This window comes from Drosophila subpulchrella, chromosome 4 (genome assembly GCF_014743375.2).
Source record: "Drosophila subpulchrella strain 33 F10 #4 breed RU33 chromosome 4, RU_Dsub_v1.1 Primary Assembly, whole genome shotgun sequence".
Classification (NCBI taxonomy): Eukaryota; Metazoa; Arthropoda; class Insecta; order Diptera; family Drosophilidae; genus Drosophila; species Drosophila subpulchrella.
This window is the reverse complement of record NC_050608.1, coordinates 1,197,034-1,322,636: the sequence shown is the minus strand read 5'-3', so window position 1 is coordinate 1,322,636 and position 125,603 is coordinate 1,197,034. Positions and strand designations below refer to the sequence as shown.

At 37.4% G+C, this 125,603-nt stretch overlaps 5 protein-coding genes and 1 long non-coding RNA gene across 19 annotated transcripts; 2 read left to right on the top strand and 4 right to left on the bottom strand.

Moving 5' to 3' along the window:
* Nucleotides 1-54,227: 54,227 nt before the first annotated feature.
* On the bottom strand, nt 54,228-65,530 carry LOC119545632 (protein BCL9 homolog). The gene is made up of 6 exons (XM_037855435.1): nt 65,365-65,530; nt 64,967-65,302; nt 63,238-63,459; nt 57,006-59,033; nt 56,320-56,516; nt 54,228-56,266 (listed from the first exon to the last, which is right to left on the bottom strand). The coding sequence occupies exons 1-6, from the start codon at nt 65,528-65,530 to the stop codon at nt 54,707-54,709; spliced, it is 4,509 nt and encodes a 1,502-aa protein (XP_037711363.1). The 3' UTR covers nt 54,228-54,706.
* A 2,996-nt stretch (nt 65,531-68,526) lies between these two features.
* On the bottom strand, nt 68,527-72,151 carry LOC119553809. Of its 5 annotated transcripts, none has more exons than XR_005219828.1 (5): nt 71,878-72,151; nt 70,019-70,652; nt 69,900-69,959; nt 69,646-69,849; nt 68,527-69,589 (listed from the first exon to the last, which is right to left on the bottom strand). It is a non-coding gene; the product is annotated as an uncharacterized LOC119553809 (long non-coding RNA). The 5 variants fall into 5 exon arrangements; XR_005219814.1 differs by having other exon boundaries at nt 68,527-69,849; nt 70,019-70,152; nt 70,493-70,652; XR_005219796.1 differs by having other exon boundaries at nt 68,527-69,849.
* On the top strand, nt 72,147-83,662 carry LOC119551961 (calcium/calmodulin-dependent protein kinase type 1). 3 transcript variants are annotated; one of them, XM_037862062.1, is made up of 10 exons: nt 72,147-72,285; nt 72,834-73,049; nt 73,115-73,249; nt 78,354-78,398; nt 78,660-78,734; nt 78,809-78,947; nt 81,436-81,700; nt 82,758-82,884; nt 82,988-83,075; nt 83,130-83,662. In XM_037862062.1, the coding sequence occupies exons 2-10, from the start codon at nt 72,934-72,936 to the stop codon at nt 83,358-83,360; spliced, it is 1,221 nt and encodes a 406-aa protein (XP_037717990.1). In that variant the 5' UTR covers nt 72,147-72,285; nt 72,834-72,933; the 3' UTR covers nt 83,361-83,662. The 3 variants fall into 3 exon arrangements, with proteins under 3 accessions (XP_037717990.1, XP_037719529.1, XP_037718650.1); XM_037862722.1 differs by lacking the exon at nt 72,147-72,285 and adding an exon at nt 72,548-72,687; XM_037863601.1 differs by lacking the exon at nt 78,354-78,398.
* A 2,147-nt stretch (nt 83,663-85,809) lies between these two features.
* Nucleotides 85,810-98,804, bottom strand: LOC119563147 (transcription initiation factor TFIID subunit 3). 2 transcript variants are annotated; one of them, XM_037876529.1, is made up of 9 exons: nt 98,465-98,630; nt 97,760-98,278; nt 96,320-97,701; nt 95,968-96,256; nt 89,504-89,614; nt 88,598-89,448; nt 87,357-87,741; nt 86,819-87,296; nt 85,810-86,761 (listed from the first exon to the last, which is right to left on the bottom strand). In XM_037876529.1, the coding sequence occupies exons 1-9, from the start codon at nt 98,628-98,630 to the stop codon at nt 86,641-86,643; spliced, it is 4,302 nt and encodes a 1,433-aa protein (XP_037732457.1). In that variant the 3' UTR covers nt 85,810-86,640. The 2 variants fall into 2 exon arrangements, with proteins under 2 accessions (XP_037732457.1, XP_037732374.1); XM_037876446.1 differs by having other exon boundaries at nt 95,968-97,701; nt 98,465-98,804.
* A 2,517-nt stretch (nt 98,805-101,321) lies between these two features.
* On the top strand, nt 101,322-107,884 carry LOC119561989. 3 transcript variants are annotated; one of them, XM_037875398.1, is made up of 4 exons: nt 101,322-101,408; nt 105,405-105,615; nt 105,671-105,844; nt 107,163-107,884. In XM_037875398.1, the coding sequence occupies exons 2-4, from the start codon at nt 105,481-105,483 to the stop codon at nt 107,394-107,396; spliced, it is 543 nt and encodes a 180-aa protein (XP_037731326.1). In that variant the 5' UTR covers nt 101,322-101,408; nt 105,405-105,480; the 3' UTR covers nt 107,397-107,884. The 3 variants fall into 3 exon arrangements, with proteins under 3 accessions (XP_037731326.1, XP_037731318.1, XP_037731348.1); XM_037875390.1 differs by having other exon boundaries at nt 101,338-101,577; XM_037875420.1 differs by lacking the exon at nt 101,322-101,408 and adding an exon at nt 101,767-101,902.
* Nucleotides 107,501-124,486, bottom strand: LOC119561559 (tau-tubulin kinase homolog Asator). Of its 5 annotated transcripts, none has more exons than XM_037875203.1 (15): nt 124,257-124,486; nt 123,796-123,909; nt 120,547-121,045; nt 118,793-119,158; nt 118,337-118,726; nt 118,071-118,274; nt 117,947-118,015; nt 117,564-117,875; nt 116,696-117,505; nt 116,334-116,473; nt 112,664-112,808; nt 112,064-112,457; nt 111,161-111,781; nt 109,957-110,056; nt 107,501-109,897 (listed from the first exon to the last, which is right to left on the bottom strand). In XM_037875203.1, exons 2-15 carry the CDS (start codon nt 123,816-123,818, stop codon nt 109,660-109,662), a joined length of 4,311 nt encoding a protein of 1,436 aa, XP_037731131.1. In that variant the 5' UTR covers nt 123,819-123,909; nt 124,257-124,486; the 3' UTR covers nt 107,501-109,659. The 5 variants fall into 5 exon arrangements, with proteins under 5 accessions (XP_037731131.1, XP_037731290.1, XP_037731190.1 ...); XM_037875362.1 differs by having other exon boundaries at nt 111,467-111,781; XM_037875262.1 differs by having other exon boundaries at nt 112,145-112,457.
* Nucleotides 124,487-125,603: the final 1,117 nt, after the last annotated feature.

Below are 125,603 nucleotides of genomic sequence, written 5' to 3'. Positions count from 1 at the left end.
CCTAGCGGATAGTAGCGGTACTACTGACCATGCCAAGGCCTGTTTAACTAGTCATAACTTTAAAACTAATATTGCGATTGGTGGCGACGGGAAAGCTGGGGGAGTATATGACTTTAATTGCTCGATACTGTCACGAGTATCTGCAAGGGTATATAAACATGAGCCTGCCGAATTAAGCTTCCTTTTTTGTCGACTGATGCGAGTAGTACGAACACCCTTATGTGTAAAAGTGTAAACACCTCCAACAAAAATTTCTATATAAAATAAGTTTAAGTATACAAATATATATTACAATAGAGAAAACGTTATAGTCGAGGGCCTCGACCTATCGACCACCTATCCTTATTCCTTATTAACACGCCACATAATGTGAAATGTGAAATTTCGTAAGCAGCACTCTATTGAGTTTGCTTATTATTTATTATTTTTTGCTGTAACTTTTCAATGAATAATTGGCATGTAGATGGGTATTGATAATAAGAACAAAATCTCATTTAAATTTTTGCAAAGTATTAAAAAACGTCAGCGTTAGAGTGGGCAAAATAGAGCAGGAAGCCCAAGAATTCGCATGCCAAGTCCCAACATTCTAGCTCTTATAGTTTCCGAGATCTCAGCGTTCATTCGGACAGGCGGACATGGCTAAATCGGCAAGTGATGCTGATCAAGAATAAATATACTTTATGGGGTCGACTCCAACGAGTCGAGTATACCCTTTTACTCTACGAGTAACGGGTATAAAAATACTAAACAGTGGGGTTCGAGTCTATGGTGCTGTCAACCAAAACCCCTTAGAATTCGCGAGTAGATTTTGTGGGTTGATTGGAATTCTGAAATATTAACAGAATGATAATCCCAAGAGTAAAAGTTCATATGTCAAAAATGGCAAAGTTATAATTTTAGATCCTTCCTATGGTAACTATAGGATACAGTTTTCCAGCTCGATCCGACTTGTATACAACTTGCAATAGAAATACGACTTTTGTGAAGGTTTCATACCGATAGCTTTTAAATTGAGAGACTAGTTTGCGTAGAAACGGACAGACGGACATGCCTAGATCGCCTTTTCTAGTGATTACGATCAAGAATATATATACCTTATGGGGTCCATCATAACTACATTATACCCTCTGAATTGGTATAAAAGGCGTTTCCGATCCTATAAAGCATATATATTCTTGTCCGTCCGTATGAACACTGAAATCTTGGAAACTATAAAAGACAAAAGTTGGGACTTGCCATCCAAAAATTTCAGCAGGGTGCCACGCCCACTCTAAAGCTTGAAGGATCGCAATGGTAATGTCAACATAATATAAAAGCCATTATACTTCGTTTTCGGTAAAACTACGTCAGTAAATTGAAATGGAACATTGGCCTAGTATATCTGAGACTATTTTTTAACATTTTAAAAATCACAGAGCTCGGTATAAACTTTGGCTTGCCGAAGTTACCTTACTTTCTTGTTTGAACAATAACTTAAGAACATTGTAGAAAATGCTGTATTTGTTTACTCCAATGTTGAATGGATGTGGATGTGGGACAAGCAAATAATTTAATAAATGACTATACATTGCTGCTACTCTTTCAACGCTCTGTGCTTGCATATATCCAGGAAGGGGTGAATCAACAGGCAGTTAGCTCAATAAAGACCCTTTCAGTGAAATGTTTCTGGTGGGAGGAGCATTTTTTATTCATTGCTCTTTTTTCACGTGGCTTACATTTTTTATTTCCATTCGCTTTTTCCCGGCATTGCTAAACATTTTTTCTTCAGTTTCCGATTTTTTCCACGCGGGCTTCAGACCACCAACTCAGCTAAAGCGGAGTACAAATCTGACCCTCAATTATCGCGTAACGAACACCAAGTGAGGATGTTTTAGCTCTCCATTATTGACAAAAAATGGAAAACAATTAAAATGAACGGCTACTTAGTTGAGGCCATAAGTTAGACCAGTTTTCTCACATTTATAATTTGCCTCACCATTTAAGACAAAAAGGATAAGCAATGCCGACCAATAGTATTAATGATATCTATTAAAATTCTTTCTTCTTTTAAAATGGTTTTAATATTGATGATTACGAACACTACTCTGCATAAATCCATGAACGCATATAACAAATGAACCTAGATTAGACAATACAGCACGTTCGTATTAAACAAATTATATGACAAGGCCAACTTATTAGGTAAGTTACCTTCAAATGCCACAAACGTTTGGATGGCATGGGTACAACTATTAGCATTGGTTAGATATATCTTTTTGATCGTCTATAGACTCTTGCGTAGTAAAGCTACTCTGTACTAAAATGTTAGAGGCTGTGGGAGAATTAAAACAACGATTATAAGCGCGGCGATAATTCCTACGAAGTAACATGTTTTGAGTTAAGGCGAAAGTTAGAGTTGCAGTCAAGAACAGGAATTGAGTTAATTAAAATTTGAAAAAGAGCGCGCCAACTTGTTTTAATGCTTCCGGCAGGGCCAAGATTAGCCAGAGGAAGTCGAGGGAGGAAGGAGTTCATATTTAGCAATAGGTATTATTCTCTGCAAGCTGTCACGACGCTTGTGGGCATACTAAGCTGTTGAATTCTTTGAAAACTCAAATTGAATAACAGGCAGTTATATGGACGGGCTCGCACACATGGCCGAAACCGCGGCCAATTATTCGATGTGATGAAAAAACGCTTAACAAGGCCTAATCGCCAATACGGTTTAAGGGGGAAGTTCGTCAGAAAAAATGCTGGCCAGCATCATCGCAATGTGCGGCAGTTAACCTCGCGCCAAGGCCTGCCCATGGGGTCCAGCGACGAGTTTTTTTGCTCGAACATTTTCACACTTGCGATTTTGAATGGCAACTGAAGCAACAGGATTCACATCATTTTTTTCGCCGTCCTTTCTGGTTTCGCCCGGACCGGCCTTACCTTCCGACCCGACACCTGTCCCATCCCAGCCTCCGCACTGCTGGCTGGCCGCATGTTAATTAACATGAATTGTGGTACTCCTGAGCCACTGGACAGACTGCGGTCGTGGGCTGGTGCGGCACAATATTTGTCCAACAACATTATGTGTTTTTTTAATACCCCGTGAACGGTGTACTCAGTCGGTCCCAGGTCAGTGATTGACCAATGAGTGTAGAAAAAGTCTGGAAAAACAGCAACAAACATTTAAAAGTCGGAAAATCGCGGCAATTACTTCTCTCGATCCCTTGCGAGTTGCGTGCCGAAATGTGTCCACTAATTTCCATTTTCATCGGTCTTTCTGTGCAGTGCTTTTTCTGCTGGGTTTTTTCTTGTCAAAGCTTTTAAAAGGCAATCGGATTAAAAAGTAGATTAATTGCTTTGCGGCTTAACTGTCTTTTTGTCCTTGCAGAAGGTGTTATGATTTCATCCAGAAGTTTGCAACGCAGCGTAGGAGACTTCTCCGACCATGTAAAGTATAGATATTCCCAAGACGATTCGATCTAACCATGTCCGTCCACCGTGCGTCTGCCTGTCTGCCCGATTCTACTCAACTAGTCACTCAGATTTAAAGGTCATCTTTACTTAAGGGTAAAATTTGCTTTTGATTTTAGCAAAAACAGATTCATTTTTCTTAGACTACTTACTTCTTTCTCGAACAAAAATCAATTAGAATGCAAGTTTTTTCGAAATTCGGAAATGTTAAAAGAATGATATCCCCAAGAATAAAAGTTCATATGTAGGAAAACGCTGAAGCTATAATTTGATTACAGTTCTTATAAAATATTTTGTTGGTCATTCCCATGGGAGCTGTAGGATGTAGTTGTCCGATCCGGCTCGTTCCGACTTATATACCATCTGCAACAGAATAAGACTTTTGGGAAGGTTTCAACCCGATCGCCTTTTAACTGAGGGACTAGTTTGCGAAGAAACGGACAGACGGATGGACAAACGGGCATGGCTAGATAGACTCTTCTAGTGATGCTAATTAAAACAAGGAAAAACGCTATAGTCGAGTACCTCGACTATCAGATACCCGTTACTCAGCTAAAGGGACCAAAGAAAAATGGAGATATGCAAGCAGCAAATGCGCCACCTACCGGCGGTAGACAGATTTAAGCGTTGTGGGCGTTAGAGTAGGCGTGGCAAAGTTTTTTTTAAATCAATCGATAGGTATTGACGAGACCAATACATTTAAGTTAAAATTTTTTATCTAGCACGAAAATTGTGGGCGCCACAGGCTTGGGCGGTTTGTGGGCGTTAGAGTGGGCGTGGCAAACTTTTTTTTAAATCAATCGATAGGTATTGACGAGACCAATACATTTCAGTTTAAATTTTTTATCTACCATGAAAATTGTGGGCGCCACAGACTTGGGCGGTTTGTGGGCGTTGGAGTGGGCGTGGCATATTCGCGTAATAAACTTGCGCTGCGCTCAAGCCTACGGAATCTAAATCTGAAATCTCGTTTCTCTATCTTTGATATTTTCCGAGATATCCGCGTTCATATTTACGATTTTTTGAAGTTTGTGGGCGTTAAAGTGGGCGTGGCAAACTTTTTTTTAGGTCAGTCGGTAGGTATTGATGAGAACAATACATTTCAGTTAAAATTTTTGTTCTAGCATCAAAACTGTAGGAGCCACAGTTTTGGGCGGTTTGTGGGCGTTAGAGTGGGCGTGGCACTCTTTTGAAACAAACTTGCGCTGCGCAGGAATCTCAGGAATCTGCATGCTTAATCCCAGTATTGTAGCTCTTATAGTTTCCAAGATCTCAGCGTTCATACGGACAGACGGACAGACGGACAGACGGACAGACGGACAGACGGACATGGCTAGATCGACTCGGCTAGTGATCCTGATCAAGAATATATATACTTTATGGGGTCGGAAACGCTTCCTTCTGCCTGTTACATACTTTCCGACGAATCTAGTATACCCTTTTACTCTACGAGTAACAGGTATAAAAAGGACAGAAAAAATCGGGAGCTCTGAACATTCAACGCTCCGAGGTGGAACAACCTTTAAAGGGTATATGATCTTCGGCTTGCCGAAGTTTGCTTCCTCTCTTCTTATTATTTGTAATTTGTATATTCATTTCAGTTATTATTTCAGTTCCAATTTCAAACTAAAAGTAAAGGAGAGCAAAATAAGTTGACAAATAAGAATCCAACCAGTTACATCACCGGCAGGGGCATAATCCATAAGCAACCAGAATAACTCCGGTTCCCAAATAGTTTCTTTTGTCCTTCTTATTCTCTCTTATTGATTTTGTAGAAAATGTTGTTGTTTTATACCCGTTACTCGTAGAGTAAAAAAATTACTCAAATAGGACCATTCACTAAAAAGTTATGAGCAAACAATAATAAATATTAATAATTAGCAAACTAAATAGAGTACGAGAGGGACGTAGATATGTTCATAAAGAAAATCAGCTGCTTACGGAATTTCACTAGCTCCACTTTAGTTTCACGTTGTGCGTTGTACTAGAGAAATATCGTAAACAGCCGATAGGAATGAGCGATAGGTGGCGCTTTTTTGTTAGCTGAGTAACGGGTATCTTATAGTCGAGGCCGTCGACTATAGCGTTTTCCCTTCTTATACCCGTTACTCGTAGAGTAAAAGGGTATACTAGGTTCGACGGAAAGAATGTAACAGGTAGAAAGAAGCGTTTCCGACCCTATAAAGTGTATACGTTATTGATTTAGCCGTCGACCTAGCCATGTCTGTCTGTCCGTCCGGGTATCTAATAGTCGATGGCATCGATTATATACAGGGTATAAGGGTTGAAAGTAGGAAGAATACGTAATCATGAAGAAAAGCTTAGCATACTTTTACGCTGCATATATATTAACATAGAATGAATAATAATTTTATCTGAAAGTATACTTCAGTCTTTTGGTCAGGCTTGACTTCAACTTTACTTTAGTGGCTTGTCCATATATAACGTAACCACATAGGATGTGGAGGCTCAGAGTGGTGCCAAATAGTTACTCCTATAAAAAAGGTTATTTTGTTGTTTAAGGCCCTTTTCGGAGTGTCGCAATCCCAGGACAGATGGAATTGGTATTTGTATTACAATAAAATTTGGTTGGCCTGGGACGTATCTTCTTTTTTTAATAGGGGTTGCTATTAAGTCGAGTAAAATGCAGAAGAAAAGGGCAAGGCAAGGAATTACTTGACCAGTTGACCACCACCGTAGTGAACATGCAAGACAACTCCAAGTGATAAGTAACTCGTGTTCCTAGAGAAAAGCCAACTGGTTTTGTACTTTTCAACTGCTGGGAAAGCAAACCAGTTTTCGGACTTTGCTTTGCCAGCTGGACTCGCCAAATTGCAGAGTAAAATGTCATAGCTAACGCTAACATAACCGAAATAAAATTGCAGCCGGCTCCGAAAGGTCGCACATATTTCCCAAAGCTGTTGCCCCTTTTTCTGTTTTTTTCAACCCTTTCTCTTTGTATTTAAAGCGTAGGTTTTATAGATTTTCTGGATTTTTTTGAACTTATTAGCATAATTTTTGTGTGGCACGAAACTGGACACTAGCTGACCCGTTCCTGTGTTACGTCGACATCTGCCCGTACCGAACTCACACTATTTAACAAATCAGGTATGTGATTCGATGGGCCTGAATTAAGTTTTTTAATAGCCAAATGGCATCATCCTTTAACATTTTACATTACCAATTTACCAAAATATTATTTACAAATTTAAAATTTTTAAAAATAGCCATTGCTCTTGTATTGTTGACAAATGAAAGTAGAAAGAAAGTAAGGCCAATTAGCTTATTGTTGCTTCACATAATAATGGAAAGCTTATTTTAAGATAATATCGAGCTAATGTTCAGCATAAATACGAGAGATATTGCTTGGTTCTAAAAGTAAACTGGAGCGGCTCTGATTTATTTAAAGTTTTTGAATAACGAATTTCAAATTTTTTTTAAAATGTTTACTGTAACAGGGATTAAATTTACTTTGTAATTTATCATTTTTACAAGAACAACTTTTTTGAAACTATGGAGCACGATATTTTTATACCCGTTACTCGTAGAGTAAAAGGGTATACTAGATTCGTCGGAAAGTATGTAACAGGCAGAAGGAAGCGTTTCCGACACCATAAAGTATATATATTCTTGATCAGGATCACTAGCCGAAACTGAAACTAGAACTGAAATGTATTGTTCTCATCAATACCTATCGATTGACTCAAAACAAAGTTGGCCACGCCCACTCTAACCCCCACAAACCGCCCAAGCCTGTGGCGCCCACAATTTTCATGCTAGATAAAAAATTTTAACTGAAATGTATTGGTCTCGTCAATACCTATCGATTGATCTAACGCCCACTCTAACGCCCACAACGCTTAAATCTGTCTACCGCCGGTAGGTGGCGTATTTCAATCTCGCTTTGCTGCTTGCTTATCTCCATTTCCCTTTGGTCCCTTTAGCTGAGTAACGGGTATCTGATAGTCGAGGCACTCGACTATAGCGTTCTTCCTTGTTAAATCTACAAAACGTCGCGACTTAGTGCAGGCCTAACTAGCCGGGTCGAACGACTTATGTTGGTCTGTTCGTGTAAACGCTTCACACACAAAATTTGGTTAGAAAAATAACTATAAAAAATTAAAACTACAAAAAAAAACTAAAAACTGTTCTATACTTCTCTTTGATTTGTTAACTAATTAATAGTTAAGCCATTATCAACATAGTTAAGTTAACGTGATGTGTGTGTTTTGTTATTGCAATAGTAAATTGTTGATTGACTATCAAAACTAGTACTCAAAATTTTCTTTTTTTTTCTCATACTGAGCACTTTTTTGATTTTTAATGTCTGCCAACTCTAATTATTCCCAACTGTTAATTCTGAAAGTACACGGTATATAAGGCGCATAAATTAAACAGTGTTAATGCCCGTGAGCGGCAAGTCGTAAGTAAACTTAAAATATTAATATTACTTATATATATCTCGTTTATTTCGTTTCAATTTCCAATACTTATTTCTCTTACTAGCATAAAATAAAAATTCATTTTAATTTTATAATATATATATATATTATTTAAGAATTATTCGTCCTTAAATCATGCCTGCAACTTTCTTACTTTATTATTAAATCGTTCTTGTTTTTAGTCCAAATATGACTTGATTTAAGAATTATTCATACTTGATTGAAGACCGAAAGGTTCTTAAGTCTAGTATTTTCGGTCTTGAAAATTCGTGCTCGAAAGTAGTATTTTGTTCTCGCGTTCTGTATTTTACATGCTTGGCGAAGTTTTGACACCGAAAATACTAGGTTCAAGCACGAAATGCTTGATTTTTTTCTGAGTGTGGGTCTAGCGTCTTGTTAACTTACTGCTACTCCCAAGACAAACTTTGAAAAGTTGCAAATTTACTTAGAAAATATATTTTCTAAAGCCTTCAACATACTGCCACAGTAGCTGAACGTCATCATTAAAAAGTGCAATTTTAAAGTGATTATTTTGCTTATAAATTACCATGCTAAAGGGGCGTATCTATAGCGTATAGGCGTATAGGTTAAGGAGTAAATATCGATACTATAGCGATGGTATCGCTTATATCTAAACATTATGGGTGATACATATATATATATATACAAATATATATATATATATATACAAATTATAGCTTAGTTGTTTTTGATAATATTTTCTTCTAGTCTAGGGTATAGCAATTTTTTAAGATATTAAAATTTCGCACATTTTGTATGTAAAATTCGAACGACCTATACAATACATATATGTCATTAAAACTTTCGGTATATTTTTATACCCGTTACTCGTAGAGTAATAAGGCATACTAGATAGAAAGTAGAAGGAAGCGTTTCCGCCACTATAAAGTATATATATTCTTGATCAGGATTGATAACCGGGCCGATCTAGCCATGTCCGTATGTTCGTCTGTCCGTATGTCCGTCTGTCCGTATGAACTATGAAACTATAAAAGCTACAATACTGGGATTAGGCATGCAGATTCTTGAGATTCCTGCGCGGTTTTTGCCGTCCGTGTGCCACGCCTACAAGCCGCCCAAAACCGTGGCACCTACAGTTTTAATGCTAGAATACAAATTTTAACTGAGATGTATTGTTGTCATAAATGCCCGTTGTCATAAACGCCCGCTTTAAGGCCCACAAACTTCAAAAATTCGTACATATGAACGCTAGTACCTGGGATACTATCAAAAATAGAGAGATGGGATTTCAGATTTAGATTCCGTATCCTTAAACGCAGCGCAAGCTTGTCACGCGAATATGCCACGCCTACTCTAACGCCCAAAAGCCGCCCAAGCCTGTGGCGCCCGCAACTTTTATGCTAGAAAAAATTTTTTATCTCAAATGTATTAGTCTCGTCAATACGTATCGATTGACCTAAAAAAAAGTATGCCACACTCACTATAACACCGACAAACCGCCCAACAATGTGGCGCTCTCAATTTTTATGCTGAAAAAAAAAAAAGTTTGCCACGCCCACATAACTATATGCTGCTTGCATATCTCCATCTCCCTTTGGTCCCTTCAGCTGAGTAACGGGTATCTGATAGTCGAGGTACTCGACTGCATCGTTCTTCCTTGTTTTATATTGCATGATCCTTTTTTTGTAATGGTTCTGAATTTCCCTGAGGAAGCTGTGTATATACATATACATATAAAATATAAAAACATAAACACATATATAAATCATACACATAAAAAAAATAAAAACATATAACTTCAGACATTTTATACCCATACAGAAACAAACAACAAAACTGTGTAAATCAATTTAATTGTTAAGACTGCCCCACTCAATATTTTAAGCCGCCCGAAGAAAGTGTAATTTCATTTAATGATTTTTGTTCAACTTTTATTTTTTTTAGATATTTATATACACTTGCATTTAACAATTGTTCAAGTCCCTCGACTAAAATGTTCGCCTTTATTATACCCGTTACTCGTAGAATAAAAGGGTATACTAGATTCGTCAGAAAGTATGTACTAGGCAGAAGGAGCGTTTCCGACCCCATAAAGTATATATATTCTTGATCAGGATCACTAGCCGAGTCGATCTAGCCATGTCCGTCTGTCCGTATGAACGCTGAGCTATTAAAGCTACAATACTGGGATTAGGCATGCAGATTCTGAGATTCCTGCGCATCTCAGATCTCAGATTTAGATTCCGTAACCTTGTACGCAGCGCAACTTTATTACGCGAATATGCCACGCCTACTCTAACGCCCACAAACCGCCCAAGCCTGTGGCGCCCACAATTTTCATGCTAGATACAAAATTTTAACTGAAATGTATTGGTCTCGTCAATACCTGTCGATTGATCCAAAAAAAAAATTTGCCACGCCCATAACGCTTAAATCTGTCCACCGCCGGTAGGTGGCGCATTTCAATCTCGCTTTGCTGCTTGCATATCTCCGTTTCCCTTTGGTCCCTTTAGCTGAAAAACGGGTATCTGATAGTCGAGGTACTCGACTTAGCGTCGTAGAGTAAAATGGTATACAAGATTTGTCGGAAAGTATATATATACACTTGATTAGGATCAGTAGCCGAGTCAATCTATCCCTGACCGTCTGTCCGTCCGTATAAACGCTGAGATCTCGGAAACTATAAATGCTAGAAAACTGAGATTTTGCATGTATATTTTTGAGCTTCTTGGGCAGCTGCTCAGCAGGGCGCCACGACCACTCTAACGCCCATAAACCTAAGACTTGTCTAGCGCCCACATTTTGGAAGATTTAGAAAAAAGCTTAGACAACATTTTCAAATCGGACTATTAATTAAAAAGTTATGAGCTTGGGAACAGACAGAGCTCTGCTAGTATTTATAGTCGATGGCATTGACTATGGCGCTTTCTCTTGTTTTGTACGCCTTGATCAGAGTAAAAGTGCTTACCGGTTTGGTTACTGTATCCCATAGACGCCATAGAAATAAGTGAATCATAAGAACCAATTTCGCGGTTTTTGAAGAAATTTGGGTGGCTTAAAATTCCATGAAAAGTAAATAAAAGGTACAAGGAAGCGTTTCCGACCCTGTAAAATATATTTTTTCTTTATCAGCACCACTACATAATTCGATCTAGCCATGTCCGTCTGTCTGTCCGTTTGAGCGCTGTGATCTTGCAAACCATTTAAGCTAGGGACATTTGGCATGCAGATTCTAAAGTGATGCTTATTTTTATGATGATGCAAGTTTTATTCAGCGCTGGAGTCGCACACCGCTTGTTTTTAACACCCACAAATCGAAAGTTTCTGTAGAGACATATTAAGTTCACCGTACTCCACTGTCTTTCCGTGCGCTTCTCCACTTCGTGTACCGATCATCAATGAATTTAGGAATTAACCATGCGGTCTGAAAGGTAAAAAACAGAATTGTATTTAGTTTCATTCAATTTAAAAGGCTACAACATATAGGGATGGTTGTATACAAATATTTAACATGTTCTCAGTTGTACTTCATAAACCCACCCTCCTTTGTTTCTTTCGCACACAGAAGGTAGCCATTTTTATTTTGTAAAGGAACCAACCAAAGACAATCACCACCATTCTGATGATCGAAAAGCAAAAGCTAATCGTTTGGTGAAATGTAATCTTAAATATAAAATAAAGTGCTTTAGGTTCCAACAATTGTTTAATTAAAATAAATTAGTCTAGAATAGGTCGAAAAATTAAGTTATATCTGTTTTTGGTTCCGAATTCCCCTTGAAATAGTTACAAATGAAGCTTAATCATCAATCAATATATTTATATTTTCATATTTGACGCATTTCAGCTTAAAGAAATGCTAAAAAAGATTATTTAGTTCAGGGAGGAGAAAGCATACCCGCCAAAGTAACTTAATCTAATAAGAACCAGTCAAACTAATTTCTAGGGAAAAACTGCTTGGTCTCTGCAACAATCGAAACCCACTACCTTTGGGTTTGCAGTCGAGTAGTCCACAGCTAGGACACGCTAAGCAAACATTTAAATGAATTCTGCGCTAGCAACATCGTTCTGAGATTCTGTTTTTTAAATTTGCACATATTTACTCAAGAATCAGTGTTCAATTTATATTTTCATTTACAAGTACCATTTGCTCCGCACGTTATGGTGATTTTGCTCTAAGCAATCAAAAAATGTTATTAGCACCTACCTTTATGTTTGTCATAATATCAAGTCAATATTGGACGACTTTAACATTAAACAGCCATATGAACGATCGGTCAAAATACAAGAGAATCTGGAAAAATCTGATTAGTTATTAATAGCAATATCCAATGTGGATGACTATCTTTTAGCTGCCTCGAAAATATAAGACTGTAGCTTAAGTCGAAACAATCTCCAGTCAGAATAGAAACTGGGCAAGTGAGATTAATGAAATTTTTTCGTATTACTTGATAGTTATCATTGCGCTAAGCATATAGTCCTATGGATTCAGCCTTACAGAAAAGACTTTTTATATTCCTATTTCTCCTTGCTTCTTTTTATTATTAAGCTGTTGTTAGTAAGGGGTTATTGGAGTTGCAAATGTATCACCGAATAATTAAATGCACTAGATGATTCTTCATCCCACAGGTGACGCAAGTCGTGTTGTACCCACTTCTTTTCGGGTTGAAAACCCGCTCATTCATTCCGGACTTCAACCCTCTTATTAAAAGAAATAAGGAGTTAAGAAAGAAGGGAAGTCCCTGTATCTTTATGTACAAGCACTGTAACTTCCTTTCTGCTTTCGGATGAAATGAAAAGAAGCACATGGGTACATACACACTTAGAGACGCGACGTCTCACGCTGCTTATTACCAAATAGGAAATTTGACTAAACGGAAATTTGTTTTGCTGAATTCGTTTTTATATAGTCATACGTATAAATCGTAAATGTACCTTTCGTTTTGTATATAGTCATACGAAGAAATCGTAAATGTACCTTTCGGTCAAGAACATGACGATAATGGTGCTGATCGGACGTCTATATCGTCTAGCTGTGGTGAGAGCCATCTTGATATGTTATCAGAAAGTCGAACTTTCATAGCTCAAACTTTCTCTAATTGAAAAAAACTGGATACTATAACTAGCAGTTTGATGTCATTCATATAAAAATCAAGATAAAACGCTAAGGTCGAGTGCCTCGACTATCGTGTACCCGTTACCCGTTTGACATACATGTATGTACCTCTGTCTAACTAGCACTTACTGACTAAATCTGGCGCTCTCTTTCAGACTAGAACAGGAATCGAGTGGAGCTACCAAAAATAACGAAAGACAAGAGAGAACGTGTGTTGTCGATGGCCCCGACTATCCGTGTAGATGGATATTGATAATCAAAAAAATGTGGGCGCTAGACAGGTTTTAGTTTAAGTGGCGTTTGTGGGCTGAGAGTGGGCGTGGCGCCCTGCTGAAATAAACTTGCGCTGTGCAAGAATCTCCAGGTCTAATCCCAACTTTCTAGCCATTATAGTTTCCGAGATCTCAACGTTCATACGGACGGACAGACGGACATGGCTAGCGAAACGCTTCCTTTAACCTGTTACATACTGTACGACGAATCTAAAATACCCTTTTACTCTACAAGTACGGGTATAATTAACCATTTGTGGTAAAACAAATTGATATCAGATTTTATTATGGTATACGATTGATATTAATTCGTTTGAACTTCCACAAATCTTGGCCCCCATGTTTTGACTTTATTAAGTCGATTTTTTCGGGAACATATAGAGCCAATGCTAATAAAGTATACGATTATTTATCGTCGTCACAAAATTTGATACTTTAAATCGAAGAAGGCGTGATCGGAGCGACTTCTTACCCAGTTAAGAGAAGCTTTTATTCGGGACTGTTGTTATTTATAAATAATAGCGCAAATGCAGTGTACCCATGAATTCAGAATTCTTGGAAAAGCCGTACTGCTTTGTCAGTACATTTTCTACTGGGTGCCCATATATATCTGCACAGCAACCACATTTTCGCGTACAGAACGAGGTGTATGAGATAATGGTTTGGTGCTTACACACAGGCATCTGCGCACATATACATACCCGTCGCACACACACGCCGCCTCCATTTTTGTTACCGCCAAATGCCATAGCTACATTTTTTGCTGAATATTTCCGAGCAACTTTCTTCAGTTCCTCCCCCAGCGCAGGATTTTTTCGTCCTTTCCTTTGTTTTCTCTTTTTCTCTATTCCTTCTTACGAGTATGTACCCGGAGATGGAGACTTATGCTGCAGAGACCGAGTTCGCTGGCTGGCGATGTTTTTTAATGAAACACAACCCACTCAAGTGGCGGCTCAAGTTTTAAAATGCCAGGAGGAAGACGGGCGATACAACTGCGGTGTGGATGGGTTGGGTGGTGCGCTGGCAGGGGTTGGGCGGGGTGGTTAGGGCGAGAGAAAGGAACCGGGTCTGGAGAGTGGGGAGTGGGGAGTGCGCAACCGGGCTGCTGACTGGGGTTCGGGGTGCAAAGACGTTTGCTAGCCGTAGCCGCTGCAAAGCCATACCCAAGGCCCCACACCCGTACCCCCTACCAAGAACCCCGAGCCCAGGCCCCGTCGGTTTATATTTGTGCTGAGCGAAAGGGAGCAACTTATTGCGAGACTGAAAACAGGAATAAAGGCGCAAGTACACACGAAGCATGCTACAAAAAAGGCATAGGAAGTTTTGAAAAATGAGCACCAGCCTTGGGGATAAGATAAAGGATAATTTTCTATATAGCTGCGTGGGCTTATGTGTACATACATAGCTACCCACATACTTACATCATTTTGTACTTTCAACTCTGCTTAGCGGAGCAAGATGTTTGTGGAATCGTATGTACATATGAGTGTATGCTCTTTAATTAAATACACAAATAAATTCTGAGAGCCCTGCAAGGCGACAATAAAATATTATTGTCCAACAGTAATGAACTACAATTTTTTATAACATTCTGAATTCAAGCACGACTTCACGTGATTTCGAATAGTGAAAGTTGTGTCACTACTTTAAGCGAGAAGAAATCATTACTGAAGCCAAAAATAACAAAAATTATGCTTGCTTTGGACTTACAACATTTTTTCTATCAGTGTATAATGGATTTTAAAGAAGTTCGCAAATGTAATAAAAAGCATAAGACATAAAATAATAGAAAATTAAACCGAGATATCTTTAGTAGACCCGCAATGGTCAATCCTGTTCTGAAGAATCGACGGAATGGTATCCTTAAACAAAGATGGCACCCTTTTTGTCTTTAAAACAAAAAAGTACACTTGTGCTCCTTTCAATTCTAATAATAAAATGGAACCGCAAAATTTTCAGCCTATATATTTGATGTAAGCTCCTGTGTTACACGAAAATAGAAATCATGGTCGTCATTATTATGATTCGGATTCGAATTTTTGGGTGATCTTCGACCATATGTATTTAAACCCGATATTCGTAGAGTAAAAGATTATACTAGATTTGTCGAAAAGCATATAAGAGGTAGAGGAAAACGTGGCGCTTTTGTGTGGTGTGCTATATCGTACTCCCTTAAGCTGAGTAACTGGTATCAGATAGTCGAAGCCGTCGACTATAACGTTCCCTCTTCTAAAAATCGGAAAGCTCTGTATATACATTTCTCCTATAGGAACGACTTGCAAGGGTATATAATCTGTGGCTTTTCATGATTAAACTCTTGTTTGTGAAGAGTTAGCATTAAAAAACAAGGAAGAACGCTATAGTACCTCGACTATCAGATACCACAGGCTTGGGCGGTTTGTGGACGTTAGAGTGGGCGTGGCATATTCGCGTAGTAAACTTGCGCTTAAGTTTGTGGGCGTTAAAGTGGGCGTGGACAACTTTTTTTTGGGTCAGTCGGTAGGTATTGATTAGAACAATACATTTCAGATAAAATTTTTATTCTAGCATTAAAACTGTAGGAGACACAGTTTTTGCGCTGAGCAGGAATCTCAGGAATCTGCATGCCTATTGTAGCTCTTATAGTTTCCGAGATCTCAGCGTTCATACGGACAGACGGTCAGACGGAAATGGCTAGATCGACTCGGCTAGTGATCCTGATCAAGATTATATACACTTTATAGGGTCGGAAACGCTTCCTTCAGCCTTTTACATACTTTTACTCTACGAGTAACGGGTATAATAACTCAGTGCCCTTTTATTTATTATGTGAAATATAGTAAGGAATGGAAGGAACTTTTCCTTTCTCTAAATCACTAATATTTTTGCACTCAGCACTCTGCGATTTCTGTGACACCCCCAAAAGTGACTGTTTGATCCATTTAGCCCTAAAATCCGTCTAGCACCCACATTTTGGATATTTTTGAAAAATTTAAATGAAAATTTATTTTGATTTTCAATGTCCAACTACATTGTTTTATTTGGGCTATTCATTAAAAAGTTAGAGGCAAATAAAGTGTGCAATCTTGGAAACAAACGCTTTGCTACTCGTATATCTCTATCTCTAGCTGAGTAACGGGTATATGAGTAACGAGTCGATGGCATGGACTATAGAACTCCCTTTTGTTTTTATTTCAATAATTAGGTAAGAATTGGATAAAACACTGCGGACGGCAGTCCACGTAGGCGACTACTTTATAAAGCCGCAGAACCGAAAATCTGCTGCGATGGATAGTAACGTGTGATGCACTGATCGAGAGGTATCGCAAAAACTAAGAACATTGCATACCAAGACGCTAGAAATCTTAATTGGTTTGGGAGAAAAAGCAGTGAAAGTGTAAAAGTGAAAATTTAGAAAATTGTAGCTGCTGGTGATAAAAGCTCAAAAATAAATACGCTTTCTAAAATCTTTTCAATCTAAAAATAAACCCGTCACTCAGCTAACAAAAGGCGCCACCTTTCGTTCATTCCTATCCTCTTTTTACAAGATTTCACTAACACGCCACATAACCTGAAAATTAGGTGGGGCTAGTAACATTTCGTAAGCTGTCGATTTTCTGTATGAATATATCTCCATCCCTCCCGCACTCTATTGAGATTGCTAACTATATATTTTTGTTAGGGTATAACTTTTTAATGAATGGTCCGACTTAAAAAGATTTTGGTATGTACAAAATATTAAAAAAATGTGGTCGCTAGACGAGTTTTAGCGTTACTGGCGATTTTTTTCAATTGATTTCTGAAACAACTTGTGCCTCTATCTAACTATAACCATTTTCTTTAACTATTTAATGAACTGTCCGATTTGACCATATTTTGGCCTGTAGATGGGTATTGATAACAAGAACAATATGTAAATTCATTTACATTTCTACAATTTATTATTGAAATGTGGACGCTAGGCGGGACTTAGCGTTATGGGCGATTGTGGGCTTTAGAGTGGGTGTGGCACTCTGCAAAAATACTGTCAATGGTCATAGAAATTGTGGGCTCGAGAAGAAACTTTCTTGTTCCAGGCACAAAGAACTTTAATTTTCGCTCTGACTATGAATTTGATCTGAACCTCACTCTAATCCGTTTATTTCTCAAGGTGCACAAGAGGACCTTGAGAAATAAACGCATTAAATTCGGCTTTAAAATAGATAACTAAAAATTAAATAATTAAAAATGTTAGAAGTGCATCGTTCCAATTCGCTTCGAATCGCTTCAATTCGCTGCAGGCCCTAAACATAAATTAGTTGTTGCATACTTTCTAGGGCGACGAGATCCCAATAGCACCCCAAAAATAGGCAGCGCTCTGCGGAGTTCACTTAACGCAGCGTTTGTCTAAATTTTTGACGCATACTTTACGGCGACTGTACCATTCCAAATTTCCCTCGCCACCAAGTTTTGTCTAAGAAAGCAAATGAAAACCCAACGAAAAATAACATGAAAGCAAGCCGTAATTGAGAAAAGGGGTTAGGAGGCACAGGCACGGCTGCGAAAAAAACGTGGGCCGCAAGAAAAACGCACGAGAAGGAAAGTCGGAAAAGCGGCTGGGCGGAGGCGGAGCTACGTTTCAGATACCAAGCCAATCCCCGACTGCCTTCCGCCTCTGCGCGAGTTTTAATTTTACAGAGCCAAAAGTTGGAACTTATTTTTATTTTAAGCAGAACACCTCCTTAATCCCCCTCCCCCACTCCTTCTGCCACCCCTCTGCCACCCATTTGCCCCACAACAACGGAAAATCAGTCGAGCTTTTCCATTATAAAGACGCAATCGTGGGCACTAGAAACATAAGATATTTTGCGTTTTTCCTACAAACAAATACTGTACTTGTGCCTCATCGAATTATTTTAAATTAGCGCCTCAGAATTCACTTAAGCGCTAGGACGTGTGAAACTTATACGCTCCGAATGCCTAAATAAAATATTATATTTTGTATGATTTTTTTCTGAATCCAATGGATCCGATTATTTCTTATTCGCTACTTTATTTCAATTCGCTTAGTTTGCTTGGATTCGCTGGGTAATTAAAGCTTGGCGAAAAGCTTCTTCTTCACCAGAAAAAGCTCAGATGAAAGCTTAAAACATTTTTTCGTCCATTTTTTCCCGTGAGCTTCGCTACGTGTCACGTAGTGCCCGTAAGTTACGTTAGAACATATTAGGATTGAAAACATATTGATTCAATTTCATAACTTTAAGCTGACTTTTTATTATATTTTTATGAGACGGCAGTTAGAAACTAAATCGAGCTTAAACTTTTTTTTAGCGATAACCTGATACTCAAGCAACCAACTACAAAATAAATATACTTTTTACATTTTATCAACTTTACATTTTTACATTTTACACTTTTATCTACTGGCTGTGACGTCACTGACGATGTTCTTCCTAGATTCTGAGATATCAGGCTAGTTAGACTCGGCTAGTGATGCTGATCAAAAATACATATCTGTATGAGGTCTGACTGAAATCGGTATACCCTCTGTATGGGTATAATAATGGAAAAACATTTTTAAACCCGTTACTCTTAGAGTAAAGGGGTATTCTAGAATCGTCGGAAATGATGTAACAGTTACATTTTACATATATTTTTGATCAGGATCACTAGCCGAGTCTGTCCGTATGAACGCTGAGATCTCGGAAACTGTAAGGCTAGTATGTTGGGACTAAGCATGCAGATTCTTGCGCTTCCTGCGCAGCGCAAGTTTGCTTCAGCAGGGTGTCACGCCCACTCTAACGCCCACAATTGCCCATAAAGGCAAACCCCGTCTAGCTCCTAAACTTTTAAATATTTTATACAAACAACTTCTTTTTATCAATATCAAAATCAGACCATTCATTAAACAGTTATTATTATTATTGTTGAACGTTGATGCACTAAGAGCAGTAAAACAAGTATACCAACGAGACCAAGCAATGCTTGTTACCCGCGGAGCCCTATTCCCTTTTGGACGTATGAACGAAATCGCAGACATAGATAAAGACAATATATCAATAGATAGGATAAAATGCGAATAGTGAAGATACAAATAACAAAACTAATTACCTGCTAAGTAGGATAATATTATTAATTTTAAGATAGGCAGAGAGTCTGTACCAGAAACTAGGTGATATACTCTATTGTAATCATTAAAAAGTTCCGGAAAAGATTCATACAAGACGTAATTGGACCTATTAAGATTTAAAACTACACTCATAAAAAAATCAAGTATTTCGACATCAAAACTTCGCCAAGAATGGAAAATACAGGACCCGAAAATAAAATGAAGCTTTTAAGCACGAATTTTCTAAACCCAAAATACTAGGCTTAAGAACCATGCGGTCTTCAATCAAGGATAAATAATTATTAAATCTAGTCATATTTTTACTAACAACAAGAACGATTTAATAATAAAGTAAGAAAGTGGCAGGCCGAAAATTTGTTAAATACATATACATTTATTGTAAATTTAAATTGGGTTTTAGTTATATGCTAGTAAGAGACATAAGTATTGGAAACAGGAATAAACGAGATATATCTAAATAATATTAATAATTTAAGTTTGCTTACGACTTGCCGCTCATCGGCACTAACACTGTGTAAATGATGCGCCTTATATACCGAGCACTTTCAGAATAAACAGTTGGGAATTATTAGACATTTAAATCCAAAATGTGCTCTTTTCAGCACGAACGTTCTTAAATGGTAAAAGTAAGGCTGCTTGTACTTGATTTTAGAACGGTGATTTTCCCTGAGTGTAGTGGAAAATAGTTTCTAGTGAATCTATTTTGCACCTTGAAGTGTAGGCGATAGAGTAAATCGGGACTCTCCACTTTACCATGAATAAGATTCAGAATGATCGTGGTACCTAGCATAGTTCTACGGCTGGCTAATGACGCATTACTGAAATCAATGTAAGCCCAGTCAGGCTTAAGCATTTTTGAAATCATTTGTAACAAATGAAGTAGACCTGCGTTCTACGAATTCTAAATGAACGAGCCTGATCGGACAACTATATCCCATAGCTTCCATTGGAATGAAAAAAATAAATTATTTCAATATGTAACAAAAAAGGAAGTTAGCTTCGGCAAGCCGAAGCTTGTATACCCTTGCAGCTATAATTATTAATTTTAAAAACACAAAAAACGATATTCCCAATAGTATAAGATAATATGTCAAAAAACACCGAAGCTATAATTTGTTTCATATAATTTTCCTACCAATTTTTCGATCGTTCCTTTGGCAGCTATATAATATAGTCGTCCGATTTCGATAAAATAAAATTCAAAATTCAGAACTTATTAAAAAATGTTATTTCCAAGCGTTGGAGGTTATATGTTGAAAAACACCGAAGCTATAATTTGTTTCATATTATTTTTCCACCAATTTTCCGATCGTTCCTATGGCAGCTATATGATATAGTCGTCCGATTTCGATAAAATTTAATTCAAAACTAATTAAAAAATGTTATTTCCAAGCTTAGGAGGTTATATGCTAAAAAACACCAAAGATATAATTTTTTTAAATTTTTGTTTCCTATTATTCCTATGGGAGCTATAAGATATAGTTGTCCGATCCGGCTGGATCCGACTTATATACTACCTTCAAAAGATATAAGACTTGTGGAAAGTTTCAGCCCGAAAGCTTTAAAACTGAGAGACTAGTTTGCGTAGAAACGGACGGACAGACGGACATAACTAGATCGACTCGTCCAGTCATGCTGATCAAGAATATATATACTTTATGGGGTCGGAAACGTCTCCTTCACTGCGTTGCAAACTTCTGACTGAAATCAATATACCCTCTGCAAGGGTATAAAAAATAAAATAATTTCGCTGTTTTTGGACATATTAACTTTTACTGTTAGGAATATATATAATAATAATAATTTGGAGAACAAAAATTTAAACAAATCGGACGACATATAGGAACGATCGGATAATTAATGTCAAAATAATACATCGACCGTTATATTTTGTTTTCGGTAAACATATACGGTAGTAAATTAAAATGGAACATTATCTTAATATTACTGTAATTAGTTTTTAGTTCTTTAAAAATCTGAAAGCTCTGTACATACAATGCTCCCACGCGAACGTGTTTTCATATATATTATCTGCTACTCCTGGGAAAATCCTTTTTATACCCGTTACTCGTAGAGTAAAAGGGTATACTAGATTCGTCGGAAAGTATGTAACAGGCAGAAGGAAGCGTTTCCGACCCCATAAAGTATATATATTCTTGATCAGGATCACTAGCCGAGTCGATCTAGCCATGTCCGTCTGTCCGTCTGTCCGTCTGTCCGTCTGTCCGTCTGTCCGTATGAACGCTGAGATCTTGGAAACTATAAGAGCTACAATACTGGGATTAGGCATGTAGATTCCTGAGATTCCTGCGCAGCGCAAGTTTGTTTCAAAAGAGTGCCACGCCCACTCTAACGCCCACAAACCGCCCAAAACTGTGGCTCCTACAGTTTTGATGCTAGAACAAAAATTTTAACTGGAATGTATTGTTCTCATCAATACCTACCGACTGACCTAAAAAAAAGTTTGCCACGCCAACTTTAACGCCCACAAACCGCCCACAAACTTCAAAAAATCGTAAATATGAACGCGGATATCTCGGAAAATATCAAAGATAGAGAAACGAGATTTCAGATTTAGATTCCGTAGGCTTGAGCGCAGCGCAAGCTTATTACGCGAATATGCCACGCCCACTCCAACGCCCACAAACCGCCCAAGTCAGTGGCGCCCACAATTTTTATGGTAGATAAAAAATTTAAACTGAAATGTATTAATCTCGTCAATACCTATCGATTGATTTAAAAAAAAGTTTGCCACGCCCACTCTAACGCCCACAAACCGCCCAAGCCTGTGGCGCCCACAATTTTCGTGCTAGATAAAAAATTTTAACTTAAATGTATTGGTCTCGTCAATACCCATCGATTGATTTAAAAAAAACTTTGCCACGCCCACTCTAATGCCCACAACGCTTAAATCTGTCTACCGCCGGTAGGTGGCGCATTTGCTGCTTGCATATCTCCATTTTCCTTTGGTCCCTTTAGCTGAGTAACGGGTATCTGATAGTCGAGGTACTCGACTATAGCGTTCTTCCTTGTTTTTTTTTAGTTTAAGAACTTCGAATTATTTAAAGAAACGGACGACGATATTATACATATATAGTAGCTGCCATAGTAACTATCGGATAATAAATGGGATAATAATTATAGCTTGGTTATTTTTGATCATGTTTTGTTCTACCCCGTTATATAGGAAGCGTTTTCGACCCCATAAAGTTCAGTACACATAACGCTAGAGTGTGTCAAAAAAATTTGAAGATTTTGTAAAAGTGTTAATGGAATTTTGTTTTGATTATCAATTTTCAGCTACATACCAAACATTGCTTAAACTGGACCACCTATTAAAAAGTTTTCAAGCAAATACACCTCCTTTAGAGGTAAAAACAAGGAAGAACGCTATAGTCGAGTACCTCGACTATCAGATACCCGTTACTCAGCTAAAGGGACCAAAGGGAAATGGAGATATGCAAGCAGCAAAGCGAGATTTAAATGCGCCACCTACCGGCGGAAGACAGATTTAAGCATTGTGGGCGTTAGGGTAGGCGTGGCAAATTTTTTTTTGAATTAATATATAGGCATTGACGAGACCAATACATTTCAGTTAAAATTTTTAATCTAGCATAAAAATTGTGGGCGCCACAGGCTTGGGCGGTTTGTGGGCGTTAGAGTGGGCGTGGCATATTCGCATAACAAACTTGCGCTGCGTACAAGGCTACGGAATCTAAATCTGAAATCCCAATACTCTATCTTTGATAGTTTCCGAGATATCCGCGTTCATATTTACGATTTTTTGAAGTTTGTAGGCGGTTTGTGGGCGTTAAAGTGGGCGTGGCAAACTTTTTTTTGGGTCAATCGATAGGTATTGATGAGAACAATTCATTTCAGTTTACATTTTTACTCTAGCATCAAAACTGTAGAAACCACAGTTTTGGGCGGTTTGTGGGCGTTAGAGTGGGCGTGGCACTCTACTGAAACAAACTTGCGCTGCGTAAGAAGCTCAGGAATCTGCTCGCCAAATCTCAATAGCCTAGCTCTCATAGTTTCCAAGATCTCAGCGTTCATCCGGACAGACGGACAGACGGACAGACGGACAGACGGACAGACGGACAGACGGACAGACGGACAGACGGACATGGCTAGATCGACTCGGCTAGTGATCCTGATCAAGAATATATATACTTTATGGGGTCGGAAACGCTTCCTTCTGCCTGTTACATACTTTCCGACGAATCTAGTATACCCTTTTACTCTACGAGTAACGGGTATAACAAGAGAAAACGCTATAGTCGACGGCCTCGACTATCAGATACCCGTTACTCAACTAACAAAAAGCGCCACCTATCGTTCATTCACATCGGCTGTTCACGAGATTTCACTATCGCCACATAATGTGAAACCCTTTTAAATAAATGGTCTGATTAGAATCAACTTTAATAAAAAATGTCAGCTCTAGACGTTATGGACGTTTGGGCGTGGCACCCTGCTGACAAAAACTTGCGCTGTGCAGGAAGCCCAAGAATCTGCATACCAAATCCCAACATTCTAGCTCTTATAGTTTCCGAGATCTCAGCGTTCATACGGACAGACGAACAGACGGACGGATGGACAAACGGGTATAACTAGTCACGATCGCACCTTCAACATACAAAAGTTCTAGTATCAACTTTTGTGGCGAAAATGTATTATACGATCTAACACAATATGCCTTTGTAGGCAAGAAACTGTACGATACCCGACCCCAACACGTACTTTCAGAAGGAACACAACTAGGCTAATAAACTGGATACATATGAAATAAACGAGATATATCTAAACTACATAAATATTATATATTTACATACGACTTGCCGCTCACGGGCATTAACACTGTGTAGTTTATGCGCCAGATATTTAAATCCAAAATGTGCCCAGTGTAAGCCCTTTTCAGTACGAACGGTCAAAAATGGTAAGCATGAAATCGTTTTTAAATGAAGACTGTACTTGATTTTAGCACGATGCTTTTCCCTGAGTGTACAATTGATTTTTTTTAAGGATGGCTCCATCCTCTACTGTTTTTATACCAGTTACTCGTAGTGTTAAAGGGTAGATATTAGATGCATCGGAAAGTATGTATCAGGTAGAAGGAAGCGTTCATAAAGTATATATATTCTAGATCAGGATCACTAACCGAGGTAAGTGTTATTCATGAAAATTTTTTTTTCGTTTGATACCTCGATTATTCAAATATTTCTCATAAGCCCACCGCTACTTAGAGTTAAAGTTGAAAGTACGCTCTGTATACTTTTAGCTGTAAGCCAGTATATGTACATAAGACGGAGACATTATTTTACTTCCGACCGCCTCCTGTTTTTTCCGCGAGAGCAAAGTCTTAAGAAACTTTAACCAATACCGAACCAGGGGTTGGGTTTAAGTTTTCTTCCCAAAAGTGGTATCGCCTCCATCCTAGTGCTCCCACTATGCGATTCCCAGACTATTCTCCTTCTTTTTCTTCTGAGCAAGAATGGCCGGAAGTTTCGAGCTGCGCTGCTTAGCATAATGAGGGTGTTTTTGTATGTATAAGCACTGGCACACACTCAGAATTTTATGTGGAGACCTATGTAAGTACATGGCTTGAGGAACCTTAGATGTACATGGCCGGATTTAGTATACATTTTACTTATTTGTATATACAAGCACACATGTGCGTTGAGTGCTCCCAAACGTGTGCCAAACTTTCTTCGACCCTAAATTTAGCGGCTAAATTGCGTCGACGACAAAGGTCCTTTTCAGCAATGTATTTGCGGCTCTGCGTAATCAGTTGTCTATGTATGCGTCAAAATTCTTAAAATCTTTCCGCCATTACAGTTTTAATTTTACGATTTCGGGCTAATGCTTAGAAGGAAAACTCACCCCTATCCCAGAGACCGCCCCACCCTCCCATGCCGTTCCTTCCTTCAACGGCGTGCGCGACAAGCAGCGAGACCACGCCCCTTCAACAGCCAGCGAGAATTTTCGTTGGCGCTGAGAAAAATTGCTCTCAACCTTAGCAGTACATAGTGTGGATACGCCTTTTCTTAAAAACAGAAAGGTATGGATATATTTAAAGGTAGTTTTTATGTTTATGAATCTTGGGTACGGAATAGGGTTTCCTTCTAGAAGTTTTGGGGTAAAAGAAGTTTACTCTGCTACTAAGTTTTATTATATATTTAGTATTCATCCCCGGGAAAACATCGCAAGGGTCTTAGCCGCTATCACTCTGTTAAACCTTTAGTTTAGAACCCAATCGATACCTTTAAATCAGTGTTGCCCACACAATTACAATGAAATGCGAGTAGTTGTGTGCGTATTCCAAAGACGCATGCCGAAGCCGTTTACAGTGTTGCTGTAAGCAGAGCGTCGGCAGAGAACCTCTCAGGACTTTTTATAATTTTAAGTATCACAAAACTCTAATAATAATTGTTAACTTCCCTTAAAAATGTTATTATTGTTTTATCTACTTCTTGTATAAAGAATGGTTCCACAATCGAAGTCATACAAATTAATTTAAACAAGTCGTGGGAAATTTTTTATTGATGAACGTAAAAAACTGGGCCACCTCCAACTAATTTAATTGTATTATAAATGAAAGACACAGGACACAATTCTATTTGGATAACTTAAACTTTTTAAATGCACCCAAATAAATTTGTTACACCCTTGAGGGTATAATGATTTCAGTCAGAAGTTTGCATTGAGGTAAGGAGATCTTTCCGACCCCATAAAGCAGATATATACTTGATGAGCATCACTAGACGAGTCTATCTAGCCATGTCCGTCCGTTTGTCATTTCTACGCGAACTTATCTCTAAGTTTTAAAGCTAACGGAATGAAACCTTCCCAAATCCTTCCTAAGCTTCTTGCGCAGCGCAAATTTCAGCAGGATGCCACGCCCACAAGCCGCCCACAAGCCGCCCAAAACTGTGGCTTCTACAGTTTTGATGCTAGAATAAAAATTTTAACTGAAATGTATTGTTCTAATCAATACCTATCGATTGACACGCCCACTCTAACGCCCATAACGCTTAAATCTGTCTGCCGCCATCATAACCATATATTGAGATAGCGGGTAGGTGGTTCACTACAATCTCGCTTCGCTGCTTGCATATCTCCATCTCCATTTTGTCCCTTTAGCTGAGTAACAGGTATCTGATAGTCGAGGTACTCGACTATAGAGTTCTTCCTTGTTTTTTCTACCCCGGTATATACATTTTTTTTAAATTTCAGAATTGATAGTTTACTTAATAAAAATGGAACTACTATATCATATAGCTGCCGTAAAATATATACAGAACCAAATTGAAATGGTACATAATCCTAATATTTCGGAATACAAGATTTCGAGAAATTGGAAAGCTCTGTATATAAAATGCTCCTATGGGAACAGCCGGCAAGGATATAAAAACATCGGCCTTAATTAAAACAAGGCCATTTCTCTTGAAGAACGCTATAGTCGAGTGCCTCGACTATCAGATACCTGTTACTCAGTTAAAGGCAGCAAGAGGCAGATGGAGATATACATACCGCGGTTTCAATAAAGGGTCACGTGGGCGGCAGACAGATTTGAGAAATATAGGCGTTTGTGGGCGTTTGAGTGGGCGTGGCATATTCGCGTGAGAAACGTGCGCTGCGTACGAAGCTAAGGAATCTAAATCTGAATACCAAACTCTCTAGCTATTTTTGGTTTCGAGATCACAGCAAAATAAGTAATGGCGATCGTACCTTAAATAACAAAAGCGGTACCAACTTTGTGACGAAAATGTAATTTACGATCCACTAAATAAATACACTTCTAAATTTATCTGATTCTGTTCGCTGCAATACAATATACCTGTGGCAAGAAGCTGTACGATTTTGATAAAGAAAGCTGAATGAGAAATGAAGACAATTTAAAATATAATATTTTTTGGATTTTCTATCTCCAGCAGCTTAATGCAATAATTTGGAGCTCAGGACTCAGGATCCCATAACGGGATATACTGTCACAAGCAAACGAAACAAAATTTTTATTTTGAAAAGCGCCCCAAAATCTTGCTGTTGAAATAACTTTGAACGGAGCATCGGACTTTAATAAATGAGTCAACAATACTGCCACATTGTTTCGTATTGGCCCTAACACCTTTAAAGTTTCAAATTTTTAAAGTTTCAAAGCATTTTGCGATATCTTTCGTAACAGATTTTCATTTCTTTGTGTATATATAGTAAAAGCCTTCGCCCACTCTCCTTGTGCGCTTCGTCACTACGCCTACTGCCATCCAGTGATGGGACACCCTACACGCCTGAAGTCCCCACTTAATTAAAAAAATTAACAACTTTATAGGGAAATAATAACACGTGTTTTTAACGTTACTTAATTTAAATTTTATGACGATATTGAAAATAAAAGCATTTATGCTGCAAAATAGTAGTCAACTTAGGGTAAAATTGACTTCAGATAGGCTTACATATAACTCTTTCTTTAAAGTTTGTTCACCAAAGTCCGTACATGAAGCAAAAATACAATTTTGAGCAACGTTGGAGAAAGCTAACAGCCGCAACTTACAAGCCCTCCCAGCCTGCAAGTCATTTGTTTAAGTCAATACTTAATGAACGCCCTGTTAATAAAGTAAAGTCTTTTTTTAACCATATTTCTGTCCCACTTATTGGCCGCTGTTTTGCTATATTCTGTGGAAACTAATCCCAGGGGAAACGGCTGTGATGCGAATACACCCACTATTTCTTACATCCGGGCTGCATTAAACTGACTGACTGGAATCCACTCGGCAGGGTCTCATTCTAAAGTGTTCTTCCCAATCTGCTGAAACGGCTCTCCGACTGCAATAAGAGACGACATGTGCTCTTTGGAACTGACCACTGACCAAATGCGCCAGAAAGCCATGCGCATGCTTCAACAAAAGGGTCTCGTTGGCTTGACCAAAGTTCGGCCGCTCGACCCCATCCGTCAGTTTATTGCCATTTCACGGGACACCCAATAACTCTTTCAATGCCGAAAGAATCTCTTGCGGCTGTACAGCCTTGTCCTTGAACCTTGGAAAAATATTGCATGTACATGTAGCCAATATTCAACCGTACTTGCACCTGTGTTTCGTGTTGCAAAAATGATTGAGACACCACGCATGTTTTGGTCCCGGAAGTGCAGGGCCAGCGCTCTGTATATCCTACTAAGATATATCACATATTTTAGCCTAGGTGATGTTTGAAGGTAACGGGGACTGGCTGATCTCAAGAGGCCTTTCATATAACTTCCCCATTCGCAGACAACATTTTTCTTGGTTGAATAAAGCCAATTTCGGTACCTTTTACTTTTCTGCGGCATTTTGTACAGTTTTAACGGCGGAAATAACCACAAGATGTGTTAATTATTATACCCTTACTCAAAGAGTAAATGGGTATACGAGGTTCGCCGGAAAGTATGTAACAGGTAAAAGAAAGCATATCCTTTTATATATGTTCTTGATCAGGATCACCAGCCGAGTCGATCTAGCCATGTCCTTCCGAATGAACGCTGAGATTTTGGAAACTATAAGAGCTAGAAATTTGGGATTGGCATGTAGATTCTGGAGCTTCTTGCAAGGCGCAAGTTTATTTTAGCAGGGTGCCCTGCCAAATCTAACGCCAAAGAACAACACAAAAACTATTAAATAAAATTGTTTATACCTTATTAACACGATTTCTGAATATTCTTGGAATAGTTTTAGCTGCGTCTATTAGCGATTTTGGGTGCTAGAGGCAAACAAGTTTTAAATACAATGCTCCAGAAATGAGATGGTGGCCATCCTTGGTAAATCAAGAGTTATCCATGGAAATCCGTTATGTTATTAATTCTTAAAATTATACATTTTTTTGAATTCGCAAATGTTTTATGCGACTTTTGATTTAAAAGATTCAAAAAACAAAAAGGAACAACAGTCGCACACAGTAAAATTACTAGTGCCGAATGACCAGTGCACCAAGACTCCCTAGTCAAACTCTAAAAATTATGAGTTTACTTAAACCCCGAATATAGGGATATTCTGTAAGGACTTTAGCAAACTTCAGCTGAAAGCAGCAGCGCTTTACGTAGATTTTATTTAAAAAGTACAGTGACGTAGGGGCCACTGTTCGTCGGTTGGAACCTTTTGATCGACCAACTTTGGTACTAATACCATTTTTAACACGTTCTTTAGCATTCGGTTAATTTGGTTCTCACTAGAGAATGCTTTTGCTATTCATGTCCGCAGTGTTGTCCGAACCACTTCCGTGAGAACTGAAGTCCGATTCGGAAAGGGTGGAAATGGTCAGGCGTCTTCACTACTGACAGCGGTCAGTATTTTTTGGGTTTTGTTGTCTTTTTGTACCCAAGAAAAGGAAAACTATGAGAACATTTTCTGGACTAACTGGTTTAGGCTAAGTAATCTTTTCAGAAATGGAAATGTATCCTAAAACTTGCTTTTTTGCCCTTTATATCAGAAATGCGCATTAATCAAGTCATCCGTATTCAAATAGAAGACAAGATGTATTCTTGAGGAGCTAGGGGGCTTTGCAAACCTGAAAGTAAGAAAAGCACCCTTAAAAGACACTGTCTGACAACAACAGGCGTTTGATGGTAAAACGCGAAATTTTCGCTAAAGCCGCATATAAAAATGTATGGGTGGGGAAGGAAAAGGTTTCCTTTTCTCAGTCTGAGCAAAATACATATGAAAACGCATCCAAGCCAATGGGAAACAAGCCTGGTCCTACACATCGTCTTAGCGTTTGCTTGCTATTGGCGAACACTATTTTCCGCGTTATTCTTGGCGTAACTCCCCGTTCAAGAAATGTTGTATATTTAGTTTACTTTCACCACTGTGTATTTAATACGAACGAAAATTCCCTGGTAACACAAAAGTCAGTTGATAAACTTATTTGACGGTCGAAAAATATGATCAAATTTCTTACGTCCACATAAAAGTCTCATAAAAACCTTTTTTTTCGTTGCTTAAGAATACCGAATTTTTTTATGATATGAGTTTTACAGCATTTAAAAAAAGGGGGGGTTGTGTTTTAGTATTTTCCGATTATTTCTATGTGAGCTATAGTTGTCCGATCCGGCTAGTTCGACTTATATCCCACCAATAGAAACAAGAAAAGAAGCTAGCTTCTGCAAGACGAAGTTAATATACCCTTGCAGGTCGTTCCATGGGAACATTGTATATAAAGCTTTCCAATTTTTAGAAAACTAAAAAATAGTTACAGAAATATTAAGATAATGTCCCATTGCAATTTACTACCGTATATATTTACTGAAAACGAAGTATTACGGTCTTTGTATTATTTTGACATAAATTTTCCGATCCTTCCTATGGCAGCTACAATATGATATGGAATTCCGATTTTTATTAAATTTATTAATTTCGTATAAGAAATGTTAATAAAGTGTTAAGTATTGGGGAAGAAGAGAGTATGAGGAAAAATATCGAAGCTATAATTATTTTCCTATTATTTTCCCAATAATTATCCGATCGTTCCTATGGCAAATACATGATATAGTCGTCCGATATTTTAAAAATTTTATTCGAAATTCTGAATGAATATTCTAAAAATAGTGACGAAGAAAATTTTTATGTGATGGGGATAAATTCCACCAACTTTTGATCTAGTTGTTCTCACTTAAAATACGCGTCGAAAGTCACCTTAACTGTCAAAATCGGATGCTCGGTTCAAAAGTAATACGCTAAACAAGTTTTTGGGGGACTTCTCAAAATGAAAATTTTATTTTGTCTGCCAGTTTGTCCCAAATCGTTATTTTAGGGTCCTGAAAACTCTAGACGATGTTAAACAGATCAATATGAGAAACATTAGTTCTACATTTCGTACACCCGTATCTTGTGTTATATGTCATTAGAAAGGAATTTCGAAATACTTTGTACGCCTTTCAAACATGATTTGTATTTGTACCACCGTTTAAAAATTATGGGCTGACGTTTTTATACCCTTGCAGAGGGTATATTGATTTCAGTCAGAAGTTTGCAGCGCAGTGAAGGAGACGTTTCCGACCCCATAAAGTATATATTTTCTTGATCAGCATGACTAGACGAGTCGATTTAGCCATGTCCGTCTGTCTGTCTATCCGTCTGTCCGTCCGTTTCTACGCAAACTAGTCTCTAAGTTTTAAAGCTATCGGGCTGAAACTTTCCCAAAAGTCTTATATCTTTTGCAGGTAGTATATAAGTCGGAACCAGCCGGATCGGACAACTATATCTTATAGCTCCCATAGGAATATTCGGAAAAAAAAAAATTTAAAAATTTCTATCTTTGGTGTTTTTTAGCATATAACCTCCTAAGCTTGGAAATAACATTTTTTAATTAGTTTTGAATTTCGAATTAAATTATATCGAAATCGGACGACTATATCATATAGCTTCCATAGGAACGATCGGAAAATTGGTAGGAAAATAATATGAAACAAATTATAGCTTCGGTGTTTTTTAACATATAACCTCCTAGGCTTGGAAATAACATTTTTTAATTAGTTCTGAATTTTGAATTTAATTTTATCAAAATCGGACGACTATATCATATAGCTTCCATAGGAACGATCGGAAAATTGGTGGAAAAATAATATGAAACAAATTATAGCTTCGGTGTTTTTCTACATATTATCTTATACTATTGTCTTATACTATTGTTTTTAAATTTAATAATTATAGCTGCAAGGGTATTCGGCAAGCCGAAGCTAACTTCCTTTCTTGTTATACCCTTGCAGAGGGTATATTGATTTCAGTCAGAAGTTTGCAACGCAGTGAAGGAGACGTTTCCGACCCCATAAAGTATATATATTCTTGATCAGCATCACTAGACGACTCGATCTAGCCATGTCCGTCTGTCCGTCTGTCCGTCCGTTTCTACGCAAACTAGTCTCTTAGTTTTAAAGCTATCGGGCTGAAACTTTCCCAAAAGTCTTATATCTTTTGCAGGTAGTATATAAGTCGGAACCAGCCGGATCGGACAACTATGTCTTATAGCTCCCATAGGAATAATCGGACAAAAAAATTAAAAAAAATTATATCTTTGGTGTTTTTTAGCCTATAACCTACTAAGCTTGGAAATAACATTTTTTAATAAGTTTTGAATTTTGAATTAAATTTAATCGAAATCGAACGACTATATCATATAGCTGCCATAGGAACGATCGGAAAATTTGTGGAAAAATAATATGAAACAAATTATAGCTTCGGTGTTTTTCAACATATAACCTCCAACGCTTGGAAATAACATTTTTTAGTTAGTTCTGAATTTTGAAATTAATTTTATCAAAATCGGACGACTGTAACACATAGCTGCCATAGGAACGATCGGAAAATTGGTAGGAAAATAATATAAAACCAATTATTGCTTCGGTGTTTTTTGACATATTATCTTGTACTATTGGGAATATCATTTTTTGTGTTTTTAAATTTAATAATTTAAGCTGCAAGGGTATATAAGCTTCGGCTTGCCGAAGCTAACTTCCTTTCTTGTTTTTATTCAGACTTCTTATGGTTTTTTTTTTGATTTCCCAAAAACGGCTCTAACGATTTTGGGTTAATCCTAAAAGTATAAAGCCCTTGAGATTCCTCAAGTCTTGACTTTTGACACGTTGTTGTAAAAAGTCACGTGTTAAAGTTATCAAACAACAAAAATTGCCAAACTTACTAGTTCAGAACATCTAACACTGAGTGAGAATTCACTCTTTATACCCGTTACTCGTAGAGTTAAAGAGTATACTACATTCGTCGGAAAGTATGTAATAGGCAGAAGGAACCGTTTCCGACCGCATAAAGTATATATGTATATTCTTGATCAGGATCACTAGCCGAGTCGATTTAGCCATGTCCATCTCGGAAACTATAAGAGCTAGGCATGTTTCAGCAGAGTGCCACGCCCACTCTAACGCCCACAAACCGCCCAAAACTGTGGCTACATTACATTTCAGGTACAATTTTTATTTAGCATCAAAACTGTAGGAGCCACAGTTTTGGGCGTTAGAGTGGGCGTGGCACTCTGCTGAAACAAACTTGCGCTGCGTAAGTAGCTCAAGAATCTGCACGCCGAATCTCAATAGCCTAGCTCTAATAGTTTCCGAGATCTCAGCGTTCATCCGGACGGACGGACAGACGGACATGGCTAGATCGACTCGAATAGTGATCCTGATCAAGAATATATGTACTTTATAGGGTCGGAAACGCTTCCTTCTGCCTGTTACATACTTTCCGACGAATCTAGTATACCCCTTTACTCTACGAGTAACGGGTATAAAAAGGACACTAAGTCAAATAATCCTAAAAAAAATCCTGGAAAAAGTACCGCAGATAATGTTTGCCAAGAACCAGCAAACATGTCCAAACACGATTTTTTATAAAAATTTGTTTTAATTTTTAGGGCACTTGCTCTTGTTTTTAAGGCGCTATACCTTTAAAACGAGATAAGCACCATACATTCAAGAAAAGTTTTTTCAATTTAAGGCAATTTACCATTAAAATAATCTCAAGAAATACCGCCGCTGATGCTTAAAAGAGTTTTTCATTATATTATTGCCATAGAAAGAACCGCAAAATTAACGATAGGAAAGAGAGAACGCTACAGTCGATGCCATGACTACCAAATATCCGTCACTCAGCTAAGGGGATTATAGCTATTCCCAAATAGTAGGTGCCAAAAAAATAGACACAAAATTTCCCTTTGCTTCTTTTAATTATGGCCCTTACAAAACCCCAGTGGCTGTGTTTCATTTTTAATGGACTATTATATCTTGTCCACCAATAAAGAAATATACAGGTAAAAAATCGATTTATTTGTCTAATGTGCACTCCCAATAAAGGAAAGATTAATAGTACGGTTTTAGTTTTACCAGTTTTTCATTCGAAACTGGTTTATAGTTTTGTTTGTCACTCTATATAAAAGAAAGGAATGTATAAAGGCATGTATAGGCTAAAAAATACATACACAGACTAATAATTCTAAAAATCAGTTTCATTCATTTTCCTCTCATATGTTTCTACGCAAGTACAGTCGAGTCGCAAAAGCTATTAAATGTACTCCTCGTCCGCCGTTTTACGTAATTTCTCGCGTCTTAAGAATATTTACAAACATTCTTGCCTTACCCTTGGAAGCACATATATAAATGTGTGTATATAACCACAAGTCGCGAGATTTTCCTAATTATTGTAGCCTAGTACATATTTAATTGGGCCCGTGCATACATATGTATGTTATTTCACCCCTATGTATACACACTCGCAGAAGCGGAACAACACCTAACCAAAAGGAAAATCATTAGACTTGCTCAGCGACGTAGGCGGCAGCGCTATTTGATTGGTCGGCAGAGTTCGCGTTGCCTCCACACTTGAGTCGTCATTTTGCTCAGACTTTCAGAGGCGCAAGACGCGAGAAGCAAAAGAAATTTATGAGCTGGGACCGCGTCTGTGAAGAAACGGTGGATCAACTCAGACATTCCAGCGGTCCTGTACATACTACACACTGTATGCACACATCCCTACATCTACATGTGTATGTACTCGCTGGGTTCCATTGCCTGATTTATCCGCAACTTCCATCTAGAAGAGAAGGTGCTTTTTTTGGGCTTAGATAACTGTATTTTTCGTTCCATCAGCGGATGTACGATACTTAAAGCCAAAGAAACCATCCTTCGGGCTGTATATATAATCAAACAAAAACACCTCCTAACGAGGTAAGGGATCGTGACGATCGCACCTCAACATACAAAAGTCTTTGTGCCGAAAAAAGCTTTCACATTTGACCAAATAAACCGACACAACCCCCTCAACGTTAAGAGGTGTTTTTGTTTGATATCAGATTTTCTTGCTTTAAACATCAATTACCCACAGGGAGTTCTATTCACTTTTGCTGTAAGATAGACAAACTATTTCATTTTGGAATGGGATCAAATTTTTTTTTGGAGTTACTTTTGAACCTTTTCTATTTATTTCCAGCGGCCCTAACAGCTAGAATTTTCTAACTTTTCATTTTTACAGTCACCGCTTTTTCTGCCAAAACCAATTAAAATTTCGGAAGTTGGTATGGTATTAGATTTTGGTATACCTTTCGATTGGTGTATCACTCGTTACGATCGGACCATCAAAGTATAAGTATTTTTTTTACGTGTATATATAGTAATCGCCTTCGCACACTCTCTTGGCGCCCTTCGTCAATGTATATTTTTCGTCATAAAAGTTGATATCAGACAGTTTCCTTTTACCTGTTACATGCTTTCCTTCAAATCTAGTATACGCTTTTACTCCATGAGTAACGGGTTCCACGGGAATGAAGTTATACTTGGTCGACTTCTGGTCAAGTTATTAAGGTATACTTATTATAGACACCTTTTAGTTTTTATACCCTTGCAGAGGGTATATTGATTTCAGTTAGAAGTTTGCCACGCAATGAAGGAGACGTTTCCGACCACATAAAGTATATATATTCTTGATCAGCATCACTAGACGAGTCGATCTAGCCATGTCCGTCTGTCCGTCCGTTTCTACGCAAACTAGTCTCTCAGTTTTGAAGCTATTGGACTGAAACTTTCCCAAAAGTCTTCTTTCTTTTGCAGGTAGTATATAAGTCGGAACCAGCCGGATCGGACAACTAAAAAACCGGAAAAAACATTTAAAACAAATTATATAGTTGGTGTTTTTTAACATATAACCTCCTAAGCTTGGAAATAACATTTTTGAATTAGTTCTGAATTCTGAATTAAATTTTATCAAAATCGGACGACTATATCATACAGCTGCCATAGGAACGATCGGAAAATTGGCTGGAAAATAATATGAAACAAATTATAGCTTCGGTGTTTTTTGACATATTATCTTATACTATTGGAAATATCATTTTTTGTATTTTTAAGAATTTCGAATTAAATTTAATAAATATATCTGCAAGGGTATACAAACTTCGGCTTGCCGAAGTTATCTTCCTTTCTTGTTTTGTCCAGTTTCAAAAATATAAAATTTCAAAAACTTTCAAAAATCAAAAGGTCGAATTTTTCGAAAAAAAAAATGTCATTGATTCGTTGTCTACTGTTAGTTCAAGTTTTTCCACCCTTAGGAAATATAAAAAAAAAAAAGAAAGAACGCTATAGTCGAGTACCTCGACTATCAGATACCCGTTACTCAGCTAAAGGGACCAAAGAGAAATGGAGATATGCAAGCAGCAAAGCGTGATTGAAATGCGCCACCTAACGGCGGTAGACAGATTTAAGCGTTATGGGCGTGGAAAATTTTGTTTTGGATCAATCGATAGGTATTGACGAGACCAATACATTTTAGTTAAATTTTTTTATCTAGCATGAAAATTGTGGGCGCCACAGGCTTGGGCGGTTTGTGGGCGTTATAGTGGGCGTATATTGTGGGCATATTCCCGTAACAAACTTGCGGTGCGTACAAGGCAACGGAATCTAAATCTGAGATCCCAATTCTCTATCTTTGATAGTTTCCGAGATATCTACGTTCATACTTACGGTTGTTTGAAGTTTGGGGGCGGTTTGTGGGCGATAAAGTGGGCGTGACAAATTTTTTTTTTGGGTCAATCGATAGGTATTGATGAGAACAATACATTTTAGTTTAAATTTGTATTCTAGGATCAAAACTGTAGGAGCCACAGGCTTGGGCGGCTTGTGGGCGTTAGAGTGGGCGTGGCATATTCGAATAACAAACTTGCGCTGCGTACAAGGTTTCCGAGATATCCGCGTTCATACTTACTATTTTTTGAAGAAGGGTATAATGAAAACCTTAGAATATACTTTTGGTTTTTCATTTAACTTCAAAAATATAAATGCTGAATAAAAAAAAAAAATTTTATGGAATCGATGTGCCACTTAGTTAGTAGTTTTTAAAATATTTATAGACATGAATGGTTTGCCAGTTTTTATACCCGTTACTCGTAGAGTAAAAGGGTATACTAGATTCGTCGGAAAGTATGTAACAGGCAGAAGGAAGCGTTTCCGACCCCATAAAGTATATATATTCTTGATGAGGATCACTAGCCGAGTCGATCTAGCCATATCCGTCTGTCCGTCCGTCTGTTCGGATGAACGCTGAGATCTCGGAAACTGTGGGAGTTAGGCTATTGAGATATGGCGTGCAGATTCCTGAGCTTCTTACGCAGCGCAAGTTTGTTTCAGCAGAGTGCCACGCCCACTCTAACGCCCACAAACCGCCCAAAACTGTGGCTCCTACAGTTTTGATGCTAAAGTAAAGTAAACTGAAATGAATTGTTCTCATCAATACCTATCGATTGACATAAAAAAAAGTTTGCCACGCCCACTTTAACGCCCACAAACCGCCTACAAACTTCAAAAAATCGTAAGTATGAACGTGTATATTTTGGAAACTATCAAAGATAGAGAATTGGAATCTCAGATTTCGATTCCGTAGCCTTATACGCAGCGCAAGTTTGTTATTCGAATATGCCACGCCCACAAACCGCCCAAGGCTGTGGCGCCCACAATTTTCAGGCTAGATAAAAAATTTAACTGAAATGTATTGGTCTCGTCAATACCTATCGATTGATCCAAAAAAAAATTGGCCACGCCCACTCTAACGCCCATAACGCTTAAGTCTGTCTACCGCCGGTAGGTGGCGCATTTCAACCTCGCTTTGCTGCTTGCATATCTCCATTTCCCTTTGGTCCCTTTAGCTGAGTAACGGGTATCTGATAGTCGAGGTACTCGACTATAACGTTCTTCCTTGTTTAATTTGAAACACATGTCGTTATTAAAAATAGCTTTCCTCCTCGAATCTTATATTAGATATAACAAGAAAGGAAGTTAGCTTCGGCAAGCCGAAGTTTTTATACTCTTGCAGTCATAAGAAATAATCAATGTTAGTAACACCATGTTTAATTTTTAAGGATTGTTGCTGGCTTCAGTGATATTTGTGTAAAATTAAATTCGTAATGCTGAAAAGTTTAAATATTCTATATCTAAAAGTAGAAAAAAAACGATAAAAACCAACAAGGCACAATTTTTTTAAAAATAATTATTTCATTAATTCTCTGACCGTTTCTTTGACAGCTATATGTTAGAGTAGTCCGATTTTTATTAAATTTAATTCGAAATTCTTAAAAATACACAAAATGTTATTCCCAATAGTATAAGATAATATGTCAAAAAACACCGAAGCTATGATCGTTCCTATGGCAGCTATATAAAAAGTCGTCCGATTTTGATCAAATTAAGATCGAAATTCAGAACTAATTAAAAAATGTTATTTCCAAGTGAAGTGAAAAATATATAATTTTTTTTATTTCTTGTAATTTTTTTTTCCGAATTTTCCTATGGGAGATTTAAGATATAGTTGTCCAATCCGGCTGGTTCCGACTTATATGCTACCTGCAAAAGAAATAAGACTTTAAGAATAGTTTCAGCCCGATAGCTTTGAAACTGAGAGACTAGTTTGCGTAGAAACGGACGGACAGACGGACAGACGGAAATACGGACACGGCAAGATCGACTCTTCTAGTGATGCTTATCAAGAATATATATGCTTTATGGGGTCGGAAACGTCTCCTTCACTACGTTGCAAACTTCTGAAGTTCTGTGCCTTTGTGCATCCTTGTGAAGTTTGTTGACAGTCTTTGTTAGTCAGCTTTAAAACTGAGAGACTAGTTTGCGTTGAAACGAACAGAAGACATGACTAGATCGATTCGTCTAGTGGTGCTGATCAGGAATATATATTACTTTATGGGGCCGGAAACGTCTCCTTCACTGCGTTGCAAAATTCTGACTGAAATCAATATACCCTTGTCAAGGCTATGAAAAGTGACTATATTTTTAAATTTTTTCCTTTTTTTAATTTTAGAGGGTGGACAAACGTAGATAAACAGTGGACAAACCATTCCATAAAACATATTTGAAAAACAAGAAAGGAAGTTAGCTTCGGCAAGCCGAAGCTTATATACCGTTGCAGCTATAATTATTAAATTTAAAAACACAAAAAGTGATATTCCCAATAGTATAAGATAATATGTCAAAAAACACCGAAGCTATAATTTGTTTCATATTATTTTCCTACCAATTTTCCGATCGTTCCTATGGCAGCTATATGATATAGTCGTCCGATTTTGATAAAATTAAATTCGAAATTCAGGACTAATTAAAAAATGTTATTTCCAAGCGTAGGAGATTATATGTTGAAAAACACCGAAGCTATAATTTGTGTCATATTATTTTCCTACCAATTTTCCGATCGTTCCTATGGCAGCTATATGACATAGTCGTCCGATTTTGATAAAATTTAATTCGAAATTCAGAACTAATTAAAAAATGTTATTTCCAAGCGTTAGAGGTTATATGTTGAAAAACACCGAAGCTATAATTTTTTTCATATTATTTTTCCACAAATTTTCCGATCGTTCCTATGGCAGCTATATGATATAGTCGTCCGATTTCGATAAAATTTAATTCAAAATTCAAAATTATTTAAAAATTGTTATTTCAAAGCTTTGGAGGTTATATGCTAAAAAACACCAAAGATATAATTTTTTTTAATATTTTTGTCCGATTATTCCTATGGGAGCTATAAGATATAGTTGTCCGATCCGGCTGGTTCCGACTTATATACTACCTGCAAAAGATATAAGACTTTTGGGAAAGTTTCAGCCCGATAGCTTTAAAACTGAGAGACTAGTTTGCGTAGAAACGGACGGACAGACGGACATGGCTAGATCGACTCGTCTAGTCATGCTGATCAAGAATATATATACTTTATGGGGTCGGAAACGTCCCCTTCACTGCGTTGCAAACTTCTGACTGAAATCAATATACCCTCTGCAAGGGTATAAAAATTAGACTTTTTGATTTTTTAAAATCAGTTGAACAAAAAAAAAGTGGAATATTTTCTAATGTTTTCAGTTTTTTCAAATTCTAAAGGGTGGACAAACGTGGACTAAGAGTGGACAAACGTTCATATGAAAAGACATTTTGAAAAATGCAACTTTTTAATTCTTAACAATTTTGCAAAGTTCATATTTTTGAAACTGGACGTGGGCATTAAAAACTAAAAGGTGGTCAAACGATTTCCGTTTTCAAATTTCAAAAATTTCATTTTACCGACCCCAGCTTCTTCAAGCTCTGCTTCTGCTGGCTACCACTGGTCGACTTGCCAAAATTAAGACCGACATTAAAAAGTTATACAAAAATAAGGGAATCGACGCTAGGTGGCGCACTGACGTGGAGTCCAATCCTGGGAACAGTTGCTTTCTTCCATGCACTCTTCATAGCTGAGTAAAGGGTATCTGATAGTCGAGGCCATCGACTATAGCGTTTTCTCTTGTTTCGATTTTTTAAAGACTAAAACTCTTTAACAATATCTGAAATAATGAAAAGTCCCTGATTTTTATGAATTAAGCCAACTCACGAACCGGGAAGGTGTGTGTCTTTGGTGAACTCCTGGTTTCCAAGCCAGCAGAGATATTTTCCACCACGCGCCATCTAGTGGTAGTAATAGATAAGTACTGCGTTGCGTCTACTTATCGCTTGGAGGCGCTTAATGTGACGTTAGCACAGAGCGGGAGAACGAATAACAAACCTAATGAGAAGAGAACAAGAGAGCAAAATAAAATCCTCACTTTTCCCCTCAATATGTTAAGTACAAATAATTCAAAAGCACTTTGCATCTCATTGTTATTATTATTTTAAATATTTATAAATTCGTCAAAACTTAAAAATATTTCAATAACTCGCGGGAAAAATTTCTCTTCTACTTCTGAAATCCTCTCTTAAGTCTGTTTCCCCTTAACAGGGAAATTTTCCCCGATTCGGGCCTTCCACGATTTTTCTGTGGCAAGTCCTTAAAGAGATACATCTAGTTATACAAATTGTACCTTATTTAACCGAAGGTTTTTATACACATACATTATTGGTCGTTGTCTTTATTCTTAAAAAATGAATTAAAATTTATATTTGAAAATAGAAAAAAAAATTAATCAACCTTTTTAAAAACGGCCTTCTTAATAAATAAGATATCTTCACAAAAAATTTCAAAATGATTCACTAAATATTTTTAAAGGCATGGCGCATGAACAATATTTTTCAGTCAGCTTAATAATTGAAAGTGATAATAATTTTTAATAATTTATGTGATAGATGTTATGGTGCGCAGATTGCAAATAGTTTATAGGTCGGGCCGAATCGGACGATTAAGAATAATCAGAAAATGACTAAAGTAAAATAGTATATGTGAATGGGAAAACAATGAAAAAGTTAGAGAAAATTGTAAAATTTAATGCGAAACATGTTATATTGCTAGCTTCATTTTAATACATTTAAATAGTATAAAATATTATGTATCTGGGCATCTTTGCGTAGTCGCCCTGGATTTTTGTACTCATTAAAGAGGTAAAATAAAAACAAAAAACAATTTTATTTTGGCAATGGGAGTAACTTTTCACTCCTTTCAAGGCCTTATTGTATAATAATGTGCATTTTGTACCACTTTATCTTTTCAAGATATCTGTACAATACTGACATATACGCTCGGGACAAAACCGTAAGTGCTTTTGCTTTTTATAAAATGTTCACCAGTAATGTTACTGTGAAGTATATTTGGGTTTACTCCGAAGTTGTTCAATTGTGTTGAATTTAGTTTTAAGCTTTTTAGCCCGGGACATGTAAATGATTTTCTTTGCGCTTAGACACAAGCTGATGATTCTTCTAGGATAAAAAACCAACAGAAGAGATGTCTAAAATATATCAACGAAATTGCATCAAACTGCTTTTTAAGTATATTGATAGGTCTTGACAATAAAATCATTAAATCTATACAAATTTCTTTGCTAAGTTGGTGTTCCACCTACTAAGAAACTATTATCAAATAAAAATCATATAACAATATGTTGTAAACATACTTAAAGCCTTTTGGCTTGGTTGACTTTCTGGAAGAAATTACCTTAAATTGCCCATATCAACTTTAATATCGTATGTTACTACATTAAAGTTTATTTTACATATTATATTTCCATATTTAATGCTAAACACAAAGTATAAACTATTAAACTTGCATATCCATTTTGGATTCGGTTACTGTATGAACATACGACTTGGGGTTTAATATGCATATTCTAAAGATGTTAACGCAGCGCAAATAGTCTTTTTCTTCAGGTGCAAGTGGATATTAAGTTTTCATTAAATGATACTCGATATATTTATTGTTTCAAATTGATTCACGTATTTTTAAAACAATTTATGGTTCGCTCATCACAAAATTTCTATGTTGAATACCAACACTTTCAAAAACCTAGACTGGACCCTGCAGCTGGTCCTTAGTATTGTTCTTTATTTCGTAAAGGCTCTTCGAATAGTACTTGAATTATTACTATATCGAGATTTTTAACATAAATGAAATGTATTCATTTTACCAGGGATACACACAATACAATTTCTGGAACCTTGTCTTTTTAACCTTAAGTATTTATTAAAATTATTGAAACAAGGAAGAACGCTATACTCGAGTACCTCGACTATCAGATACCCGTTACTCAGCTGAAGGGACCAAAGGGAAATGGAGATATGCAAGCCGAAAAGCGACACTGAAATGCGCCTCCTACCCCTGATCTCAATATATGGTTATGTGGGCGGTAGACAGATTTAAGCGTTATGGGCGTTAGAGTGGGCATGGCAAACTTTTTTTGGGTCAATCGATAGGTATTGATGATAACAATACATTTCAGTTTAAATTTTTATTCTAGCATCAATACTGTAGGAGCCACAGTTTTGGGCGGCTTGTGGGCGTGGCTCGCTGCTGAAACTGGCGCAGCGTAAGAAGCTCAGGAATCTGCATGCCAAATCTCAGTAGCCTAGCTCTTATAGTTTCCGAGACCTCAGCGTTCATCCGGACGGACAGACGGACGGACATGGCTAGATCGACTCGGCTAGTGATCCTGATCAAGAATATATATACAATATGGGGTCGGAAACGCTTCCTTCTGCCCTTTACATACTTCCCGACGAATCTACTATAACCTTTACCCTACGAGTAACAGGTATAAGAATATTAATAAGATATTGCAATTGAACTATGTATGTATCTCATTGAAATTTTGAGATTCAAATAATGTGTATATTTCTTAAAACATATACATCTTTCGAGGCTTTTTTAAGGAATTCTTTTGGAATTTCATTTCAATAAGTAAGACGTGAGGAAGAATATGCAACCAAGCCAGGTCCTTCAATCTTTCTTGACCCACCGTGTTTCTTAGGTAAGTTTTTATCCTCGGAAGACTGTTTGAGGAATATTTGGACAAAGACTTGAAGATCGGACTTATACTTCTGAAAATAATCATTGAACGCATAATCAGCTAGCTTAGTAGTTTCAGCTAAATTAAAGTCTTAAACGGCGCCACTTAGCGTCGATTCCTTTATTTGCTTATATCTTTTCAATGGATGGTCCGATTTGAACCATATATTAATAATCAAAGTACAATTGCATTTATACACTCAGGAAAAACACCGTGCTAAAATCAAGTTCAAACAGCCTTGAATTAAGAACGATTTCATGCTTACAAATATGCTTAAATATCTAATAATTCCCAACTGCTTGTTCTGAAAGTGCTCGGTATATAAAGCGCATAAATTACCATGTGTTAGTAAGTAAACTTAAATTATTAATATTTCTTAGATATATCTCGTTTATTCCAGTTTTCAATACATATGTCTCTTACTAGCATATAATTAAAACCCAAATTAAAGTTACAATATCAAATCAATTTAATTGATTTAAGAACTTATCGTCCTTAAATCATGCCTGCAACTTTCTCACTTTATTATTAAATCGTTCTTGTTGTTAGTACAAATATGACTAGATTTAAGAATTATTCATGCTTGATTGTGGGCCGAAAGGTTCTGAGACCCAGCATTTTCGGTCTTGAAAATTAAATGCTTGAAAGCTGCATTTTGTTCTCGGGTTCTTTATTTTCCATGCTTGGCGAAGTCCTGACACCGAAAGTACTTGAATCAACCACGAAATACTGGATTTATTTTCTGAGTGCAGTTTTAAAAAATCTTCAAGAATGTGCTTCCTTCTACCTATTACATACTTTTCGACGAGTCAAATATACCCGTTACTATACCGAGTATCGGTTATACAAATCTGCTAAGTGGGCCATCCTAGGTCCGAAAGTCGGATTTTCGCCAAACTTGTTGAACTTTGATCATTTGGGTAGGCATGACGCCTTCATATAACTTTCTGTGAATCAATAGCTAAGGAATCTATTATGAAACGGACATACTTTTTCCAGATTACAATAAACCCTCTTACCTAAAAAAGAGTTTTTGCATTTGTTAAAAAGTATGTACAAGAAAGCTTTTTCGGCCCTATCAATAAAATATAATATATATTATAATCTTTTCCGTTAAATTTAAAAAGTACTGCCACGATTCGGCGTTGTAACCAAATCATCGAGTTTAAGAAAAGGCAGAAAAGAACTTGGTTAGAGAAGACGAAAAGCAACCACCATTCAAGAGTTGCGTGGTGGAAATGCTGTGCCCCAGGACCGCTATACCTTCTCCCCCTCCCGCCATTTATCAGAGTCCTTTGTACCAAAAACCTCCTTCGAGACCAGCATTGGCTCTACCAAAGAAATCGGTTTCCATCGCATTACAGCCCTACGTCCGCGCTGAGCTGTGCTTCCACGCCGTCATCATCAATATTTGAATTTAAAATTTCTTATTTTGCACAACACGCGCCATATTTATTTCTTTTCTTTTGATTTTTCTCGCCTCCGCTGCCGGGGCTTTCTCTGCGTCCCATTTTCTATCGGTCCAGCAAGGCAGGCCGGCCTGCCCACCACCCACAACCCACCACCCACCACCGCGACTCATTTCCAAGGTCCATTTCCACCCCCACACCACCTTGGCCCACAATTTCGTTTTGTTTTATTACGCGAGCATTTTCTTTCATTAATAGCCGCGAGGCATTACATTTTTAAATCATCAACTGGCGCAAGGAAAGCGCAGAGTGGAAAAGGGTACTGGGGCCGGGAAGGAGGATGGCAATGGAATGGCGATTCGATGGTGGCAGGAGCAGGAGCAGGAGCAGGCGAAGTCCTCACTAATGATGTCCTGGGTACAGTCGCGCATAATTTTATACAGTGGGGCCTGGGCGAAAGACGAGTAACTCGATAACACGTAACAAGTGATTCTGTGTCACCCAAGCAATCGCCTTGAGGTAGGCAACCCTTGCGACCGTCCTACCGGCGGCGTCCTACTTGAAATCGCACGCTAGAGGGGATTTCGGACTCTTGTCAGTCCAACGCATCCAAGGCGCTGACAAGTTAGGAGCGGCAGGATCATTGTGCTGAGGTCGGGACGATACAATCATATGCAAATTACCAGATCTTAAACTGGAAATCACCAACCCCCGAGTCCTGTGCGCCAGTCACTCCCGAGAAACGGGCTCGCAGCTGCGCCTGGTCCTAGTCCTGTTCCTGTTCCTGGACGCTGCGTTACCGGACACTTGATGGCCTGACCAAGGGGACGGATCGCACCGCGGAAACTGGTTTTCTCACGCTAGGCCAAATCAATCCGGCTCACCAAAGGGTTGGGCAAGGCCGGGCCAGATGGCCATGCGAGTGGGGTTGGGTCAGTTGGTTCGAATTTGCATAAACGGCCGACCTTCGGCATTGGAATCAGGACCGCTGCAAACTGGTCAGACTGGTTCTGCTTTGTCCTCTAGCCAGCATATGCAACAATTCGAGCCCCTCCTGTCCACTGGCCCTTGGCCCGCTTTTCCGTTTTCCGCTTTCCGCAGCGCAACTCACCACACGTCCTCTCTCACATGTGAGTATGGAACGTATGGGCTCGGCGAGTCTCGGTTGATTTTGGCCTGTCTCATTTCGAGTTCTGCTTCGAGCCGCCGCAGTTGATTTTAAGAAAGCCAGCGCACACACGTCTGCGGAGGCCATACAGAACTTGTGTTCTTCGACTCACAGCATCGCAAGTCGCGGGTTTTCCGAGCTGTAGGATGTGGTAACTGGTGTACCTCTACTCGCAGATTGGAGTATTCGGGCGAAACTGCTTAACAGGGAGAGTTTTGCGAACCTCGGAATATTTTTCAATATCAATATATCCAAAAATGTTTCGGTTGCCAAAGAGCATACTTTTAAGGAGATTCGATGAATACATCTTAGATCAGAGATCTGAACGCCTGCAGGACCGGTAAATTTCAAGAAAATAGGCCTTTGTTTGGCAGCCTTTTTTAAGTTCCTATAATTATATATGGCTTACTTAATAGCCCAAAACAAATTCATTGCTTACAATAGTTATTAATTTGATAGATTTTATAGGTATTTATTTACTGTAAAAAGTTTCACTTAACTATATCCATGGGTTGGGTTCAATCTACCCATTTTTATAGTAACATAACTATTTTTATAGTAACCCTTACGTTTACGTATTACGTAAGAGTAACTATTTGATGGGTAAAATTAACAATGGTATACGGTTTTACTATTATATTGATCAATTTTACCAATTGGTTTTTGGTGTGTAGGAATCCAAAGGCTTATAGTTACAATTTCTAAAAAATCAGGCTTTATTTTGATTTCCCGCCAATTTTGGGAGTGGTAGTAAATCTCGAGCAGTTAAATACAACAATCTAGAGTCCAGGACCGTATAATCTAATTTCTATGACAAAAAAGTGTTTTGTATCAAAAGTTAATGAATCGCAAGGACTATAACGTTTTGAATTTGAAAAGAAATCAAACGAGCTGATTTTAAAGAATATCCATAAAGTGGCAAGAAAAACTTGTAACTATAATGTACACTTAGCACGTATCTGTAGCATAAGTCGTTTAGAAACTAAATACTTTAAAATCTGGCTTCTTTTAGATTTCCCGCCAAACTAGCGGGGTCTACAAGAATACAATAATCTGGAAATTGCGACCCCAAACTATATCGGGATGCCCCCTGTCACAAACAAAGAGACAATCATTTTAATTTTGAAAAGAGCCCCAAAATTTTGTTTTTGGAATAACTTTTGAACGGATTTTTACAAATGAGGTGTCAATCGAAGCGTATTTTCAGTCAAATTTCAACTAGGCTTGATCGTGGAGGATATTTACAGTGTTCCACAGTGTTAGGTTTAATTCTTTAAGTTTTTGTAGCGTTTAGACTTTGCTGACCTGTGTAATTGCACACCATCAGCATATAGGTCATGGCTCTGGGGCAAAACGTGATTACAACTAGTAGCATATCTATAAGCTGGGACTCCAAATAAGTGTTTTGTTTAAAAAATTAAAACGCTAAACAGCGTCCAACAAAAAATTCGAGAAACAACACTAATTTTTTTTTTCCTTATGGCAACACGTGATAAACTTTTTTTTATTTTGTATATTATAAACTAAAATTAAGACTTGTTTTTCACTTTTATAATAAAAATTTAAAATAAATCATATTTTTCAACATTTTTTATGAAAATGGAAAATAAGTTTTTTTCTCCAATATTAATTATAAAAATTGGAAATTAAAATTGAGTGCCAATATCTTTAAGACCAACTGGTATATTAAAAAAATCTAAAAAACAATTATGATCTACGAGTCAATACCAATGGCGGCGAATGGACCGTGTTGGAACGTTATCTTCTTAGCACTATATATTAAATTCGATTTTATGTTAATCGGTTCGTGGAAAACCACGAATTTGCGGCACTCAATTTTTATTTACCAAATTGGAAATGAAAAGTGGAGAATAAGACTAATTTTCAATTTGTATAAAAAAATCACAAATTATTATAATAAAATTTGGAGAACAAGACTTATTTTCAAGGTTTTCGGGTTGAAACTTAAATTTTTCAGAGCTTTTTGTTGTTCTTTTATTTTGGTTTATTAAGAATAATTACTTTTAAAAGATTCGATATGAAATGAATAAAAACGCATCTTAAATAAGGAGCACAATAGGGAGTAACCCACAAATGTTAAGAAACAATGTTTTTAATGCGAATCCAAAGAATGAACATTTGCCCATGAGCTTTTTTGGAAGTCACACAACAATTTACCCAAGAAAAGATTTTTGAGTCTAGTGACTTCAAGGCCGGCGGTTGTTGTTGCAGCCTAAGCTTTAGAAAATCATTTTTCACCTTGAGATATATAAAATTACATATTTCAACCAAAAAAGTTGTAAGATCGCAGAATTTTAAGGTCTTTTAAACCCTTTCTATAAACAGTGATATTTTTGCTACTTTTTTAAAGATGTATAAACCGTCCGCATTGTGGGCGTAAGTACCTTTACTTTAGTTACTAAATATGTAACCTTTAAGAAACAGAAAAAAGGTATTGAAAAAATGTCTATTGTGCCGAAACACAAAGAAGAATTGGTGCTTTTATTTGTGGCAGCTGTATGTACTTTTCTTGCTCCAATACATTTTTCAGGTAGTCATTAAAAAACAAGTCTCATGTCACCATTAACACTACGACTCCTTGAGTACTTGGACCTACTGACTCTTACGTGCTGTATTATGATTTTATAAATATTATTAACAAAAATCCTACCCGTTCTCATAACCCACTTTTGTGTTATCCCTACCCCCACATAAAGAATACACGATTTTAAGATAGGCACTTGCCAAGTGCCTCTTCCCCAAAACGAATGTATTTATTTTTTTCTCTACACCATTTTGTTTGGTCCGCAGAAATAGGAGTGTCCCATTTGCTGATTTTCTTCTTTTCATTATTTTTGTTTTTGTAATTCCAAAACTCTTCCGCAAAATGAGGGTGGATTTGTATTGTGGATGGTTCGGACGAATGCTCGGCCAACCATTTTGTTTTCGCTCACTTCCAGAGTACTCACCCCCATCAGCACATCAGCACCAACATAATCAGATGCGGCATCTTAAAAACGCAGCAATCGTTATTTTTCTGTACAAACTTTACGATTATGTAACTCATATATTTTAAATATGTACGAACATTAAAACAAAATAGTTTCTTTTCTACATATGTATGAACGTATACGACAATCATAGGTAATGTTCTTCATATTACCGCATGACCGAACCATTTGTTAAAAGAAAGTTTCAGAATTATACCTATTAACATTTGCAAGCACTTTTAAGAACATTTATTTATTTTCTTCGTTGCAGTTTAAAACAAGAAGTGCCTCGACTATCAAATACCCGATACTCAGCTGAAGGGAGCTCACGGCATAACAATTTAAGCAAGCGGCAAAGCAACTTTTTTCGGGATTGCAGAACGCCACATAGCGGTGATTACTTTGTTTGGTCTAAATGAACGGTCCGATATAAATAGTCTGTAGATAGATAAAATGACAACCAAAACAAATCCTATTTACCAGGGGCGGATCCAGAATTTTTTGTGGGCGGGTAGAAAAAAAATAGTTGAGAAGTAATCAAAAAGCTTGGAATAAAATACATATCACATATACTGTTTGACCCGAGTGGGGGGATCTATACCCTATATCCCCCTTTGATCTGCGCATGCTATCTTCACTTTTAAACTACCTTTAAATCTAAAAAACTTGATCTGAATCATTTACTAAGGATTCAAAGTAGGAGTCCCAACCCTCTAGGTCTTATAGTTTCAAAGATCACATCGACTCGGCTAGTGATCCTGGTCAAGGATATAAGTACTACCTTTTTAATCTACTCTAATTCCAGTAAAATAAGCCCAAAGGAGATGCAGATATGCAAGCAGCAAGCAACTGATTCCGAGATTGCACACTCGCTACACCTATCGGGGCGCCATACAGAATTTATATAAAAAAAAATGTTCTTTTACGATTTCGATTGTGATTAAAGCATCTAAATAAATGAAAAAAAAGCGTTACTGCTATTTTAATTGTGTCGTTACTACTAAGTTTACCGGATAACCAAACTGTGCTTTGAGAAGCATATCGTTTTGTAAATTGGTGTATTAAGGGCCTGGTTTCCTGGGCCGAATTCTCCGTTGTTAGTCTATAACTAATGTTAAGCCATTCTATACTTTTAGCCAGCTGACGCTATTAAAACGCATCCCTTAACAGACGTACCGGAATAAACTGGTAGAAACCAACAGCTAATAATTTTACTAAAATATCCTTCCGGGTCTGCCAACAAAATTTCGGGAAACCCGATTTTCTAGTCAAATATAAAAATTGTTTAAACATTCTTATCAACATGCTTGGATAGCTGCTTCTTTAGGTGGTGACCGCCCATATATGTATATAAAAATCGACAACTTTTGAACTTGGGCTGCAAAAATTAATTATTTGTGATTTTCATTTTAAATTGGAAATCGAAAACTGAAAACTTCTTTTTTTTTTTTTAAACAAATTAGTCCTATTTATATACACTTTGTAGTCCTGTGTAAATTTAGTTGTGATTATAAGAATCAAAAGTAATTCTAATTTACGGACCCTGATTTTAATGTCTGTTACTCTGTTAAGCAATTTCAAAACATCGGGCGTTTTTGAATAAAAAAGATTTATTACGATTTTATTTGCTGCTTAATTGGTTTTAAGCCTTATGAAGATTTGTTAAATGATATTTTGCACTTCCTTTTTTTATTATAAAAGATGTGATTTTTATAAACAAATAGTCTCCCTGCTTCTTAAACTGTTTTAATTTAACTTGATTTTGTTTAATATTACATAACTTTAAGTTTCCACTATTTTAATAATGCCCCACATACTTAAGGTACATTGATTGGTAAGTGCATTATCCAAATTTTATTTTGGTTTTCTTAGAGTTCCTTCGCTTTTTTTGGTGCACCGCAGGTTGTATCAATTGGTTAGGCGGTAGGATTCGTTTACTCGTGGTGAGTTGGCTTTCCGGCTGAATTTACTCTTACCTTTCTTTTTTCAGTGTTTTTTATTTACTTGAGGTTTTCCCGAAATTGCTTTTGCGTTGTTGTCACTCAAAGATTTATCTCTTTTTTTTAATAAAATTTTTGATTGTGTACAGCCAAAAAGCGATTTTTACATCGAAAAGCACGTTGTTCCGGATCTTTTGGAATCGTGACCACAACAAGGCACTTAAATCCGATATAGTTCCGCCAGTTTGGCTATAACTCCGTAGTTTTTTATTTTTTTAATTTAAAAAGTTATGTACTTTAAGACACCAAAAACAGAATTTGAATATCACTTTTCTTTCATAAAACAAGATATGACATATAAAAGTATACTTTTGTGCACTGCTGCTTCACGCCAACTTGCAACACTAAGGCTATTGCCTCTTTGGGCTATCACTGGATGGTTTAAGCGGAATATGATCAAAACTAAGATCATGTGACCCATGTACAGCAAGAAAGTAGGACAAAATACCCTTATAAACAGCAAAATCAATTGTCGTTGAGTCCCTCCTATCACCAGAAGGGAGTACGTAAAGTCCTCTTGTAGCTGTAACTGGCAGACTATGATTTAAGGATAAACGCCTTCCGGGGATGGGCGGCTAGAATCTTAAAATTGATTGAGCATTCCAGTCACCAGTATTGATAAATGATAAATCGGTTTGAAAATTCGCTCAAAAGTCGTTGAAGACTTGGGCAGAACACGAAAACGGCGGGGCAGTAAATAGAAGCAATCACGATGACTTCCAAGTCCGTACTTTTTGAAAGTGAGAGCACTTATTTTTATTCAACTTAACATGTCAACAAGTTGGCAAAGCTAAATTGGACTAAATTCTAACAGGCTACGAATCGTATGAGTAATTTTTAAGGAAATTTCAAGTCTTTTGTGCAACTCATAAATTCTAAAATAAAATATATTAGTTTTCGCATATATTTGTTGCACACCAAAATCTACCAAATTTACCTTTTATGCCATTGTGGAGTTATAGAGTTAACTGTAGCAGCTACTAAGAAAGATAAAACAGTTTGGTAGCGGGTAAATTGTATTCTTTGTAGTGCTATAGAGTTATTGAGAGATTATTAATAATGCGTGTGCTTTAATCCTCTTGCCAACTGTAATAATATTACTACAATTTGCTTATTTAATACAGACAATAAAATATGGTACAAAACTAAAGGAATGCTGTACGATTTTAAATTACGCTTTAGAAGAAAATTGGTCTTATGGTGAGCGGCATTTTGGCTTCCTTGTCTATCGGCCCTGTTCCAGTTTTCACTTTGGAAATATTAAAATATATATATATAATATATTTAAATCAGAAATTAATTGTTTAACAAGACCGAGAGTTGATGTTCCCGACTATTAGATACCCGTAACGACGGAGATGGATATGCCTAATTCCAGGGAGTTGTTTGGGACGTTTGGGAAACAAAGGATATTGAGATAGTGGGCTTTACTTTTTTGTGTTCCCAAGATCTATCTTGATTTTTGAGGAATCTTCAAATAGCTTTCGTATTCGCTCGGGCAAATATGAATGTCAAGAATGTCCTCCAATTATGTAACTGTGAAATAGATTTGAATTGACTCAAAAGTTGCTAAAAACTTTTTTAAATTTAGTGTTTAACTTTTTTGCTCGGGACACTATTTCTTATCGTTTTGGTAAGTGGATTTCTTTGCCCTTAGACACAATTTTGTGGTTGCTTTTCTTCTAAATAATTTATCATGTAAAAACGGCATTGAGTATACAAATTTGTCACATATGAACGTTCCTATTGGATAAAATAACAACAGAAGAGAGGTCTAAAAAAAAAAAACTTTTTTATGAGTATATTGATAGGATTTGATAATAACACAAGGCTAAAAATATCGAAAAACTTTTTTATGAGTATATGATAGGATTTGATAATAACACAAGAGAGAACGCTGTAGTCGTTGCCATCTACTATCAAATACCCGTTACTCAGCTAGGGGCACTTTATACGGTCGGAATGCTTCCTTCTACCCGTTACACACTTTCCGACGAATCTAGTATTTATTTTCCTCTACAAGTAACGGGTATAACAATGTCCTTGGTCAATGTCTAATTGCTGAAACATATTTTTGGATAGCTCGAATCAATAATCTTTCTTATCAAAGTAAAATTAACATAATAGAGAATGTTCAGATTTCATCTTAACAAAATACTTATTTCAACATACAAAAGTTCTGATATCAAATTTTGTGAGGAAAAATGATTGTACATTCGACTAAATAAATACACTTCCTAAAATGTTTTCATTCTGCCCGCTTTATCAAAGTCCTTGAGATTCTCGCACACAAAGGCATATTCTATTGAAGCGTGTCGAATGTCTCAATAAGAACCTTTATTCCTTTAATTTCCAAAATTTTTAATTAAGTTGTTTCCTATTATTTTCCCACCAATTTAACGATCGTCCGATTTTGATAAAAATTCAGAACTAATTTAAAAATTTTAAAAAACACCAAAGAAATATTTTTTTACAATTTTTTTTCCGATTATTTCTATGGGAGCTATAAGATATAGTAGTCCGATCCGGCTGGTTCCGACTTATATACTACCTGCAAAAGATATAAGACTTTTGGGAAAGTTTCAGCCCGATAGCTTTAAAACTGAGAAACTAGTTTGCGTAGAAACGGACGGACAGACGGACAGACGGGCATGGCTAGATCGACTCGTCTAGTGATGCTGATCAAGAATATATTACTTTATGGGGTCGGAAACGTTTCCTTCACTGCGTTGCAAACTTCTGACTGAAGTCATTAAACCCTCTGCAAGGGTATAAAAAGGCCTACACGGTCAGGAGTATCCTTGACATCCGCTAGGTGTTTATGCCAAAAACCGAGCCAACCATTTTTGGAAAAGTTCATCATGACTGGCAATTATATACGTACATGCATATGTTTCTATGCATGAGTGTAGTGGCGCGGCATCAAAACTCTTTCAAACAAAGCTACCCATTATTTTATTGAACAAATAATTAATTAAATTGGTATATGATAGTCAGGGCACTCGACTATAGCGTTCCCTCTTATTTTTTATGGGACCCAAACCGATGCATACATTAGTTTACCTTTTTTCATTATATTTTTAATGGAAGAATTTACAGTTCTCTTAACATCGATTACAATTAAGTTGAGAGTAATATATATTAATAGCGTTTTACATATGTATAGTTCCTTAATTGCATTTAACACAGAGAGCAGCGTACATAATAATTAATAACAGAAAAAGCTGCAGATAACTAAAATTTCAAGGTTGATTAATTTGTACATATTCGAGAGAGGGTTATCTATCATGTTCAAATATGTATCGAAATCTGCTTAAACGAGTGGGATGCTATATTTAACTCATATGTGACTTGTCTAAATGGTGCAAAATGAAATATTTTATTTCAAACGTTCTTATTTGCATTTACATATATTTATTTTCTCCTTTGCAAAAACATCTACGGTAATAAGCTTAGTAAAAATCTTATTTAGAGATTGATGTCTTATCTTGGAGACTAGTAAACAATACATGGCGAGGGCTGCAGAACTATTAGTGTTCATTTGTTCACAAAGAACGCTGGAGTTGGTGATAAGTTGGGCGGCATCGTTATCATGTTGCCCTGCTGCTGCTGGTGCATCTGCTGTTGTTGCTGACTTCTGGTGTTTGTTGCGTATAATTGTTGCTGAAAACTGTGATATTGCTGTGCATACTTCAGATCATTGGAGGAGGGACCGACGAAATTGATGCCAGAGACCCCATTCGTTGGACCAACATTTCCGGCAGCAGACATTAAATTATTATTGCTGGGCCCAATTAATGACTGACCCTGCCCTTGACCTTGGCCTTGCCCCTGCAGCTGGATCTGTCCTTGTGACACTGCAGGTCCAACTCCCAATCCAGTTTGATTTTGACACATTCCGGTGGGCATGTTCTTCAGGTGTTGGGGCTTAGGCTGGTTAGACTGTTGTGCTGCTGCAAACATGGGCGGTACAGCGCTGTTGCACGTAGCGTTATTAAAAAACGCAGTGGGATCTCCGACGCAGTCCATACCATCCGAACCATGTGGAAACTGAATCTGCCTGTTAACTGAAGCCTGCATCCGCGGAGCCATTGCATGTGGTCGCATGCCATGCGGACGCATGCCCCGTATCATGGACGGTTGGCCAATATTCATTGCCACGTCATGGCCGGCTAAGCCTCCTTCTTCGTCCATTATAGCCATTTGATTACAATTCTGGAAAAAGTTAATGCCGTTGCCTGCTCCAGGGTTGTTTGGAATCTTGTTCTGGTGCTGCTCGCCGGGAGAGTTCATTAGCATTGGTCCAGATCCAGATCCCACCATCATTCCGGGCATTCCCGGACCACCGTCGCCGACAGATGGAGGACAGATCGGAGAACCGTTACCTACAGAAGCCATTTGTGGGTTAGCATACCTCTGCAAGAACTCTAGACTAGGTGGCATTCGAACATTGCTAGCTCCATTGTTATTGTTGTTGTTAGCGTTTTGGGGCCTTACTGGCATGTACTGTATGGTGTTTGGAGTACTTGCCTTTACCTGTATATTAGGATTGAAGTTCGAGCCAAAGCTGACGGGCATTCGACCCATCATTCTTGCACCAGGTGGCAAAACGCCTTGAAAGTTTGGAGAGTTCACTGGCCCAGGAACTGGACCAGGCCCCAGGGGACTCTCTCTTAACACACCATTGGGAGAATTCGGGTTGAAGCCAGGCAGACTATTCGGACCGCCTGGAACGCACATTTTTGGATTCATCATTCGCTGACCCATGGAGTTCATGACGGCATTCATTGGATGGCAGTTATTTTGATTAATAGCATCCATTCCTGGTCCATCTAGTCCCGAAATCATTGCGTGCTCTATATTGATGTCTGTCGGTCCCGGACCGCCCATCATAGTCATTCCACCAGTGCCGGCCGGACTACCCATACTAGATACGCAACTCGTTAATTGTTGGGACATTTGCGCCAGAGAAGAGATTGGGTCGAAGTTCTGCGTCAGTTTGTTTTGTGGAGGGCGATTACCACTGTTGGGGTTCAGCGGAATATTATCGGAACGTCTACTAAACTGTACAGGACCTCCTTGGGCCGAAGCTTGTCGCTGAAACCGAAAAAAAATTTAGAAAGAGAAATTTATACCAGCAAACTTCTTACCTCTATCTGCATATTCGGAGTGCCTATTTTATAGGCATTTAATGCTGAATTTGTATTGTTTTGCATATGTGGGTGAGGATTAAAAATCACACCAGGACTGGATGCAGCAAATCTACCTTCTATATTTGCCTCTATAAGACCATTTCCTGGCGACCGTTGACCTTGTGGGCTTGGTCGTCGACTTTTCATGTTATCACCTGAAAGTAATAAGATTTATTATTTGGGAACATACTTTTTTTACCAATAGAGTTTTTTATACGTTATGCTCGTATCAATACAACATGCGTATTGGTTAAGAATAAATTACCAATTATTTATGTAAATTTCAAATTTTGATAAATCCGATGATCTTTCGGTTCAAGTCTTTCAATTAAATAATGGTCTGGTCGGACAAGAACAGCTAAATTAAAGTGTGCGTTTTGGGACGTTAACGTTAAGAAAAAGTAAGAGACGGATCTGTAAATGGCCATTTTGCACATTGACCGGAGTGAAAATGACGTAGCTATACATTTTTGATCTTACAGCGAAAGCGAACGTTTTCAAATATGGCACAGATTTTATTTACCTGAGAATATCTGGAGTAACTTCTCGAGTTAACCGAAAATGTCTCTTAATTTACTAAACCGAATTCCATTTACAATACAAATTAGAAAAAACACAAATGTATAAAGTTTTGATTTACTAACCGAACGGTTCCATTTCCTTGGGAGAGAGATGGGACAGCGGAGTACTCGGGTTACTATTTAAATTATGAGTGAGAACTCCTGATGATCCACTATTCCGATTCCGATTTTGATTTGACGGCGATGGGGCGTCCGACTGGAAACAGTTTTTGTTCACGGAAAGCCCTCCCGATGAACCTCCCTGTGACGTCGTCGTAACGGCCGGCGGAGCGGATCCTGATAACGATGTCGCGCCATCCATGCTAGGCGAGTTGGTTGGCAAACCCATGGCTGCGCCAGCTGTGCGCGGTGAGGGCAGCGACAGATTGTTTGGACTTGACGGGTTGGGCGATTGAGTGGCTATTGGCACTGAAGCAGATCGCTGGGTGGAATGGTATGGAGGTGGAGGTCCCTGCAGAGAACGCACTTGACTACTTGACGTATTGCTGCCTGTTCCAGAAGGGGTGTGCTGAGGTGGGGCGGCAGGTCCGGTCGCTTGTCTGGCTTTCCCCCCCTTTAGGCGCTCCTCGAAGAATTGCTGCTGGATCTTCGACCACTCCATTTGAGCTACTCCCCCTTGGTGTGGATGCGATAGGCCATCTTGACCTGAAAGCTCCTTTGCCATATCCGGTACCGATCCGATGACGTTAACATTGCAGTTTGTGTTACCAAACGAAGCCAGCATATCCGTTGAGCTTCCCATCATATTGCCATTTGAAGCGGCAGAGCTCGAGCAGTGCATATTGACGTTTATCGAGCCTGCAGAAGTTCCAGTTACAGGACCGGCTCCTCCTCCAGATCCGCATTGCAAGCTGATCTTTTGACTGTTATTGCAACCCATTACAGCATTGATATCCGATATGACATCGCCAGGAAGCATAACCTCCTCTGGGAGCCCGGAGCTTGTCCCCGTCAAAAGCTCCGGTTTCACGTTTCCAGGGATTTGCATTTGCCGCAACTGCGGATTTATTATAGATCCACCGCCACCCGGCATACCCATCATCAAGTCACCCGGCATTTTCGGCATCTGTGAGCTCACAATTGCTCCTACTGAATTTTCATTTTCTGGAAATAGAAACTGGTTCATTTTCTTCAATTTCGCCAGCTGCTCTTCCCGGTGCTGACGCTGTTGTGGTGTAAGGTTTTCGTCTGGAACCTTAACACCTTGCAGTGAAACAATGTTATTTTCGTGCAGATTTGGGTCGCTTTCTTTGGAGCCCTGGCCCAAATCAACACCAGCTGCTTCCAGTATCTTTATTGCCTGGGACTCGCTGGAAGCAGTTATACTGTCCATATTGTTTCGCGAATTTTGTGCAGCACCACTGGCACCGCTGCTTCCGGGTCCACTCTCCCAGCACATTAGTTCATTCTCGTTGGCCAAGGGATCGGCCTGGTCGACAAAAGTGTTGCTCGGCGCATTCACCGAACTACGTTTGCTGTTTTCGTTTTGATTGAACTGGTTTTTCAAGAGGCTGGCAGGCTTTGAATGCGGCTGCTGTTGAGCTATCTTTGATACAGGAGGATTCGGGGGATTTGGCCCTCCTGGTCCCATGCCTATCCATGGCATGCCCAAGGCACTGTGGCGCTGCAACTTGTTCATCTTTAGAGGGTTCTTCATAAAGAAGTCTTCTAGAAAGTTTTTCGTCGCTGGCTGGGTGCAGTGATACGCAATAATGGTTTGGAACTGACCACTCAAAACCGATTCGGCTCCTTTGTTAGCCAGTTGCGTTGAAAATACAAATATGTGATTCTGCTGTTGCATGTAATCTAAGCAATTACTGCCGCCGGAGGATGGCACATTGCCATTTCCCGACAAAAGGTTACCACCCCCAGCTCCAGTTCCAGCTCCAACTCCCGTTCCAGCACTGGCTTGGGACGCGTTCATGCCGATCGCTAATATGCTCGAAATGGGCGGGTTACTTAAAGATTCACTGATAATATCAGAGTTTAACGGATTGCAGCTAACGCCTTCTATGGCCATTTCGTCATTGCTTATTGCCAAGGAAGGCTTCTTTTCCGGGATACTATCGGTTGAATTTCTTTCTATTTTTACTAAATTAATTAAAAGGAAGAGATGTTCTTAAAATATGCGTAGAGATAAATCTGTTTAAAATCTGTTTTTCTTTTGTCATTTCTTTATCTTATTGTCGAGTTGTTCAGTGCAAAATAGATTCATATATGATATTGATAAATATGATTTCAGTTGTAATACCTTTGCAGAGGGTTCTGCAACGCAGGAAACGTTTCCAACCCTTTAATTATATATATTCTTGATAAGACTAGTCAAACTATATAAGTCGGATCGAGCCGAATCGGACAGCTATATCCTATAGCTCTCATAGAAATAATAAGAAAACAAGAGAAAACGCTAGAGGCCATCGCCTCGACTATTATATACCCGTTACTCAGCTAAACGGAGCGTGAGAGGGATGGAAATATGCTTAAAGCAACTGTGCTTTTTTTCACTAGCACCCCTAGCCTATAGCGCCACCTATCTTCTTCTTCTATAGCCCCACCTAGCCTACAAAGCCAACTAGCCCATTGCCCCCTAGCGACGTGGTCCCGTACAGCGAAAACAGCTAATTTGCTGAATGTGGTGTGCAATCTCGCTGGAAAAGCAATATATTGATTATTATTGGTTATAACTTTGTGATGACCTGCCCGATTTTGATAAAGTTTGGTATGTACATATATCCTACTATTCGAAAACTAAAAACTAATTGCAGAAACATTAAGATTATGTTCCATTTTAATTAACTACCGTATGTGTTTACCGAAATCCGATCGTTCCTATGGCAGCTATATGATAAATTTTATTCGAAATATTAAAAGAATGATATAAGTTAATATGTCAAAAAACACCGAAGATATAATTTTTTTTTAATTTTTCAAAATATTTTTTTGATATATCATGTATGACTTATAGGACATAGTTGTAAGATCCGGCTCGTTCCGACTTATATACTACCTGCAATTGAAATATGACTTTTGGGAAGGTTTCATCCCGATAGCTTTAAAACTGAGACAAGTTTGCGTAGAAACGGACAGACGGACATGGCAAGATCGACTCGTCTAGTGATGCTGTCAGAGAATATATATATATAAATACTTTACGGGGTCGGACACGTCTCCATCACTGCGTTGCAAACTTCTAACTGAAACCATTATACCCTCTGCAAGGGTTTTAAAATTGTAGCTTCGTTATTTTTGATAATACTCTCGTAGACTCTGGGGTACGTTTTTTTATACGCTTTCTAAATTTCGAATAAAATTGTTTTTTAATTGAACGACTATTTGATAAACAGTTTTTCAAGTAATTCACGTAATTTGCTAATGTGAAAACAAATATAACCAAAAACTTGATTTTTGACATTTTTCTTTTGGAACATTATGTTATCTTTCCGATTGCATATTACAAACACCAAATTTCAACCGCACAAAAACAACAATATAACAAATATTTAATGTGCAAAGTGCAAGCAATTGTTGTCATAACTTGCAAACTGCAACACTGCAACTTACAAAGTGCATGCAAACATGGTTCGAAAATAAAGACTTTCGACAGGCGTTAGGATCCACCATAAATAAGAATTTCTATAACATTTCAAAAAATTAATGAGAAAATAATATGAAAACAAGCAGGAACGACAAAGACAAGTGCCTCCAGGGCATTTCAACTAGAGCGGCTCACGACGGTAGCGATAATGCTGAATAATACTTAAGCCTTTTTAACTTACAGAGTCACAACTTCTAAGATAATTAGTAAAAATATTAGCATTAGGTATTGATCAATAAAATGTATTTCAAATTACACTGAAACAAAATCTTCAAAAATGTGGGCGAAAGACGAACATATCTATATTGACTCGGCTATTGATCCTGATCAATACATTGAATGTATAGGGTCGTAAACAATTCCTTCCGCTTGTTACATGATTTTCGACGAACCTAATAAACCGTTTGTTGTTGTTAGTCATATTTCCTTCTATTCTGGGGTAGGAATTTTTAAAAAAAAATTCAACGCATATTGTTCCACAACCAAGCCTAATTTGGCTCCGTGTGACTTCTGGCTTTTCCCAAAACTCAAAAGATTACTCCGCGGAAAAGCTGAATCGAAGAAGGGGCAAATGGCTATACCGGAAAGGGATTATTTTACACGTTTCGATGAAATAACGTTGGCATAAGTGTTTTTATCGGGAGGGGATTACTTTGAAGGTGATGAAATTGATTTTAAAGAATAAAAAAAGATTTTTCAGCTTACAAACAAATTTACCTTACTTTTTGCCCACATTTAATTGCATGATACAGATTTAAGCTGCAATGGTATATCAACTTCGGCTTGTTTTATTTGAACGCATGAGTTATTATAGTAACTATACTTTCAAAACAAAAAAACCATAAAGTTAGATTACAAATATTAATAATTTTGTATCAGGGGTGCCACACAAATCGTTTGGCGCTGGATTCAGTGCTCTCTTACAGGAGATAGCCGTTTAGGACAATTGCTATCCAGTGGACACAGACCATTTTAAAACATGAAAAGAAGTTAGCTTCGGCACGCCGAAGTTTTCATACCCTTGCTGGTCGTTCCCGTCGGAGCATTGTAAGTGCAGAGCTTTCCGATTTTTCGAAAACTAACAAGAAAGAACGCTATAGACGAGTACCTCGACTATCAGATACCCGTTACTCAGCTAAAGGGACCAAAGGGAAATGGAGAAGTGCAAGCAGCAAAGCGCGATTGAAATGCGCCACCTACCCGGTAGACAGGTTTAAGCGTTATGGGCGTTGGAGTGGGCGTGGCCAACTCTTTTTTGGATCAATCGATAGGTATTGGACCAAACCAAAAATAACATTTTTTATCTAGCATGAAAATTGTGGGCGCCACAGGTTTGGGCGGTTTGTGGGCGTTAGAGTGGCCGTGACATATTCGCGTAACAAACTTGCGCTGCGTACAAGGCTACGGAATCTAAATCTAAAATCCCAATTCTCTATCTATAATAGTTTACGAGATATCCGCGTTCATATTTAAGATTTTTTGAAATTTGTGAGCGTGCTTGTGGGCGTGCCAAACTTTTTTTTGGGTCAATCGATAGGTATTTATGAGAACAATACATTTAAGTTAAAATTTTTATTCTAGCATCAAAAGTGTAGAAGCCACAGTTTTGAGCGGTTTGTGGGCGTGGCACCCTGCTGAAACAAACTTGCGCTGCGCAGGAATCTCAGGAATCTGCATGCCTAATCCCAGTATTGTAGCTCTTATAGGTTGGACATGGCTAGATCGACTCGGCTAGTGATCCTGATCAAGAAAATATATACTTTATGGGGTCGGAAACGCTTCCTTCTGCCAGTTACAACTTTCCAACGAATCTAGTATACCCTTTTACTGTTCGAGTAACGGGTATTAAAACTAAATATAAAAATTGTAAGATATTGTTCCATTTAAGTTTACTAACGTCCATGTTTACCGAAAACGAAATATAACGGTCTATGTATTATTTTGGCATTAATTATTAGATCGTTTCTATGGCAGCTACATATGTGATAGAGTCGTCCGATCTTATTTAAATTTTATTCGAAATTCTAAAATATTAAAAGAATGATATTTCCAGGAGTAGTTGTTAATATGTCAAAAAACACCGAAGCTATAATTTCTTCCAAATTATTTTCCCACCAATTTTCCGATCGTTCCTATGGCAGCTATATGATATAGCCGTCCGATTTTGATAAAATTAAATTCGAAACTCAGAACTAATTAAACTAAGTATCACCGTAAATAGACTCTTTGTTTGTTCAGCCCTTTGCGAGTTTATTTACGAGTATCGTAACCTACTTTACTCTTGTTTTCATATCTTAAGATAAGAACAATGTTTTTAAATGTATGCCTTTGAAAAAATGCACTTATTTGTCAAGGGGTGGGTGTTTTATGGACCTTTTTTAAATTTAAGAACGCAAAAATTCTCTTGTTTATTTTTTAAAAAAATTAAAATACTTGTAAACTAAAACCTGATGTATGAATTTGATCTCTACTACATATGTAATCACGAGACATTTTACTTTAGCAAGATCTTTCTATTAACAATTTTGTAATCAATATATTTCACAAGTTCAATAAAATGTAAAATACCCTAAAATTGTGTCTCGCTATTTTAATAAGATATCATTTGTATCCTGAAGAATGACGTTTCACATGGCTTCACATGGCTATTAACTGTTATTCAAATCAATGAGGGCAACATTATTCCATAATTAGACTTACCTGACGTAGCGGAGTTGTCCTGTGAATTACCAATGGAACCAAATCCGCCAGGTGACATATTTGGAGAGTGGTTTTCTCTTTCTTCTTTTTTCATATTTACTAAGCTGCCCAAAACGTCGGAGGGTTCTTCCTTAATAGCAATGCCAATGGAAAGAACGGATGTGGGCCCTGTTCCACACCCGGTTCCAGGAGCGAGGCCTTTCGCTTTACTAGATCCTTTTTCTGTTGAGATATGATCAAAAATGTAGTGTACAATCGGAACAAGAAGAACCGCTATAGTCGAATGCCTGGACTATGGGATACCTGTTACCTGTTACCTTTAATTACAGGTACAGAAACATCAATGTTTTAATTTCTATCTAATTAACATTTGTACATTTATCTACTGGTTGTTACGTCCGATTTTAACAATTTTTTGCGTGCTGATAAAAATTGCCTTTGTGATTTTGGCCTTGACCTGATTACAAAAGGGCTCTCAAAATTGTTTGTATGGTACCAATTTAATTTAATTGTAAGGAGGTGTAGCGGATGTCTGTATCTTAAGCCGTTTTGAAAATGTAGTTATAGATAAATCTAGATTTTTATACCCTTGCAGAGGGTATTATGATTTCAGTCACAACTTTGCAACGCAGTGAAGGAGACGTTTCCGACCCCATAAAGTATATATATTCTTGATCAGCATCACTAGACGACTCGATCTAGCCATGTCCGTCTGTCCGTCCGTTTCTACGCCAACTAGTCTCTCAGTTTTAAATCGGGCTGAAACTTTCCCAAAAGTCTTCTTTCTTTTGAAGGTAGTATATAAGTCGGAACCAGCCGGATCGGACAACTAAATCTTATAGCTCTCATAGGAATAATAAGAAACAAAATTTTTTTTAAATATATCTTTGGTGTTTTTTAACATTTAACCTCCTAAGCTTGGAAATAACATTTTTTAATTAGTTTTAAATTTCGAATTTAATTTTATTAAAATCGGACGACTATATCATATAGCTGCCATAGGAACGATCGGAAAATTGGTGGGAAAATAATGTGAAACACATTATAGCTTCGGTGTTTTTTGACATATTATCTTATACTATTGGGAATATCTTTTTTTGTATTTTTAAATTTAATAATTATAACTGCAAGGGTATACAAACTTCGGCTTGCCGAAGTCAACTTCCTTTCTTGTTTTTAAAATATTTTTTTTGATTTTTCCAATGGGAGATATAGGATATAGTTGTCAGCTCCGGCTCGTTCCGACTTATATACTACCTGCAATAGAATTATGACTTTTGGAAAGGTTTCATCCCGTTAGCTTTAAAACTAAAAGACTATTTTGCGTAGAAGCGGACGGATAGACGGACGTGGCTAGATGGGCTCGTCTAGTGATACTGATCAACTATATAAATACATTATAGGGTCGGAAAAGCTTCCATCTACCTTGTTTATACATATTTCTGATGAATATAGTTTGCACTTATACTTGACAAGTAGCGGATATAATAAACGATTTTTTAACTATGGACGGAAAGCCATTAAGCAAAGCGATCATAGTTTTAGTTTGTTATGCTCGGTGTATTAAAGATAGGATGATGGATAAATTATTATTTTTTTTACCTCGAATTCAACTTATATGTTATACGTATTCTTAGCTTTATATAAAAAATTTCAGAAAACAATTTAACTGAAGGCCAGAGCCTGTCCGAATGTATGTAAGCATGAGCAAATGTCAAGGCAGTCTTACCGACATCCTCGTCCTTTACACTGCTTTTCGTTTTCTTGGCCTGCTCGTCACTATCGACCATTTGATTAAGCCCCACTGTAGCAGACACACTGCTGCTATTCGAGTGTTCACTGGTATTGTTTGGAGAGGCAACCAGGCACGAGTTCACGCTATTTGAGGAGTTCTGCCTCAGTGTCGGTGTACCAACGGCAGAGGTCAAAGAAGAGGATTGTCCCTCGACTGGAATATTTCCTCCTCCTCCGGTTCCGCTGCCACCAGTCGAAGTGGCGACACCTTTATCACTACTTGAAAGTCCGTTTTTCTCTGCTCCTTCGTCTGTCATCACTTTAATTTGATCTGGAAGCACAGCCAATTGGTACTTCGTGAAGGGAAAGTAGGAAGTAGGAAACAGGACTTACCCGGAGACAGAGTGGGTTCGTTTTTAGTAGTCTTCGGAGAGCTCCTGCTGGTGCCCGCGACCCCATTCCCGATCCCTACTCCAGATGCACTTGTTGAAGCATCGGCGTTCGGTTGCGACTGTGACTGTGTTTGGGCTGGACTGTGGGGCATTGTTGTCGAGAGCATTGTAGTCGAGCCTGCATGGACCAATTGGGTGACTCCCTACAAAGCGAACTTTCTCAGACCGTCCCGGTGCCTAAATGCTCGAGTTCTTTATAAAAGCCATTGTTTTGGCTGTTTGGGGTTTCTGGCAGTTGGACAGTGTAACGCTACCACACTATTAAACTTATGTGTGAGTTTTCAACTCTCAAATTTTACACGAAACAGAGCCTGATGTCTCAGTTGCGATCATTATGAGCGCTAGCAGTGGTCTATGACCTATTATTATGCTTTTAAATTCTTTTGTATTCAACTTGCTCAGTTTCACAATTTTATGTATACATATGTATGTACTGTCAACACTTGTGAACACCTTATTCGTCATTAGTAGTTGTACGTTAAGAGACGAGAAATTTCTGTATTTCGCAAACGGGCCATAAATAATCACTAACATAAATGGAAAAGTTCTTTAGAAAAGAAATTAATCTGCATAACTAGTGAAATACTAAAATATAAAAATAAGAAATTACTGTCTTTGAGAGTGACCAGCCCACGACAATGTGCACATACCAAACCTCCAATCCACAAAGTACAGCACACCGAATTACTAAATCTGGTAGATTTTTAAAGGCCGCAAATTTATGGAAAGGTTTAGTACTAGTAGTCAAATAGAAAAACATTTTCAATAGTCTACCATTATTCAGAGCTCTTTCAACTAAATAGTTTTTTTTCTTTAACAATGTTTATTGTAAGCCTTTGTTAATTAAACAATTTGTTTGCATATTTTTATTTAATTGTTTTTTTTAGTTATCCGTTGTCAACCAACACAGACCAGTATGGGTGAAAGCAAGTCCAGTCTGCGTGAATTCTAAAAAATCGGTCACACTACATAGAATACGATTTTTGACAGTGGTAACTGTTATACCCCATTCACACAGAGGGGTTTTCGCTTCAGCGACCAAATTCCGCATTAGCGACATTTTCTTTCTTTCATAAAGCCTAGTACTCACTTCGACGAAAACCGCGAGCGAGAGGCAAATACGCAGCTAACGCTTTTCTTCGGGTCTGTTTTTCAGCGCGGTACTCAGATGAGCTAAGGAAATACCAGAAAAATACCAGATTTCGCGAGTGAATTTTCGATGAACGCCGTTAGCCACGGCCCAAAGAATAATAAATTTGATCTTTGGCGGTGTTCGTGCAGAAGCGGTGGGGAATTTATAAATCAAAAACGGGTAAAGGAGGTCAGTGCAGATGAAAAAGGACGCCTAGTCCAAGCTGTTGCCCATTATTGTGGGACTTGACCGATAGGAAGCAATACCACGACAGGGCAAATCCGCAGAATAGTTGAAGTGCTGGAGGAGATCCACTAGAAAATCCCAGTGGGAAGGAACATGCCGAGTGAGCCTTCGCTTTCTACATGGACATCCTGCCGGGCGTGTCCTGGCAAAGAAAGTAAGACCTGCCCAAAATAAATTGGTTGTGGTATTGCTTTCTGTCGGTCAAGTCCCACAATAATGAGCAACAGCTTTGATTAAGCGTCCTTTTTCATCTGCACTGACCTCCTTTACCCGTTTTTGATTTATATTCTTTATTATTCTTTGGGCCGTGGCTAACGGCGTTCATCGAAAATCAGGTTTTTTTTTGGTATTTCCTTAGCTCATCTGAGTACCGCGCTGAAAAACAGACCCGACGAAAAGCTTTAGCCGCTCGTTAGCCTATCAGTCACTCCTATGGTTAGCTCGCGGTTTTCGTCGATGTGAGTACTAGGCTTAAGATATGAAAACGCCGGTCACACTTCAAAGATCAAGAATTTTCGACTGGTGGTGGGGTATTTGTTTGGTATTTTTAGGGAAATTCGTTGTTTTATATTATATAAAATAAAATAAAATAAAAAGGTATTCACATTTAATTTTGTGTCAGGCTAAGTCGTACCGAAAAAATCCGATTAACGGTGATAGGCAAAGAAATACAAAATATAACAAAAATATCAAGCAAATAGCAAAGACTTAACCAATACCCTTTTTTTTCCAACCTCTAGTTGCCTATGCAAAACCTATGTAAAAACAGGGTTTAGTCAATAACCACATAACTCCACATTAGTGTAATTAGACTTTTAGTCCCTAGTTATAGCCTATAGGCTAAAGGCCTATTCACACATAGGCGTTTTTCGCTTTAGCGATTTTTTCCTCCTAAAGCCTAGTACTCACATCGACGAAAACCGCGAGCTAACCATAGGAGTGAGCGAGAGGCAAACAGGCGGCTAAAGGTTTTCGTCGGGTCTGTTTTTCAGCGCGGTACTCAGATGAGCTAAGGAAATACCAGAAAAAATACCAGATTTCGCGAGTGAATTTTCGATGAACGCCGTTAGCCGCGGCCCAAAGAATAAGAAATTTAATCTTTGCCGGTGTTGGTGCAGAAGCGGTGGGGAATTTAAAAATTAAAAATGGAAGAAAAACACCCAAAACGGCTAAAGGTCAGTGCAGATGAAAAAGGATGCCTAATCCAAGCTGTTGCCCATTATTGTGGGACTTGACCGACAGGAAGCAGTACCACAACGGGTCAAATCCGCAGAGTAGTTGAAGCGCTGGAGGAGATCCACTAGAAAATGCCAGTGGGATGGAACATGGAACATCGCTCGAGCTTCGACGAGCTCTTCATTGAGGACTCCTCCTGGTGATGGAGCGGAGATAGAGGATGCGCCGGCTTCTATAGGGAGGAGGAAATAAGGTCGCCCGCAAAGGGACAGCTGGAGGAGCCATTACCAGCCATTATTGGCCAGCTCGGAGCTGGACTACAGATGGCGCGGGAAAGATGGCGAAGCATCCGTGGGACGAGAAGGAAGCCTTAAGCTTCTAATTTACATAAATAAAAACATTCGTTGAAAATTTTATTTATTTTTATTTTAATTTCTTTGTACACCAGCAGACTCTCCTTTTTTAAATTGCTCCAATTGATTTGTTTTCCGTTTTTCAACAAACCCAGCTGCTTGACACAGTAAGACCATGCCACATGCATGGCGGGTGAACTTTGAAAACTTCGGCCACACTACAAAGAATAAGATTTTTCGACTAGTGAAACTCTTAGCCGATCTGAGTACTAGGCTATAAGAAATACACGTGTGGGAAAGTGACGGAAAAAAGTCGCTACAACTCGCTGCAGTGCAGAATGGGACAATTCAGTAATCCAGTGTTTTATTCGGTATATTCTTAGGAGTTTAGTTAAATTTTGTTCAGAAAATTGTTGGTGCAGGCCCAAGGAGCCTCCCAACGTCTCAGAACCCAGCAATCGATCTCGTCTTGAAAAGAAATTTTGATATCCATTTTTTTTTTATGGAAATGAGCAGCCTCCAGCTTATGTCCTTCTTGGCATAACCTCCTGGCACCTGTTGCAACAAAATATACATTATTTTTCTATAGAAGGAGCCATGGGGTGTTATAAAAACATAAAAGAGTCCCGACGCCTATAACTTATGAAAATAGTACACTTAGCTTGCCTGAATGGAAATCTCATCCTTGATTGATTTCCTGAAATGAAATAACCATTTGGTGCTGAAAACATTCCACATGCTAGCGATCAAATTGTATTTAGTTTTGCGCGGTTATTCGGAGTATCTGAATTGGCATTTGCTGATGCCGATCAGCTGTTCGCTTCAGCGTGAACAGGAATCCTATGCAGGGGGTATAAGAGTATTACTAGTCAAAAATCGTATTCCTTATAGTGTGACCGAATTTTTCAAAGTTGACCCACAATGAATGTAGCATGGTCGTCTTGTCAAGCAGCTGAGTTTTTTTTGTTGACAAACGGAAAACAAATCAATTGGAGCAATTTAAAACAAAACTAGTCTGCTGGTACACATATAAATTGAATTAAAAATAAATGGAATTTTCTAGGGATGTTTTATTTGTGCAAATAAGTACTTTTAAGGTTCCTCTTCGTTTCGCCATGTTCTCCGCGCCTTCTGCGGTCCAACTCCGTTCCCTTATATGCAAACGTGGGCCTTGAGGGAGTGGGTGGCGAATTGGGAACGGGGATGTTCTACTGATGCTGCAGGAAATCGTACAGCATCTTGGCAATGACTCACGACATCTAGAATTTTTTTAGTATTTCAGTAGCTCCTCTGAGTACCGCGGTCAAAAACACACCCGACTAAAAGCGTTAGCCGCCTATTTGATTCTTGCTCCCCCTTCACTAGTATTCCACCTTGGCAGCATCTTTCGTCGCATGCTCAAAGGGAGTGGGTGCCTGAATGGGAACGGGGTTGTTCAGCTGTTGATGCAGAAAGTCGCTCAGCATCCTGACAAGCTCTGGTTATGGCTCTTCCAGCTTTCCATTCTTAGTGATGTCCCCTTTTCCTGATATTAATATTATAAGTTCTTACATCAATAGAGCAACTTACATACGCGGCCTCCAGCTCCGTCTTAGCTACCTAGTAGCTGGTGGTGGGGTCCAGCGATTTCTGATAAAAATATACTTATATACTTACAACGTTAGCAAATTCTTTTGTCCAGAACCTACCTTCATTGCACATACTTTCTTACGGCACGCAATATGCTTCTGCAGTGGATCTCCTTCAGCGCTTCCACTCTTCTGCTGATTTGCTATGTTGGGGAGCTTGAAGATTTCCAGCAGGGACATCCAAGCCAGCTTATCTTTGCATTATATATATTGTATTTGTTAAGTAATATTAATATTAATAAAGCATTGATAATACAAATTTACGACAAACAATCATTATCCATGATCTGGGCTATCTAGATTCCTAGACCACGAAGTCAAACAAATTTTTTTTAAAACAAATGGTTGGTATCTCCGTGTTTTGATTATATCTATATCATCGAGTATGTTGTGAGCTACAACTCGGCAACTTTGAATTTTTTAACAACGTAGTTTCTGTAAGGCGGCTGTTGATACTGCCTATGGAAATAACATGAACCTCCTTACGTTGGTCAGTACTAAAATTAAAATTTCAGACGCCATTCTGTTACTGACCTAACATAAAATCCAATCCACTTTATCTTGAATTCTGTCCAATTATGGCCTGTGTTGTTCACTAAATTCTTAAAAAGTTCCTCATTTTCGAAGTTTGCGGTGTTGTTGGTATCCCAATCATCTATTCGCCAAAATTAAAGGGTGACATTTTAATTGTAACCTAAAAAAAAAAATTTCCTAAATTGGTTAGGTGCAACTCGAAATGTAATTAAAAACTCGGATACAAAAAAATGTAAAAATCTTTAACAAACTTTTCCATACAAAATATTTATGATTTCTTATTCGTGATCTAGGGGTCCAACTATACCAGGAACTACCATCATCCTCCTTGTGTAATTTTTTCCGACACAGCTTCAATCAAAATTCACTCAGGAAATCAGATAGTTTTTCTGGCTTATCTGAGTACCGCGGTGAAGAAGCACCCCTTGAAAGCCGACTATTTACCTCTCGCTCTCTCCTATAGGTGGCACTCTGTTTTCGTCGATGAAAGTACTAGGCTTTAATGTGCAAGCTTTAGAGAGTCGGCAGAGTCCCAATAGCTCTGCCTAGCCTCTGCCGGCACTCGTACAGCGTAGAACAGCTGTCGTCATTCACCCACCAACTAGCTGCCCCGTAAAAGCTTCCCTGCAGTTTTACCATTGGCACACAATCATCACGCAGTCGACTGCGACGCCACAGCGCCTTAGAGATTTTTAGTGCTCAAAAAGACTTTAAAGGCGCTCAATGTGTGCCAGTTGTTGAGCAGTGGTGAGTCGTGGGACATGCTCGGTGATGAGCTTTTTGCAGTGATTCAGTGCTGAAAAAGCGCTACAACTACTATACTAACATTCCATTGTTTGTGTGGGCACCACTGTTTTAGAGTAATCGGGTTATTGGCTCACTCGATAACAACGAGACTGAAATGAGACATACATATGTCTATGGATTTAGCTCCTTTATAGAAAGAGAATAATTTCTATGGATTATTTCTCTTTTATGGAAAGAGACAACTTTTTTTATGGAGACCAATTTCTATGATTCATTTCGCTTCTATAAAAAGAGAAACATTTTAAAGCATAATTCCTTTATCAAAAAAGAGGCATTCTTCTTTAAGGCGAACATACAATACAGAAGAGATATCGGTATAGAATTTAAATAATTTATTTAGGTATACGTTTTTATAAAGAGCAAGCCTTACTTATTATTAAGATGAAAATTGATAGTTGAATTTATAGCTAAACAACCAATTAAATTAGAGTAAAATTAAAAAAATAAAGCTAAATTCCGGCGACTAGGTTTCTTCAAAACATAAGTATTTTTGGTTTATTGAATTCAAATCTTGAAATATTGTTAATTAACGAATCGAATACACGCGGGCACAGCTTCAGTTTTGCGCAATACAATACCCGGATCCCAAATCGACCATCACTTCTTGCAGTTAACAGATAATTCCTTTTTAGATGAAGAAGACACTACCGATAAAAATACAACTGGCGCCAGTGTTGCGCTGAGTGTCCAGCTTCTGGAGAGAAATCAGCTTGTTTTGAAAGATTTTAAACAACCGCAGTTCTCGTTTCAAACAAGCTGAAAGTGATGGGAAAGAAGCTGAATTGGCAACACTGCTACAATGGTTGCGCCAGCGCCTGAATAAAATCAATAAATCAATACTCCAAGTAATTGTGTTTTCTAGCGTGCCAGCTCTTAAAAATAAGCATTACTAAAGCGTCAATGCACAAATATATGCAGGCCGAAAGATAAGCTTTAAACCGCGATTCAGATGTGACTGTGTGTATGTGTAATACTGAACTCAAAAAGTACGTAGCCAAATGTAAAAATAGGGTTTTTCAAATTGTACAGACAGGAGCGTAAACACATAAACTTTTGCTGGAAAAATCGAGAAAAATGTTTAACCAAGTTTGTTTATAAAGTGCCTAATAGAGCATAAATCCCGAGAATTCTGTGTACACATTTGAATAAACAATATGCAGTGACAGCAGCTCCATTCAACAGTGCCTGCATTTGCCCGAAGTTTTCAATATGGGGTGCTTAAAAAAATGACCGATTTAGTAAAAAGCAATTGCTAGCCCAAATAAATGTTTGGCTAAAAGTAAACTTCAGGAATTAAATGTACTTGCGGATTCAAGCGTGTATAATATATACACGTACATATGTATCGCGAGTGTGTTGTTTCCGAACACAAGTGTACGCGTTATAAGGTAATCAGCTAAAATGTAACCTTTGGCAGCAGAGGCTATTAGCTAAGAGAATTATTAAGCCCGAAACGAAAACAACTGCAGTGCTTTGTGTCAAGCTGTAGTCGCGGCTCTGCTGATAAGGTTTGTGTCGTTTAAATATTTTTTAGAAACCTGTGAGAAGTCTGGCTGGAACTGTTGAAGCGACAATAACTATGCGACATTGCCCAACCTGACATTAACGTCTAGGAATAAATCCAGCTCCGCAAAATGCCGTTGTTCGGCAAAAAGGATTCCGGCAAGAAAGCCAAGGCGAAGGACATAAGGGAGCTCAATAAGCAAGTGTCGATCGAGGAGAAATACAATCTTCACGGACTCTTGGGGACGTATGTGCTGAGCAAGTTTATTTCTAGCGCATACTTTGATTAATCCGATCTTAACCGCTTGACAGTGGAGCCTTTTCAGAAGTACGTCTTGCCGAAAGTAAAGAAACGCCTGGCGATCACTTTGCAGTGAAAATTATCGACAAAAAAGCTCTGAAGGGCAAGGAAGAATCTCTGGAGAATGAAATACGTGTTTTAAGAAGGTAAGGTCCATAATAACTTTCGGCCTAATAGGCTTTTTACGGTGAAGTTCTTCAGGTGCCTGATTTGCAATATGGGCTTAGTTTATTTTTAACCATGTTAGAATCTAAAACCACAAAAAATTCGAGAAAATTTGTTTTTGAATTTAGAATACCCCTTTAACTTTTTAGGACTACTCGGTAGTTTGAAATTCACTTTAAATGTCATTATGCACAATCTCACAAGTACTTTAGTTTTCACTTGGGGCGCAATGGTTGTAGAATTTAGGAACCACATGAACTTTTTTAAACGGCGATCAGGGAAAATAATGTGTTTGATGTAAAATTCCTTTGTAAGTGGTAAGCGTAGTGGTCAACACCAATGTTTTTCTCGCTTCGATTACTGCTCACATAGGAATGCAAGTATTGATATAGAATTACTTTGTGAGCGGGTTAGCATGAGCGCTCATAGCATCGACCAAAAAATAAAACTAACAAGGAAAGAAGCCAGTTTCGGCAAACCGACGTTTGTATACAATTTCATGAAATTAAAATTATATCTACGTATATTACAGAAACAACCGTATACGCTTTACATATGCGGCTGATTTGTATAAAAGTATTCCGATAGTTCGTATGACAGCTTATGATATAGTCGTCAGATTCTTATACCCGTTACTTTTCAAGGGCCGATTTCTTGAGTGCCGGCGGCTACCATTTCTCGAAGAGATAAAGCCCTGGTAGTGCTAACTTTGACATGGACTCAGACTCCCTGCAACGTGTTTTTCTGCTTTGATGAAATTTTCTGATCCTAAAATAAAACAAAGTCGATGTAGCCATGCCGTGTATTTGTCCGTGTAAGCGCTGCTATCTTGAAAGCTGTAAGAGCTTGAGAGTTGTAAATGGGCTATTGTTTTCTTTATCATTACCTATATATTGATATACAAATTGTTCAAATTAGATCATTCATTAAGAAGTGATGACCAAATAATGTAATCGCCACTAGGCGGGGTCATGCAATCTCGGAAAAGTCGCTTTGTTGCTTGCATATATCCGTCTCCCTTGCGCACCTTTAGCGGAGTAACGGGTATCTGATAGTCGAGGCACTCGACTAAAGCTTTCTCTCTCGTTTGCATTTTGTTTACTTTATCAACAAAAAATCCCGTACTTGGTCAAAAATGCTGGCTATAAAATTAATAAGTTACTTTAACACATTTCGCGTTTGTTTACATGGTTCTTAATAATTCTTTCAAGGGTGATTTTAGATGATTTTTTGTTCTACGAAATGTGCCGATTTGCCCTAAATATGAAAAAATATTAATAGCATATGCTCGGAAAAATTACGCTTAACTAATAGAAATAATTGGCATTTTAGAAAAATTAACCCTAAAACATATTTTCCATTGCGATTTTTCCAAATTTTAGGGCGATTTAATGTTTAGGTATTAGAATAAGTATTAAGAAGAATAATTTTATGAGTTTAAGAATTTGGGATGTCGATTCTTAGATTTGTAGATATGGCATGTCGATTTTTGAACGTCTTGCGCAGCGACAGTTTATTTCGGCAGGATGCCCACTCTAACGCCCACAAACGCCGATAAAGCTAACCTGTCTTGCGCTTACCCTTTTGAAAATTTTGGAAAGTAAATGTGATTTTTTTTTGATTATCACTATCAATCTACATGCCAAAAATTTGACCATTAATTAAAAACAGGAACAGTCGCTTTGCTGCTTGCATATCTCCATCTCTCTTGCACTCCCCTTTGCTGACATCGACTATAGCGTTCTCCCTTTTTTGCCTTCTTGCGTTCCATGGCTGAAATTAAATAGAGCTTTATTTTTGTTCTTCGTCCTAAAAAACTTAAAAGTAAAAACTCTTCCCCTCGTGTCATCCCTTAGGCCACAGCTGAAGGCAAATCCATTTCGTGTATTGCTGTAACCGCTATCGCTCTCTCTTCTCCCTTCTTTTGGATCTTTTGAATTAAAATTAAACGCATGCTGCTTACGAAATTTATTTAGCGCCACCTAGGTTTCAAGTTATGTGGGGTGTAAGTGAAATCTCGTAAACAGGTAATAGGAATACATGGTACATTTCCTTATATAGTTATAATATAAATATATTCAATTGTACACCACATGCATCATGCAATCAGATGATTTCACTAATACTCCACCAATCCGCTAGGGGCGCTATGGAATAGTTGGTGCAATAGGCTTGGTGGGACTAGGTTGCGCTAGCCACAAGCAAATACAAATCCATCCCTCTCGCACTCTTTTTAGCTGAGTAACGGGTATCTAATTGCATTTATTGCATTAAACTCTTCTTTTAACTGTACAGTTTTACGATTTCTGTAGGACTTCTCTATCAACGGTATTGTTTGGATCAGGGTGGAGATGCTAGAATATTTAAATAGTCAGAGGAGCTAACTCTTAAACATGTCACATAAAACTGATTGGCATCAAGAAAATCTATTCGCTATTTAATCACATTGACATTTTATTAACGGATATCTTGTTTTCAGTATTCTTGTTTTCATTTCTTATCTACCTGGACTAGATTTTTTGTTTTAATTAAATAATGTAATAATTTGTTAAATAATAAAACAGTTTACCAGCAAATATTTTCAACAAAAAATATGCAGAAAATAAAATGTACTCTAAACTTTAGGAAAATGCCATAAAAAATGTTTTTTTTCAAAAACCAGTAAATTTTTTTTAAAGTCATAAAAATTTTCCTTAAGTCAAGAAAGAACTTGTTAAACGGTTACAGCAGAAAACGATGTGACGCGGGTTCGAGTCCCAATAACACCCTTTTATTTTTTTTTATTGACGTTTTTGAAGGAAAATTTTTGTATCCATTGTTTTTTTTTTGTTTATCTTCCACGTATGCGTTGCCCTTGTAAGATTCCTTGGTTGTGTTATTATTAAATTTCGTGTGCTCTGCTGCAAAAAATGCTCAATCTCGCATTTGACTAACGCGCCGTAACAAAGCGCTGTGCCCACTAGGGATATAGTCGCTTAACTGCGAAACTTGTGGCTCCGAGTTTAACTCCGAATAAAAACATTTTTTTTATGTACACTTAGAAAAAAAAACCATTCTCAGCGTTCTTGATTTAAGTATTTTCGATCTCAAAAGTGAGCCAAGATCGACTCATACTAAAAATCATCGAAGTCTTCTCGATTTGCGAACGGGCTTTTGAGAATGGTCGATCTCGATTTCGGTAAGAATCGTTCTTGGTTTCAACATCGCATCGAACGCGCTCCCAGAATCCAGAATTCTCAATAAAAATGTTAATTATTTCAATTTATATAAATTTTAGCTTAATGTCATTATTAAGTCTGTATACATGGAGGGGGCGTTAAAAAGTCGGAAAAACTTTAAATGTAGTTTCTTGATGGATTTTTACAACGTACGATCCTAAATGATAATTGTATTCTACTTCATTTTTTTTACAATAAACATAAGCTTTACTTACATTTATATTGGGAATCAAAAATTGCTTAATTTGGAACCCAATCGGTGAGATGGCGTCATTTACCAGTTCAGAACATCTTACACTGCCTGAGCATTGACCTTCATTTGTGCGTATCCAAACTCTATTTGAAGGTCCTGGAAATTTAAGATGGTGATAGTACCACCGTTTAAAAATTATGGGCAAAAGTTTTTTTAAGTTCAGATTCTTTCAGATTTTTTTCTGATTCCTTAAAAACGGCTCTAGCGATTTCAAATTCAATTTTACGGTGTATAGCCCTTTCTCAACTTTTGACATACCTTACATCGTTGTAAAAAGTCTCGTTTCAAAGTTAATAATCAACAAAAATAGCCACATTTACCTGTTCAGAACATCTAACACTGCCTGAGCAGCTTAATATAAGAAACTTTAGTTATACCACTTTTGAAAAAACTCGTTAGTTTGGCAGAAAAACAGCTATTTTTAGTACATCCGTAACTTGTAAACTATTAAAGCTACAGGCTTGTGCTATATATCGTATAAAGGAATTTCGAAATACTTTGTACGCCTTTCTAAACGACTTTTATTCCTTCTCTGCGTTAAAAATTTCTGACGAAAACTAAACCAGTGGATAAAGTGAAAATTGTAAAATTAATAATAGGAAAATAATTAAAAATTTGAATATCCTACATACTCTAATAGTATTTTGATTTGTCTTTGTGTAGACAAATTATTGTTAAAATCTTTTTTAAAACTGTTAAAACATTTTTTATGGCAGTTAGCTCCGAGTCCTTGCTTGCCAAGTATTAGAATTATCTTCCTCCTTAAGACTTTGTATCGGAATTGCCAATGGTAGCTTACTTCCAGTATACCTAAGATTAAGAGAACTCGCATTTCAAACATTGTCACACTTATTTTTATTTATACGTAAATTATATCTCATTTTGTATAACATTGTAGAGAGAGGTTAGTACATTGGGTTGGTCTACAAATTTAATGTTATATATTGACAAAGCTTTCAGTAAAATAATTGTAAGCCAGGCTGCACCGAAATATTATATTTGACTGTCGGTTACCACATGTCGCCATCAAGCATATAAAGTCCTTAAATAAAAATGCAAAAGTTATTAAACTCCTAGTAATATGTGTATTTTGTTTAAATTAGGCTACTTTAGCAAGTTGACACAAACGCTTTGTATAAAAAATGCTTCAACCGACAGAAGTTTCTTTCGGCAAAGTACATTTCTTTGATTTTAGGGGACCTAAAATTAATTTATCTTAACAAATAAAAATAATTAGTATTTATTGATTTTGAACAGTTGCCCAACTATTTAAAAATCTTAATTTTTTATTTTCTTCCAAAAGTCAAAAATGTATTTCTTAGATTCCACTTTAAATCTTTAAGATAAAGATAAAGACTTCTAAAAATATATAACAGGTCTAGTTTCCCAGGCTTATGACGAAATGACAACTTCTCTCTCATATACAATTTCGAATTAAAAAAATGAAAATAAAACAAAATGGAATGAAAATTTGCAAAAAAAGGTCTTTCGGAGAGTATTCACTGTTTTCAACATGCATGCGCGGACATTTTTGTTTTCCTTGCTTATTTATATTGCTTTTCTTCTTTTACAAACTCTAGTTGTTTGCTTAATTTACTTTCTTTTCATGTTTAGGTTCAGTGCAAATCATTTCGATGGCAAATGTCCGAACGGAACGCGGTGAGTTCACATCCCGATCCCATTTTGAACTAACTATGCACTCGCATACAGAAATTAGTTGTAGAACAGTGTTTATTAAGGCTTTGATCACACCAAAATATTTCGAGACAGAATTACTGCGGCTTATTTATATTCCTAAAGGTGGTTCCCAGATTATCGAAAATCAGTGTCTAAAGCGGCCGTGGCCTTTATTATTTACAAATTATTTGAATTCATGCAAAGCTACCCACACAATATGAAGTTTTTCAACTTTACTTTCAGATTAACTCATCCAAATATAGTGCAACTCTTGGAAACGTATGAAGACAAGTCGAAGGTGTACCTAGTTATGGAGTTGTATGTGACTCTAACCTAAACCATTCTCTAGTTAAGCTAAGCATCTTGTTTACTTTTATTTCTGGATCTAACAGGGTTACTGGTGGCGAACTTTTTGACCGCATTGTGGAAAAGGGGTCTTACACTGAAAAGGACGCTTCTCATCTGATAAGACAGATTCTAGAAGCGGTAGATTATATGCATGAGCAAGGTGTCGTCCATCGTGACCTTAAGGTAAATCAATATGAAAACTAAATAAAACTATTAATTATATTAATTATAGATAATCTTATTCAGTACGCTGCAAATGAAACACCTGTATAGATAATCAAACAAAAACACCTCTTAACGAGGTAAAGGGTCGTGACGATCGCACGTTTAACATGCAAAACTACTGTTATCAAATTTTTGTGACGAAAAATTATTATACATTCAAATATATAAATACACTTTCTTAAATTTTCTGATTCGGCACACGAAAGCAAAATATTGGAGCTTTTTGCCGACACAGGCATTTCCCATTGCAGCGTGCCGAATCTGCAAATTTAAGGAAGTTAAATACACTACAGTCGAATTTATAACTATTTTTCGTCATGAAATTTGATATCAGTAGTTTTGTATGTTAAAAGTGCGATCGTCACGACCCTTTACCACGTTAAGAGCTGTTTTTGTTTGATATCAGAAGTTATTGTCTTAAGCATCAACCATATAACCAACCATATACATATATACCTTATCCACAGGGTTAGTTTAACTATTTTTCTGCAGCGTACCGAAGAGGAACTTGTTAGGAAATGTGCGAATTGCTTTGTGTGGGTCCCGTTATACCCTAAACATATTTTGGGTTTTTAAAATGTGTCGAAGGTAAACTTTTTCGTTGCGTAAAGGCTGGATACGAATATATACTGAGTAAAAATCACTTTACCTATCCTAATACAGTATAATCTGCATCCTCAGCTCCGCTAATAGTTGACGACCTCGTTCTTCAATTTAAAAATTGTAGTTTTGTACTTTAGATTCCCTAGTTCAGTATGCCCAAGTACGTACAAGGCCAAATTTCTGGTGCAGGGTTTGAATCGATTTAAAATTGAAGAGTTTAAAAATACGGAATTTCATTTATCGAGAAATTATAACTTACCAACACGGTTCTTTTAATGCTGAAAATTTTTATCATAGAACCATAACTGAATTGGAAAAGCTGGTTCAATAGGTCGCATAATCTTGTAAAACAAATCAAAAACAATATTTTATTCATTTTGTTGTAATTTTTCCAGAACGCATTTTATTTAATTTTTCCTTGTCACCAAAAAACCGTACATTGAAATTTTGGTGCCCTTGCATACCCCTAACGCATAAAGTACATATATTCTTGATCAGCATCGCTAGGCGACCCGATATAGCGATTCCCGTTTGTTTCAATATTACTTTCAATCTCAGTTTAAAAGCATTTCGAAACTTTGGCAATTGTCATAAAAAATGTGCACGCAGATCAAGTTTAAAACCGCCCCGATCATGGCAGCCATAGAAAGAAATTGTTACACATTTTTAGTTTTTCAAAATGAAATCTTGTTTTGGTCAAGTTTTAGTTCATAAAATCTTGAAAGGTACTAAAACTTCGGATTGCCTAAGCTAGCTTTTGTTCTCGTTTCCAAGAAAACGGGTTGAATATATTTGATTCAAACTTCTTCTATATTATTAAGTATTCTGGAACACTTTTAAATAATGTCGTAAGCTGTGTATCAATTTCACTAGCCGAGTCGATCAAGCCAAGTTTGTTTCAGCAAAGTGCCATGCCCATTCTAACGCCCACAAGCTGTGCTGTTCACAGGTTGATGCTAGAATAAAAATTCGGCAATCTTCTCTACATACATCAAATATACTCTCATAAATATTTATTTATTTAGGACAATCAAAAGATAAGTAATTAGTCCAATTCTTTTCCTCGAGTTGTCTTCGAATTTGGGTTTTGGAATTTGGATCGGGGTTCAAACCTAAAGGGTTCCGTTTTGGGTTCTTTGATATGCTTAAAAATAAATTATTTTTTAACTCACATAATGTCAAGCCTATTTTCATTAATTTTTGAAGACATCTTACACGATACCCGGTGATCGCGCCATCGGATTATAAATGTTAGTTTACTCGACTTAATAAATACACTTAATATAATTTTTCATTCTGCACCCTTTAGCAAAATATTTAAGCTTCCCGCACTCAAAGGCATATTGTATTGCAGCGTGTTGAACGAGAACATTTTAAAAAGTGCTTAAGGGCTACATATATAGTTTAAATTTAAAAAGAAATCGTAAGAACCACTTTTGACAAAATAGACAATAAGTGGTAAAAAAAACGTTTACCAATAACTTCAATCCTATTGTATTTAGACAATTTAAGCAAAGGCAGCGTAATTAGCATATTAAATTGCCCTGTCAGCGACATAAAGAACGTATCTGTACTTGCTTAGAAACTATAAGTCTTTCTTTTTTTAAGCCTCGCTAAACTACCGGGCTTTTCCAAATCTTAGAACAATAGAATTCTATCTTGAGCTTTTTATGCAGTGGATCAGCTCCGGAGTGGTCCTGGCCTGGCATAGATTAATGAAACAGTTTTATGAGCAAGTGCAACCCTACCCTATCCCTATAAAGTATTGAAAATAAATTGGTCGTTTTTACGTTTCTAAAATAGAAATGATGAAGTAGAAATAATATTACCTTTATATTTACAGCCGGAAAACTTACTCTACTATAGTCCTGACGATGATAGCAAAATAATGATTAGCGATTTTGGATTATCTAAAATGGAGGATTCTGGAATTATGGCTACAGCATGTGGAACTCCCGGATATGTTGCTCCTGAAGTGCTGGCACAAAAACCGTATGGAAAAGCCGTTGATGTGTGGAGTATTGGAGTAATATCATACATTCTATTATGTGGTTATCCTCCGTTTTATGATGAAAATGATGCTAATCTGTTCGCTCAGATTTTAAAAGGTGTTGTAAAAAAACAATTTCGGAAGTTTATATCTAAAAAAAAATTTTTTTTTTGACCCATATTATACATATAATTTGATTATTTCTACTTGAGGGTGTTAGCTGAGCATGGAAGATTATATTATCAGCACATCTGGGTTTCTGATATAAATGAAGCTTAGTCGCTTAAACTTCTGACGTATCTTAACTTCGGTAAGCCGATGTTTATAAACTACTACTTGATCTAACCATTTCCGTCTGTCCGTGTGAACGCTGCGCTAACATAGTAATACTTTTTTTGCCCATAACTCGTAGAGAAAAATAGTGTGTTAGATTCGTCGAAAAGTTTATAACAGATAGAAATACCTTGCGCTGCGCCAGAATTTCTAGAATCTGCATGCCAAATCTCAAATCCAGCTTTTATAGTTTCCGAGATAACAGCGTTCATACGGACGGCCGGACGGACGTGGCTAGTTCAACTCCGCTACTGATCCTAGTCAATGTACATACTTTATAAGTCGGAAACGCTTCCTTCTACCTGTTGCATACTTTCCGACGAATCTAATATTGCCCTTTGCTCTACGGCTACGTGACTAAACGACGGTCTACAACAAAAACAGGAATAATAATATAAACAGGGATGAACGATATAATCGAGTGCCTCGACTATCAGATACCCGTTACTCAGCTTAAGTGAACAAAAAGAAGATGGAGATTCTAGCACTAAAACAGTAGGAGTCACAGTTTTGGGCGGTTTCGCGTAACAAACTTGCGCTGCGTGCGAAAATAAATCGGAAATCTCAACTCTCCGGCTCTTATAGTTTCCGAGATCACAACGTTTACACAGACAGACAGACATGGCTGATCAAGAATATATATGTATACTTAATGGAGTCGGAGACACGTCCTTCTACCAGTTACGTACCCTTTCCCTTTTACTCTACGAGTAGCGGGTATAAATATATAGCTTTTTTTTTAATTTTTACAAGAAACATTTATACTGCCAGCAAGAGCCCAAACACACCGCCCCACAAAAAAAAGTTGGCCAAAATAATACTAACATTTATTCCAATCCTAGGAGAATTTGAATTCGATTCACCCTATTGGGATGAAATAAGCGAGTCCGCCAAGCATTTTATTAAAAATTTAATGTGCGTATCAGTGGAGATGCGATACACATGCAAGCAAGCTCTGGCACATGCTTGGTAAGTGTTCAATTTCTAAATATAATTAATGAGGAATACAAAACAATGAAGTAAAATTTTGATATTATAGTTTAAACCTATATCTTTTACGCTCCTAAACTAGGATTTCCGGAAACGAGGCCAGCAGCAGAAACATTCACGGAACCGTGTCAGAGCAACTGAAGAAAAACTTCGCAAAATCCCGTTGGAAGGTTCGTTCTTCAATTTCATTTACCATAATATTCATTTTTGTTTCACCTGTACAGCAAGCTTACTACGCGGCGACCGTGATCCGACAGATGCAGCGAATGGCGCTGAACAGCAATAGCAGTGCTAATATTGATCCTACTGGCGTTTGCAGTAACCAAAAAGACTCTAAAAATCCAACAGCGTCTGGATCATCCAATTCCAATGTTTTATCAGCGCAGCAATCTGCACAAAGTCATGCACAAGATGTTACCGAGCCGGTAGGCAGCACAAATGGAGCTTCACAGTAGCAAAGTTGAATATCAAAATTATGTTACATATATGCTGTTTTGAATTACATTTTTGAATTTTAACGATTGTTCTAGTCTAGTAAATATGTCATATTTACTAATCGGATAATTTTTTCAATCGAAAATACCAAACAAATAATAACATATGAATGTGCGTACACCTGCACTAATCCATCTCTTAATAATATACAAGATGTAAGGCTACTATTTAACCAACGCAATACACTATTAAAATTCAATCCGTCGTTTAACATGTCTGTGAACAATACATTATTAAAGCGAGGATCTCACTGTAAAAAATATGACGCCAGTACGAACTAATTGGTTTTGTATCCAATTATGATTTTTTGGATGGATTTGTTTTATTATTCAGACCCCATACAAGCTCGTTTTGCAATTTTAAAGGTCGTTTAACAAATTACGCGACTTGCCTGTGCAGAAATTTAATTTCCTTTATGGCATTGGACTTAAAAGTCATTTGATACAAAACTACAGATGCAGAATTAGAAATAAAAGATGCAGTGAAATATCTTTAAAATAAACAAATCTACTTCTCCACTTAGGGAATTGTATTTTTTGTCTTAGTTTTACAACTTATTGTGAAGGCCTAGTTATTTTTTTTAATAAAGGCCTCAAATGGAATTTTGTAAAAAAAATGTGTTAATGTAAAACATAGTTCAAGGTATCAATGCTGTCCTCGGCCAGGTCTGCTGTTTTTGTGTGGCCAGAACGCATCAGAGATTTGTATAATCGGGGACAACATGCGAAACGAGCAGCGGGATTTGAACAACAGAGGTAGAAGATGGTAGTAGGGAGGGGGATTCGATTCGTCGCCGTCAAAACCAGTCCAAGTATAAGCAGTTGGTACTTCGGAGGGTCCATCGTCAGTCCTGTGAAGGTCAAGTCGTCAGCACTCACCAAGTTCATCGGGCCGCCCTATTGCTTTTAAGATCCGTTTCTCAAAGTTACCTTTAAAGCAAATTGTCCTGTTCATATACGCTTATCATATAGTACTAAATAAACAAGGTCCAGAGCCTCACATTTATAAAAAAAAAATTAATTGTTTCTAAAATATCCAAAAATATTTAAATTTGCTTCTCAGATAATAACCTCTATCAAAAGACGCTTATTATAAAAGTCATGAATGATATATTCGTAATTATGTTTTCGTTTTTTTAGTGCTAGCAATTGTGCTACCGATAAGCTGTTTTGGCTGCGTACTATCAAAAATCACCGGCCCCGTTAAGAACCCCTTCAGTAAAATCCAAACCTATAAGTTTTGAAACGGGACGAACAGTAATCCTAAAGACCATGTAACCCTGGCGGATCGGCTCCGTCCTCCGGCATCACTACTCGCGACCCAGATACTCTAAGGCCCCCCTTCCAGGAACGGCCCCTAAATAGTCGTGGTGTTCATTTTAATCAAGTGTGCTGAATGAGATCGTTTAATACACTTTCGTTATTTTTTTTATATCGGAACTTTTGTATGTTGCAGGTGCGATCGTCTCTAAACACTCTTCGACGCTAATTAATAAACATTACCCCTGCAGTAGGAGGTCCCTAGTCTGAAGCTTAATACGATTTGTTTGACTTATATTATTGTTTAATATCTAACATTATCGGGGGCGTTTTGACATGCCTCTGGGAAGAGCAGCATGCCTTTCCCACTCCACTCGCTTGTTTGTAGGGAGCTTGGACGCAATGTCTTCCATTAGCGTTGGATCCGTCAATTCCATTGCTCGTTTTCGAGATCTTGGCGTTTATATCGACAGACAGACAGACGGTCGGGCATGGCTAGATCAACTAGTAATCCTAGTCAAGAACATATAGGGTCGGAAACGCTTCGTTCTACCTGTTACACATTTTCCGAGGAATGCAAAGTTACGTTAATCTACAAGTAACGGGTATAAAGCTCTGTTGTCTGACTGACCTCCAAATACTTATGTATTTCCATTCGGTGTCATCCAGGCGTAGGATCACAAAATTGTGTATGATGACTGCTACTTGCTAACTGTGCTGGCTCACAAATGCAGCAGCTTGTTTTTTATACTTGTTTATTGCTTATCGCTGGCAATACTTACGTTGTTCACAACTCTTAAGCCTTCCATCTCTATATTCAACTATGCGATTTTTTTAAGAAATCCAACATCGGAGGATGGATTTGTACTGCTAGAAGACCTCCAGCTGTGGTTACAACACTTCCATGCTAGGGAGCTGTCACCCTAATCGCAGTGGTCTGACTAGGAATCAATGGCGTCGTAGTAGTTGCTTTTTACTTCACCATCTTGTTGTCCCAGATGAAGGCGCCGCACTCGTTCTAACATGGGCCACCTGGTCCACTTTCTTTATTTGATGTCCCTGTAAGCACCCGACTTACAATCGTTTAAATTACAAATTTTTTATGCGATTCCTGTGTCGGTCATTTACTAGAAGTAATGAGTTCAATCACTTTATTGGGAGATACGATGTTTTATTTAGCGCACATATCAACAAACTTGTCGTTTCTTTAATTTTGCAAAATACTCGGCTTTACCGAATAGATTGATTTTATAATAAGAAGTTCCGTCTGTAAATGAATGCGGAGAGCCTTCCGATCCCAAAACAATTTTATAACTATTTTAAAAAATGTTTAATAAGGCAATAACTTGCTAAATTGACGAAGCAAAGTCCTGTGCGGTACGTCTGGGTTAAAGTTAAAAAACTACAGAACATATTCAGGAGTGTCACATAAACCGTCGACAGTTTTGAGGACGGTTGTTTTGGAAACCAACAAACCAAAACCCTCGATCTCACAGAATTTATAGAATTTCGGAGAAAATTTGGACTGATTTTTAAAACATTTTTCGTCTACTCATTTTTAAACCGGTTTCTGTGACACAGAAATGTACTTTTAGGGGGAAATTTGATTGGAAGAGATTTCTGTGACACCCCTGTATATAACAAGCGCGACAGAATTTTCCTCTTTTGGTTGCTTAGGCCTGACAGCATTTTGTTTCGATAAACTAGACTTTTCTAAGCATAAGTTGCCACTACACCTATAGTCCGTCAGCTCCGGTACTTACAGTATGATTAAGGTTTTTAGTATGGTTGATGTTTGTGATATAAGCCAATATGCAAATATAAATTGTTATTATCTTAACTTAATCACACCGAGAACAACGGTGCAGTGACAACTTATGCTAGGTAAAGCCTAATTTATAAAAATAAAATGCTATCAGGCGTGGACAACGAAGAAGAAGGAAATTCTGTCGGGCTGTGTCATTTAACTAAATAAAGTAAGTTACTTTTTCTTGTTTCGCCTCTTTTTTTTCTCAGACCCATGGACTCTTTTTTTTGTCACACAAACGCGACAGAACCAATCGTCGTTGTCCTTAGGGGCAAAAGTAATTCCCACACAAATCCTAAAATGAAATATCATCGTAAGTAAATTTAGCAGATTGGGTTCAGTATTATCATACCAATGATACCACGCATCGCAGCCATCACATCCAATCATAGCAGAACCATCGTCTACCTTTCCACAAGCCGGACAAATCCATATACGATTACCCTCGGCGTCAACGTATGACGATGGACGACTTGCTTCTGCAATATGGGAACTCTCTTCTGGAATATTTGCTGGTGAACTGAACAAGCCAGTTTTTGGCGCGGACCCTCCACTACTGGTCATTACTGATGGGAAGTTATTTATGATCGTATTAGATGTCAACATCAATTGCTGTGGTAACAAAACTGAGCTAGCCGAAAGCGTGGACGACGCAGCATTACTGTTACTAGGGTTCGACAGCCAACCGGCTGAGCTGGACGAGGTTTGACCTATGGATATCTGCGACGTTCGCGTAGCTATTGGGGGTTCTGGTATTACTTGGGTAGAACTAACGGAACTGTTGCTTAAAAGAGGTCCTGCATTTGATATGCCTGATAAATGTGTATCAGCTGAAATTAATATGAAGGTTTTATCATGTTACTAAGTGATCAATTAAAAACCCTACGTACATTGCTTGCTCTTGGGCGGCCCGGTGACCAATGGGGAGAACCGGGCTAGCTCCGGAGAATTATCTCGCTCACGCTCTTTCTTTTCTACTGGAAATATAGTTGGCTGTTTAACCTTTCCTGTATCCAGCGTGTCTTTCTCTTTTTCAGGAGCCGGAAACGTTGTGGATTTGCCACTTAGTTTTAGTGTTAGTTTTGGTATTTGACATTGAGGCTGCTGTATCTTTGGAGACATTGCACAAGTGGCCGTTATTGGTGATTTTATTGGCTTTGGACTTGATTTCATCACAGGTGCACTCACGGGTACACTTTGAGTAGAGCCATGATCTATGTTGTTTATTAAAGGCGCCCTGGGCAATTCGTCGACATCCGGAATATGGATTAAAATCTGAAAAGATAAATGAAACATTTGCAATAAAACGAGAAAGATGCGTTTCTTTGTAACCAGTGGACATCGCCCAGAATATCCTCAAAAAAACCATATAAGAACGAGAAGGGAAATTATCGTTTAAGTTTAAGTTTATATACCCTTGCAGTTATACCAAACCTAAAACGGTATTTTGGTAAAAATTCGTTCTATGATAGTTATTGGGTATTCGATAAAACTACCGATATATTCAATAAGTTCTTAAAACATATCGAAACTACGTTAAATGCGAGAGTATTAAAACCATATCATGCTGTATATTGCACCAAAGTTGCACCACCTCTACGTATCAACAAGTAGGAATACAACATATTTTTTATTGCGCAGTAATTTTAAAATTTAGACAAAAACTTGTATTACTATTAAAAAAAACTCACAGAGTTATAATTAAGAGACTACACTTAAATATTATTGGGCTACATGAATCAAGTTGTAAATTAGTTTTTTGTTAATTTCTTTTTAACCAGGACCTTAAGTGATCCCATAAAAAATATCTGATAAAAATTTGTTTCGTTCCGAATCAGTAGATTTTAAGATATGCCCCAATAATATTAATTTACATTGTTTTTCAATTGGATTTTTGCCCTAAAAAACAATTGTAAGCAAATTTGACCTAAATTACTTGCATAAGGTTTTAGCACAGTTACGTGTCCATCCATATACTTTTGTAGTTATTGAAGCGAACTGAATCCATTGGTATTTTGAAGTAAACATTTTGTGTAATGTCAAGCAAGAAAAACTTTGTACTTCCGAGTATCGGTCAGGAAAACTTTTTATTCTTAACAATTTCTTTTGATATAATGGAATTATGACCAACCTGTTTTTCCTTATCCTTCTTTTTTTCCTTTTTTTGCTTTTTGTCAAGCCCTTTTATTTTTCGGTCACTTTTATAAGACGCTATCCCAGCTCGATCTTTTCTCTTTGATTTATCTTTTTTGTCCTTTTTCTTTTTAATTTTTCCATCTTTGATCTTTTTTGGCTTTTTATGGTGTTTGCGCACTTTGAGATCTAGCGACATCGCTCCGGTTGGTGTAATAGTGATATCATCGTAGTTTGAAAATGTAGACATAAATTGCTGATCTTCAGATACGTGATTTGGTAAAATAGGGTTTACGCCTGAAGCCACTCCCCCCGTCAAGCTACTGGATGGCACCTTTTGGGATGAATATGCCGAGCCGCAATCTATTCTCGCCAAAGGGATAAGATCCGCTCCACCAGCTAAACTGAACTTATCACCTCCTATAAAATTTGGTAAGTTAAATTGAGGAAATGATGGCTGGGGAGCAGCTGTGTGAATTATGTTTTTTACATCGGGAAGGTTCAGTTTAACTGACTTTTTTAACTTCTTAATTGCTTCACTAGAGCTTGAATTAGGCATAATATTCCTTAAATCCATTTGGTTCTTGTCTTCGCATAAAGATGATGGAGGCGCAAACGATTGAGACTGTGGTTGTACTGAGCTCGATCTAGCGTTGTTTGGGGAAGGTAACGGAGATCTGTTTTGAACCAGCTGTCTGTTTTGTATCGATTCGTCTGAGTCATCGGATACCTCAATTGGATCACCAAGATTTCCAGAAGCCTGTACTAATGGTCTTGATTTAAATTTCGGTGGAGCCTGTGGTGCAAATGTATTTTCCATGTCAGTATGACCGCAAGTTACTGGTTTACCTACAGTTAAATTAAGTTAATATTGCAGTACTTATATTTTTAACAACAAACTTACAATCAGAAAATTTCATAGAGTCTGGCACCAACGGGGCAACATTGCAATAGTTTCTATCAATTTGCAAGTCCATCTGTGCGGATCGCCTTAGGAATTGATCAGTACCAGTATCTTGAAAAAATTTAATTAATATGACAATTGCTTAATAATAATATTTTTATCAGTCACAAACTCACTCTCATAGAGAACAGTCGTGCCTTTCTATCATCGTTACAAAACCAAAGCTTATCTTACAAACCAACATACAATAAAAACAACAATAAAAAAGCAAACGGTAACTGCAAGTCCAAGAAGTGCAAGTGCCAAGCATAACCTACGCTCCATAAAAGTAGCAACGCCAAGATGGGGGACCCACCCGATCGGGGTCCACCAACTACCCATAGCAATAACATGGAACTCCTAGAAACACCTGGCCCTAAATACATTACCATATCTAGATCAGATCCAAATCTCGATCTAAACAATATTTCCCCGTTCTTGATCAAGAAGCAAATAGACTTTGTCTGCAGCGGTGAAGTAGAGGAATGTAAAAAACTCCGAAACGGAACCCTACTAATCAAAACAAAAACCAACATTCAAGCAAAGAAATTATTCCAACTGAAAGCCTTCGCCGAGATAGCTGTTAACGTCCAACTTCACAACTCTCTTAATTTTACCAAGGGAGTCATATACTCTAACGACATTAGAGGAATCGACGAAAGCATAATTAAAAGAGAACTTGCTAGTCAGCTAGTCTGCGACGTAAAGAAAATACTAAAGAGACAAAACGGTACTCTTACAGAGACCGGCCTCGTAATTCTCACCTTCAACACGCTTACTCTCCCGGAATATGTTATGATCGGTTACCAGAAAACCAATGTTAGGGAATACATTCCCTTGCCCCTTAGATGCAATAAATGCTTTATGTTTAACCACATTAGCAATACATGTAGAAACAATAAATTATGCTACAACTGCGGACAAGAATACCACTTGGACCCAAACACGAACGACAAATGCACAAGACCCGCACGTTGCGTAAACTGCAAAGAAAACCAAACCCCTGATCCTCACAACTCTGTAAACAGAAGTTGCCCCATATTCAGAACCCAACAGGAACTTACAGCAATTAAAACAACAAAAAAATGCGACAACAAAACTGCTCTCTCCATCTTACGATCTCGTTACTCAGTCACCACCCCACACTCATACGCATCAATAACTAAAACTAACCAACACACTCATCCAAACCCTACACCACAACAAAACTCAGGACCCCATCATCTCAAAGGACCCAACCATACCCAACAAGGACCAACTACCTCAAGGACTACACCAACATCATATGCAGACCTCACAAACACAGATAATAACTTAGATAACCTAAAACTAACCAAACCCCCCAAACCAACCACCAACACTGTCCAAATCCTACCGCTTACCACGTCCAAACGCACGATCGCAAACCTCAAGGCCGCAGCCAAAACCACCACTAAGAAAACCAAAAAAAACTCAATTACGCCTGAGAATGCTTCGAGCGACTCATGCGATATGGAAATTAATTGAAGTACCAATCACTCCTACTAACCTAGATTAATGCTTAAAATAATTCAATGGAACATAAAAGGCTATAAGAATAATTACCAAGAACTCCAAATACTCCTCAAACAATATAACCCACATATAATTGCCCTACAAGAAACCCATATATCCCACACTGAATCTTTACCTACCCCTGTAAACTTTACGCTTTTATGCAGCCACAATACTAATGCATTCGGAGGCACAGCGCTACTGGTGCATAATTCTATCTCCCACACGCAACACCAACTGATCCCAGAGTTCGAAGCTATAGCCATTCTGATTAACTCCAAAACAAAATTTACCCTAATATCCACATACATCTCTCCCAACAAACAATTTCACACAAACAACCTCCAAAACGTCTTCTCCCCAACAAACCTACCCACTATAGTCCTAGGTGATTTCAACAGCTGGCACCCATATTGGGGTTCTACCAGAGCCAACTCTAGGGGCAACATTGTTGCCAAATTCATAGACAGATCTGACTACATACTCCTTAACGACAAGACTCCAACACACTATTCCACTCACAACACATTTACACACATAGACCTCTCTCTTGCCACTGCAGACATAGCACCCGAAATAACGTGGAAAGTGATCGATGACCTTCACGGAAGCGATCATTTTCCTATCCTTATTTCTATGTTCCCAAACACTTCCTCTCATCCCTTTCTCGCCAAACCATCCTTTAATCTGACCAAAGCAGACTGGAAACTATTTTCCAACACCATTACTCAACTCAGCTCCTCAACACAACCTTGTAGCAACAACGTTAATAAAGAAGCCGCACAAATTAAAAAAACACTTATACAATCTGCTCATACAGCTATTCCACAAAACACAACCTTTTCCCATAAACACACTGTCCCCTGGTGGAATCAAGAACTTACATTGCTAAAAAACACAAAAAACAATAAATTTAAACTCCTAAAACGAAACATAAACACAATAAACATTTTAGAATTTAAAAAAGCAAACGCTAAATTTAGAAGAGCTATTAAGGAAGCGAAAAAAACATCATTATACAATTTTACATCTGACATCAACCCTAACTCCGACCCATCGAGAATGTGGGCCAACATAAAACGACTATGCGGCCTTTACCCAACAAAACATATACATGCTATATACAACCCCCTTACACAAGTCACTCACACTTGCCCCTCACAAATAGCCAACACCTTCGGGGACCTATGGTCGCAAGAAGCCAAGGACACAAACTTCTCTGATTCCTTTAGAATTAACAAACTGCTTATAAATAACTCAATAAATCACATTCCGTGTCAAGCAGCCAACCAAATTGAAAACGACATATCCTATACTGAAATGTTATCCGCCCTTAACTCCCTCAAAGGCTCCACCCCTGGTATGGACCGCATCTCATACTCCATGATAAAAAACTCTCCTCCCTCCTTCAAAATCAGAATTCTCAATCATTATAATAATATTCTAAATACACACATACCGCAAGCCTACAAAGTTAGTCTCGTCCTTCCTATCCTTAAACCCCAAAAACCGCAAATTGAACCTAAATCCTACAGACCCATATCCTTAAACCCATGCATAGCCAAAATTTTGGACAAAATTATCGCGAAAAGGTTGTGGTGGTTTGTTCTAACGAACAAACTCATTCACAACAACCAGTTCGGATTTAAAAGAGGTAAATCAGTTCTAGACAGTCTACTATATGTAGACCACCTAGCAACTAGATCCCTATCCTTAAAGCGCCACCTCTCTATCATCTCGTTGGACTTTTCCAAGGCTTTCGACAAAATAGGGGTGCACTCAATAATTCAACAGCTCCAAGAATGGCAGCTAGGACCCCGAATCATAAACTACGTCTCGAACTTCATGAAAAATAGAAAAATTATTATCAAAAACGGCAGAAATCTATCTAACAGTTTTCCTCTCGACAACGGCATCCCACAAGGTTCACCCATTTCAGTCATCCTTTTCCTAATTTCTTACAATTCCCTAACAAAAATAATAGCCCTACCAAGACAAATCAAATTCACTGCTTACGCCGACGACTTCCACCTAATTATTGAACACAACAGAAGAAAAAACCCCATTGTCGACCTCTCTTCCCTCTTCCAGGAAATAGGCCATTGGTGTTCCGACTCTGGAGCCTCCCTATCAATCGAAAAATGCCAAAGCCTACACATATGCCGCAAACATAATTGTAAATCTGAAATCCGTACCGGCACTGTTAATATCCCAACAACGAACAACACAACAATCCTAGGACTCACGCTAAACAATAGATACAACTGGTCCACCCATATAAACAAATTAAAAACCAAACTATGCAAGCCCCTGAACATCATTAAGCACCTTTCCTCTCTAAAATACAATACCAACACTTCCTCGCTAATCCATATTGTAAAATCCATCCTCATATCAAAAATAGATTACTGTCTGCCCATTTACGGAAACGCTCCTAAACACTTAATTAACCGTATTAAAACTTCCCTTAACTCAGCAATCAGATCAGCGCTAGGTGCATTTAGGACAACACCAACTAACAACCTACTTATAGAAGCCAATATAAGCACAATTGAACACAGAACAAAACTTTTAACAGGCAAACTTTCAAAAAAACTTATACACTCTTTTGACACCCCCCTTAAAAAACTTGCTAAAACCTCCAAAAAGAAATTCAAATATCCCAGTACAATAGACAGAATAATTAACATTTGTAAGCAACTTCACCTTCCCTTTGCACCAATCAAAAACAACTACAATAAAAAATACGACATGGATATTATTAACAAAGCTACTAACACAACACTATCCAACTACAACAAAACCAACACATCTCCCACAATATATAAACAACTCTTTCAATCGCTAAAAAACACTCTGCCCAACCACCAATTTCTTTACACCGACGGCTCTATGGCCAACGGTATAATCAGCTATGGTGTAACCAGCGAAACGAATACAATCAAAACAGGACTCCTTCCCCACTACTCATCTGTTCTCTCTAGCGAGCTTATAGCCATACACGAAGCTGTCAAAATTGCGCTTAAAATACCAGGAAAACATGCTATCTGCTCAGACTCTCTCTCTGCATTAAAGTCCCTCACCAACCCCAATAACCATTCCTACTATCCCTCAACCATCAGAAACCTGGTTTCTAATCACTTCCCTAAAATTACACTAATCTGGATCCCCAGCCACATTGGCATAACAGGGAACGAAAACGCCGATAAAGCAGCCAAAGAGGCCCACAAATACCCCCTTACCTACTCCACAAACAACAACTCTAACGACATTTCACACTTCTTGAAAAAGCACATACAATCAAAACAAGCTGACATCTACAACAATGTATCGCCTTGGTACAAACAAATACTTCAGAACTCACCGCAATCCATCTGTCAGATACCCCCAAACACCAATAGGAAAACACAAATACTCATACACCGGATACGACTAGGACATACCAAACTGACTAATGCCCATTACATGGATAGAACACTCCCCAACACATGCCCATTCTGCCACCACTACCCAATAGATATCCAACATATCATTTTACACTGCACTTCCTTATCCCAACCCAGATCAGAATGCTTCCAATCACTTAACCCCATCAACACCATCTCAAACCCAACCCCCAACAACATCATAAAAATCATATCATTTCTTGAAAAAGCTCAAATTAAGCTTAAAATTTAAATGTATATAAAAATGTTGTCAATTCCACATCTCAGATGAGCTGAAGGCCTACGCTGCTAGAGCTCCTATTTTTTAGTTAGCCTATAGTTTTAACTTTAAGCTAGCTTTATATAAATAAATAAATATTTTTATTGTGCACTTTAACCGAATAAACCTAAGGCTTCTTTCTTTCTTAAAGACAAGATAGTATTAACCTTTTCAACCGTATAAAGAATTAGGGTATTCAATTGCATTGCAAACGTTTGAAAAGTGTAAAAGTGTAAGCAGTTCCAACAACAATTTCCATACAAAATAGTTTTCAAGGCCTACAACACCCCAGCCTATGTATACAAATCTGTTGTACTTGTGTAGAAATAGGGGGTTAATAATGGGTAGGAATTTGATCTAAAATACTAAAAATATACTGAAAAGTTGGGTTTAAATCCATGGTAATGACAGTGAAAGTAAAGAAACTAATTTGAAATTTAAATGCAAAAGAAAAAAATTTGCCTTCTATAAAACAAAATAATTGAATAACAATTTCAATGGAAGAAAACCCCTCAAGAAAGGGAGCCAGGGAGGTCGAAACTAAGCGATGGTCTGAGAGCGAAGTTAATAAAGTCCTAGATTATATGTTGGAGCAATACAAAAATTTAAAAGTTATCTTTCTTTTGTACGTCAATTTCCTGCAACGATGTTTTGAAATAGAGGGCGTTCACAATTCTCGTCTGGCAAACTTACAAAGTTTACAATTTTGCAACGCAATTGAATACCCTAAATATTTTAGCTTAAAGGTCATCCTATAATGTGCCATATCCATTTGTCGGACGATATTGATATCGTTTGTGATCTCAGGTTAAAAACTATCAAAATTAAAACTTTCAGGTCGTAAAAAAATATGTCCACGCAGATAATGTTTGAAAATGATCCTGATCGGATGTCCCATAGCTCCAAAAATGTAAACTTAAAAAATTAAATCAATACTATAATGTATTAAAAAAACTTTGGCAAGCCCCAAATATAATATACCGGAAAAATATGTGACCAATATAGTACACATAAACAATATTAAAAAATAACCTGCACTCTAAACTTATTTGGTCTTCAACGTTTTAAGGCCGTTTACAAATCAGGACGTTTGAGAAAGTCCATCGTTAGTGATTCATTTCTTAGATTCCCGCTTGTTTTTCTATTGTTGAATTCTTAAAATATTACAAATTATGATTTTCACGTACCAGCAGCATCTTTAATTGGTGGACATCTAACGGTGTCCGCAACAGATCCTTCGGAGCCCGGATAACCTATGAACGGTGCAATGCCCACTCTGTTGTTATTATTTCCAAAGCCGACCAGTCCGGTTACTGCAGGAAAAAGTCCAGGTCCCGAAGGAATTAATCCTGGTCGTGGTGGAAAGTGCAATAGTGGAAGCAATGGAACCATTCCTGTTTGGTTGCCAGGAAACATTGATGAATTGGATAACGTGTTGGAAACTGTCATATATGGATCCGGACAGGCTGTTTCGTTCTTTTGTTTCATAAGATGTATTGAATTAGTTAGGGTTGAGGACGTTGTTTCGGGGGAATATACCTTGTTTAATTCCTTTACGTTTTGTGGTAAGTTCGTGTCATATTTTAATTTGTACTTTTTTCTTTCCTTTTTATCTTTTGCGTGAAAGTTTTGTATATATTCGATTGAGGCCTGATCTGTGTTACACAGGTTCAGAGGCTCTGTTGGCATAGATACGTTTAAGGAATTTTGTGATAACAGCATCGTAGATGACGCTAGCGGGAGTGCAATTACATGCGATGACTTTTCCTTTTTAGCCGATTCAATAAGCGATTGTGATGTAAAATTTATTTGTTTTACTAGGTTTTTTCCTCCAGGTTTGCGGCCCCGCTTTTTTGGCTTCATCGAATCAATAATTGACATTTCTACGTCGGCTTTAGGAGAAGATGGTGTTTGACCCAATACACCATATTGGTTCATTTTCATATTAGGAACGTTTGCGATCTCTGGATTCAGCCCTACCGGAGGTGTAGGTGTTATAGTAGTCCCAGATGGAAGACTAATTAATGGCGGAGCAGTCATCGAACTTCCAAATACACGTACCCCAATTCCAGGAGGTACCGAAATTGCTCCACCATCCTGACGGGGGGTGCGGGGCTTAGAAATTTTCTTAAATATATCCAACTTACTTCGTTCCGGTTCTGATGCATTTTTTTTTGATGGCAATGATACTTGCGATTGTTGTGTTCCCCCTGGCTGTACTGGAAAAACTGAACTTTGGGAATCATTCTCAATCTGCTTTATAACTACAGGCGCCGCACTAGGGATATCAGCTGGAATCGAATTTTCTGTATTCAAGTTCGCTTCAATGGGAAAGTCGCTTATAGTTTGAGAATGCTGTAAGTAGTTTTTCCCATCGAGATCAAGTTGAACACTCTTTTGCTTATGCTTAGCCTGCTTCTTTAACATCTTTTCTATATGTACTCTATTCGGATCGGATAAGCTGTTTCCGCGATTGACTCGCTTTTTAGACTTTTTCATGTGCAGCATTTGACTATTTGAAGTGTCATTTTGGTTCTTTGAATGTTTTTGATACATTTTTAAAGCCTTTCGTTGGGATTTTTCTTGAGACTTTCCGAAGGAGTTAAAGGATTTATCTCTTTGACCAGGCTCGCCAGTTAAGTCCGGTTTCTGTTTTCTGTTCTTCTTCGATATTGCAGCAGACAACGCGGATGCCATCGGAGGATTGTTAGATGAAAATAACAAAGATGGCTCCGCGTTATCACTTGTCAATAATGCAGCATTTTGGTTGACGTTTTTAGTTTCTGAATATTGGGGGGGTATAACTTTTCGTGAAGTTACTGCTGCTTCTTTTTCGGATGTAACCAATTCTTTTTCAGAATGTTCCAAATGGTTGATAGCTATCAACGAGGGAGGAGGTGCGTCTAAGCCTTTAAATTTTTCTAGAAACACAGATTACGTGAGTATCTTAAACAAAGTTGCCATAAGGCTAGGACGTACCAATTATATCCGGTATAAAGGCCTCTGGCAGTTTCCCTTCGATGGCTGGACTAATAAATCCGCCCGTGGTCATTACAACGCTGCTCATTTCACGGACTGAACGACCAACATCCGAGTCAAAGGAATTTGATGGAAAGTTTATCACCGCGTTGGGAGAACGGGAATCGATTTGACTGGTGCCCAGTTTATCCACCGAACTTGTCGCATCGAACTCTGCCTTGGACACAAATTCTAGTTTTTGTACAAATTCCTTTTGAGCTTCGGCCTGAGTCTCCCGCGGCTCAGGGTCCTGCATTGGCGGCAAATACTCAAATATATAGACAGGCCGGGTCAGGGTTTCTGCGCTTCCCGGCTTGAGAAAGTTCATATTCACAGCTTTTTTGATAGGGAACTGGGGCACATCTCTGGTGAAACCGACAGGCTCGACATTCCCGATGTAATCCAATAGTTCCTGAACATTAATGTTAAGATTTTTCATGCTGAGCTGTGCATCCCTAAGACTAGGCTCGATCCGATTTGCTAAAATAGTAAATATTTCACATTAAATGTTTTAATATCCCACACAATCCCGACCAAAATGTAGTCACCGAAGGCTATCTTATCAAGTATTTTTTAATGTACATAGCATATAATAACAGAAGAGTACAGTAAATGGGGACAGTTTGTATAGCGGTAGATTGAGTTTGAGTCGTAAGCTACACCTACCGTGTTCCATATTACAATGGAGGTCTCGGGCAAACTCCTGCGTAAACTTCTGCATTATGTCCTGCAACAACTCCAATGGGGCACTCAGAGTGCAGCTGTAACCAATAGTTTGTGTTATCTGCGCAATAACAACAAGGGCCAAATCTGAAGCATATTTGTCTGCCATTGTTATTCTTCATGTGTACGGCACACCCGTGCCGTGCAGTTACTTGACCCGACTCGTTTTACATGTACAGTCAATTAAACGCATTACTCAGGCGGTCTATAACTCGGCAACGAAAAATTGTATTGCAGCGGTAATGTTTTCTTTTGTGTACACCTTAAATTTTTCTAATTTTTAGAGATGAGAGATCGACAATCGATACACAACACTACCTAACATGCTTTCTTTTTTCTTCTCGCAACATATCGGTTACAGGCGTTATACCCTCTTCACACACAAATCGCAACAGGGAATTAATCGGATTCCTCTTGACATAATGAATCGCTGGAGGCCGAGATTTCCATTCAGGCCAGCGTAGTGAAATGAATTGGGCCTTTTCTGGGCCAACAGTGTTGCGACGAGAATTTTTACAAGCTAGAATCTTTTGAGCATTTTTAACACCTACCTATATTCATTTTTAAGCAATAGCTTAAACAGGCGGATGTGCCTTCAAAATGTTTTTTTTTTTTTTGTAAATTATGTAAGTTTTTGACCAACAGGTGACAGGCTTTTCCGTCGCGACTTTTTCTCCGTCTTTTTCCTGCACATGTATTTCTTAAAGCCTAGTACTCACATCGAAGAAAACCTCGAGCTAACCATAGGAGTGAGAGAGGCAAATACGCGGCTAACGCTTTTCGTCGTATCTGTTTTTCAGCGCTGTACTAGATGAGCTAATGAAATACCAGTAAAAATGTCTGATTTAGCGAGTAAATTTCGACGAACGCCGTTTGCCGCGGCCCAAAGAATAAAATATTTAATCTTTGGAGGTGTTCGTGTAAAGGCGATGTGGAAACTACAAATTAAAAATGGATGGAAAATGGCTTCTATAGGGAGGAGAAAAATAGGGCGCTCGCTAAGGAACAGTTGAAGATGACATAACCAGCCATTGCCGGGATGCTGGGCGACTTCCTGCAGCATCAGCGGAACAACCCCGTGCCCAATTCGGCTCCCACTTCCTCAAGGTCCAATATGCCCAGTGGGACTCGGAGCTGGACTGCGGTGGCGCGGGAAAGATGGCGAAGCATCCGTGGGACGAGAAGGAAGCTTTAAACTACAAACTTACATAAAATAAAACATTCGTTGAACATTCCATTTATTTTAATTTTAATTTCTTTGTGTACCAACAGACTCCTCCTTTTTTAATTTCGCCAATTGATTTGTTTACAGTATGGCAATTCGGTTCTTAAAGTAAAAATAATAAAGTCAGGTTAGTGTTACATTAAGTTTAAGATGTTATGCTTTGATATTAGTTTAAAGTACGTAAATTTTGAAGGTATTGTATGGGTTCCGTTAGCGGAAAGTGAATGATGAAATCGTTTGTGCCAATAAACATTCCGCTAAGGGTTTTACACAGCTCTAAAAGGTAAATATACAAAATAACAAGTAAGACGTATTTTTTAAACATATGCCCATACATTTTTTCAGGAGCGTTGGCCAAGGATTCGGAGGACCCGAAAAAATGTTTAAGGAAGGTGACGACCAATGTAAAAAGCAAATTAACGAAACATAAAACTAGGCTTACCAACAATAATTGTCCTTAACAGAAAACCTAAATAACACAATTTAATTAAATTGAATTTAAAAATAAATAAAAATGTATGTATTTTAAATTCTATATTTTCATAAATGAAAACTCATTGGAATTATTCTGAATTTCACAAGTGATTTCACGTGGGACGTGTCACCTGCAGGTGACATACGACAAATGAGTATAAGGAACTTTCATTTTTTTCATATACTCATCCCGAGTGACTTCTAAAAATTTTCATTTGAATTTTCACTTGTGAAAAAGCGGACATCCCATACAATTGTCTATACGGAGTGTCACTTGTTCTTCACTCGTGCAAGGTGACATGTCTCGCGCTATTCACAAGGTGATTCACAACTAAAACTTTTTTTTTTGGTGCGTTCGCGCAAAAGCGGTGTGAAAACGGTATGAAAACGAACTTATACGATCTTCGACGAGCTCTGCTAAGGGACAGCTGGAGGAGCCATTGCCAGCCATTGCTAGGTTGCCGAACAACCCATGTTGTCAGATTAGTAGTCGCAGCTGGACTGCAGAGGTCGCGGATAAGGCTCCGTGGAAAGAGAGCCCTTATCTACAAATTTACATAAATAAAAACATCCGTTGAACATTTCATTTATTTGTATTTAATTTCTTTGTGCATCAGCAGGCTTTTTTTTTTTAATTTATCCAGTTGATTTGTTTTCCGTTTGTCAGGCCGTGATACATTGGGGGTGAACTTTTTAAACTTCAGTCATTCTACAATGAATAAGATTCTTCGCCTAGTGAAACTCTTAGCCGATCTGAGTTATAGGCTTAATTTCTTGCGCGCCGGCTACCGAGAGATCATTGAAATTTAATCCTGAAATCTTAAATTTTTTCGGCATTTCCTCAGCTTATCTGAGTAAGGGTAAAAAGACTCTAACGAAAAGCGTTAGTCGCCTATTGCCTCTAGCTCTCTTCTATAGCTGGCTCACGGATGTAAATAGGCATTGAATTGATGGTGGATCGAAGGAGCGTATAATGTAAACGTGCTATTATCTTACGAAATGTATACACCATAATAAATGCCCTTAATATGTTTTTCATTACGTCCAACTCAACATACGGTCACTTTAAAATAAATATGTAATATTTGTATGTCAAATGTTATCTGACAAATTTACATACCTTTTTGTTGTATTTTTTAGTCATTTAGCTATGGTTTTTTACTATTTTACAAATATTGCGTTCGTTGCGTATGTTTTATCTTAAACGAATGAATTAAATGTATAATTCCACCAATAAAACTAAACAAGCTGATTGTATTTTGTAAACATATATACGAATGGACATACGTACTTTTATATTGGCGTGAACAAATATTGATACGATCAAAAAAATGTGTATTTTCAACTATTATCCGCAGTATGAGTACATTGACTGTTTTCAATATGTATTGCATAATTTTCTGTAAACACATCTATCAGTTATGTGTCCTTAATTATTTGTATTCCTTGTACATATGCATTAAGAGGACCCGTTCGATAGCTGCTTTTGAAATTTATAGTTGAGTTCAATTTTAAGAAAGTAAGATAAGAATGAATTTGTGATCAAATGTTTCTTAATCGATACTTTATTGCCTCGTGACTTTTGTATGTACATATCTACAGCGAGCTCTAACAGTATCAATCTTACGTGCATTGATCTAAAAGTTGGAAATAAAAGCTGATAGCGTTGCCTTCCTTTTTAGGTAAATTTAAAAAAATCTTTTATAATAAAGAACAGAAAAACATTTTCATACTTTTTCATAATAATGTTAACTTTTAAAGGACTTGAAAAAAATAATAGTCAAGTTTTCAAACTACCCAAAAATTTTAAGTTCGTAGAGGGTCGGGAACGGGTTTTAACGGCCAAATAGGTCTACATCATTTTTTTTTAAAGTTGGCAATGTTATGATTTCTGTCAGAAGTTTGCAACGCAGTGAAGGAGACGTTTCCGACCCCATAAGTATATATTCTTGAACAGCATTACTAGACTAGACGATCTAGCCATGTCCGTCTGTCCGTTTCTACGCAATCTAGCCTCTCAGTTTTAAAGCTTTCGATATGAAACCTTCCTAAAAGTCTTATTTCTGCTGCAGGTAGTAAAAGGTCGGACAGAGCCGGATCGGACAACGATATTCTATAGCTCCAATAGGAATGACCAAAAACAAGAGAAAACGCTTAAGTCGATGTCCTCGACTATTAGATACCCGTTACTCAGCTAAACGGAGTGTGAGAGGGATGGAGATATGCTTAAAGCAACTCTGTTTTTTTTTCACTAACACACCTAGCCTAGCCTGTAGCGCCATCTATTTTCTTCTATAGCTCCCTGGGGTTGAATTAATCAATATTTATTTAATACTCAATCCATGTTTCAATCGATGGTTTGTGTTGTATTGTATTGTTGATAACTGCTACTAAATAATAAATATTAATGATCTGATCAAACACATAAAAAAAAATATTAAAAACAAGAAAGAACGCTATAGTCGAGTACCTCGACTATCAGATACCCGTTACTCAGCTAAAGGGACCAAAGGGAAATGGAGATATGCAAGCATCAAAGCGAGATTGAAATACGCCACCTATCGGCGGTAGACAGATTAAGGCGTTATGGGCGTCAGAGTGGGCGTGGCAAATTTTTATTTGGGTCAATCGATAGGTATTGACGAGACCAATACAGTTCAGTTACAATTTTGTATCTAGCATTAAAATAGTGGGCGCCACAGGCTTGGGCAGTCTGTGGGCGTTAGAGTGGGCGTGGCATATTTACGTAACAAACTTGCGCTGCGCACAAGGCTACGGAATCTAAATCTGAGATCCCAATTCTCTATCTTTGATAGTTTCCGAGATATCCACGTTCATATTTACGATTTTTTGAAGTTTGTGGGCGGTTTGTGGGCGTAAAAGTGGGCGTGGCAAACTTTTTTTTTATCAATCGATAGGTATTGACGAGAACAATACATATCAGGTAAAATTTTTATTCTAGCATCAAAACTATAGGAGCCACCGTTTTAGGCGGTTTGTGGGCGTTAGAGTGGGCGTGGCACTCTACTGAAACAAACTTGCGCTGCGTAAGAAGCTCAGGAATCTGCACGCCAAATCTCAATAGCCTAGCTCTCATAGTTTCCGAGATTTCAGCGTTCATCCGGACAGACGGACATGGCTAGATCGACTCGGAAACTCGTCGGAAACGCTTCCTTCTGCCTGTTACATACTTTCCGACGAATCTAGTATACCCTTTTACTCTACGAGTTACGGGTATAATAAACATATTTCAAGAATCGACAAATGAGTCAAAAATTGAATATTGTCTGTAAAGTTGCAAAGTGTCGGCACTCTTAAGTTAGATTTCTATACGCGTGTGTTTATTTCTAGTCTTTGCTTTTTAATTTAAAATACAAATATAATTTGGATTCGGAGTTTTTCTGGTGGATTATGCTCCTGCAGTTGATGTAGATGGTTCTTACTGGATTTGTCTACTTATTTTGCTCTCTACTTAATCACGTCGATTTTGTATTTTCAAACTGAAACTGAAATAATAACTGAAATTAATGTACAAATAAACTTACTATTTCGAGAAGAGCATTTTGGTCTCGCGCGGAGGCGAACCACTGTACTAGCTGCGCCGACATCACGTGTTCTCTTCAGTTCTAGGATTATATGTATTTTTTTAATAATCTGGCTCAGTTATAGTTATTTGTGCGTTATTTTTGGCTTGTGAACATTTATTAACTAATATTAATATTATAACAATATATTTTTATTATGGTTAAATAGTAATAGAACAGTGATTAAAGTTTAAAATCAGATTAATTAACTCAAAAAAAGAAAGACACAATGAACTGTCCGCCTCGACCCCGGATTGAACCCACACTTGCGGCTATAAGCTTCCATAACATATGTATAATGCGCAGCCGTTAGACCCTTAAGCGATTTTTTCTAAGTTCCAAAGAACAATTTCTCTAGCCATGGCCGTCTGTTCGCTGAGATCTTGGAAATATTTTGCGACCATATTTTTTAATATTTAGTAAAAATTTAAATATTGTTTTTGTTATTAATACCCATCTATGTACATGCCAAAAATAGTTCCAATCGGACTATTTATTAAAAAGTTATAAAACCCAATAATCCGTATATAGCAAATTCAATCCAGATTGCACGCGTCATACAGCAAATCGGCATGCAGCGACACTATAGGCTAGGTGGCGTGAAAACAGCTGATTTGCTGCAATCATAGCTCCATCAAGTTGTCTCTTTTTTTAATCCAAATTTCATGCAACAAGCTCTTTGTTTCTTTCAGTTACGGCACGATGTTCCTAAATAATCGAGCGAGATGCACTTATCCCTTTTTTAAACATGTAAACTAAAATGAGTGATGGCAGTGATGGACATAGCTAAATTTGATATTTAAAAGCAAAAAACTATAAAAATAATAAAAACACTAATTTAATTTTGATAATGCAGTACCTATTATAGAAATCACCCTTTTTCAAAATGGATGTTACTTATAAAAAATTAATCGTATCCTAAACATTTGTATACTTTTTACTACATTACATTTTAAAGTTTTAAAAGTTTTAAAGTTAATTTTTTTTTTAATTTTTGGAGATTAAATATCCGCTTTATCTATTTATTGACCTGATTTCCAACACCACTAATTTTACACCACTCAATTTAATTTACATGTCCCCGCCTGGGATAAGAATTAAAGTTAAAGTTGAAAAACACGAGCTTTAAAAATCCGCCAAAAATTCAAATTTCCCTGATTTTTGGCCGTACCCAGCTGGGATGTAAACTTAAGTTGGAACTCAGTTCTTTTCCAATTTTTACGATTAGTACAGCCGATTTTCGTTGTTCAAAATTCAAGTTGTTCATCCTTGTCAAGCTCCAGCGCTTCCGTTGCTTACCAATCAAATTGGTCTGAATTGCAAACTTAAGCTCTGATATATTGATTGGGTGGATACAAGTGGAGATAAGAAGAAAAAAGGCAGAAATTTTACGTTCTGAACTTAAACAACTGTGCCTTTGCACAAATGTCAGTGACATATGACGTGACGGCAAACCTTTACGCGACAACCCTCAAATCACACCTTTTGTTTCTTTTAATTGTGTAATTAATAATAAGAGCACCATGCAACGAGGATATTTAATTTTTACTTTGCTAATAAAATACCATCTTAGAACGAAAAAACTTTCAATTGTTTTCAGATTATAATTGTAGTTATTTTCAATTAAAATAATCGCTATATGATTTATAAAGACATAATACTGGTGAAATTTGATCATGAATTCGAGTATGGATAAGGCAAAACACTTTTTCGCTGAAAGTGGTATCTTAGGACCCACCAACTTTAAGGATTCACGTGACTTGATTCGTAAGACCTCAACAATTCACATTGACACTAGCCTAAAGAATCAGGTGAGGGCTAATCTTATTTTCATAGATTTTATGCCCAATTTTATTTTCAACACAGATACGAAAAACTTCATTATGTCTGCGGTCAAGGGTTGGTAACGAAACTAATACATTAAACAGCTTCGATGATTCCATACTCAGTCTTCAAAACGAAATCTATAACATAAGAGAAACTTTAGTCAAGGGCGAGACTAAAATTATAATTCTGCGTACTGAAATTGGCAAACTAAAGGTAAGAAAAGTTTAAATTAATAGTATGCATATAACCCCCTAAAGGGTTAGCTAGATATCGGCGTCTTTTCTATATACAAAAAAAGTCTTATTACAACTTTTTTTGTTTATGCTTGGTATTTCCACGTTGTTTAAAAAAAAACCGATTTATTGGCATTTTATTGGATTTTAGACAATTTGAATCGGATTAAACAAGTGTTTTTTTTAAATCTTTTGTTTGGCGACACGATAATTTTTTTTAGTAATAAGCAATTCGGCACTTAGTATTACAGAAATTAAATCCAAATACAAAAACCATTCTTGAATAAACACGGTTCCGAGAATGTTTTATTTTTTAAAAGACTTTTTTATCACGTTCATTCGGTATAGGGCTTAAAAGGTTAACAATTACTCTTTCGATTTTCCGAACTGGATCCACCTACCGGAGAAAACTTTAGTTGCTCATACATTTTTTATAAATGGTCCGATTTGAATTTTGGAGCGTTATGGGCGTTAGATTGGGCGTGGCATATCGGCATTGTGCTGAACAAATTTCTGTGTGCTTAATCCCAACTCTCCAGCTCTAATAGTTTCCGAGCGTTCACATGGACAGACAGACGGACGAGACTAGTAGGACTCAGCAGTGGATTCCGCTGAATTTGCTTTGCATCTGCTATTAAAAGTTCGTTTTCTTAAAGGGATATATACGCTTATGAACACACCCATTTGGATCGCTTAATATTATCATTTTTTACAATTTAACCCTGTGAAGAACTTACATATTTTCATTAATAACCAAAGCAAGAAAACGGGTTTTACATCTACAAACTTTAAAAAATGTTTATCTTCGGTTGTACTTACCGGACCAACTTAATTTTATTTGCGTTTTCTTTGTTTTATATTATACACATTTAAAATTTGGTTTTGGATTCATAACTCCTACAATCCATTGTAACTCTGAATTAACAAGCCAGTCTTTTTTGTTTATTTATTGGCAAGCGGCTCTTTGTTTCCTTTTAAATAAACTTTATTTATTTATTTATTCTCAGGCTAAAAGGCAATTGAGAAATTACCTATAGCCTATGCTTTTCATTGTAGCTATAGCTACTGTGTTTAAATAAACTTTAAATTTGGAAATATTCGCTAAAATCGAAATCGGAAATGCAAATTCAATAAAAAGTTAAATTTGACAAAACAGTAAGACCAAAGAACGAATAGCCAATAACACGAAAATAGTTTTGGTTGGAAGAGAATCCTAAAGCAACCCATATTGATTTCACTGTACATATTTCTTTCTATAATTTTAGAATATCTTCTTTAACTTAATTCTATTTTTACAGCAAGCACTTCAAGCGATAATGCATGTCCAAATGGAAGCTCGAAACTACTCTGAGGAAACCATTGTGAAAATTAAAAATCCCACTCCGAGTCTTTGCCTATTTTGCCAACCTATAAATATTCCCATATTTCCAAGCTGCAGCCCACCGTTTACCAATAGAAGCAAAAAAGATAGTCCAAATCAAAAAGTTTTAGTTGAAAGAATGAACAACATAATCTGGAATAATGGCAAATAAAAGTAATGCATGAATTAAATAATATATATAATAATTTGTTGTACTTTTTAAAAGTTTGTTTTGACAGGATAAAATAAATTGTGTTGTTCTTTGCCGAAGCAGTCTTATTAGAATTATTACACTTTATTGAGGTTAGCTTTATCTATTACATTTGCAATAATAGCGTAATATATACAATAAATTAATAACGGTTTTATAACATATTTTGTATACTAAAAAAAGTTTAAAAACTTAGTTTCATAGAAAGCACTTCGTAAGGTTAGGGACAAACAAGACGTGCACTCATCCCTGAAATTAAAATTACAACTGGAGCATTTCAAATTGATGTACATATAACTAAATAACAAAGTACAAATTAAAACAGTTCGAGAACTCTATTATTGATAGTATTAGTAATAACTGAAAATTCACTATTACTAGATTATTTGAACTTGATTACAACAATGTATCCTAACTCTATGAATAATAAATTATAATTTTACATATGATATTTAGCTAGTAGAGAAAACGGTTGAGGCCTCCAAAATTTGTTGAATGGTAATTCTTAATTGGTAAATATAATTTCCAATTGTAAGCAGTAGCCTGTATTTTTATGAGTACATCATTTTTTGATCGAGCCATAAATTATTCCGAGAACAGAAATTATGGTTCTGGCTTAAAATGTTAATATGATTAAATAAAGTAAATAAATGGCACCAGCTCGAACTTACTGCGGAGCTTCCGATAAAGCCAAGACCAATTTCTTATGACGTAAACTTTTAATTATTTCTCCATCGTTTGAAGATACAGCCATTTGACAAATAAAATATTTTATCATACAAATTCTTTCAAAAACCAAATTATATTCTGTTTTTTTTTTAAATATCAATATTCTGCAATAAGAAATATTTTCTGTACGAAAATGGATTTTATTTCTAGAATCCCAATTTTACAACACAATTCGTATTATAACAAGAAACAAGAATATTGAGACAACCTAGGGATGTCTCTATCTGCCGTATTTGTGTCCGTTCTTATGACAAATATGGGAACCTTCGCCAAGTTTGATTTTGCTTTATCCAAATAAAGAAGAAAGGGGGAGTTGTAGAAGTAAAATAAGATGGTTTTGAGTTGTATGCGTATATGTAAAAATCAACGAAGTAATCCTTATCTTACTCTTTTTATGAATTTTAATAAATAAAAAGGAAGCTATGGGACACCTAGTGATGCTGATCAAGAGTATAATAAGAGGTGCCCTAGAAATCGCCTAGCGCTGAATTCGTTTAGAATTTCGGAAGATCACGTTGATCATACTAATGGCATATATAAATAAAATAAGACTTTTTATAAAATAAATTAGTAGTAGTACAATTTGTATAAGGGAATTGAATTCTTAACTGACAATAGAAACCAATATTTGAAGACAATGACATCAACTAACTTTTTGTACCCGTTACTCGAAGAGTTAAAGGGTATACTAGATTCGTCGGAGAGTAGTTAACATGTAGAAGAAAGCGTTTCCGACCCCATAAAGTACCTATATTCTTGAACGGAATCACTTGCCAAGTCGATCTAGCCCATGTGCGTCTGTCCTTATGAACGCTGAAATCTCGGAAACTAAAAAAGCTAGATTGTTGGGAATTGACTTCCAGATTCTTGGGCTTCCTGCGCAGCGCAAGTTGGTTTCAGCAGGGTGCCACAACCACTTAAACCCGCACAAACGACTATAACACCCGTCAAGCGCACACATTTTAAAATATTTTGTAAAAATTTAAATGTTATTTTGTTCCTATTATCAAGACCCATCTACATGCCAAAAATTATTGAAAACGGAGTAGTCATTAAAAGTTATAACCAAGTAATAGTCAAAATTTTGCAATTCAATCGAGACAGCACACCACATAATAGTTGAGGCCATCGAAAATAGCTTTTTCTTTTGTTGGAATAGTAATTTTATCCAATTACAAAAATTAAACACCAAAATTTGCATACCTCAAGTTATTAGCAGATTAAACCAAACATGTCTAGTTTGTTTTCAATTTAAGACTTAAAGACCTCTACTATAGATAACAAAAATTCATATTTTAGTTCCGAAATCAAAGGTAATATGTTGCAGAATACTGGTTAAAACTTAGAAAATAAAAGATGTTCATGCTAATGGTTTTGTTTGTCAAACAGCTGTATACAAAATAGGAGTATAAGTAGGGACAGTTGTAGACCCAAACCATCATGACTCACTGTTCTGAAGCGCAATTTAGTTTGCTGCAGACCTGAAGTTATTTAATTATTCTAAGTTATGCCTATAACGTCGAAGACGCGCGCTGTTTTCAATTTTTGGATCTCCCGGTGGTGGTGAAATGTTGCATTTAGGTTGTAGCTCAGCGGAATATTTACTCGTTGGTACATTATTTGATTCTTCGATTTGAACAACTTGGGCCCCGATAAGTCTATGTTTTTCCGCGCTAGTAATAGTATCGTTATCATCAAAATTTCCTAACATTGTATTCGGAATGCCACGGGTCCTTAAAAGATATGTGAATGTGATTAGAATTTAATGTATATTAAAAATTTACGGGCATACCTGCTAGAAGTTCGTGATCGCGGTCTTTGGAATTTTAATTGCAGTTGCGTTGGATCTGTGACATACTTTCCTTCAGCAGATTCCCTCCGACGACGTAAGCCTAAATAAATAAAACAATTTAATAAAAGTAATAGGGAAACAAAGCATTTCGTGTGGTGTTTGGCCCATATGAATTGTAATGAAATTTCATTTTGGATATCAAAGGATTGCAGTTCACGTAGTGACAAATCGCACAGGGATTGGTATTCACTAGCTCTCTTCTGTTCTTCCTCGCATCATTAGCAAGTTTAGCTTGATTTATAAGCTTGTCGGTACATGTAAGATTTCGATATATTTGGCATATACGATTTTACCATGAAAAGCAAAGTTGACAAACAAGTCAACCCTTACAATTAAAATTGGAAATAAAGACTGAAATAAAATCACTTTTGAGTGTCAAGATTCAATGGTTTAAAAGTGGTATATATGTACATATATAACCTATGCTATTATATGCATACAGAAGAGTGCAACATAACTTTTTCAACAAGTCATCGAGACTTCCTGTGTAAGTCCTGTAATTTTAATACCCGTTACTCGTAGAGTAAAAGTTAAAAAAAAAAAGTTAAAAAGTTATAAGCAAATGAAGTGTACAATCTTGGGAACAGACGCTTTGCTACTTGTATATCTTTATCTTCCTCGCCCTCCCTGAGTGCTCCCAGTACACTTAGTAATACTCTGAGTATCGGAAATGTGATAGTCGATGGCATCGACTATAGCGTTCTCTCTTGTTTTAATTGATCACGATGGGAGATTTTTTTGTGCGCAACTTTTAACCTTTAATACAATCAAAAACATGTCATTGTGTAACATTCGTAATCTCTCGACGAAGATACTTAGGTGCCTAAAAAGAAGGAAATAAATCTAAATAAATAAATAAACTAAGGCAATTGGATGATTCAAATCAAAAACAATCAATCAGGAGATAAGTTACAAAAACCAACTGTTAAAGAAAAAGGGCGATGGTACTACCTGCTATTATCATGCCCGTAGCTTTATATTTATATTTATGAGCCTTATTTCGTTTAAAACTCCGTTAAAAAAAACATAAATTAAGAGTACAATTTGATACAAAATTGTAATATTTCGACCAAATCTACGATACGGCAAATACACGATAATAGAGCTTAACAGAACTAACTCCAACATTTAAAATAAGACAAACCTGGGGTAAGATCCGTTATATTAGGAGGATATTCTAAACCAGTGGAGTATGTGTTTTTGCGAACAGGTATAGTATCCGTTACAGAATTTGGCGTGTCAGTTTGGGGATTGTAAGGGGTTTCCGGAAGGGCGTCTATGGACTCAAGTGCCTTAGATGAATTTATTGCAGTATCAGCACCCGCCCACGATGCACATTTTGATTGCCGTATTGGAATTTTGCTAGGATTTAATAGTGGAAGATCACATGCTGACTCAGTTTCCCTGTAACCGTCAGTGCTGCCTCCTGTCAACGGAGTTTTGGAGTCACCTGCATTGCAATTTGGTTGATCATTCAACGCATTGCATGATTCACTATTCCCATTTATCTTCAGGTTATTGACGCCGGAAGAATGTAAGCTACAGCATTGAGCTTCGATACGAGCTTCGGTTGTATCCTTGTAGATTGGTTTGGTAAATTTGTTGACCGTGCTTGATGGGGAAGCTATCACTGCAGCATTTTCTTCTATTTCATCACAGAAAATAAGTGCTTTATCAGAAAGGTCAGGGGCTTGATTTGCGGTTGGAGTATTTTTAATAGCTGCCAGTGCATCATAGTAAACAGAATCGTCCAGATGAGAGGTTTCTATGTAATGAAATGTAAAAAATATGTTACTACTTATTGATACCAACACTAATTGTATAAGTAATAATAATAAACTTTTTTTTTAAATATAAACATGGTTCATAAGAAAACAACGTTATGATTTAAAGCATCTTTCAGAGTCGGTACTAGATTTTAAGGGTGTAGCCAACGTTAAGTCGTTTTTTGGATAAAATTCTAAGCAAAACATTGTGTTAAAGCGTAAGCTACATAACATTTTTGTTATTTTGCAATGCAATTTTTCGCTGCTGGGATAATAATTACCTTTTGGAATAACACGAATTTCTAGTCGACCACTAATACAACCGTTGTTTTCTTGTACCGCTGAGCTTAAAGCCAAATTACTTCTCTGGCTAGCCGTTGTCTGTACTTTCCAGGGTTTATTGACGTCTTCTGCCAGCATTGCGTCAGAATTCGACTGAATCGGTTGGTCGTCAAATATATCGGCAACTGACACGTTAGGAAGGCTGCTTCGATGTTTCGATTTAGCTTGACTATCATTTGAAGCATTCAACTGAAACGTGTTGTCCTCCTTAAAAGGCGAAGGTAGGACACCCCTTGAAACTAAGGAAGTGGTAGGCTTAGCTTTGTCCAATGGAGTGATCTCTGAATAGGTTTCTCGAACACAAACATTCCTTGCTATATCCATGCGATATACCTAATAGATAAAATCAATCATGTTATTACACGCTCTTGGTTTTCTGCAGTATAAACGACATTCAAAATTGTATTTATCAATTTCATGTTTGTTAACTATTAATCGGTTGGCGGATTTTACATTAAAACACTTAAAATGTCTTCCAGTAAAGTTTCAACGGAATTACTTCGTTACTCCATTTACATTAATTTATTAAATATGCTTACTGTGTCATCAAATGCAGCTTGTTGCACAGCCGGTGGTTCCAAGTCTTTACGTAATACATTACCCATGGCAGGCTCAGACCAACAGTGCGGTATAGAGATTCTCAACGCTTCATAATTCTCGATTCCAGTTATGTTTAGTGTATATCTATGATGAAAAAATCAGAGATCATATTTATGGAACTTTAAATGAAAAAGATCGTTCTCTTGCAGATCGTTCGTTAAAATTGTTTTAAGAAATATTAAAATTTTGTTAAGTTTTTATTTACTTGCGTATATGGACAATATATAGCTGCTATAGGAACGACCGGATAAATAATGTCAAAATAATACATAGACCGATATATTTCGTTTTCGGTAAACATGTATTGTACCTTTTTTTGACAATATAGCTTAGAGTTGTCCCTAGATCGCGAAAAACAAGCAACTATTTTTACATTAATTCTACACTATTGGGTACCTATTTGGCGTCGATTAGGTAAGTAGTAAATTATTACTTTCCAAAAGTATTAAATTGAAACTTTTTAAATACAAGTATTAATTTATTTATTTAATTGGTTTAAAAATAGTACCATTCAAGTTGTGGACTTTTCAATATTGAACTAAAACTCTATAGTTGGGCCTTCTATTTTTAGTTATAACCGTTACTCGTAGAGTAAAAGGGTGTACTAGATTCGTCGGAAAGTATGTACCAGGCAGAAGGAAGCGGTTCTGACCCCATAAAGAATATATATTCTTGATCAGGATCACTAGCCGAGTCGATCTAGCCATGTCAGTCTGTTCGTAAGAACGCTTATATTTTGGAAACTGTAAGAGCTAGGCTATTGGGATTTGGCATGTAGATTCTCCATTATATTGCTGCTTGCATATCTCCACTTCCCTTTGGTCCCTTTAGCTGAGTAAAGGGCATCTGATAGTCGAGGTACTCGACTATAGCGTTCTTCCTAGTTTTGAATCTACACTTTATGTTAAATTCTGCCTACGGTATGCTTTTGATACAACCGGTAATAAATCTTAACTTTTTGTTTTTTTGGTGCATAATGATTTCAGTTAGAAGTTTGGAACGCAGTGAAGGAGACGTTTTCGACCCCATAAAGTATATATCTATTCTCTAACAGCGTCACTAGACGAGTCGATCTAGCCATTTCGGTCTGTCCGTTTTTAAGCGAACTAGTCTCTCAATTTTAAAGCTATCGGGATGAAACCTTCTCAAAAGTCTTTTCCTATTGCAGGTAGTATATAGGTCGGTAGGAGCCGGATCGGACTACTGTATCCTATAGCTCTCCTAAGAATGATGGGACAAATAATGAAAAGAAATTTTTTTAATTAAAGATTTTCAGCTTTTTGACATTATATCACTGTGGACGGCAGTCCACGTAGTGACGAAGCGCACCGAGAGAGAGGCGACTACTATACATACATACATATGTATATACACGAAAAAATGAAAATCTTCTGTAAAGCTTCGATCGTAACAAGTGATACATAAATAGAAAGGTATCGCAAAAACTAAAAGGATTGCACACCAAGACATTAAAAAAATCAATTTGTTTGTAGAGAAAGAACGGTGAAAGTGTAAAGGAGAAGATTTACAAAATTTGGTTTGTTGGGGACGTTGGCTCAAAATTATTAGTCTTTTGTATTCTTACTCATATGTGAAAATCAACTAAAAATAAATAAACTCCCTTAAGTTTGCACATTTGCTGAAGCGTGCCTTTACCTCGTTAAGAGGTGTTTTGGATTGATCTCTTAGGAATATATATTTTTTAATATTATAAAAAATAACATTTTATACAATTTAACTACTTTGTCATATAGCTGCCATAGAAAGGATCGAAAAATTAATGTCAAAATAATTTTACTCTTTCGAGTACACATTGATTCATTAAGAATTTCTTAGTGTTCGGGTTTTTTATTACTATTGAAAATCAAATTATGGAAGCAAATTTAAAATTTTTGCCCTGTTTTTAAATAAATACTTGACATATATTTCTGTTGGATCCCTTAGCAGTTTATATAAAATAAATTACGAGTATCCCCTTTGTTTAAACTTTATTGCCATAAAAATAAAACTCGGCTCAAAGTATAAAAACAAGAGAGAACGGTATAGTCGATGGCCTCGACTACCAGATATTCAAGGGAGTTCAAGGGAGATGGAGATATGCAAGCAGCAAATCGAATAGAATCTATATCTAGATTCTAGAATCTGTATGCATAATCCCAACTTTTTATACCCGTTACTCGTAGAGTAAAAGGGTATACTAGATTCGTCGGAAAGTATGTAACAGGCAGAAGGAAGCGTTTCCGACCCCATAAAGTATATATATTCTTGATCAGGATCACTAGCCGAGTCGATCTAGCCATGTCCGTCTGTCCGTCTGTCCGTCTGTCTGTCTGTCCGGATGAACGCTGAGATCTCGGAAACTATGAGAGCTAGGCTATTGAGACTTGGTGTGCAGATTCCTGAGCTTCTTACGCAGCGCAAGTTTGTTTCAGTAGAGTGCCACGCCCACTCTAACGCCCACAAACCGCCCAAAACTGTGGCTCCTTCAGTTTTGATGCTAGAATAAAAATTTTAACTGAAATGTATTGTTCTCATCAATACCTATCGATTGACTCAAAAAAAAATGTGCCACGCCCACTTTTACGCCCACAAACTTCAAAAAATCGTAAATATGAACGTGGATATCTCAGAAACTATCAATGATAGAGATCTGGGATCTCAGATTTAGATTCCGTAGCCTTGTGCGCAGCGCAAGTTTGTTACGAAAATATGCCACGCCCACTCTAACGCCCACAAACCGCCCAAGTCTGTGGCGCCCACAATTTTCATGCTAGATACAAAATTTTAACTGAACTGTATTGGTCTCGTCAATACCTATTGATTGACCCAAAAAAAAAATTTGCCACGCCCACTCTAACGCCCATAACGCTTAAATCTGTCTACCGCCGATAGGTGGCGCAATTTCAATCTCGCTTTGCTGCTTGCATATCTCCATTTCCCTTTGGTCCCTTTATCTGAGTAACGGGTATCTAATAGTCGAGGTACTCGACTATAGCGTTCTTCCTTGTTAGCTTTGATTCAGTGGTCGGCACACACATACCATCACAAGTTTGCCTTGCATTAGTGTAAGTGAAAAAACGCGAAGTAGGCGCGCAGCGCCTGACGTTTCTCTGTTTTGCACTGAAATTCTCTGCCGCAGCCGCAAAAAAACACACCGAAGCTGAGAAAAAAAAGACCCGAAGACCGATGCCGAAGTCATACGAACATCTACATTATACGTGAGCGAGCAGAGGATGGGCAGAACACTTCCCTATGCTTACTAGATAGGCCGCTGCCGACCCCTGCTTTGATCGTTATTGAAATCTCAGCGTTTATAATGACAGACAAGTAGATGGATATGACTTGATCGACTCGGCGAGGGACCCTGATACTTAATAGGTTCGAAAACGCTTCTTTCTACCTGTTACATTAAACAAAAAATCATTTTGTCTCTACTTATATTCGAGACAAAACAGAATTTCGATCATACTATAAACTCAATTAAGAAACATGTGTTTTAAATGTTGCTTTGTTTTTAAGTTATTAATTAATGCCACAAGCAGCGGTCATCCAGCGCACTATAGGTGAACACGAAAATTTTAAGTTTAAGTATATTTGTATGGGACTTACCTTTTCGGTCTGTCTTTCCCTTCGTTAGGAGTATTAGTTGATTTGCCTGTATCAGCGACGACATTATGGCAAAATTGTTTGGCTTCATTTGGGGGCAATGAAATATCCAGTTTAATCAATTGCTCCAAATTGGGTTGCGACTGCGAGGTGAAATGTACGTGGTATACTTTCATGTATTCTTGTAATTGCGTTAATACATTTTGAGACATGTGGCAACAATTGGCTTACAATTGCGCATGATTGCAATTATTAATTTAAATACTTCTATTAATATTTATGAAACTTATCGAAAGGGTTAATCGCGACTACAGGAAGACATTTTAAGCGCTCTGGATTTGTTTTTTAAATAGGGGTTATTTTACCTGTGGTTCTCTGTTCCATTCGTTGTCCGTAGTGTCCTCTGAGTCATCAAACTGGCTCTTCCACTGGGAAGCCAGTGTAAGAGCTCCGCCTTTGGTTACCTGTTGTAATGCTGAGACATTCTCGTCGTCTATTAAAGCGAATTGGGTGACCGAATGATCACCTGCAACACTGCTTCTGGCGGTGTTGCTTCCAGTTCCACCTCCACCACCTGTTGACCCACTATTGATTCTTTGAACTGAATTTGTGTTTGCGCCAGAGGAAGATGGTCTTAAATTGGTAGACGTTGCTGAACGGCGATTAACTTGCGGCATTACAGTCATTCCAAAAATTTGACAGTGCTGATTGATGGCAAGTTTTGAGGACGAGCTGTTTCCGGCAGCGGGACCAGCATTGGAGCTTGTAGGCTGTTGTTCTTGTTTCGTTGAAAACTCAGTCCCTTGCTGGCTATGGCCCCCCGTTGTTAGATCATGTACACTCATTGGAGGAGCTGTAAGCACACGGAGCCGCCCAAAGGTTGATTTCTGTTCCTCCGATGCCCGTTTGACTTCAGAGCCCTTTTCGTTTGTTACGTTTCCCGGTTTCTGCACTTGCTTGTTGGCGGAATCCGGCGAATTTAGCTGTTTCAGTTGCGATTTTTGGTGCTGTTGTTCCCCGCACAGGAAAGCCTTATTAGCACTCTCAGAGTTATTTGTATCGACGATTTTCTCCTCAAATGCACTCTTAGCAGCGACGTCAACTGTACTTTCGGACTCCGCATTTGGTTTTGTTGGTAAAAACTTAGTTGGTGCTTTATCTTCCAATTGTAGATACTGTAAATAAATTAAATGAATATGAAATAACCAAAATGTTGAAATTTTTATAACTTACTGAATTGCCGTACACCGGCGCGGAATTGTTTTGATTTGTTGTGGAAAACGATACAGCCCCGTTTTGTGGTTGAGAGTTCTTTGTATGAACCTGCACATCATGGCTTCCTATCCCAACCATTGGTGATTTGATTGGTGCACTTTGCATATTAGATATTGCAGCTTGGGAGTTCATAGCTAACGGGGACTGCTGCTGCATCATTCCTTTTGGTGTGATATTTTGATTATTTGCCGTATAACCATGTTGTACGTTGGCTTCTCCAGATGCTTTTGGTTGGGGTGCCAGTGTGGTTGCGTTGCAGTTTCTATCAACCTTTAATGAAGAATAACATTTTTATTTACATGAAGGGAGGTTTCATAATAAGCTTAATTTGCTGCTCTTACCTTATCTTTAATATGTAAGGGCTCGGTCGCTGTAATATGAGCGGTTTCGATATCACCTCTCTTCCGCACCTATTTGGGAATTTACAATTACATTCAAAAAATTCTTATAAGTAGGAGTACATACGTATTCCGTTCCGCTTGCGTTAGATGCTGCTACGGTCATTTGTGTTATATTCCCGTGAATGTAATCGTTTTTAGCAGGAACTGGTGGATTGCCTGATGTACTTATGTTGCCAATAGTTGCAGAATCCACTTTTTCCCAGTCGTAAGGGTCAGACTCCTTGACGCCGCGTCTTTTCATACACCGCTCGAATAACCCGATAAGCATCTGTAAGTGTCAATAATTTTATTTTTTAATCAGATATTAAATTCGGCTAGTATTTGTTTTACCGCGTAGTCCGGTCGATCTGCATAGGTAAGAGATTGAATATGCTCTAAAAATTGCTTTAAATCTGACGGCAAATGTTTCAACAGTATTCTGTGGTCATACTTTTCTTTCGTCAACCCAACTTGTTCCTTGTCTTTTATCTTTCGCCACGGCAGTTGTCCATTTACGAACTCGACGAGCATATAAAACAGAGACCACAGATCGTCGTGCCGTCCCATTTCCCTATTGCGGTGTGCATTTATAGAGGCATAGCGAACGGTGCCGCGAAATCCAGCTGCAGCTCTTGGACAACGCACTTCTCCAGTTCCAGTGGTGTACTGACGCGCCAATCCAAAGTCTAGCATATAGACGCGTCGACAATTATAAGGCAATCGACCCACGGAAAAGTTGCTCTAAAATGCAAAAGCGAGTCAACTAGCTAGTATATTTCAAATGGATCGTATCAAAATAAATATTACCGGTTTAATATCACGGTGAAGGAATCCCACAGAATGTATGGATTCAATGGCCTTTAGAATTTGTAACCCTAACCTAAGTGTTGTACTAAGCGAAAATGCGCCTCGCGGCTGAGCGCGGCGGAGCTCAGCTAAATTCTTTCCTTGAAGCTGCATTACCACATAGTTAAATCGATCATTTCGTCCACATCCGATGAACCGACATACGTGCTCCTTCCCCTGTAATTTCTTTAGAACGGCTACTTCCATTTTAAGCACCTGCTTAGGCTGGCGGGCGGACTCTACTTTAAGTGCGACTTGTTCACGTGTTATTAGGTCTTGTCCCTCGTAAATTTCTCCAAAACCGCCTCCACCGATTTTACGCACCACCTGCACGGTAGGAAACAAATATTATAATGTAGTTGCTGTGCATTTCAAATTTTTAAGAATTATAGAAGAAATCATGCATATCAAAAAAAAATGTATTTATTAGTTATAAGCAAAACTATTTCCACAAATACTTATTTTTAATAACACTGTGCTACAGAAAAAACTTTCATCAATAAATGAATACAGATTTTAGTGGCTTGGATTTGGCATTTTTAAATGTGTTCGCGAAAATATGCACCTACACACGGATTCGGAGAAGTTTTTTTTCTGGGTTTGCTAGTTAGCCAAAACCAAACTCAAAAAGTTTTAGTTTTCTTCACGGAGACAGAAACGAAAGAAGATTTAGTCATTATTTATATTTTAAGCATTTCTGCCAATATAATTTAAAACAAGAAAAGTCGATGGCCTCGACTATTAGATACCCGTTACTCAGCTAAAGAGTAACTGGCGCCACGTAGCCTATAACACCAACTAGCACATAGCGCCCCTAGCGGCTTGGTGGCGTATTAGTAAAAACAGCTGATTTGCTACTTGTGGTGTGCAATCTGGATTGAATTTGGATATAACTTTTAAATGACTTGTCCGATCTCAACAGTTTTTGGCATGAAAATGGCTATTGATAATAAGAACAATTTCTCATTTAAATTTTTCAAAATATTGTGGGCGCTTGACGGTTTTTAGTGTTATGGTCGTTTGTAGGCGTGGCACACTGCGGAAACAAACTTGCGCTGCGCAGGAAGCCCAAGAATCTGCATGCCAAATCCCATTCTAGTTCTTCAGTTCTCTAGTTTCCGAGATCTCAGCGTTCATACGGATAGACGGACATGGCTAGGTCGACTCGGCTGGTGATCCTGATCAAGAGTAATGGGTATAAATATAATTTATTTTGAAATTGGCTAACGAGCCATGACGCTTGTACTGATCAGACCGCTGGTACCGAAGATATGCAGCCTGCCACAGAAGTCACTTCAGTGCTAAGTCGGCTGGACTAAATTGGAACGAAGGTTAAGAAGCTAAGTTGGTAAGCTGGGTAACGGATATAAGGTAGTCGTTTCTTAATATAATTGATTTTTTAGACACAAAATACGATACTTTGCAACCTAAAAAACATTTTTGTTAAAAACGTTACTACATTCGCTGTGATTATAACATTAACATCGCGGCCAGACCTATGGATTGCAACAAGTCAGAGTACAGGGTATAAATGATATAAACCTGATAAAATATTATATTACTATTAATTCGAACCTTCTCCAAAAAGTAATTACAACTGAATTGCCAATAACTCATTTAATTAGTACACCTTTTGCTTGAGTCCATATCTATATGCAGTGCTTTTGCTCTGACCACAACTACATACATACATACGCATTAAATTAAAAACACACCTTCCAACGTTCCTTTACAACATGTCCCGGCTGCAGCAAATCTTCGGAAGTCATTTTGCAAGATTCCTTCTCCTTGGGACCTAGCACGACTCTGGCTCTTTCGGCAGCAGCGACCTGATTTTGGGCTGGATCAGGACCTGGATCTGGATCAGGTGCAGGGGTTGTAGACGATGGCACCTTGAAAGTCACGCGGCTGCGAACCCCTAGGCGGTTGTGCTTCGCTGGCAAAGTGGCCGACCTCTGCAGGACATTGGGGTATCGGTGCTCCTCTAGTGCTTCCGCGTCCGCTGCATTCACGCCCGAGCTGATGTGCTGCAAAAGACGGGACTGCAGGATGGCACCCGCGAGCGGCGGTGGTTTCGATGGGGGCGGTGGATGAAGTCTAAACAGATTCTTCTGGCAATCACGGCTAAGACTTATGTACTGCTCCTGATTGGAAGGAGGCTGACATGTAAGGTTGTGATTACCATCGCCTGGCGAGGATGCATTTTCGTCGTTTCTGAAAAATAAGAGATATTGCATTGAAACGCCTCGTTTTCTTACATATGTACCTACAAATTCATATCTTTTTAAACATGGTTTGGACTTACTGATTTGTGAGGCATCGTGTCCACCTCTTACTTAAAACATCACCTAAATGTACTGTATCATGTAACTATCTTTCGTAGGCGCTTCTAAACACCGCAAGGTAACAGTTTTTTAAACAAGTGTTACATGTTGGCAGCCTGGAAATTGGCCGAATGGGTAACAACAAAAGGTTGCGTTCAATCTCATTTTTAATTTAATTCCTAAATCGAATCAATCGGCCACAATAGGATTGCCAACAACATAAAAGATATGCACCTAGCAATCGATATTTAGCATAAAATATATAGGGCATTCCGTCGAAATGTTAATTTCGATGAATTGTAGCTGGCGAGCCATCGATAGTAACATTATCGACATTTTCAATGTTTTTTTCGCAAGCTATCGATCCTATCGCGATGGTTTTGAATTAATCGTAATGCACACCTTAATAGACCTCTGCACACAGCAAAGAATCACTGAAGCAAAAACAGCTGTTCGGTATAAACATACCGTATCAACTCCACTGTGTGTGAACGCCTCGAACAAAGGAATGGGGTATTTGGTATGGTAAATGGTATTTCGTACGTTTTAGCAGTTTTAAACATATTGTTGGCCGAAAGGAAATCGTCAAATGTGTTTAATTACTTCCTTTATCTACATTTTCTTTCATTTCTGTGATTACCCTGCTGAGCCAGCCATCAGTAACTTGTCAGATAATAAACTTCTCATGAATTCCTTTGGACTGGGAAGCTGCTGGTCTATAGCCATAGATATCCTATATTGTTGTTAAGCCTAGTTCTCCACAACTTGTAAATTGAATGCATTGAAACCCTAATTTTGTGAACTTTTTAGCTGGAAACGAACCGTCTAATTTCCTGCAGCCCGAGAATTGCGTTTGGAACAGCTAATTAAACAACTGTTATCTCCCTGTTGGCTCCCTCTATCACCACTTAAAAAAATTTGTTTTATTTGAAGATAAACTAAGATTAAAATCTATAAGCTAACTAATGCATTTTGAATACTAGCAGCTATGACATTCAACTAAGTCTATCGGAATTACCGAATCGTAGCATCAGGATCACTAGCTGAGTCAATCTAGCCATGTTCGTTTGTCCGTTTGTCTGTCCGTCCGTATGAACGCTGTGATCTCGGAAACTATAAAAGCTCGAAATTTGGGATTCCGGAAAACTAGAAAGCTTGCTACGCCCACTATAACGCCCACAAACTTAAAAAAAACGTAAGTATGAACGCGGATATCTCGGAAACTATCAAAGATAGAGAATTGAGGTTTCAGATTTAGATTCCTTAGATTTCTTAGTGCCAGTTTGTTACGCCACCATGCCACGCCCACTCTAAAGCCCACAACCCGCCCAAAACTGTGGCGCTCACAATTTTCATGCTAGAAAATAAAATTTTTGCTGAAATGTAAGAGTTTGCCACGCCCACTCTAACGACAATAACTCTTAAATCTGTCTGACGCCCACATAATATATTGGGATCGCGGGTAGGTGGCGCATTACAATCTTTGGTCCCTTTAGCTGAGTTACGGGTATCTGATAGTCGAGACACTCGACTTTAGCATATGCAGCAAATAGTGCTTCTCGCTCACTCTTACTCGGTGCTCATGGCCATAAGCGGAACCGAAATTAAAAAAACTTATTTTTTTGTAGGGGCCAGACGTAAATTTTTTAAAATTCAATTTGTACCTTAATTTAAAGAAACTAAAAAAAGTTTCTGTAACGTTTTTGGACCGAAAGCTATGATGTCGAAAACGGTTGTTTGAATATTAGCCGGTCATATAGGAGGGGCGTGTTGAAATTGATCGATTTATTTAAGTAAATCATAATGTTTAGTAAATGTTTATAAAAACAGTAATTCCACTTTTCATTTTCGTCCGTTGTTTTCGGTGTCATAGGAACGTAATTTTCTTACTTCCACCCTTCAGAAAGAAACATCCCCATTTTTATGACAGCTTAATATTCAGCCAAATAAAATGCCTAAAGACCATAATGTTCATGTTCTTGACTAGCCATTATTTCAGTAGTTTTATCTAAAAGTCCAAGCTAAGGAATATAATAAGCAGTTACTTTAACGTTAGGAAAAGTAGATGTGGGTAAAAATTCATATACAACAAAAATCTTAAGTTTTGCCCCATTTTCATATTATACTTTTCTTCCCTTTCTTAAAACTTATGGTGCTGTATAATAGGAGCTGCTTTGTAAAAACATTTTTACCTACCAAGCAAATATGGGCCTTAGTTTATTTGTTACGGTGTCATTAAGGATATAAACTTTTTTATCTAAGAAGTCCTTTTGTTGGTAATGTATAACAGGATTACAATAGTCGTCGCTTTTCTTTCACTTTTATTTCTTGATTTTTCGCACACTACACCAACATTAAACTATTTATGATTTGTTTGCTATTATATATTTAAGCATTTTCAGTAAAATAAAATACAAGTATCGATTTGTTAGCTTCTGTAAGCTTTCCATGCAAGCAAAGTTCCCTTTTAATTGAACTCAAAGCCAGCTGACAAAGAATAAGCTCATTTTTCCAGGCGGGGATTGCGCATGCTCCTTTCTTTGTGTGTCCTATTCGATTTGTCCGCTTTACATCGAATAACAACTTACTGGTTAGCGATCGAATATAAATTTTTCGAAATGCAATAAACTCATAACATACCTGAGGTAATCCTGTAAATGCATGTTGACTGCAGTATGGGTTGTTGCCAAACGTGCTTAATTTGGAAAGTTGTTTGCAATTACTTGTGCTCTGTTTTCACTGTTTTTGCAGGGCCTAAAAGATTGCGAAGAGGAAATTATACATTTTATTGCTTTGTATCTATATATTATCACCTTTAAGAATAAATGTGTATTTACACTTCATATAAATTTGATCACACTCAAAAGTGATGATATGTAATACAGTGCTCACTCGAAACTGTTCCATTCAATTTTGTATGAGTAAATGATGTAATTATTTAATGTTCTAAATTTTAATTGCAAAAGTACTTAGTTTGATGTCCTTAGGGAGTAATTAGCATTCTCTCTTTAGAAATGCATCATATATTTCAACGTATTTGTATATATGTACATGCAAAGCGAACGAATAACGATGTATGTATATTCAGTTATATAGCTTACTGCATTTTGCGTATCTATTTTATTTATGAATTCGTTTATTTACGTAAAGTAGGCAAGCGTGTGATTTGTTTGACTATTTTTAAATTCAGATTTAATTATAGAGGAGTTCAGCACGAACATTAAACGAATATCACTGCGGAACTAAAGTGATTAGATTATTTTCCAATTAAGTACATATTCCCACTTCACATTATTATTAATTTTTTAAAGCGTTCACAACGTTGATTAAAATTTAGCGTTTATAAAGATCGAGATCGAGTATGTATAAAACATTTTCCTATGCAATATCTTTAAAATAGTCTACGAAAGCTTTGACGAAACGAAAATTTTCTTTCACCGAAGAGTTCTCACTGAATCTTTCGGCATTTCTTTGCACCATATGTATTCATGTACAGTGAGGAAAAAAAATATACTACTACTACTTAGAAAATTTGATTTGGTTTGAATTGAATGTGACTTGAATTTTATCAAACTTCTGTAAAATAACATTGCTTGATGTTTTTATAATCCAACAATTAATTGCAGCAGCTATTGACGTTCCGAATTTGTATTTACCCCTATGGTCTCCTCCGTGGGAAACAGATAAATCAAATATCAATAAAAAATTGTGGATATGAAATCTAGAGAAATTAGAGCCTTTTCTCGTCCGTACTCTAATTGCCTGGCGCGACATCGGAGCGATAAATAAAATAACGAGTGATACACCAATCGAAAGGAATTGCAAAAACTAAAAAGATTGCCCACCAAGACTTTCATAATTTAATTTGGCTTAAGAGAATGAGCTGTGAAAATGTAAAAGTGAATTTTTAGAAAATTGGAGCTGTTTGAGATGGTGGTGACAAATGTCCAAGGTTATCAGCCCAAACTGAATCCCTTTGAAAATACGCATCGAACCGCATTTGTCAAAACTTGATGCTCCGTTAAAAGTTGTTTTAATTTTGTTTCTTCTTTTGATTAAATATCAGTTATTAGTATGACGGTTTTATGGTATATTTTGATAATTTTTTGACGAATTTTCGACCATTAGTTAACTCTTCTGGTGTTGGGTTGCCACCTAGTCACAAAGTGGCATGTCTTCTATTTGGAGTTGTAAAGGACGGGCATACTGCAGTGGGTAGGTTTAAAATCACTTTAAAGGAATATTATATAAAATTGGCGAATAATCTAACACGGAGGGTCTTGTTTTTTAATTTTTTGTATTTTTTAATGTATTCGTTTACAAAAAGCGAGTTTAAAAAATATTTTCATATTAATATCAAAACAAGAGAGAAGAACTATTGTCAAGCGCCTCTACTATCAAATGACAAAGCGACTGTTTTAAAATTTGCGAACTGGCTCGCCCTCGTG

Coding starts and splice junctions, on each gene's coding strand:
- LOC119545632 (XM_037855435.1), bottom strand. CDS start 65,530: ATGCTCTCGACAACAATGCCCCACAGTCCAGCCCAAACACAGTCACAG. Junction 63,460..64,966: donor TGTAAAGGACGAGGATGTCG/GTAAGACTGCCT, acceptor ATATCTCAACAG/AAAAAGGATCTAGTAAAGCG. Junction 56,267..56,319: donor CTCCGAATATGCAGATAGAG/GTAAGAAGTTTG, acceptor TTTCGGTTTCAG/CGACAAGCTTCGGCCCAAGG.
- LOC119551961 (XM_037862062.1), top strand. CDS start 72,934: ATGCCGTTGTTCGGCAAAAAGGATTCCGGCAAGAAAGCCAAGGCGAAG. Junction 78,399..78,659: donor AAATGTCCGAACGGAACGCG/GTGAGTTCACAT, acceptor CTTTACTTTCAG/ATTAACTCATCCAAATATAG. Junction 78,735..78,808: donor GTGTACCTAGTTATGGAGTT/GTATGTGACTCT, acceptor TGGATCTAACAG/GGTTACTGGTGGCGAACTTT.
- LOC119563147 (XM_037876446.1), bottom strand. CDS start 98,630: ATGGCAGACAAATATGCTTCAGATTTGGCCCTTGTTGTTATTGCGCAG. Junction 89,615..95,967: donor ACCAATTAAAGATGCTGCTG/GTACGTGAAAAT, acceptor AATTTTTTCAAG/ATACTGGTACTGATCAATTC. Junction 87,742..88,597: donor AGAAGGATAAGGAAAAACAG/GTTGGTCATAAT, acceptor TTATCTTTTCAG/ATTTTAATCCATATTCCGGA.
- LOC119561989 (XM_037875398.1), top strand. CDS start 105,481: ATGAATTCGAGTATGGATAAGGCAAAACACTTTTTCGCTGAAAGTGGT. Junction 105,616..105,670: donor ACACTAGCCTAAAGAATCAG/GTGAGGGCTAAT, acceptor TTTTCAACACAG/ATACGAAAAACTTCATTATG. Junction 105,845..107,162: donor CTGAAATTGGCAAACTAAAG/GTAAGAAAAGTT, acceptor CTATTTTTACAG/CAAGCACTTCAAGCGATAAT.
- LOC119561559 (XM_037875203.1), bottom strand. CDS start 123,818: ATGCATTTACAGGATTACCTCAG. Junction 119,159..120,546: donor TTGTAAAGGAACGTTGGAAG/GTGTGTTTTTAA, acceptor CCTACCGTGCAG/GTGGTGCGTAAAATCGGTGG. Junction 118,275..118,336: donor CAGATCGACCGGACTACGCG/GTAAAACAAATA, acceptor TGACACTTACAG/ATGCTTATCGGGTTATTCGA.